The sequence below is a fragment of the Castor canadensis genome, chromosome 6, assembly GCF_047511655.1.
Source record: "Castor canadensis chromosome 6, mCasCan1.hap1v2, whole genome shotgun sequence".
Lineage (NCBI taxonomy): Eukaryota > Metazoa > Chordata > Mammalia > Rodentia > Castoridae > Castor > Castor canadensis.
Genome location: NC_133391.1, coordinates 132,311,649 through 132,433,544, shown reverse-complemented (window position 1 = coordinate 132,433,544; position 121,896 = coordinate 132,311,649). Strand labels below are relative to the sequence as shown.

Below are 121,896 nucleotides of genomic sequence, written 5' to 3'. Positions count from 1 at the left end.
AACAAATTGATATTGAACAGTGAGATGAATTAAGTTCCAGCCCACATTTTAATGTAATTGCATGAGAGGTCTCAGTTGAGTCTCCTCAGTCCATAGAACCAAAGCCACCATATTTTGGCATAATTTGAAATAGTTTGTTATACAGTAATAAATAACAAAGGGCTCTGATCACTTGTTTAAGATAGTATCTGCCAGGTTTCTCCATTGTATAGTTCTTCTTTTCTCTATAATTGATATGGGGAAACTTTTAGGCCTTATTAATGTCTTTTTTTCCATCAAACTTTCAGCTGCATGTTTTAGTAAGCCAGAATCAAATATTATTGTACTAGCTGCAAAGTGGTTATAACCCCTCTATTTGTTCTACATTTGTTAATTAGCAATCTTCTGTAAGGAAGAGATTTTCCCTGTCACCTTTATTTGCTTATTTTTTGTTAATATAACAAATGTATCATGTTTTCATATCTTATTCAATGAGTTATAACATGCTACTATTGTTCTTTTACTTTGATATTTAACTTGTCCTGAATCTGGATAGTGAGAGCCCATTTCAGTTAGGTCCTTATGCTTTGGCCACTTTAGAAAGCGTCCTTGCTTTTTGCCAAGGAGGTTGGTTACTTAGAGAGACCACAATCTAGCCGGCCACTGGTGGCTCACTCCTGTAATCCTAGCTACTCAGGAGGCAGAGCTCAGAAGGATCATGGTTCAAAGCCAGCCCAGACAAATAATTTGTGAGACCTTATCGCGGAAAAAAAAAAAAAAAGGGCAGGTGGAGTGGCTCAAGGTGTAGACCCTGAATTCAAACCTCAGTACTGGAAAAAAAAAGAGAGATCACAATCTGTGTACTACCATGCTTATTGCTAAAGGGGTAGTCATTGTTTGCAGACTTTTTCAAGGATAGTTAGGGGACCATTTCTTTTTTTCAAAAAATATTATGAGTTCATAGTGATAGTTTCAATTCAAATTTAGGTATATAGGCTTTTATCTTTTTCTTTTTTTTTAAGGACTAGAGCCATACTGCCCTTCTATTTTTTTTTTAATGGTTGTGCTGGGTGGGGGTATATTGTGGCATTTACAAAAGTTCTTACAATATATCAAATATATCATACTTGAATTCACCCCTCCACCATTCTTTTTAAATCCCCCTGTCCCCATTCCTGGAATAGTTTGAACAGGTATCATTTTCCCATTTACATGCATGTGTACACAGTATTTGCAACATATTCACGGTCCTACACCCTTTCCCCACCACCTCCCCCCTCACACTGGTACTAACAACCTGCCCGGCAGGACCTAGTCTGCCCTCCTATTTTCTGATTTTGTGAAAAAAAAAAAGACATTTTTGCTTATTTAAGACAGCTACACAGGGAGTTTCCTTGTGGCACTTCCATGTACATATGTATTATAGCCCAATTTGTTCATATCCTCTCTTTTTCTTCTTTCTACCTTAGTCCCTTTCTTATGGTGGTTTTGACCAGTTAAAAATTCTATATTGATTCTTGTATAGAGAGTACATCAACTATATTCACCTTCTTAACTTCTTTCTTTTACACCCCCCATAAGTGACCTTCCCTTAGCGTGACCTGTTTTTCATAATATTGCTGTATATTTCACATATGAGAGAAAACATGTTGCTTCTGGCCTTCTGAACCTGGCTAACTTTACTTAAAACAATGTTCTCCAGTTCCATCCATTTACTTGCAAACAACAAAATTTCATTCTTCTTTGTGGCTGAATAAAATTCCATTGTATATAAATACCACATTTTCTTAATCCATTCATCAGTAGGGGGGCATCTTGGCTGTTTCCATAGCTTAGCCATTGTGAATAGTGCTGCAATAAACATGGGTCATGCGACAGGCTTATTTCTTAATTTTAATTTTAAATTTCCATCTGTTATCACAGTGAAAAATCTTAGTTCTTAAGATTGTTTTCCATTTATTACTAACAGTATGATTTTCAAAATGGTTTAATTTTTGCAGATCTTCTTGCCCTAGAATATATCCCACTAGGGACATGTATTCAAATTGCTATTATTTATTTATTTAGCAGTGCTGGGAATTGAACCCAGGGTCTCCTGCATGCTAGGCAAGCACTCTTCCACTCTTCCCCACAGAACATTATTTTTCTTGAAACGGTATCATGCTATGCAGCCCAGACAAGCCTGGAATTTGAGATCTTCCTGCTTCTGCCTCCCAAGGGCTGGAATGTTTATATTTTGATTTGAGTTTGTTTTATAATTTTGTGTAACAGTCAAATGTTTTTACAATCAAATCTACTAAGAAGTCTAATACACATCCACATCCCTTTCTACCTGTTTGTTCTTTTCCTTCTTATGCATAGTCATTTCATTAATTTTTGGTTTATCCTTCCATTAGAAACATTAGCAAATATACCTCTTTTTTAGAATAAAGGTAGCATCTGGACACATTAGCTTGCATCTGGCTTTCCTTTTTCTTTCCTGCTAGTCACTCCATAAGGGTATATATAGAAAATCTTCTTTACATTTCATGGCTGCAGATAACCAATTGGAAGACAGTTCAGTCTGCTATTGAGGGAGTTTGGGGTTGTTCTTGGTATTTTGCTTTTAGTCCTGCAATTAATAATTTTGTGAAGAAGTTAAGAAGGTGAATATGATTGATGTACTTTGTATACAGAATGATTATAGAATTTTTAAACTTGTTTAAATCACCATAAGAAGGGGACTAAGGAAGAAAGGAAAATAGAGGGGATGAACCACTTTGGGTTATAGTACATGTATACATGGAAATGTCACAATGAAACACCCTGTATAACTATCTTAAATAAACAAATGTCTTTTTTTTTTTCAAAAATGGAAAACAGGAAGGTAAAACAGGTCCTAACTGGAGGTTGATACCAGTGGGAGGGGAGAGTATATAAGGAAAGGGTGTTAGAGAGTGAATATGGTGGAAATGTACTCAAGTATGAAAATGCAAAAATGAGGCCTGTTGAGAATGATGGAGGGGGTGAATTAACTATGATGTATTTGTAAGAGCTTTTGTAAATGTCACAATGTATCTCCAGTACTATAAAATGATAAAAATAATTTTGTGTAAAATATTGTTAAATTTTCTATCTTCAAAATAAATTCTAGAAGCAGGATTTCTCAATCAAATGGTAAATGAGTATGTTATTTTGCTAGACATTGTCAAATTTCCTTCCTTCAGAGTTAGGCTAGGAAGCATTCCTAACAGCAGTGTGCCTGTTACTGTTTCTGGTGGCCCTGGTTATGCCCATTTTACCAAGAAAAATTAAACAATTTGCCCAGGGTTATAAGGTTAATAAATAGACAGTCAGAGAGTGTCAGTCTTTCATTCTTAGAAGAAGTAGACCTTCATCCCTGGTCAAGTTCACAGATGGATTCTGCTCACTGCATCTCCTCTTAAGGTGATCTTTTTTTTTTTAAAATACCCAGGATGACTGTGAGTGATGACATTCACAAATCACTGAGAAGTTGGACTCCTTTGTTCTCACAGACAGGTAACATCTAGTGGGAATGGAAACTGCTGGACCTTGGTGTACTGTGTTTTTCTAGTGATTTTGCTAAATTTCGTAGTTCAATGATGAACCAGTATTGCAAAGGGCCAAGAACACTCTTTAGTTCAAGGAAGGACTGTCCAAGGTACCCTGGCTTAGTCTTTTTTATTTCTCAGTAAATACATGTGAAAGGGGATTTAGGAGCTACTGAATGTGTTAGGTGACCTATGAGGTGATTGATTACAAATAGGACCTCTCCAGAACACTATCTGAACTCAGTCAAACAAGGCTTATTTCTAAACCAGAATCTCAGTGTATACTTCATAATGGGGACTAAAAAGTGCTGTTATGCCTTATTCATGTCACCTTCTTTTCTAGTGTCAAAGTACTTGGAAGTTGAATTATTAATCAGGAAGTTGCTAAGTGAGCATGGAATCAGAACAGGTGACGAAACATACATCATTACTCAAATGGAAGACATCTGTCTAGTGACCCGCCACCAGATCCAGTCTTCTGATTCATACCAGTGTTTCCCACACTTCAGGCATTTGAATGCGATCCTCATGATTTCTGCCATTCCTCCACATTACTCTATACTTAATTTCTGGGCAAAATTTTAAAAATTAGCTTCATCCTAAATAATTATATTTCTGAAATCATATTTGGCATGTGAGTTATGGCATTCTAATAAGTAATAAAATAAATAAACACTAAAACATTGTAGCTATCAAAATCAAAATTGTCCATAAATTGCCTAAAGGTTGTTGGTGTATATCAGACTTTAGTAAATATTAGCTTAGCCATTACTGGAAAAATACAGAAAAGTTGTTTCTCTAAACACTTAGTTATGCCAAAACTCCTCTCTGCTCAATTTCATTCCCTAGAAACCATTATTAGGAAGATGGTATCTTGAAGACATTGTTCCCTCTTCCCCCTCCATATGGTGTTGATTTTACATGGCTCCAACCTAAAATATTTTTTGTTTTTTAAATACACAATATATATAGAGATTCTCAAATATTGATGGGCACCTAAGAATGAACATCTACTCTCCCCCATTTGAGGTGGTCCACTTTTGGCCTACTGGCAGATTAAAAGAAAAATTTAGCATGATGCTATGCTATGCACAGTCTATACCACCATCACCAACAAAAAAATCATTATTCAAATAATGTGGAGATAATGTTGGAAACATACAAAGACAAAATATATTCACGTTAACTTGGAGAATTTAGTGCACTTTTCTAAAGCATGAAGTGTCTTAACTATAAGCTTTGTTTTAAAACACACTTCTTTGGTTAAACTATTGTCCTACCTTATTATGTGGGATAGCATATAGTATCTGGCTTACAGTAGATGCTCATTTTAAGACAGTTTAACAAAGACATGAATTCTTGCCTTTCCCCTGTATTACAATGTATCTCCACCACACTGCCAAGTGGGAACCAGAAAATAGAATACACTGGTTTTATTTTCATCAAGGAGCAAATGTTTACTGAGACATGTTTGTTCTTTTTCACTGTTTATGTTTAGATTTGAAGTATCTATTTTCATCCATTGCTTATTTATCTTTTCCTCAATATTAAACTAGTTATCATCAGAATTCACTTTTTTTCTTAATAGGGCTTGCTCTCACACATTGCGTGTGTATGTAGATAGTTTTGTTTTTTTTTTAAATAAAGAACCATCTCATTAAAATACCTGAAACCAAGATGAATCTGTTCTCTGCAAAAGTGAATAGCAGGGAGTGCTTGCTGAGTATTTAAAAAAACATGTCTGTTTTCTAAAATTCATTCAAGTTTTAAGTGACAATTATGTTAAAATGTGTTGTGGTTTGGCCCTTGCTAAATATGATCTTTGAAATTCATTTTGCAAATGGTCTGACAAAGTTTAGTGCTAAGTAGATAAATCTTAACATGGTCTTGGGGCTGAAATTTTCTTTCTCCCTCTTTCTTTCTTCCCTCCTCTTCCTTCTCCTCCCCTCCCTCTTTCTATGTGGTACTGGGGTTTGAATCCAGTTTTAAACACACAATCCCCTGCTAGGGAGGTGCTCTACCACTGGAGCCACATCCCCAGCCCTTTTTTGCTTCAGCTATTGTTTGGATAGAGTCTCATGTTTTGCTCAGGACAGCTTCAGATGGTCATCTTGCTACCTATAGTCTCCTGCAGAGCTGAGATTACAGCTGTGTATCACCAGGCTCAGCTGAGAGCCACACTTTTTAGACAGTCGGTTGTCATGGTTTTTGAAGGAATGGGGGAAATAGGGATTTTCCATACTTTTGGAAGGGTGGGGAGTGGGCAGAATATGTAATGACAGCATTAAATACTGAAATGACCCTTGGCCATTGGTCTGGCCATTACTGCTTTGATGAATGACCTGTGCTTGCACCAATTTCCTCCTTTCTTCTGGAGCAGAGGCTGTTTCTTTCCCACAAGGTGAACCTCTAACTTCACATGACAGGCTAGCACTCTTTACAGCTCCCCAGGGTACCACCAGGACAGAGGCCCATCCTCACCCTTCTTCTTGGGAGGAAAACGGAATTCGCCCTTTTCCAAAGGCCTCAGCCGCCCTTTAAGGCACCGATTCCCCGGATGTGAAGCCAGCGCTTCAGAAATACAGAACCAGGAGGGCCAACCGCCAGGGATCCTGGGAGGTAAAAGGGCAGAGAAAGCTAAAGGAACAGGACATTCTCCCCGTTCCAGTAATTTATTTTGTTGTATTAGAAACATGGACGTGACCTATTTGGCTTGCAGCACTTGCACCGGGAAAATCTAAAGCCACCCTAGACTGAAGATTCCACCCGAGACCATGGATTTAAGTGGGCGATAGGCCCAACGGGCTACTCGTCAGGGAGGCCTGGGGACCCCGCCACCGCAGCTCGGAAGGCGAGAGCTAAGCAAGGAACACGCGAACGCGAACGTGCGGCTGGGCGTGGGGGCGGGAAGCCACGCGCTGGCTGTGCGCTGATTGGCTGGTGGCTCCGGTCGCCTGGTGCTATTTGTTGTTGGCGCAGCGCACCTGACCAGACGTAGGCGGCGTGCGCACGTGCAACCGTTTAAGCCGTGTCGGAGCCTGCGAGGAACCCGGGAGAGCAGGGAGCGGCGAGGTGAGTGGGCCCGTGGCCTTCCTCTGGGCCCTGACCTGGAGTAGAGGTAGACTTGAGCTAAAGGAAGAGCGGGGTGGAGTCGCCCGGGATTTGAAGCCGTCTTTGGGAGCCCTGACTCCCTCCTGTCTGGGTTCTAAAGCCCGGCAGGTGCCCCAGGGCTGGGCTTGAGGCCTGCAGAGGAGGTGAAGGGTCCTTTACCCCACGCCTTACGTCGTGGCTTTTTTTCAGAAAAAGGGTGTATGTAGAGCTGTGTGTGCACAAACCCACTTTGGGGGAGCTAGGTGTCCTTTGAGGATTTGGGACGCCTAACTCTTCCTGCCACTCTGCAGCTCTCCCTTGCCCTTCCCCCCACCTCGGTTCCCCTTTCCCCCCAAACAAACCAAAGCCCTGTCTACCTTTGAGGGGAAGCAAAAGGAGAAAGCGTCTACAAAGATTTCCCTCCTCTTCCTATACAGGAAGCCACTTGGGGGATCTTTTGAGGGAGAACAGATTTTGGGAAAAAGCCTAGGAATCCCTGGGACGTGGTGATCCACTAGAACGAGTAGATAAGTGGTTCAGCTAGCTTTTTAAAGATAAAACAGGGTGGTTGTAAATGCCACCTTGAGGTTAGAAGTAAGACCTCATTTCCCTTTTGCAAAAATCAGAGGTGTATGTGAAAAGATGACGGTTTATAGAGTGCCCTGCGCCCTATCCGTGAGCTACATCCTCAGCCAAATAGTTTATACTTTAAAGGTACAAATCTGATTTAACCAAGGGCCAAAGTGCATTTTTTTTTTTTAATAAAAGTAGGAACTTGAAGCCACCATGGGAGATGAAGATTGGGAAGCAGAAATCACCAAACCTCATGTGTCTTCCTACGTTCCTGTATTTGAGAAGGTAAAGTAGTAGAATTTTAAGTGTGCAGTTATTAATGCTATGGATTTTATCGAAGTTGAAAATCAGGATAATGGGGAAGTTCTAAATGAAGTGCCTGTTTCAGCGCTTATTTCCATGTGATTTTCATTAGGTATTTTATGGGGAATGAGAAGGAGGCAGGCTAAATCTCAAAGAGAATAACGTTTTGTGGTAATTTGATAATTAAAAACTAAGCTAGTTGTAATAGTAATGTGATTTAAATCTCCATGATTTAGGACTTACAGGTGTACAAGCTTGTACAATTGTGGCTGAATGTCTCCGAAGGATGCTAGTATGGCAAATCGAAAACAATCATTTGGTTCTGGGTGATGATTGGGAAAACTGGTTTGTGCAGGAAGAGCTCTCAAGACAAGTATATTAGGCTGATTCAGGTGGTGTTATCAGTTTGTACTACAAAGCCTCAGATTTTTTTTTGAATGGCTTTGGGGAGTTATGTGGTACTTCAAAAGAAGGAGTCCTTGGTAGGTTTTGAGTTTCAGTTCTGATTTTTAAAAAATTAATGGAATTTACTTTAGAAGACAGTATGTGTTAAGGAATTTGTTTTATAGAAGTGTTATTTACTTGAGTGTCTCCCAAAGGGTTTTTTCCCCCTTTAGAATTTATAGTTTGTCAGTCAGTTCTGACACTTTGATTTCAGGTGATGCTTTAGAAATTCTTATTTTACACAATAATATAAAAAATGTGATCCTTGACTTAGTTGGATTTGATTGATATGTGGAACTTGAATTAAAATTCCCCAAATGTTTATCTGAATTTGTAATGTTTCTTGTCTTGGAACTTGTTTTTGCAATCATCTTTTTAATACTACTCTTTTCATAATAAAAATATCACAACATTTTCGGGAAGAGAAAAATTACCTGAAAATTTTGCCTACTGGCATAACCACTCCTGTTAAATTTTTAGTACTTTTAAAAATTTTTCCAAAACATGTTTTTATATAGTTTTATGCTAGTATATAATGTTAATTTTTGCATTCAGCTTTTTTCTACTCTTCACTAACTTGACATTACTAACTCCCTAAAAATAATTTCTTATTGTTGCATAAGATCTATCATAAGGATTTATTATAATACAAATGATTTTCTTTTTTCTTTCTTTGGCTCTAGTAGGTATTGAACCCAGAGCCTTTCACAAGCAAGGAAAGCACTGTACCATTTGAGCTATGCCCCAGCCCTTTATTTATTTACTTATTTAAATTTTTAACACTATCTTTGTCCAGTCTGGTCTGGAACTCAAATCCTCCTTCCTCTGCCTTGCTAGTAGCTGAGATTACAGGCATGTACCCCCATGCCCAGGCCCCTAAATTGATTTTCTTTTTGTGGAAATTTAAGGTGGTATTAGCTTTATGCTATGAGATGGTCACAGCTTTTTGGGAATTTTTTTTTTTCAAATGGAATTACTTGGACATGGGATATCCTATGGCTCTTTTCTTCTTTCTGGCTCTCAATAGAGTTGTTGTAATACAAAGTTTAATTTACAGATACAGACTTTTCTTGCACCAGGACTGTAAAAGTCATCTCAGTTTTTTAGTCTGTGATTTTTGTCTTCATGAAGTGTTTTTTTTCCCCCCTTAGTGCTGGGGCTTGAACTCAGGGCCTATGCCTTGAGCCACTCCACCAGTCCTTTTTTGTTAGGGTTTTTTTTTGAGATAGGGTCTCTCGAACCGTTTGCCCAGGCTGGGTTCGACCCACCATCCTCCTGAATAGCTAAGATTACAGGCATGAGCCACTGGCGCCTGGAATGAAGTGTTTTTTAAATGGCACACTACACTGTAGTATGTTGTACGTATTTATTGTGTTAGATTTCTGAAATTGGGGATGATAATTTTTTTTTTTTTTTTTTTTTGGAGACAGGGTCTCAAACTCTATAGGTTTTCCTACATCAGTCCGCCACCGCTAAGTGCTGGGATTATTACAGTTGTGTGCCACAATACCTGGCAGACTGTTAAATCTTGCAAATTTACCTTTTTTAGAATCTTTGTGCTATTCAAAAATACACCTTTATTTTGACACTGGGAATAATAAATTGTACTTTAGTGTATATAAATTTATATTGATTATTTCTACCTTAATCTTTATATGTTTGTTTGGGGCTGATCTGTAGTAAACTTGCTCTTATTTGCAAAGTTGACATCTGGTGATGGTTGTGCAGTTAGTAACTTGGCCAGTTGACTTGAAGGAACATGGTTCAATCAGCTTTACTCACCTTGTTTGAATAAAAAGTGCTGGAACTAAGGAAAAATAAATGACATTTCTCTCTTTGTGGTGTTGGGAATTGAATCCTGGGCCTTTCATGTGCTAGGGAAGTTCTCCACCAATGAGCTATATCACCAGCCCTTTTTTGTAGTATTGGGGATTTGAACTCAGGGCCTCTACCACTTGAGTCATGCCCTTTTACTTTTAGTTTGTTTTCTTGCACTTTTGCCCAGGTCAGCCTTGGACCACAATTCTCCTACTTTTGTCTCCCAAGTATTGGGTTACAGTTGTATACCAATGTCGCTGGTTAATAAATAACATTCTTGTGGAGGAAAATCTGAGGTTTTTATTGGTGTATTTTTTTTAAGGGCACTAATTTTGATTGGTTGTTCTAACTTGAATTTGCATTTCAAGAGAAGGCCTAGCTTCCCTTCTAGATTTATAGTGGTTTTCAAACAGTTTTGGATTAGTATCCTTTTTAGTAGCATCTGTTATCAGCCTTTAATAAGTGCTTCTCAGGAATTCTTTTTTGATCGCTTATCTGTCTTTGAACTGATAGGGCACTGGTTCTGGTAGTTCTTAGAATTTCCCAAATCTAGATTTTTGAAGTGAGTGTATCACCTGGGAATAGAACAATGAAAGATGTGAGATTATGAAAAATTTGATAATTCAGCAATTATATAGTCCAGAAATCTCAATGGTTAGGATTTGCACATTGCAAGTTTATTTGGGTAAGGATTAAAATAGATGGGTATGGTGAGTGGCTAAAATGCTTTGTTAGCTGACAATAGGAGTAAGTCTATATTATGGTCACTTCTGTGTGATCAATTTGTCATTTTTGTGGTATATTTCAGAAGGCAAAAAACTTGCAATTAAAGTGAAAACAGCTGAGATAATCGCTCTATAATTGTAATTTTTTAAGCAATAGTAGCAAAATAAGTAATACTTTTTGAGGTAAGAAAATAAACTTGATTCTGACATTCCAGAATTGAAAATAAGAATACAGGTAAAAAGAAATGTGTCCATAAAAATAGAATCATATGTAGCTGTATCAAACATTTTGAAATTTCTAAGTTGTTTCATTTAGCTGGTTTAAGAGGCTACAAATGGCTTTATTGCTAAATGTCCTAAAAGCAAACTAATGATAAGACCTATGATTTATTTAACATATTTTTTTGAGTAGTTTGAGATAGAGACAGTGGTGAATATGGTAAAGCTCTTGAGAGCAGAGACATTGTATTTTACTTGGGGAGACAGAATAAGTGCATTTGAGAACCAAGTAATTATAAATGGTAAAACCTTTTGAGAAAGGGAAGGTGTGTGTGTGGGAGTTGGTGGGGGGAGAGAGATAGTTACGTGGGGTGGATTTAGGTTAAGTGGAGAGAGAAGGCATCCTTAAGACAATGATTTGTGAACTAAAGACTTGAAGGAGTCCCAATAGGACATGTGAAAAGGTCCCCGAGGAAACTATATTAGGGCATTAGAAAGGCAAATGTTTTAATTTCATGTCTTCTGCAACACATTACCACAAACTGGGTGACGTAAAACAACAAATTTATTCTCACTGTCCTAGCAGTCAGATATTAGAAATCAAGGTGTTAGCAGGGCTGTCCTCCCTCTGGAAGCTTTAGGAGAGAATCTTTCCTGTTTCTAGCATCCAGTGGCAGTAGACAGCCTTTAGCTTATAGTTACATTTCTCTGATCTGTCTTCATGTGACCTTCTCCATTGTGTGTCTGAGTTCTCTTCCATTTGCTTCTCTTGTAAAAACCTTAATTACATCTGCTTGTGACCCAAAAGGAACTGGAGGTAGTTGGGGACACAAAACTGAAAGAACTGAACACAATGTATATGGGAAGTAAAAGAATCAAGGGTTTAAAACTTACATTACATTGAAGATATGTTTGCTGAAATGGGGCAATCGATGGAGGTGAACAAGGTTGGAAGGAAAACAAGAATTCTGAATTTTCTGTGTTCAATTTGAGATACCTATAATGCAGTCAATAGGTTATATAAATTTGTTGTTTAGAAAGAGAGATAAGGTCCATGCATACAAATTTGAGAAGTATCTGCACATTAGTGGGATTTAAAGTTAAGAGTTCGGGTAAAATCAGGTAGTAGAAGAGTGTAATGGGAGCCAGTGTGGTTCTGCACAAGTGTAACACCAATCCTTGAGAGACAAGGCAGTAGGATATCAGACTTGAGGCCAGCCTGGGATATATAAGCAAGACCCTGTCCTTAAAAAAAAAAAAAAAAAAAGTATAACCGATTTAGATGGCCCTGCTGCAAGCTCTGGGGCACTCATTTTGAGGTCCAGTAGAGGGAGCTGACAAAAGGAACTGAGGAGGGGAGTAGCCAATGGGACAAGAGGAAAACAGGGAGAGTGTGTCCCTTAAACCAAGACAAGGCTACTGTGAAGAGGAAGGAAATAGTCATTTCAAATTTTGCTGAGAGGCTGGAGGTTTGAGACATAAAAGTAGTAATTTTATTGCATAATTTCCCTATTAAAAGGCAGTTTTGGTACAGAGGTGAAGACGAAAGATAGATTGGAGTGGCTTGAAGGAAATGTAGGATATGAAAACAGGGGCAGCAACAGTAGATAGGATGTTCTAATAGATGCAGAAAAGTGAACACCATAGCTGCAGGGGATATGAAGTTAACTTTTTTTTAAGGTAATAGGAAGGGTTAAGCTTTTGTTTTTGTTTAAAAACTTTACTTGAAAATATTTTCAAACTTATAGAAAACTTGCACAGATTAGAATAGTACGAAGAATATCATGAAGTCTTTAGCCATACTGCTCTTAACATTTCATTCCATTTGGATTATTTGTAATCTCCCTTCACGTCTATATATCTAATGGCATATATCCTTATCTCTTTAAGAATTTTTTATGATGAAACAGATTCTATTAAAAAAAAAAACTTGGATGTTTCAAAAATTGCCTTGAAACTTGTGAGTTCAATGGATGGTGGGGTATTTCACAGCCTGAGTATAATAATAATAATTTTTCACTTCTCTACTGTAAGAGTGTATCATTACCATTTAACAGTTTATAACACTCGTAAAAACCTTTTTTTTGGGGGGAGGGGGTCGACATTTACCTAATAGTATTCTCTGACCACTAGAAACAATAAAAGTCTTTAGGATTTCACTTTAAATAGGGAAGATTGGATCATTGTTCTAGTTTAATATCTGTGGTAGTAATATTGAGACTTTTTACTATGGCAGTTACCAACAGCCATTTCAAGAATGCTGTTGTCTCTTGCCTTGACAACTCAGAAAAATGTTTGAATGACTCGAGTTTCAAAAGTAGTTCTAAAAGTCATGTAGTGTCTTTTGTGAAAGAAATTTTAGAAAATAAGTGTCAGCTGGTACTTGTGCACTCCCTCCAACTTGGGAACTTATTTAAATGAACTTACTTGAAGGAAGATTGTGACTGTTCTAATATAGTCAGTTATCTAAGATATCCAATAATATCCATGAGTTTTAGGTTACCTTTCATTCTTAAGTTATTGATTATTCTTATGTCAATGAATAGTCATGAATTTCAGAGTTATATTCTTCAGGTTTTGCCCTGATTAGGGGATGTTTATAGAAGAGGAAATAAAGGAGTGCTTGATAAGAACATTGTAGGAGTTAGAAAATAATTGCTCAAATTGTTAACCTAGAGAAATCCTGAGAAATATTTGAAGGTTCCAAAGTTAACTTGGCATTCAACTATTGATTTTATAACAAAGGTTGAATTTTCAAAATCCAACAGTCCATTATAGAACCTCCATGTAATGCATGTGCATTAATAGCAGAGTTTGAGACTAAAGTAGAGAAAACGGAACATTCAATGTTTGAGAACATCAGTCTTCAACTACTGTTCAGACAAGTTTAATTGAAATTAAAAATTAAACCTAAATATTCTGACCCTATTGCTGATGTTTTATCACTTCATTGGATTTGTAGTGCAGCAGTAGGATGCATATGTGTGTGTATGTATATATGTGTGTGTGTGTATATATATATGTATATGTATGTATGTTTCAGTGAATAAATGAATTTTCCTTTGAGTGAATTCCTTTTTGGGTTTTATATTTTTATTAGCATATATTAGCTGTACAAGGGGGTTTCATTGTGACATTTTACATATGTGTTTACAATGTATCTTAGTCATTGTCCTTCACCTCCTTCTTAGAACTGTTTTCATACAATTACATGGACCTTATTTGCCTTGCTTCACCCTCTCCATCTCCCCTCCCCATCCCACTGGTACCCATCCCTGGACAGGACATGTTTTACCTTCCTGTCCTTCATTTTTAAAGTGTGTGTTGATTGCTAAATGGTGTTTTGCCATGGTATTTCACACATGTATATATTGTACTTTAATCAGATTAACTTCCTCTATTATTCTTTATCGCCCTGCACCCTTATTATTCAACAGCTTTAAGTGCATTTGGTTATGCTATCCTCAAACATAGATGAAATGTATTTCAATATCCATTATCATTTTTTTCTCTCCCACCTCTCCCAGTCCCCTCTGAGAGACTTCTTTTTCTCATAAATTCCTTTTTTTAAAAAATTTGTTTCACTTTATATGAATATGGTGGAAGTTGTTTGTGCTTTTTATTTATTTTTGTGACAGGGTCTCACTGTTGTACTCCAGGCTGGCCTTGAACTTTCAATCCTCCTGCCTCAGCCGCCTGAATGATGGGATTTACAGGCATAAGCTATCATGCCCAGCCATAGTGGAAGCTTTTGTCTTTACTGAAGAACCTGTTCATTAGTTTCTTTCAGTGTTCTACTTTAGTCTGTGTGGCATTGATGAGTGTACTCTAAAATACTGAACTCTGCAAACTATATTGTATATTGGCAGGAAGTGATTTATTCATGTATTACTTTGGTTAGATTTTATTTATGTCATAGTATTTGATTATACTTTTCAAGGATATAGGTGACTTTAGTGACTAAACTTTTAAGTCAGATGTCAGTAAACAGTTTACAATAAAGTGCCAAATAGTAAGTAATTTAGATTTTGCAGTCTTTATAGTTTCAGCCACAACTTGGCTGTTGTAATGTGAAAATAGCCATAGGCATATATAGACGAATGAGGATGGCTGTGCACCAATAAAACTATTTACAGAAGTGGGTTGCCCACCAGATTTGGCCCATGGCTAGAGTTTACCATTGTTTTAAGTGATATATGTATATAATGTTAAAGTGGCCATGTCTAGGAATAATTAATAAAGAAACATCCAGTAGCCTAGAAAACCTTAATGTTTACCATTGTTTGGTTCTGAACAAAGCTAATTTGTTATACAGTAGTTTCTCGTTATCCACTGCTTTGGTTTCTATGGTTTTAGTTACTTGCTGCCAACTGTGCTTCAAAAATATTAAATAGAAGATTCCAGAAATAAACAATTCAAAAGTTTTAAATTGCATGCCATTCTGAGTAGCATGATGAAATCTCCTGCCATCCTACTCTGCTCTGCTTAGAATGCCAGTCGTCCTGTTGTCTGGTGTATCCATGCTGTATATGCTGCCTGTCTGACATACTCATGTGTTAATGGTTCAGGATCACCTGAAGCAGCTTATCCTCCTGATAAATTGTCAGATGGTCAATAGTAGCCTGATGCTACTATTTATAAAAGGAACTCTTCTATTGTTAATGAAAACTGTGATCAAAACTTGTATTTTTTATACAAATACAGAATCAATATTATACCACGAGTTGATATTCTGTTCCTTCTTTAAAAAATAATACTCTGTTGTATGAATATAAAATACATCAGATGGCCTGGAGGGAGCGACAGGCAACTCCAGAGTCTGCAGTAGCATACCATTAAGGGACATACTGACTTAGGGCTAATTGAAGCAGGCATCAGTCTCAGAAATCCTGACACTAATGGCCTTGAGATCTGTTGCCATGTCAATAGTGCGGAAGATTAAATGACTCCATTGGCAGATCAAAAGACCCCATGGAAAAAATGAGGGTAATGTCCATTTGTGAAATATTTCAGCAATCACATCCTCTTCTTAATGCCTGAATGAGAGGGAAGGATGTGGATGGAGGTTAGAAGCCTAAAGAACCCAGGGGTACAGGCTAGACTATAGAATAATGGGTAGATTATATACCCCTGAGCTAAACAGACATGTGATGCATGTATGTCTTTAGTCTACCTTCTCTATTAGGTCACTTGAAAATCTACCTTTGCTTATTTACCAACGGGGAAAATTCCAAATGGGAGAGTCAATTTTGAAAGTACGACTTGGGGCTCACACTGGTAGAGTGTGAGCTTATACATGTACTACTGAGTTAAACCTAAGCACCAAAAATAAATAAATAAATAAAAATAAAAGCCTGGTGGTATAGCTCAGTGATAGAGCACTTGCCTAGTGTCATGCAGCCCTCTGTTCAATCATAAGCACCACAGAAAGAATAAAAGGGAAGGGGAGGAGGAAGAAAAGGGTGAATGCCTGTGTCATTTACCTTATGTTATTCATAGGCCTTGTATCATGTTGCGTAATGACAAAGAAGGGTGAGTACAGTACAATAATATATTTTGAGAGACCACATCTACATAACTTTTAATATTTTGCTATAATCATTGTATTTATTTTTTTCTGTGCCTAACTTACAAACAAAACTTTATCATAGGTATGTATAGGAAAAAAACACTATATGTATTTGGTTCAGTGCTATCCATGGTTTCAGACATGAAATTCCCATGGGGTGGGGTGGAGTAGGTCTTAGAATGTATTTTCTGGGAAAAGGAAGAACTTTTATAATTTCTTATTTATGAAATAGGTACATTCTTGTTATTCAAAGTAGAAAATGGTCTTTTTACAGGATAAATATTCTTCTGGAGCAAATGGAGACACTTTTAACAGGACGTCAGCTTCATCATCAGGTATGTGTTAAGGAAAAAAAGGTGAAACTCTGCCTAGGTTTAGGGTTTTATTTAGTGAACGAGGAGCAAGTTGGTAGGTATCTCATATAGGGTGTTTTTTAAAAATTTCCTAGTAAGAATTCTAATTTGGATATTTTGGGACTTCTGATTATAGTTAGGGGACACAAAGGGGAGTTTTATTGTATTATTTGATTTTGTGGGTTGCTGTGAAACCTTTACTAACCTGGAAGTTGCATGTTTAGTTTCCAGATTGCTAGGGCACTGTCAGGGTTCCTGATATAAGGGAGTAGCAGGTTCCAATGGTGGTGACTAGTCAGAGAAACAACTACTTAAGCAAATCATTCATACCATCAAGATATCATGAGTTTCTTTCGGATCAGAAAACTAATTTAGGAAAGGGCATAAGAGAGTAAGAGTAATGAAGGTCAAGATAAAAGAGCCCTATCAGTCCTGCTGCCTTCAACCCTTTTCTCTGCACTTGTTTCCATGTGGGGAAACAAGTTCATGTGGGCTCCCTTCCCACTGAACTGCTAGACCATGGCACAGAGTTGATGTAAGTGGGAAGTGGGGTGGGACTTGGGCTAGGAAATTAAATTCAGAGCAGTAGTCTTTTTTTTTTTTTTTTTTTTAAATATGAAGTTCAAAACAGGCTGAAATGTGATTACTACTACTACATTGAAAGGATTCTTTTATAGTGGTAAGATATGCATAACATTGACTGTTTTCACCATTTTAAATGTACAGTTCAATAGTCTTAAGTGCATTCACATTGTTGGTGACCATCACCCCTCCAGAATTTTTTCACTCCCCAAACTGAAATTCTGTATAGTTCAACAATAACTTCTGACTCCCTCCTCTTTCTAGTCCCTGGCAGCCAGCATTGCACTTTCTGTGAGTGCAAGTTACTATTCTCTTTAAGGCAGACTAACACAAGGCCTGGTGGTACCATGTAGTTTCTCATTTAAAAATAGAGGATGAGGTAAAGCATTTTATAGTTAAGAGGGCTGCTGGCTCACTGAAGCCTGACTTACTGTGGGGTGGGGTTGGGGGGGACCTATGGTGAGGTAGTTGCAGTCCTGGGGTTTGTTAGGCAGACACTCTACTGCTTGAGCCACACCTGTAGCTCTTTTTGCTCTTGTTAATTTTGAGATAGGGTCTTGATTTTTGCCCAGGCTTGCCTGGACTGCAGTCCTCCTATTTTATGTTTCTCACTCACTGCTGAGATGACAGGCATGCACTACCATGCCCAGGTTTTTTTTTTTGTTGTTGTTGAGATGGCGTCTTGCAAACTTTTGTTTTTGTCTGGGAACCACGAATCTGATCTTAGCCTCCCTTGTAGCCTAGGATGACAGGTGTGTGCCGCTTTGCCCAGACACTGATCTACATGGAGTCTTCTAGACTTTTTGCTTGGGCTATCCTCAAGCTGTGATCCTCCTTTCTTAAGCCTCCCAAGTAGCTAGAATTACAGGTGTGAGCCAGTGGTCCCAGGTAGTTTTTAAAATGTGAGATCAGTTTGAGAGTCAGTTTAATAGGTTAAAGCAAATTGAATTCCTTTTAATTCTCACATACATCTTAAGTTCAAGGTAAATCTCTAGATGGAAGTTTAGTTTAGAAGAATCTTTGCTATTTTTAAGACGAATTTTTTCTTTCACAAACATTTAAATGTATTGGTTTAATATGAAATATTCAGATTCTCAAAAGTTCTTGGAATTGCTGCTTGCTAAAACTAGCAAAGGGCTAACTTTTTTCCTACTGTATGAACTTGTGTGTGTGTACTTGAAATGTTCAGAAAAGAAAAATGGGTAAAAATAATCTGTATTTCTTAATATGCTTATTTGTATAGATCATTGAATAATGAGAAACCTGGTTCTTTGAGATATAAACAAAATTATAATGAATTGAAAGTTTAGTCTGTAATATATGAAAGCATAACACTTTGGTGTAGTACAATTTTCAAAAAGCTAGAATTGAAATAATCACCACTTAAAAGCTAGAACTTTTCTTAGCATTGATCTGTGGATATTTTTGGCTAATGAAATCACCTGAGGAATATTGTCAGTTATTTTCTTCTAGATACGTACTTTTTGTAGTTCTTTCAAATTAAAAAATTTTTTTTAATGAAAATAGGTTTTCTTGTTACAGAATATACCAGGCCAGTACTTAACTGTTTATTGCCAAAAAATTAAATTTAAATAGAAAGGAAGAATCAAAATGACCTGAAACCTTGGCCTCCAGATTTAGTTATTATCAACCAGTTTGTGACTGATTTTTTTCTTAGATCTCTACATACATAATTGTATTCCACTGGTATCTTACATAGATTATATGTATTTCCTTTTATTGAAATACCTGAGTTTTTCTACCCTTGCTTTCCATACCCTTTTCATGCTCTAAAAATTGTACTTGGACATATTTCTTTCCATTGTCTATTTCACAGAAATGGAATCCTATTACACCACATCTTGCTTTTACTTAACAATAGTCATGGAAACCCTTCTAAATAACTGATAAAACCTAATTCTTTCCAAAATTAAGTAAAAAAAAATTCATGTTACCTGGCTTTAAAATGTGAAATAGTAATTTATAGCTTATAATGAAAAACATTTAGTCCTCTGTTACTCATCTTTTGACTTCTAGAGTAGATGAGTATTTAGAATCATACACCTCACTCACACTTCTTTCCTTTACCACTCTAATAGTTAACACACTTTTTGCTTAAAATCTGTATTCAGTTTTTATATTCTTACAGTTATATACATGTCATTCACTTTTGTGCCAGTGTATTAGTGATTTCTTTTTCTTTAACCTTCTGCTTGTCTTTACTAGAGTTAATTCTTACCTACTTAGGTTTATGTGAATTTGTTACTATTGGTAACTCATTCCCAAACTGCCCAAAGCACAGATATCCATTGTTTTTAACACATATGTGATCTTCATCTTTGATTCAGCTGCTCTATTATAGACTGGCTAGTCTAGGTTTTCTCCCCAGGAATCATACTTTCCTTTTTTCCCTGTGTTATTCCATATTTTCTGGCTCCTGTGTTTTTCCTGTTTTAATCCCAGCCCCACCCCCCACTTTGATGGAACCTGAAAAAGGAAGTATAGTTGAAAGTTTGAAAATGTTTCAATTTTCATGCTTGATTGATAGCTTAAGGGCCAGATTTTAACATGGAAATAGTTTTCAGCCTGAACTTTTTATTGCCTGGTTTTATATGGAATTCTAGTGAGTCTATTAAGAAGTCTGATATTCTAAGTTCCAGTTCTTCATATATGACTACTTTTCTAAACATTTCTAAAGCTTTTAGGGTCTTATTTTGCTTCTGTATTTTTAAAACTTTTGAGTATGTAGGTTGATATGGAACTTTTAATTTGTTATATAAGGCATTGATAGACCTGTTATCTGAAATTCACACCCTTTACTTTGAGAAATTTACTTGTTATTGTTCTGTGAGAATTACGGATTGCTATAATTTCATTTGAGGATTAATTCTGTTCCCATTATTGTCTCAATTTCTTTTGTTCTTGACCATTTGAGTAGACCATTAAAAATAGGCCTGACACCAGTGACTCATGCCTATAATCCTAGCTACTTGGCGGAGGCGAGAATTCTACCACTGAACCACCTGTGCCCCAATCCTAGCTACTTGGAAGACAAATATGGAGGATTATAGTTCAAGCCAGTCCAGGGAAATAGTTTGTAACATCAACATCTCCAAAATGACCATAGCAAAATAGACTGTAGGTACGGCTCAAATGGTAGAGCACCTGCTTTACAAGTGTGAAGCCCTGAATTAAAACCCCAGTTCTACCAAAAAAAAAAAAAAAAAAAATTAACCAAAAAAAAAAAAAAAAACACCATTAAAATGATTATTGGAAGCTCAACTCTTAATGTGGATATACAGAGATTGTTGACTGATGGGCTCTTCTACCAAATGATTGGGCAAGCATCAGCTGTTTTGTTTGGAAGAACAGTTCCCTAGGGAGGAATCTTCTAGTCTGTCTTTTCTCCCTCCTTCCCTTCCTTCCTTCCTTCCAACAGGGTTTTGCTATGCATTCCAGGCTGGACTGGTACTTCCTGTGTCACCCAGATTGACCTTTAATTCAGGATCCTCCTACCTCAGCCTCCCAAGTGCTGGGATTACAGGCGTGAACCATCATTCCTGGCTTCTGTTTGGGATATTTAACTTTTTGTATTCCCCATATTCTCTTTCATTGTATTGTGTAAATACTGTGCTGCCTTTGCTGATGCTTTATTATCCATCTTTCAGTGATTTGCGTTCTTCCTAGATCAGCTGTTTGAGATGGAAGTGTCAGGGATTTCTTGAATCCTCTCCTTTCCTGAAGGAATCATTAGTTTTATGTAGCTATTTTAAAACTTGTATTTGCTGTGCAAAATTTTTTCTTGCACATTGTTTTTCCCTCCCTTCCTCTTCCTCTCTCCCCCTCCCTCCCTTCTTCTCTGTCTTCCCTCCCTCCCTTCCTTTCTCTCTCCTCCCTCCCTCCCTTCTTTTCTCTCTCCTCCCTCCCTCCCTTCCTTTCTCTCTCCTCCCTCCCTCCCTTCCTTTCTCTCTCCTCCCTCCCTCCCTTCCTTTTCTCTTTCTGTCTCTCTCCCTTCCTCCCTTCCCCTCCCTCTTCCCCTCCCTTCTTCCCTCACTTGAGCCCCCACTCCCTTTTTGCTTTAGTTATTTTTCCAAGAGGGTCTCACATTTTCCCCTGGGACAGCCTGGGACCAAAGTCCTGCTACCTCAAGTAGCTGAGATTACAGGTATCCAGTTTATCTGTTGAGATAGGGGTCTTGCTAACTTTTTGCCCAGGCTGGCCTTGAACCAGGATTCTGATCTCTGCCTCCTGAGTGGTTGGAGTAGCTGGAATTGCAGATGTGAGCCACTATGCCAGACCCTACATATGTATTTTTAATTTAGAAAAATGTTACTGTGCTAAGGATCTCAGTCTCTCTCTTTTCCCCTCTTGCCACTGTGTTTATAATATATTCCTAATTGATAATTGATTTAAATATTTCTAATTGCTGCATGGTATTTCATAGACTTTATTACTACCTTCTTTCCCCTTCTAGTGATGGATACTGAGATTACTTCTCGTTTCCCCCTATAAAAGGGATGAGCATTCTTTTTTCTCTTTATTCATTTATTCATATGTGCATACATTGTCTGGGCCATTTCTTCCTCCTGTGCCCCCACCCCCCTCGCTTCCAGGCAGAACCTGTTCCGCCTTTTTTCTCCAATTTTGTTGAAGAGTAGACATAAGCAATAATAAGAAAGACATCGTGTTTTTGCTAGTTGAGATAAGGATAGCTATACAGAGAGATTCCTTCCTAGCATTGCTTCCATGCACAAGTGTGTTACAACCGGAATTGATTTATCTCTACAAGACCTCTTCACTACTTCCCCGTCACCTTCCCATAGTGACCTCTGTCATTTTAAGGTTACTGTATTAGCTCCTCTGCAGTGAGCAGGGATGAACATTCTTGTACGTGTTCTTTCATGGAACAGAGTGAGAATTTTTTTGGATAAGAGAATTTTAAAAGGTTGTGGGGGGTTATATGAGTACTATTTAATGGCTTTCCAGAATAGCTATTCCAGTTGTCTTAGTTTGTTTTATGTTGCTATAAAAATACATTAGATCAAGTAATTTATAATGAGCAGAAATTTATTTGACTCACAGCTCCAGAGGCTACAAAGTCTAAGATCTAGTAGCTACATCTAGAGGGCTTTCCTGTTTCATCATAACATGATGGAAGGAGAAAAGGAACCAAGAAAGGGTAAAAGGGACCAAGCTCATTTTGTAAATAAGAAACTCACTTCTTTGGTGTTAACATTGATTCACTTGTGACAGCAGGACCCTCATGACCTAAACACTTCCCACTAGGCCCCATCTTCAGCACTGTTGCATTGAAGATTAAGTTTGCAACACATGAACTTGGGACACAAATTCAAACATAGCAGTGGTCTGAACTCCCATAAGTAGTCTAATGAAATACGTTTGCATTGAACATGAAAAATTCGAAAACACTAAGTAGATCACATGATTTCTCTGTTTAAATGAACCACAGAAATAATAAAACAGCACTTGGTTTCACCCTAAAAATTAGCATGAGGCTCTACTGAAGAAAGGTTCAGTTTTGAAAGTGATCTTATCTTGACTGTCCCTTGCTAGGTTTGTATTTTGACAACTGATCTAAATATAGTGGCTTCGACAGAGGCCAATAGGAGAAGGGTACCAGGAACTAGAGAAAAGGTTAGTTCGAGAAGAATTAATTTAGAAGGTAACACACATGTACAGGAAAGCAATGCAAGTCAAATCCCAGTACAGCTATCCTTATCTCAACTAGCAAAAACCCTTGGTCCCTCTTATTATTGCTTATACTCTCTCTTCAACAAAATCAGAGATAAGGGCAAAATAGTTTGTGCCTGGGGTGGAGGGGAGAGAGAGGGGATGGGGAGGAAGGGGGGAGGAAGGGGGGAGAAATGACCCAAACATTGTATGCACATATGAATAAGAGGAAAAATAAATATACTGGCTTCACTTGACACAAGAAGTTGGTGGTACTGGGTGTTGAACTTAGGACTCATGTTTTCTAGGCAGGTGCTCTTTCATTTGAGCCACTCGGCCAGGCCAGCCCTTTTTTGAGTTGGTTATTTTTGAGATAGGATTTTGCTTTATGCCTTGGCTGGTCTGGGCCACAATTCTCCTATTTGTGCTTCCTCATGTAGCTGGGATGACAGGCACATGCCACCACTCCTAGCCATTGGTTGAGATGGGAGTCTCACAAATGTTTTGCCCAGGCCATTCTCGAATTATGATCATCTCCATCTCTGCCTCCCAAGTAGCTAGAATTACAGGCTTAAGGCACTGTGTCCCACCCGCCAAAGTTTTTTCCAACTATTGTAAAGTTTGTAATGAAGATATTTTACAGAAAAGTGACACAGTAAGGAAAACGAAGAAGAAAATAATTAGCATGTTAATTTGTATCATTACATAGTTACAAATTTTAGCTAACACTTTTTTAGCAAGCTCTTTCTGCCCAGATTATTTTTTAAAGTGGTTGTTTCCATAAGAAATAAAGTGTTGTCTAGTACCTGTCACATAAACCAGTAAGAAAATCCCAACAACTGACAGCCATTCCCAATAGCCCATTAATCACAAAACAATTTAGCTGTGTAAAAATTAAGCTTAACTACATATTGGAAATACACTTTAATTTGCCCAGATCAGACCACAAGCATCAAAATTGAAAAATTGTATAAACTCACTTAAGGAAAAACACCTTACTATTTCTTAATAGTAAGAAATTAAAAACCATGTACTATTTCTTAAATACTGAGATATTTCTGGATTTGTCACTCAAAGCTTCTTTGAAAAATAGAAATCAAACATACACAGGTCCACATTAAACATGAAGCACTTATGAATGTAATACATGTATTCATTTCAAAACTTTCTTTTCCTGTTTTTTTTTTTTTTTTGGTGGTACAAGCTTCATGCTTGCTAGGCAGGTGCTCTACTTACTTGAGTTATGGTTATTTTGGAATAGGGTTGTATTTTCTTCCCAGGCCACTGTGGACCATGATCCCCCTGTTTTACGATTTCCACTGTTGCTGGGATGACAGGTGCCACCGTGCCCAGCTTTGTTCCCATTAAGATGGGGTCTTGCAAACTTTTCTGCCCAGGATGTCCTCGAACTGCAACGCTCCTGATTTCAGCTTCTCAAGTAGCTAGGATTGTAGGTGTGAGCCACTGGCTCTTGGCTCAAAATATTTCTTTCCTGTTGTGCATATTTTAGGGTGCCACAAATGAATCAGTGTTCATAAGGTTTTCTGTATTTTTTTTAAGTTGGACTGTATTGAGCTTTATTAGAGATAATTTTGTATGAACATTCATGGTATTTCAAGCAGGACATGGGCAGACAGTCTTTTAAAGTATACATCAGTTTTTAAGCTCCCTTCTTAGATAGACTATCACAATCAGAAAGTCACTATAAAATCCAGTGACGTCTTCATTTGAAACTGATCAGGGGAGTTTAGAGTGAGGTTTGACATTTCACATTAAATATGTTATTTAACAACTTTTCACATGCTGGCCCTGACTTTGAAAAAAGGAAATGAAAATGGCAGAATTATCAATCTGAAGATCCAATCTAGAAGAGGAATCACTACTCTTTGAGGATCACCATCTCATTGATGCTACTACAAAGTCCTGATACCCTGACATACTGACAAAACCACTTTTGAGGGGTTAGGTTCCAGCAGGACTCTCATTTTAAGAGAATTAAGTCTATGCTGATGATGAGAGGGAGGAGTACATAAAAATGAATTTGAGTTTTCCCGCATCACAGATGTTTTTGCCAAGGTGACTGTGTATGTCAATGCCAGGAAATCCCTCCTCCTGTGAACCAAGAGGAGGTCTCAAAACTAGCAGGAAAAGATGTTTTGCCCTATATTGATCCAGCTTTGGAGACATTTGATTAGTGACACATGCTCCTTCCCCCCAAAACAATTAAGTGTTGTGTGTGCTAAGAACATACCTAAAAAAAAAAAAGTAAAATAAAATTCTACATTTTTATAAAACTTGATTAAAGGGGGAGAAATGACCCAAACATTGTATGTGCATATAAATAAAAGAACTTGATTAAAAATAGTGTTTCAAACTGTGCACTCGTCAGAAGTACAGTTAATAAAAAATGCACACACTTGACATCTTCACCTTTCTGGGCCTGGCCTGTTTTGACTCTGTTTTTTTTTTTTAAATATTGTTGTTCTGGGGGTACATTGTGACATTTACAGAAGTTCTTATAATGTATCATAGTTGAATTAACCCCCTCCATCATCCTCCTCTATCCCCCTCCCCTCATTCCTGGAATAGTTTCAACAAGTTTCATTTTTCTATTTTCATACATGAGTACATGATATTTCCACCACATTCAACCTCCTACACCCTTTCCTTAGATCCTCCTGCCTCCCACTGGTACCAGTACCATGCATTCAGGACTGTTTTATCTTCCTGTTCTTCATTTTTGAAAAAAGACATTTTTAATTTAGCTGTACAGGGTGTTTCATTGTGACATTTCCATGTATGTATGTATTATAACCCGAATTGGTTCATCCCCTCTATTTTTCTCCTTTCTACCTTAGTCTCCTCCTTACAGTGATTTCAACAGGCTTAACAATTCTATATGCATTCTTGACTAGAGAGTATACCAACCATATTTACTGTCTTAACCTTCTTTTACCCTTCTCCCGTAAGTGATTTCCCTTTAGCGTGACCTGCTTTTTATATAATATTGCTTGTATTTGTGTTGGGTCCATATTCTACATATGAGGGAACACATGGCTTTGGGTTTCTGAACCTGGCTAAATTAAGGTGATGATCTTCAGTTCCATCTGTTTACCTGCAAATGACAGAATTATTCTTTATGGATAAATAATATTCCATTGTATGTAAATACCACATTTTCTTAATCCATTCATATTGTGGGACATCTTGACTTTGCATAGCTTAGCTATTGTGAATGATGCTGCAATAAACTTGGGTATTCAGGTACCTTTATTGTAACTGGACTTAACATTCTTTCCAGTATATCCCTAGGAGTGGTATTGCTGGATCATACAGCAGTGCTATTTTTAGTTTTGTGAGGAGCCTCCATACTGTTTTCCATAGTGGTTATACTAATTTGCATTCCCATCAACAGTGTATGAGGATTCATTTTTCTCCATATCTTAGCCAGCATGTTGTTTGTGTTCTTGATGATAGTGATTCTAACATGAGTGAGGTGAAATCTTACCACAGTTTTAATTTGCATTTCCCATAGGGCCAGAAATGATGAGCATTTCTTCATGAGTTTTTGATCATTTGGACTTCTTCCTTTGAAAAAGCTCTATTTAGTTTATTTACCCATTTCTTCATTGGGTCATTGATTTTTGGGGAGTGTAGTTTTTTGAGCTCCTTGTATAGTCTGGTTATTAATCTTTTGTCAGATGTGTAGCTGGCAAAGATTTTCTCCCATTTCTGTGGACTACCTCTTCAATCTGGTGACCATTTCTTTTGTTGTGCAGAAGAAGCTTTTTAGTTTCATGTAGTCCCATTTGTCAAGTCTTTCTCTTAGTTGCTGAGCCATTTGAGTTTTATTTAGGAAGTTATTGCCTGATATCTCCATTTTATGAAGGGTTATTTCCATCCTTGCCAACATCAACCTTTCCCCTTTTCCTTCTAGGTACCTTCTCTATTTTGTTTGCATGGGCCTTTTTAGGCTTGGGCTCTGGCTTCGGAGGAGCACGGTTAGCAGACAACCTTGTGGATCATCCTTCACCTTGACTTTATCTCCTATAATATCACCTTCAGCCTTTCTCTTGAGCATGGTGGTGGCTGTGGTGGTTTATAGGCACTGAATATGAAGATGTAGTTGTGCAAGGTTGCTTCCTCTTCAGGTTGCTCCTCCATGTTAGATATGTTTATAAAATTTCTCTCTAGTGAGTTAATATTACAAGACCTAAAGTATTTGCTAAAATGAACAAAATTACAGTATTTATAAAAGCTAAGAGACTTTCAAAAACTCTCCTTACATGCTTTTGTAGGCCATGGTAAGCTTTGAACCATTGTTTATATTCATAGTGTGCCTCAGTAATGTGAGTTCTTTGTATTGGGATGACAGACTTTCCCATATTTTAATGGTCATTATCCACTTGGTTCTTGTTTGAAAGTTTATGTGAGAAGTGAAGATTCCCATACTCCTTACATAGAGTATTTAAGTATCCTTACATAGAGTATCTTTCAAGTATGAGTTCTTTCATGAGAAAGAAAATATTGAGAAATCTGAAGGCTTTCCAAAATTCCTTATATTCATAGGGATTTTGTCCAGTATCAGTTATTTCATCTGTTTGAAACTAATGGAATAACTGAAGACTTTATCATAGTACTTACATTCATGGTGTTTTTTTTTTTCTTCAGTGAGCCCTTTCATACATTAATGTAATGAACTGAACTGAACTGTGAAAGACACTCCCTCATATTTCAACTTCATATAGCCAGTGTGTTTTATCATTTGCTTTTGAATCCCTGTAAGAGAAATTAAGGGTTTCCATATTTGTTACTCTCATAGTGTTTTCTTCCAGTGTGAATCCTTTCATGTATGTGTAAAGAATAAAAATGAGTGAAGGCTTTCCCATATTCCTTACCTCTTTAGGGTTTCTTTTCCAAAAGTCTCCGTTCATGGACTTGAAGCATATTTACTGAAGGCTTTCCCATATTGCTAACATTCATAGGGTTTCTCTCCAGTGTGAGTTCTTTCATTCTTTATAACTGCATTGAGAAAAATCAAAGGTTTTTCCACAAAATTTACATTTGAAGTTGCATCTGCATTGTGCCCTATCATGTCCTCTAACCTTTCTGAGAGAAATGAAAATGTTCCTACATTTCTTACACTCTAGTATGAGTTCTTGCATGAATTTGAAAAAAGCTGTAAGCTGTGAATTTTTTTCATTCATATAGTTTCTTTCTAGTGTGAGTCTTTTCATGGATTCTAAAAGAACTAGAATATGCAAAGACTTTCCCACATTCCTTATGTTCATAGGGTTTCTCTCCAGTGTGAGTCCTATCATGACTTTGAAAGGAGTGATGATAGCAGAAGGTTTTCCCACATTGCTTACAGTTGTGTGGTTGCTCTCCATTTTCCTGTGTCTCATACTGTTTGTATCTAGTGTCAGGAACAGTGTGACTGTTGAGAGAGGAGTAACACATGAAGAACATTCCAGGTACGTGACATTCACATGGTTTTACTCCAATTAGGAATTTTTGGGAGCAGATTAAGAGTTGGAATCTGACTAATGATTTCTCTGCAGGGACAATGTTCCTTACTTTTGTAGGTATTCTCTAGAATATTACTACTTAATTTTGTACCAGTTTTCAAAGTACTCATCTTCCCACTTTTTTCCCAGAGAGGCCAAGTTCCTAAAGGTTTCCCACATCACATCTCTGTAGTCTCTTCTGGGAAGGATCCAGCAACAATTACTCCTCCATGGTAAAGTTTATATCCTGAAACATCACTTAGTCCTGAAACACCCCAACCATGTTTAAAGGAGGAAGGGTGAGATTGGTGCATGTGGGTCCATACTCAATTAATGAAAAGTTTACACATGATTCTGTGGTCTCCAAACATTTGTCCATTTCTATCTTGGTTGTCCTCATGGACACTGCAAGCCACAGCTCCACTTGATAGAGCTACATCAGGTGGTTATGGTTAGGCTACATGTGCTAACAAAGGCCTTTGGAACACAGGCCAGAAGAGTTGCTTCTTGTCAACTCTTGGAGGTTGGGGATAGGGTCTTGCTATGTATGTGTCTAGGCTGGCTCAAACTCCTGGGCTTAAGTTATCCTTCTGCCTCATCCTCCCCAGTAGGAGCTAGGAAATGCAGGTGGGCACCATGGTGTTTAACTACATTATGAATATGTTACTCCCATTATGTTATTTGTCAACTTTGGGGGTTTGACTCAGTAATAGACTCTTGCCTGGCATGAGTCTTAAGTTTAATCTCCAGCACTGTAAAATGGAAAAAAAAAAAAAAGGACCTGTATCTCTCAACTTTGTGATGTATCTTATTGGTCAAAAATTTTAGTTCTGAAGTCATTATTTTTGCAGTTTTAGTTAACTTCTTTCCTATATCTGTATATCAAAAAGTACTCTCTTACATTATCTTCTATAGAGTTTTGTTTTCCACATTTAGCTTTTGTCATCTGAACCCACATTTTTCTTTTAATCCATGGATACTATATTTAAGTGTCAAATTGGGACAGAGTGTATGCAGTGTGAATAAACCTACAATTCTCACAAAAAGAATCTTTGGAATTAGGGTTTTTCTGGTTAACCTAAGCCATTTTTCTCCCACTGTTTTATACTTTTTTTTGGTTTGTTTTTGAGCTGTGGATTTTACCAACTCAGAATTTACTGTCTTAACTGTCTTTACATGTACAGTGAATCCATTCTTTAAAATAGGGTACAAAATAGGAATTCAATTTTATTTCTCTCCATATAGCAACAGTTTTCTCAGTACCATCTGCTAAGCATTTTGTCTTTTCCTTGTTGACACATGATGCAAATTTCATCTCTTAAGCAGTTGTGTTTTTTCTTGTTCTAAAGTGTGGGATAAAATCCATGGCTCATTGAGTAGCAGTGGAATAACAAGCATGTAGACTACTCCTCACTTCCATGGGAATGCTCTAAAATTTTTAGTAATCTTGGTGTTAAGAAGCTATTTTTTTAATCATGCTAAGAAAGCAAAAACTTCCCATTTCTATTTAAATATTTGTTTTGTTCAGAAATGGCAGTTGAGTGTTATCACTTTTTTTTTTTTAACTGCTTTCTTGTTTTTCTTCAGTATGTGGACTAATGTAGAAAATAAGCAGATCCTTAAAAAACCTTAATATTTCTGGGATAAACCCTGCATGTCTCCTTTATTCCACTATTGGATGAAATTTGGTGTTTTATTTAGCACTTTTGCGTTAATTTAAGATTGGTATATTTTCTTTTCTTTGGAAGATGGAAATTCTTTTCGACAAGTGTAGTAGATGTTATCCATTAAAGTGCATAGGCCAAGGCAGGCTGTTCATTTTTAAAAACTATTTTTATTGAGTGAAGACTAGAATATAAAAATATTCAATATATTTAATTGAGTAGGATACACATAATAAATATATAACTCCCTGAGTTTTCACATGAATACAGTCTTGCATCCAATGCCCAGATGAAGAAAGTGTTGACAGCATCCAAGAGTCTTTGTCTTCTTTCCTGGCACTCTTCCTCTGCTTAGGGGTGACTGTTATCTTAATTTATAATCATAAATAAGTGTTCTCTATAAATGGCAATCAAGTAAAATGGAATCATGCATTATATTTTCTTATGTTGAGTTTCTCCATGTTATTCACATGTGTGATAGTCACAGATGAATGATATTCCACAAATTAAATTAAAATGATATTGATGGTCATTTGGGTAGTTTTCAGTATTTGCCTACTGTGAATGGTTTTCTTAGGAATGTTTTCTAGTACATGTCTTGGTGGATGTAAGCATCTCTTCCAAATGTCAGTAACATTGGCATCACCTGGGAACTTGTTAGAAATTCAAAGTTTGCATTTAAGTAAGATATCCAGGTAATTTGTCTGCACATTACTGTTCTAATTATACTCTTAGTGCTGTAGTTGGAAGACTGAGCACTGAAGAATTAATTTAGACTGTCTTGAGGTTTTAAAAAAATTTTACATGCTGGTTCTTGTAATTCTTGAAAATTGTATTTATTCTGTTTTATTTTCAATAAAATAAAATGGGATGACTGATGTCGACCTTTCCTAGATTTTTAACTTTGTCCTTGGATTTACCTTATGGAAATAACAAGGTGTTTCTGATATAATTACCATAGAGAATGTGGTCAGGACTTCAGTAAGTAGGTTTTAAAAGTTTGATAATTAGGTTCAAATTGAAACCTCATCTCCCAACTGGATGGATAACTGTGGTAAAAATTGACCAGGTTCTCTAAACTCTTGTTTCCTTATTTTAAAAATGAGAATAAAGGGCAAGGTGTGTTAGCTTATGCCTGTAATCCCAGCTACTCAGGAGGCAGAATGGAAGGATTGCAGTTTGAGGCCAGCTGAGGCAAAGTTAGCTGGACCCTGTCTCAGCTAATAAGCTGGGCAGTAGTGACATACGAGGAAAGCACGAACAGGGACCTAGACAAAAATGAGGGACCCTATCTGAAAAAAATAACTGAAACAAAAAAGGGCTAAAGTTGGGGCTAAAGTAGAGTGCCCTGAGTTCAAACCCCAGTACTGCCTAAGTAAAAATGAGGATAAGTTTGTCTGTCTCTCTCTGCCTAGCGTAGTTGTTGGTAACTACTAGCATTCAAATGACTTTGTATTGAATTTGAAATACTAGTTTTGTTAGCTAATTTTATTTAATGTGACTGTCATTGACTGTAGTTGCATTGTAGGTTTCTTTTTGATGTTATCTTTTCCCTGTATTTATTGCTAGCTTAGATCTTTTAAGTTGTTTTTTGGAATGATAGAAACTTACCACAATTTTGATAGAAATTTTGAGTTCTAGGCCTAATATATAGGACCCATTATTTGAAATTGTCACTTAATCTTTGCTATAAATAAACTGGGTAACATCTACTCTGCTTCCTTACGTGATTGTTAAAGGACAAGGGTCAAATGAGGTTACATACATAAAAGTCCTTTTATAAATGTACAGGTGTATACCAGTGTAAAATGCTTTTGAATTTGTGTTTTGTGCTAAGTAATTAATTTGCAGTTCTGGGGAAACCCTGGGTCCCGCATGCCAAGTGAGCACTCTAACACTACACTACATCCCCATGTATTTCAGTTTAGATCTGTTCTGGTCTGTTTCATTCACTGATTATCCTATAATTTTTGGGGATAGAGACTATATTTAATGAAAATTTGCTTTTCAGACATGGGTAACAAATTTGTCAAAATGGATAAAGGCACATAAGAATACAATCATACACACTTTTGTTAAGTGTTGTTTAAGGTTTGCCTGTCACTTTTAGTTAAGCAGCTACATTGCATAGAAAGGTCACTGTGTAAGTGATATATTTTTACTTGCATAGTGCAAGATAGCTAGCACAAGTTTGTTTAAATTTGCTTGACATGATGAAGTTTCAGAATACAGAATTACATGCTGTTATTATGAAATCATCTCTATAAACATTTATTTCCATGATAACACTAATTTTTGGCCAAATTTCATTTTTGTCACTGAGATTGGAAGACATGTGGATCCAGATGGGCATACATCATGCCCTTAAGTGCAAAATGAGTCAGAGAAAGAGTTACAGAAAGAGCTAGTGGATTAGCTCAAGGTAGAGTGCCTGCCTAGCAAGCACAAGACTGAGTTCAATCCCAGTATTGCCAAAAATAAAAGTTATACAAAATTATAGGAGAGGAGGGAGAAAAAAAATTAATAGTAACTCAATAACATAAGTGCCAAAAAGTAAGGGGAAATCTTGGGATGTGTTTACAAAACTTCAATTAATGAGTAAAGGGTATTTTAGTCTGTTTATTGGTTCTAAAACAACTGTTGACTTGTCATCTGTTACACCCAAGTTCCTTTTTTTTCTTTTTTGGCAGTACTGGGAATTGAATTTAGGGCTTCATGCTTGCTAGGCAAGTCCTCTACAACTTAAGCAATGCACCAGTCCTTTTGCTTTTTAGTTTGTTTTTTACACAGCATCTCATGATTTTTCCCAGGCCCACTTTGAACCAAGATTCCCTCTTCTGCCTCCTGAGTAACAAGGACCATAGACATGTGACACTACACCTGGCTTGTTTTTGCTAACTTTTGCCTGGACTGGCATCTAGCTTCTGTCTTTCTGTCTTTGCCTCTTGAGTAGCTGGGATTAGAGGCATGTGCTACCACACCTGGCAAGTTTCTTATGTTTTGAGCATAATTGCACTGAAGTCTGCTTTATATATTGATTTAAGATGGAAACATGACAACACCTTCTTACCTTTTTTGTTGATGTCTTTGTTTCACAACTTGGGAACTATCTATCTTAGAACCAGTTATTCATTTGCTTTTTCTGTAATGATGGAAAGTTCTGTAGCTGTTATGTTCAGTTATGCTAGCCACAGGCTGCATTTGGCGGTTGAGCATTTGAAATGTAGTTAGAGCAATTGAGTAACTGAATTTATAATTCCATCGAATTTTAATTAATTTAATTTTGAATTTAAGTAGCCACATGTGACTACTGTATTACACAACATAGTTTTAAAATTTGAGTCATCTGAGACATGGCTCTTCTATCTAGGGGTAGCTAGGCAAAACATTAGAAAAGCCTGGAGAAATGCTAATTTTTCTGCTGAGTCCTTGTCCTTGAAATGTCACTTTCCCATCTTTTTGCTAAAAGCTGGTCTACTCCTTAGTGATACTAAACCTGGAGAACGTCTTGAATGTTGGAAGTTAGATTTTTTAATAAGTAGATCCTCTTGAATTGGCTTTGAGCTTTATATGGTCTGAGAGCATTTGAAGGTAACCTACTTACAATTGCCTTGAACTCAGCAGTTACTTGGTGAAACGCCTGGCTCCATTGATAGAATAAAGTGGTGCAAATTGGGATGCCAGAATCTAGCAAGAGAAGGAATATATAGGAGAAAGATAGGTGATCTAAATATACTAGCACTTTTGGAAGATTTTTACCCTCTTAACTATGTGGCAAGTAGTGAGAGTTAAGAAGCCAAAGAGTAATCCTGTTACTTTATTGTGTCCTGTCACTATATTGTAGAATCTTTATTCACGAAAAGAAACGTCTACTATATTAAAAAATTTAAGCCCCTATCCTGCTTGTTTCCCATCCTTCCCTTTCTTCCACTCCCCTCTCCCCTGCCGTGGGTATTACTGTATTACTGACTGGTCTCAAACTCCTGGGCTCAAGTGATTCCCTGTCTCAGCCTCCAGAGTAGCTGAGCCTATAAGCATGTGCTACTGTGTCTTGATCTTTCCCTTAAAATTGTTTTTTTAAATTAATGGCGGTACTAGGGTTTGAACACAGGGCCACATACATGCTGGGCAGGCATTCTATCAGGTCTTGAGCTACACCCGCACTCATTTTTCGCTTTAGTTATTTTTCAGATAGGGTCTTACATTTATACCTGGGCTGGTTTGAACTGCAGTTCTCTTATTAATGCTTTTCCACATAGCTGGATGAAGGTGTGTGCCACCACACCCAGTTTTTTTGGTAGAGATGGGGTCTTATGAACTTTTTGCTGGGACTGACCTTGAAACATGATCCTCTTGATCTCTTACATCTTATGTAAAATTGGGTAGAATTTGCACTATGCACATCCTTCTGGTTACTTATCCTTTATGTTTCTTATAATCCCAAACACAGTGTCAGTGCTGTGTAAATAATTTTCCGCTGTATTGTTTAGGTAACAATGACAAAGAAAGCTTTGTACATGTTTAGTACAGTTTTTTCCTCAGATTTTTTTTGCAGTACTGAGGTTTGAACTTGGGACCTCACACTTGCTGCTAGGTAAGCACTCTACTGCTTGATCCACATTCCCCCCACCTTTTGCTTTGTATATAATTGAGGTAGGGTCTTGTGTTTTTGCCAGGGACAGCCTGGGCAGTGATTCTCCTACTTACACTTCCCTAATAGTTAGGATGGGGTCATGCTAACTTTTTGCCCGGGCTGGACTTGAATTAAGATCCTCCTGATCTCTGCCTGCAGAGTGACTGGGATTACAGGTGTGAGCCACTGGGCTGTGCTTGTAAATATTTTTGATCCTTGGTTAATTGATGCAGAACTAGAAGGTCAGTTGTGGAGATTAAGTCCTGAATGATGTTGCTTGCATTATGTTGTACACTTTTTATCTATGAAGATAAATAAATTTTTTTAGTGTTATAAATTACCTTTTTTAGGTATTCTAATAAATCCTTTCATACTGGAATAAACTGAATTTGGTCATAATATTTTATTCTTTCAATTTACTATTGGGTATGGTATATGAATATTTTAAGATTTTGCATTTGTTATTAGTAACAGGTTAAGAATTTCTTTTCATATGAAGGTTATTGTTGGCCTGGTACAGTGAGTTGGTAATTTATTTCCTAGATGTGTATGACATTGGAATGATTTGTTGGAGTTTCATAGAATTCACCTGTAAAACCCTCTGTAGACCTAATGCAGACTTCTGATTTTAAGTTCTAATTTAATTTCTACAGGACAATTTTTAAAATGTATCTTGTGTCAGTTTTGGTGAGTTAATTTTCTAGTTCTTTTCAGGTTTTAAATTTAGTAACATAAAGTTGTTCAGAGAAGTCCTGTTACCATCTTTTATCTTCTATGTTTTAGATTCCTTTTTAAAAAAATTCCTATTTGTTCATTTGTGCTTTTTCTGTCTGTCCCTGTCTTCTAGTAAGTTCCACTTTGGTAAGTTTTATGGTCTTTTTAGAAAACCTGTTTTGTCTTTGTTGAGTCATTGTATATTCTTTTCTTGTTGAATTCATTTCTGTTCTTCATTTCCTCTGTCTTTGTGTAATTTACTGTTTTCTAACAGTCTTACTAGTTAAGATGGCTTACATAGCTCATGAGTTCTTATTTTTTAGTATAAAGTTTTAAGTACTGATAGGTGACATTTTAATCATAAAACTCTTAAGTATTTTAAACTTTCATTGTGATTTTTTCTTTGATTTGGAAGTTATAAAAATGTTTTGTAAAAGTACATTTCCAAATGTGAGAGGATTTAAAATTTTTCATATTTAATGACTTCAAATTTAATTACATTATCATTTGGGAATTTTGTGTATGGCTTTTGGAGTATGTTGAATTTACATTGTGTCCTACATGGCCAGTTTATAGCCATTGTATCTGTCATTGAAAAAAAGTTCTATAATGTTGAGTTCTATATATTTCTATAAAGTTAACGTGCATAGACAGGAGTTTTTGGATGACCATAATTTTTTAATTCACATTTGATCAGTTTTTTCTATTACAGATACATTTATAAAAACACCTCTTTGTGTCTGTGTAACCATATGAATATATACAGATGGGAAATTTAGATTAGTGTATTTTCAAAAGGTATGTGCCTTCTAGGGTAGGATCAAGATTGATCCAATATGTAGTCTAAATGTGGGTGTGGTTTGTGCTTGTTTCACCAATGTCCTTGTCTGTTAAAGGTATTAGTAAAATTAAAACTGTTTTCCATGTGGCTGAAATTGCTGTCTCCTTTTGCTTTTCAGTTCTTTAATTGTGAGTAAAATTTAGTCACAATTTATTTTTCTTTTGTGTAGCTACCTATTCATATTCATACCCCACTTTTCTGCTATATTGTTGCTTGTTTTCCCCTTACTTCTCTATGAAATTCTCCTTTTGGTGTGTGTGTGACACATTGAAAAGACTTAAAGTTTGCATACTACCTAGATACTTAATTTTATTTCATGTGCTTTAAAATGGTATTTGCTTTAGAAATGGAAGATGGACCTTCTAGAAAAGATCATTTCATGAGAAGTGGATTTGCCTCTGGGAGGAGTTTAGGAAACAGAGGTAAGTATTATTGTCTTTTCTTAATCTTCTGAACTATTGAATAATGGAATAGAGGCTTTCATGGCTGTTTGGTGGCAAAGCCAAATCTGTTATAATTCAATGTATGGGGGTTTTTTTTTTGTTCATTTATTCACATGTATGGGTTTTTTGGGATAATGAGTTCATTTCTTTAAAATGTCTTTTTTTTTTTTTTTTTGCTGTTTTACTTTGGGATAGTGGGACATAGTTAAGTTGACTGAACAGACAGACTGGCTGGACAGATTTGTGGACAGATGCTCCACACAACTGTTTCTTTTCTTTTCTTTTTTTTATTTATTCATATGTGCATACATAGTTTGGGCCATTTCTGCCCCCTTCTCCCTGCTCCCGCTCCTTTCCCCCCTCGCTTCCGGGCAGAACCTCTTCTGCCCTCTTCTCCAGTTTTCACACAGCTGTTTCTTAACACTCATGATGATTGATGTCCAACAATTGACATGGGAAGAATGCTTCTGAAAGCTGCAGAGATTAGGATAAGAAGGACCTTTTTCTTTGGTTTGAAATTTCATAAGAAAATGTAGATGGGAAACATTTGTTTGCTCATTTGTATTGTGTGTTTATAAAAACGTCTCTTTATATTTGTTGTAACCATATGAATATATCCAGATGGGAAACTTAGATTAGCGTATTATTTCTTAGTATCAAGTTCAAGAGGTTATTTTCCCAAACTTTTTTTTTTTTTTTTTGGTGGTTTGGGGTTGAACTCAGGGCCTTGTGTTTGCTAGGTAAATGTTCAACCACTTGAGCCGTACTCCCAGTCCTTTTTGTTTTAGTTATTCTTGGGATAGGGTTTTGTGTTCTTGCCCAGGCTGACCAGGACTGCAGTTCTCCTATTTTTCTTGCCACATAGCTGGGATTACAGTCGCAAACCTCTGTATCTGGGGTCTTGCTAACTTTTTGCCTCTTGAGTTAATGGGATTACAGGCATGAGCCACTGCAACTGGCTGCAAGCATGTTTAAATTTTATTTTTAGAACTACAAATACTTGCTGTGTGTAGAGGTACAAGTCTAAAATCTCGGCACTCTGGAGGAGGATTGTGAATTTGAGGTCAGCTTACATAGCAACACCCTGTCTCCAAAAAAAAAAAAAAAAAAAGATAAAAGTGCTACCAACATTTGATTTGACAGATAACAGCACAGCAAGTATACTTTCTTACAACCCATGTTTTATACTTGATATTAAAATGCTGAAAATATTCTACACTGTTTTATTATAGCACAATAACATATTGTTAGAACTTTAGTGATTGATTTTATTTGAAAATCTATGATGACCATTTCTTTGTTTTAGGGGATGCCATAGCTAGGCTGTTTGGTAGTTTTAAATATACATAACATGCTGGAGGCGTGACTCAAGTGGTAGAGTGCTGAAGCCCTGAGTTCAAACCACAGTACTGCAAAAAAAAAAAAATGACATCAATATACATAACACTAATCCTTAAATTTATCTTTTGAAAAACTTTATTGCTATTTATTTATTGTGGTATTTCATTTGATATTTGGAAAACTTAATTTCTTATTTAGATACAATGAACACAAAATTGGCATGATTTATTTTTCAAATATGCATTTATTTTGTTTTTAAAGTCTGCATATTAAGTAAGATGATTTGGACCATGTAATTGTGCTAAGAGTTTCAAATGTTTTTTAAGTTCCTACTAGCAATCGGAATAGTAACTTTCTTATTCAGGAGAATATTTATATATTACATATATTATATATTAAAATATATTTATGTATATTATATATTAAAATCCTATTTTTGAAGAGGTTATGTGATACTTTTTGATTCAGGATTCTACATCTTGTTGAATAAAGCCCCTTTCAATGAGAAAACCACCATTAGGACAGATTTTGCTACAAGTTATTTCCATATTGTTTATGTTGAAATGAATGTTAAATCTCTGAGCACAAAAATTTTGCTGAACTGAGAATGATGGTGCATACTTGTAATTCCAGCATCAGCAGTCTGATGCAGGAGGCTTCTGTGTTTGAGGCCAGTCTAGAACTATGAGATCCTGTCTCTTAAAAAAAAACAAGTGGTAGGCTCAAGTGTTAGAGCCTAGGAAGCGCGAGGCCCTGTATTCAAATCCCAGTACTGCAAAAAAAAAAAAAAAAGACAAAAACTAAAATTGAAGCAAACTTTCTTTTTTGAGTGTTAATACTTTAATATTCATGCTACATATAATCTCAGAAATTTAGACTCATGAGTGTACCTTAACATTTTTATATAGTCTTATTCTCAGTGCTGTTTTTGAGTAGAACTTACATAGCTAATAATGTGTTTTTAAAAGACAACTGCTATTTAAAATAGAATATAATATTGACTAGTTTTTCATGTTCTAAGAAGTGTGCTAAGTATCTTTAACTTCTTGAATCATATCTTTAAACTCTGATAAAATACTCATAGTTGGGCATACACAATTTTGCATGAGTTTTCAGGGGTTTCACGGATCCTTTTCAAGTCCCTCATACTGTAGAGTGTTAAAGAGGTAAGACCATTTATAGGAATCACAGGGAATACTTTGATTTTTCCCATTTAGAGTTTAGGGTGTCAATTTATGTTGTTTAGATATCTCTGTTCCTTTAAAAAATAACCTATACTCCTTGCCATTTTATATCTTCCCTAAAAATTATCATTTTTCATTTTTTTTGAACTGGGGTCTTGATATGTTGCCCACACTGATCTTGAGTTCCTGGGCTCAAGAGATCTTGTGTTAGCTTTCTAAGTAGCCAGGACTACAGATGTACCTGTCATGCCTGGCTCAGATTTTTAATTGGTAGAGACACACATGGAAAGAAACAATTCTAAAAAGGAGGTAATGTGCTATTGGAAATGTGAAGGAAGGATTATGACTGGCATACTTAAGGAAGGCTTCACAGAATAATTGGTTTTCTAAAGTGTGAAAATTTTGTTAGAGAAAAATAGGAAAGCAGGGAATGCCATGCCAAAGTTAGAAAACATTAGAAGTTTACAATGTAGAGAGTATGGAGAGTTATTTGGTGTGAATTAAAATGTTTGGGTGAACAGAATTATATAGTGGGAAATAAAGCTATAGAGGTTAATATGGGCAAATAGTGATGAGGACAGGTGTGAGGGGGTGGTAGTCATAGCTTCCTAAGGTGTCCTTAAGTTTAGTTTTTAAGAGTGGAGAGGTTGGCAGAGATGTAAATAATAAATAGAATCTAAAAAATGACATGAGTATTAAGTTTTCAATAACAACAACTTTCACATGGGGCAGAGTTGGGTAGCTGGGTCTATGAAGGTGACAGTTTAACATACAGAAAATCCTGAAGTGAATTTAATGATGAAGTGTATCCAGTAAAATAACAAATAGAGACCTGTATTTTACTACCAGTAGAATTTGTTTTTTCCTTAATACTATAAGTTAAGAATTTTTAAAATTAAGTTGCAAGTATGTTATTATGTCACTGTATTAGCTCTTCAAATCCTTGAAAATTGTTACCCCTAAAATTTTATTTCTCATTTTTGAGAGTGCAGTTATTTTTAAAGATTAATGAATTTTACTATCTGAACTTTTTCAGATGCTGGCCAGTCTAATAAAAGAGAGAATACATCTATCATGGGTGGTTTTGGAAGTGGAAAGAGTTTTGGAAACAGAGGTAATTACTTGCTTATGGTATTTTACAGTCAGAATTAGTTGACCCCAAGTTTTTCAGTCTTTAGGTTCATATTTCCCTTTAATGTACATAGAAATCATGTGCCTTTCTCAAGACTTTTATGAAGATCACAAGGGAATACTTTAATTTTCCTAGTCATAGTTTAAAGCAGCAGTTTATACCATTTTGGATGTGTATGCTTTTTTTTTTAAAAAAGCAGCCATGCTCCTGTTTATAGCATCACTTCAGATTGATTCACTCTGTATATGAATCCCAGTTCTTTCCTTAACTCAAGACTCCCCATCACCTACCAAGGGATTCATCTTACATGTCTGTAGATGAATTTAAGTATTCATCTTTAGCTCAGCAAAGAACCAGCAGAAGATTTGGAATTCTTTTGCTAAAGAGCTTAAACAGTTATGAATCAGAACTTAGTTACAGTTTAAGATCAAGTCTAAGGAAGTGTAGGTGGAGATTTCCATGAGTTTTGGAAACTTAGCAGTGACTCTTGGGGACAGGAAGAATGAGGAGGAAATAGCAATTGTGGAGAATAGTAGAATATAGTATTTTTCTCAAGAAACTTTAAAGATTACAAATATTTAAGTAATTGAAGTAATTCAAAGCTTAGATTTTGTGGGACTGTATTCCTTCTGTAGGGACTATCTTTATATATTTTGAAATGATATATATATACTCAAAATTTTTTTGTCATTCAATCATGTAGTCAAGCTGTAGGGTACTTGGTTTTACATCGTAATTGTATATTAAATTTCCATGGAATTTTATTTGCTGGAAGGGCTCTTAGATTTTTTTTGTTGAACCTGAAATATTAAGTGACTGAGAGACACAACACACATACATTCATCTTGTGTATAAATTGAGCAGCTGTCCACATAGCAATTCCTTGTATCCAAGAAGCCTAAATGTAATATATTTAAGTATTTTTAAATATTTATGTATGTAAATATTTTTATAATTTAGTTTAAAAACTGATGGATGTTTTGCATGTTTATTTTTAGTTTTAAGGTATATAGTTCCTGAATAATACTTTATTTTCATTTTTTATTTTTGGAATTGTCTCACTATGTTGTTTAGGTTGGTCTTGAACTCATGGGCTCAAGTGATACTTGTTCCTCAGCCTTCAGAAGAACCTATGACCATACCTGGCTCCTTTGAGTGTCTTTGCGATAAAGACCATTTTATTAAGAGCCAACATTTTTTAATTTTATGAAAGATTACTGATGAACGCTTTTTAGAGACATGTTTATATGCTCCAGAGATTTTTAAGTCTTGGACATAGGTTTTTATGAAATGAGAAATTTGAAAGCAGAGCTTAATGACTTTTTTTTGTCAATGGCAAACAAAAGCAGGATTTTTTCATTACTGAGGAGGCAAAAACGATCATATATTGGATAAAAATTTAATTTCATTGCCTTTGGTAAATGAGATTGTGAGTTAATTTATAAAATTTTAAGAAATTTGACTTTTTGAGTTGAATGTATACAGTGGTCACACACACGTGCATTCACACAACCACACACCTCTTTCCCTTGTATATGTAGAGGAGTATAGGACAGTTTAAGTAATATAAAATTGGCTGAAAAGAAAGTCGTTTTTATCCTTAAGAGAGTGGAACTGATAAGTTAACAAAAACTTGGTAAGGTGACACAAGGTTCTGTAACCACATAAGCATAGGAATTTTTTTCAGAAATTTGCAAGTTTTACTTTATATTTTGTATAGGTTTTTCAAATAACAAATTTGAAGAAGGTGATAGCTCTGGTTTCTGGAAAGGTAAGTTTAGAATTTTTGTACTGACTTTTAAAAATGTAATGTCAAAGGCATATGATAAAGGGGATATTAAGATTCAACATTTGGTCCAGGTCTAAGTTATATTAACATAGTGTTATAAAGCAACTGTAGGGGTCCTAACCAAAGATGTTACTGTTTGTAGGTAAAGAATTCAGGTATCCTAATTTGGCTTATTGCTATCTGCCTTAGTTAATCCATAAGATACAACTTTGAATGCTGTGCTACCTTCAGAAAAAGGCGATAGATAGTAAAGAGAGCAAATCAAGAATTAAAACTCCAGTCCATATCTTAATATAGCCTAGGACCATTTATACTCAAATTTAGTCTAGTAGGAAGATTTTTAAGAATGTAAAACACTCCTGAAATTAAAAGCATTTCTGTCAAAGGTAATGATAGTCTAGTTTGGGGAATTACAGAAAATTAAGAGAGTAGAATAATGTTTCTAGAAGGAAGACTACAATAATAAATAATGCTTTTCCAAATATAATGAGTAGATTTGAATGAAACCTTGGAGTTTGTATATAAAAAGCTTCCGTTGTGATTCTGATGTCTTCTTTGTTTGAAAACCATTGATTTATGTAATTTATTTTCTTTTGGAGATAGGGTCTCACTATTAAGCCAAGGCTGGCCTGGAACTTACTATGTTACCCAAGCTAGCCTCAATTTTGTGATCTTTCTGCTTTATCTTCTCTTGTGCTAGGATTACAGGTTGCACCACTACACCCACCTTTCAGTGGAATCTTTATAACATAGTACACTTTGGAGTTCCACACTTGTTCATTTTTCTGCCTTGATACCTGGCATCTGTCTGTGCCAGGTTGACTCCTTTCTAGAGATGGTGGGTCAGAGTGAATATAAGCATTAATTGCAGTTTCTCATCGCACTCAAGAGAACTTTTCTCCAAAGTAGTCTTCTTTCTTCACTTTTGGTGCTTTCTTCTGATTTTATTATTAGTTCCCTGAAAAGAAAAAATATATATATGGGTAAATTATCTCACTCCCTCAATTGTTGGCAAGCCCAGGAGGGGGTTTTAAGATCATGGAAGAAGTTTTACTTGCATATGAATAGTGTTCTGTGGTTGTTTTTCCCCGTTCTTTAGTTTTCCCCACTTGGTATAGTATGATGATAAGGAGTTCAGGTTTTGGAGTTGAGCACCCTAGGTTTGAGACTCATGTCTTCCTCCTTGCAGTTGTGTTATCTTTATTTAACTTTTTTTGTGTTTCATTTTCTCTATAAAGTGAAGATTATATCCACTTGACAAAAGTTTCATGAGGATTTAAAAAATTAATACAAAAAACCTGAGTGTGGTGGCTGTAGCTATAACCCCAGTTACTCAGGAAGCTGAGGCAGCAGGATGGATCACTTGAGCCCGGGAATTCAAGACCAGCAGGGAAATATACCGAGTGGCTCGACTAACAATGCAGGGAGTCCACGAGACTCACTCACAGCAATTCCAGGCACATCCTGAGTTCTGTGTGTTTTATTTTTGTAGATTAATAGGTTGTAACTAATCTTGTGATCATAATTTCATTTTTATTTGTGTTTGGCTTTATTTTCTAGCTCTATAGAGAGCCTGTTTTCACAATTTTATTTTGAAATAGTTTGATAAGAAGTTACAAAAATGGTATAGAGAGATTTCATTTATTCTTCATCCAACTTCTCCTAATATCATTGTTTTACTTCCAAGGTGGTCAAAATAACTATAGGTTTGTTTTAGGGGAATAGTTGGCCAAAGATAATGTTAGTCTTTTCGACTTGCCAGATCCCAAATTAATCAGTAGGATTTTTTTCTCTAAGCAAATAAATGTTAGCTATCATCATCATTTCAGGGCTAGCCTTCTTTCTAAAAGTTTTTCTTTTCCTACTCAGCTCCTTTATATTAAACATCCCTTTCAAGAAAGTTGTCTTGTTAGATTACTCTTCGAGAATATTTGTTAGACGTCTACTACAACTCAATAGGACTCTAGATCGCCATTATTAATTTCTTTTTGTAAAACAAAACATATTGGTACCTTTGCTGAAATTTGGCTAAAACCTTGGAATCCATTTGGTCACTTGATGTTAATACTGTTAAAGTTGTCAGGCTGGGAATGGTAGAATTAAACCTGTGATCCCAGCTATACAGGAGGAGATCTGGAGGATTGTAGTTCAAGGCCAACCTGGGAAAAAGTTAGACCCCATTTCAACAAATAAACTGTGTAGGCCAACTACCTGAGAGTTGGGAGGCTATAGATGATGGACCATAGTCCAGGCTGACCCCTGGCAAAAACATGAGACTGTATCTAAAAAATAAACTAAAACAAAAAGGGTTGGAGGTGTGATGTAAGTGCCAGAGAGCTTGCTTAGTAAATGCAAGGACCCGAGTACAAACACCAGTACCACCAAAAACCAAGTTCTCAGGTAGCTGTTGGGGCTGAGTGTGGTACACACCTATAATCCTAGTTACTTGGGAGGTGGAGGTAAGTTTGAGGCCAGCCCACACAAAAAGTGAGACCCTGTCTCTCAAAAAACAAGCCAAGAATCCTTGCTAAAACTTAGCACACACATACAACCCCTAATAACAAAAACTAAACAAGCTAGGTGTGGTGGTGCACACATGTAATCCAGATACTTGGGAGGTGGAGTTAGGAAGATCTCAGTCCAAGGCCAGTGGGGCAAAAGCAGGAGACCCTTTCTGAAAGACTAAAAGCCTAAGGACTGGAGCGGAGGGCATAGCTGAAGTGGTAAAGTGCTTGTGTAGCAAGTGTGATGCCCTGAGTTTAATGTTAGTACTTCAAAAAAAAAAATTTCTCAGCTAGTAAATGTTAATGACATGTACAAAGATTTCTTGAAACCGCCTCAATTTCCCAAATGTGATTTTGTTGGAATTTTCTGAAAAACTTAAGTTTGAAAACTTACTCTTTCACTGGTATCATTCTATACATTCAGAATAAACTCTGGGAGTGAGACCTGGGCTTTTATTTTTAATGAGTTTCCCAAATAACTCTTAGGCAGTCACTGTTTTAAAACCCAGCAATGAAACTTGTTAATGTCATTAGAAATAGAGAAACTAGGGTATCATTTAATTTGTTAGAATGAATGTGGAAAAGTTTGCATATATTTAAGAAAGTATCAGTGTCTCAGAGATATTAAGAATAAGTAAATAACAGAAAAGTATATGACATTATAAGTAGGAGAGTCATGTGTTTCTAGTGGTCTATGATCACCTTTGAGAATCATTTGATTCCTTAATAGTTGAGATATTCTTGAAATCGTATTTAGTCTCACTTTTAAGAAGTTTTTGATATCACATAGACTACCACTAGACAAATAGTGGGTTCTCAATTATATACTTAGTATTTATATTGGGATATATATTTTGTATAGGGAATTGACTAACGTTTTTATATTTCTGTTAAGGTTATTTCAGGAATTAAGATGTTTATATTTTAATTTATAAAAGTATTTTGTTTTCTAACTAATTTACCTTGTGACAGTGCTTTTCTTTATATATCATGTCTTTAAAGATGCTATTCATATGTTAAATTTTTATTCAAGAGTCCAATAATGACTGTGAAGATAATCAGACATGGAGCAGAGGGTTTTCCAAGAGAGGTGGTAAGAATTACAGTTTGGAACAATTTGTGCTTAAGATAGAAATATTAAACTGACAAAACTGGTTTTGGAAGAGCTGAAAGAATGATTCTAGTGATGAAAACTTTTGAAGAAAAATAACTTTGGTTTACACTTTCTGCTTTTAATACTTGAATGAAATTCAGTAGGTTCATTTCTTATATTTGTGTGTGTGTGTTAGCAGTATGAGGGTTTGAATTCTGGGCCTTGTGCTTGCTGGGAAAGAGATTGACTACTTGAGCCGTGTTCCCAGTCCTTTTTTGCTTTAGTTTATTTCTCAGGTTAGGCTCTCACACTTTTTGCCTAGCCAGCCTCAGACTGCCATCCTTCCACCTTCAAACCTCCTGAGTAGCTGAGATTTCAGGTGTGTACCATCGTGCCTGACCCATCTGGTTTCTAATGTTACTAGATCTTTTGTTTTTTTTCTAAGACTTCAGGAATGTGCTGTAAATTACACAAGAGGGTTATGAATCTTGAACATTTACAGTTTAGATGAACTGGAAATGTATTTGTCTGTGAATAGGGTCATTGGAAATTTGGTGAGGAGGGAAGGAATTGCAGATTTTTTTTGTTTACGTCTAGCAGGATCTCAAAATATTCTTAGGATTTTAAGATGAGATAGTATAAAAGAGTTCTTTGAGAATTCTTTAGTTCATTTTCCTATTTATTAAATAGATTGTTCTTTTGGTGTCTGATTTTTGGAGCTTTCTATATATTTTGGCAATTTTATGTGATGAGTAGGTGGAAAAGATTTTTTCCCAATCTGTAGGTTGTTTCTTAATTATTTTCTTTAGTGAGGAGAAACTTTCAAGTTTGATATAGTCACACTTGTTCTTTCCTGAGCAATTATAATCCCATTCAGAAAATTGTTATTTATTCTTATATTTTCAAGGGTCTTAATGTTTTCCTATAACAGTTTCAAAGTTTAAGGCCTTACATTTAGTCCTTGATTGTCTTGAATTTTTGCTCAGGATGAAGTTAAATTAATTTTAGCTTCAGTTTTCTAATTGTATATATTTAGTTTTCCCAAAATCATTTTTTGAAGAGGCTGTCTTTTCTCCAAAGAAAAGAGGCTGTAGCTATGTGGGCTTATTTCTGAACCTTTTATTCCATTGGTGTATGTGCTGTTTTTGTTACTATGGCTTTGTAGTATAATTTAAAAGTCAAGGATTGTGATGCCTCCAGCATTGCTATTTTTTACTCAGAATTGCTTTGGCTCTTTGAAGTCTTTTATGCTTCCATAGGAATTTTAAGACTGACTTCTCTGTTTGACTGAAAAGTGACATTGGAATTTTTATGGAGGATTGCATTGAATCTGTAGATTGCTTTTGTTGGTATAGTCATTTTTATAACACTAGATCATGTTCTAGTGTCTTGTTTAATTTTTTTCAAGGTTTCATAGCTTTCATTTATATCTTTCACCTTATTTGTTATTCACTTATTTGTTAAGTTTATTCCTTAGGGTTTTTTTTTTTTTGAGGCTATTGTGAATGGGTTTGTTTTCCTGATTTCTTTCTCAGCCTGTTTGTTACTGGTATATACAAAAACTATTGATTTTGTATGTTAATTTTGTATACTGTTATTTTGCTGAAAGTGTTTATGAGATCTAAAGAATTTTTTAGTGGAGTTTTTGGTAGTATAGCCATTTTCAGTATTAATTCTGCCAATCCATGAGCATGGGATATTTTTCCATCATCTGCTATTTTCTTCAATGTCTTTCTTTAGTGGCTTATAGTTTTCATTATAAAGATCTTTCAACTTCCTTTGTTAGTTTATTCCTAGGTATTTTTGAGGCTATCATAAATGGAATTGTTTTCCTAAATTCTTTATTAGTCTGTTCACTGTTGGTATGTAGAAAAACTATTGGTTTTTGTATATTGTTTTTCTAATCTACTTAGATGAAGATGTTCATGATATCTAGGAGTTTTTGTTGGAGTTTTTAGGGTCTTTTATGTATAATATGTCATCTGCAAATAAGGATAATTTGACTTTTTTCTTTCCCATTTGAATTCATTTTATTTTTTCCTGTCTTATTGCTCTGACTAGGAATTCCAAAACTCTGTTGAATAAGAGTGGGCTTTTGCCTTATTCCTGGCTTTAGAGGAAATGGTTTCAATTTTCCCTATTTAATATGATGTTAACTATAGGTTTGTCATATATAGCCTTTATTTTGTTGAGGTACATTTCTTTTATTCGTACTTCTATCTGAACTTTATCAAGAAAGTATGTTGACTTTTTCAAAGGCTGTTTCTGCATCTATTGAGATGATCGTGTAATTTCTTTCCTTGATTTTGTTTACGTACTGTATTACATTTATCAATTTTCATATGTTGAACCATCCCTGCATCTCTGGAATGAAACCAACTTGATCATAGTGTATGATCTTTTTAATATGTTATTGAATGCACCTTGTCAGTATTTTATTGATAATTTTTTGCATCTATGTTCTGTGAAGAGATTGGCCTATAACTCTTTTTGGTTGGGTCCTTTTCTGGTTTTTGGATTAGTATAATACTGACTTAATAGGATGATTGTGGTAGTGTTCTTCCATTTCTATTGCATGGAAAAATTTGAGGAGTGTTGATATTAGTTCTTCTTTAAAGGTCTGATAGAATTCAGCAGTAAATCCAATGGGTTCTGACTTTTCTTTTTTTGGGAGACTCTTCATTTCTACTTCAGTTTCATTTCTTGTTGTAGACCTATTTAGGTGGTTTATATTCTGTTCAGTTTTGGTTGGTCACAGGTATCTAGAAAGTTCTTCTAGATTTTTCAGTTTATTTGATTTTAGGTTTTCAAAGTATTCCCTAACTAGCCTCTGGATTTCATTGGCATTTGTTGTGATAATCCCCCTTTTAAATCTCTATAATTATTTATTTGGGCCTTTCCTAACCTTGTAGTCACATTCACTAAGAGTTTATCAATCTTATTTTACCTTTTCAAGCAACAAACTTTTTGTTTCATTGATTCTTTGTGTAGTTTTGTTGTTGTTGTTGTTGTTGTTATTGTTCTCTATTTCATTGACTTTGGCCTTTATGTCTTTCCTGCTGGTTTTGGGTTTATCTTGTTCTAGTGTGTGGAGGAATTTGAGATGCAGTATGAGGTCATTTATTTGAGATCTGTTTTTAATATAGACACTCATAGCTATAAACTTTCCCCTTAGCACTGCCTTTCCTATATCTCATGGGTTGTGGTAGGTTGTGTTTTCATTTTCATTTTCTTCCAGGAACTTTTTGATTTCCTTCCTTATTTCTTTGATGACCAAGTGGTCATGCAGCAACGTGTTATTCAGTCTTCATGTGTTCAAATACTTTCTGTTGTTCCTTTTGCTTGTTTTATTCTATGTGGTCAGACAGTATACAGGGAATTATTTCAATTTTTTTATATTTGTTAAGACTTGCTTTGTGTCTTAAACTATGACCTGTTTTGGAGAACCATTCCATGGGCTACTGAGAAGAATGTGTATTGTGCTATGTCTGGATGAAATACTGTGTAGATGTCTGTTAAGTCTATTTGGTTTATGATGTCACTTAATTCTGAAGATGTTTTGTTTTTTGGTCAAGAAAGGATGTTTATGATTTATATATTATTGGCAGTGGAGTATTGAAGTCTCCCACTATCATTGTGTTGGGAATCTGTGTTTTAAGTCCAGTAGTATCTATTTAATGAAGTTGGGTGTGCCAATACTGAGCACATATAAATTAACAATTGTTATTTCTTCTTGATGTATTGTTTCTTTTGTTAGTATGAAGTGGCCTTTTTTTGTCTCTTCTAACTTAACTTTGAAGTCTGCTTTATCATTTATAAGTATAACTATTTCTGCCTGCTTTTTTTTGGGGGGGGGGGCGGATTATTTGCTTTTAAAACCTGTTCCATCCTTTTACCATAAGCCAGCTTATTTCTGCCTGTGAGATGTGTTTCTTGTAAACAACAAATCACTGAATCTTCCTTTTTAATCCAGCTTGCTAATATGTCTTTTGATAGGGTTAGTACTGAGAGGTGTTACTATTGAGAGGTATGTGATGATTCTTACTTTTTTTGTTGCTTTTGGTGTGTGTATGTGTGTGTGCACAGTTGATTTTTTTCTACTCTACAGCTTGTTTGCTCATCTCCTTAGGTTTAATTACTCCCATCCTTTCTTGGCTGTGTTTAACTTAATTGTCTATGTGTGTAAGATTCCTTTGAGTATCTTTTGGAGTGCTGGTTTAGTGGGTTTTTTTTTTTAAATATGTGTTTCTGTTTATCATGAATTTTTTTAATTCTTCAATTATGAATGATTGCTTTACTGAGTAGAGTACTCTAGGTTTGTAATTATTTTCTTTTCTTTTCTTTTTTTTTTCTGGCCAAGAGATTCTTTATTGCAGGTGGGAGAGGGAGAGAGCCGAGAGAAGAGGGGTGGGGGACAGGGGCTTAAAAATCCCTCAGTGAGACTCAGCATGATCTGATTGGTTAGGATCTTATGGTTCATGCTGATTGGAGGTTGGGGCAGAAAGAGGATTCAAGCTAGACTTGAGGCAGGACTGTGACCCTGGAAAACAGAAGCTTAAGGGTGCAGTAAGAACTGAAACCTATCGGCGCCATTATTGCCAACATTCCTCCCTTTTTTGTTTGTTAAGGAAGGGGGGCATTGTGTTCGCTCTGGCTTCTTCGAGCTGGCAAGGGGCAGCATAGGGGAAGGGAGGGTTAGTTGGCAAACAGTGTCGGGTGGTGAGCCTCATGATGGCATACACCCAGGCTCCAAAAATGAAGATTTCCTCTTCCCTGAAGTTGATGAAGGTCCCTTGTAGCCATAGGTCATAAAGAGTCTCGAGCCAATCCTCTGACCTCGGCATGGTGGGTATCAGCCAACTATCCTCAGTTTTGGAGAGGTTGGTATCCCTGGAGATACAACTGGTTAAATTTCTGATTAGCAATAGCAGACGTGTGTGATACAAGGGAGAAAGATTAAGAATAGGAGAGCAAGAACACAGGCATTAGGATGGGTATTGGCCAGGAGAACCACTGTGAAATGTTGTTCCCTAGACAATTTCAAGAGTCCTCCAACTACAGAGAGAGAAATGGGTGGCCATACATTATCTAAGACCCAAATAGGAATATTAGGAGGAGCATAAAAAAGTGTCTGTTCAGGGACTACATACCTAGAGATCTAAATTCTGCAAAATCCTATAACTGCCAGGAAAGCTGTAAGCTGTCTTAGGTATGGGGGTTGGGAAACGGAAGATTGGGTTGATGCATTTATGACTCAGGGAGTGAGTCTGTCCCTTTAAGGCCACACCTAGGTAGGTGACCTGTGGGAGGCAGGGAGGCAGGGAATGTCAGGATTTAAATGTAACACTCTTGGATAAAAGAGAGCTTTAGCTCATTATTTTATATAAATTGACACTTTTAACCTTTTAAATGTTTGTACCATATTTAGATAAAGTATAACTTAACACTGTTACAAGGTGGTCATTTAAGACACATAAGCAAATATGTAAATGAACTCTGATTTAGTAGTACTTAAAGCTTGACAGGATCAGCAGAAAATACAAATAATTTCTTTAATAAAATCTTTCTCTGTAATGGTTTTTTGTAGATGTTACTCAGAGCAGAACAATATTAAGATAACCTTGTTATTTCATAGACATAGAGGATTTGATTTTAGTTTGACACGACCCTAAAAATCTTTTAGGCAACTCTTAGATTATATTCAACTTTAACTTTATCACACATCGAAGTTTTTTATTATACACTTTTAAAACTTACTCAGACCTTCATACAACATACTAAACCCTTTGATGGTTTGTCCTTATCCTTCCTATTTGAAACAATCTTTAGGACAAATCCTTCTTTACAAAATCCCTTCTCATCCAAAAACCCATTCCTTTTTTCTTTAACTTCTCAAAAAATACATTTATTACCTGTCTATATCCTTTCCAGTTGTTTACTTTGTAACTCATATTTTAAAATTAACTTTTATAAGAATTTTAAATTTATTGTAGGGGCTGGAGCAACTAACTAGTAGCCCTTGTTATTTTAAGGAATTTATGATAGTCCCTCAGGCTTGAGGGAATATTGTTTTAGGTGTGGGAACTGTGAGGTATTTTTGAGTTTTATTTGAATAGGGAGGACCATCCTGGCTCACCCTACACTCATTTCATCAGTCCACACTGTGGAATCTCTTTGTTCCTGAAGGAGGTGGCAGCAGAGATAGCTGCCTGGGGGGAGGAGAATTTGAGCTTTTAATTGAGATAGTAAATCCCATCCCAGCAGGGACACTGGAGTTTTAGGTACTATGAGGAAAGAGTGACAGAAGAGGAGGTCTCCCCAAGAGCAGGCCAGAGGCCAGGTAAACTAGCTTTCTAGGGGCTGGCCAGATTTGCCCCAAATGATAACTTTTGTCATTGGACCAGGGACCAGGAGAAAAAGGTAAAACAGAGAAATGGGCTCCACTGTCTAGGAGGAAAATGGCCTTTTGTTTTTCTGCCATTATGGCTCCTCAACATTGATGCCAAGAAGTGGAGTGTGGCCAGGAGGCTGGGACCCATCAATACATAGAAGGTGACACCTCGCCTTCCATCTGGTGACAGGGGCAATTAGACCTCCAGTGGTTACCCTTGCAGAGGGCAGGGTCCCAGTTGGGGGTGGGGCTGTATCCCGGGCTGTCCCCCCTTAAGCATTCTCTGTAGAAGTGCCCCTCCTGTCCACCACGGTAGCAAGTTCAGGATACGGGCCCCAGTCGGGTGGGGCCCTCTCTGAGAGCAGCAGTGAGGCCATGGTGTCTCTTATCTTTTTCTCTCTTGTTAGGAAGGTCCTGGACATGCAGACGTAGCCATAAATACAGACATGGCTAGCTGTATTACTTGGTTCAATGATTTTTCCCTTCAGCCACAGTCTGAGTTTTTTTACGAGTATCTGGGACTGACTGTTAGAAATTTATCTTTGAGGAGAACCTCTCTCACCTGTGACGCTGAGTCCACTGTGGTATGCTTTCTGATAGGATGTTGCTGTAAAGTAAAATTGTTATTTTACATTGACACCTGACACTCTGGAGAACAAATCTCTGAACTGTTCTGGGCCTCAGTTTCCTCGCTTGAAGAATGAGGGATCTGGTCTAGGTTAAACTACGTTTTTCCACTATGAGATGGCTGAAGTGACATTAATGCCACTTATCTTCTTTACCATTTTTTATTTGTTTTTTTATTAATGCTGGGGAATTGAACGCAGGGCTTTGCATATGCTGGGCAGACATTCTCCCATTGAGCCACTTCCTCAGCCCCAAATATTATTATTATTATTATTTTTTTTACTTTGGCTGTACTGAGCTTGAACTCAGGACTTTCTGCTTGTAAAGCGGCATGCTATTGCTTGAGCCTTATAATCATTTCCAATGATTTCCAATGGCCTGGGCCAGAACCCATTGCTTTTCTAATGAGAGAAATTTGTATAGGGGACCTCAGTTTACTTTTTACTTTTTTACTTTTATAGAAAAGGTCTAATTGGAGTATGGTATTGTAATTTAAGGAACCCTGTGAAGGCCACTTCTCTTGGTCACCCAAGGCATACTGAGGCCAGGCCTCAGTACAAAGCTTCCAACATCTACCAGGCAGAAGACTGGAAGATGCAGGTCCCATCTAGAAAGAACAAACATTAGGATCCTGTCTTTTAGCTAACAGCAGGCAGCCTCTTTAATAAAATGCTACCTTTTTAACAAAGAAATCATTTGTAAAGTTAGAGAAGGGCATTCAGAGGGCATTTCAGGCCAATAACAGTGCCATGTGGGACAACTAGTACTAATATTTGGAGGGAAAAATTTATGTTGAGGCCAAAGGTATAGAAAATTCTAAATGAGAAATTCAGAGACCACAGTAATGTCTATTTAGTTATTTCTGGAACTATAACTTTGAGCTAACAATTGACTTACAAGGGTCTGATGCCCTGAGGTATGAGGTGGGGCTAGGAGCAGGACTTGTGCAAGGCGCCACTCCCTCCACACACATCTGGGACAAATGACCCTGACTGCCTCGGCCTGATCCTGCGGCCTGTTGCCCCTCCCCCCTTCCTGTGTACTCTGCACACGTTTATTGTAGGGGAAGTGGCGGTGGGCTGCAGCCATCGCCATGTGTGGCTGGTGGCCCAGGATGTACTGGGTCCTCTCTATGGATTTTCTTAGCTAGGGCAGGCGTTTTTGCTGTGTCCAGAAGCCTGCATCCTGTGCACAGGTGTGCCTGTTTGCTTTCCCTCCTCCCCTTGTGGGAGTGGAGTTAGAGCATGAGCGTGGCAGCTGTAGGTTTTTGTAAGCGCTTTTGTAAAGTGGCTGATTTAAAGTTACTTTAGACTGAGAGGCCTGGCAAACTAGTTGGAGTAAGTTAAATCATAAGGTACCATGCTACAAGTTTTTCATGGGAGGCAGGGTCCCAGTAAGCCCAGGGAGGGGAAGGCAGACAGAGACAAAGGACACGTGGTGAGACCATGGAGGAGGCAGAAAAGGTGTGCTGACATCTTAGGTAAGGGAGGGGAAGGCAGAGCCTGGAGGCATGACACAAGCTTAAGGGATTAGCCATCACCTGTTGTCTCCAGGTTGCTCCCATTGATTGGTACTGGTAGGCTTTCAGGAAACGAAACCTCCACTCTCTGGTCATCAAATAAAGCATGAGCTCTCTCAGAGCTGGAATCGCCTTGAGGCCAGATTTGGCAAGGAGTGGCTTGTTTAACTCCATGACAGGGAAAGTTTTTCAGGAAGATAGGAGGAGATAGGTATAGTAAGCAGTGCAAGAAGTCTGCTTATGTGGGGAAGGAGGAGGTTTGGAGAGGAATTGGCTGATTTAGAAACTGCTTTACAGGCTGATAGAATCTGCGCAGGGGAACAGAAAGTACAGAGGGAGGATTTGAAGTCAGAGAGCCGGATTTAGACAGAGGTATGAAAAGGCTTGGACATAATGGAATCTCTCCCCATCGTCCTGATCACTCACAGTAGTTGTATGTCCCGTAAAAGGTTGGGATTTAAAGACCCGAAAAGGGGCCAGTGATTTTGGTTGTCTAAAGGATAAGTGGGCCAGATTTGAGTGCAAAAGCGGATTAAATTTTTTGGTTTTACATCTGGGGTCAAACCTAAGGTGTCTAAATTATTGAGGAGGCATCTCAGTGGGGAGTCAGACAGCAAAGAGGATGTAGAGGCACCCATTGTGTGGGACCTGGTCCCGTAATGGGAGAGGAGGATATTACGTACTGTGGCGCATCCTCACGCAGCACAAATCCCCAACAATAGCACAACGCCCGCAAAAATCAATCGTCATTGAGTTCTAGTGGCATGCTGGGCTGAATGGCCGAGGGCTGTGGGTCACCTGGGCCCAGGCTTTTGACGAGGGGTCTCTGAGACCCATGACAAAATGGATCCAAGCCCAACAACTGAGGGAATCCTTCTGCCGCCTGAGCCACCCAGAGATAGCCAAACAGGGAGAGTGTTTGGAAACCCCAGAGACACCAAAGGGAGAGACCGCAAAGGGAGCCCAATAAGGGTATGTGGACTCACCAAAGAATGTCCGGCGTTGGATGCAAGCGAGGGCGATCAGGAGGATGAATCCTGGCCAGTCATGTCCTCAGGGTGGTCATGGGGTGAGTCGGAATGGGGATCCCACCAGGATTAGTGGGGAAACCCGCCCCAAGTCATGGCACCAAATATAAGGAAATATAGGCCCCAAAAGTGACCACGTGGAGAGGAGTGATCTGGCCAAGAGATTCTTTATTGCCGTGTGGGAGAGGGAAAGAGCAGAGAGCCAAGAGCTTGTAATTATTTTCTTTCAATACTTAATATAATTCATTCCATGCCCGTATCACTTCTTAGATTTCTGTTGTGAAATCTGATTATTCTGATAGGTTTTCCTTTATAAGTGATTTGACGTTTCTCTTTTGTAGCTTTTAGTAGTCTTTCCTTCTCTGTGCTTAATGTTTTAACATAATATGCCATGGACAGGTTCTATTTTGGTCATGACTGTTTGCTGTCCTAGAGGCCTCCTGTTCCTGGATGGACATCTCTTTCTTGAGATTTGGGAAGTTTTCTGCTATTTTGTTTACAATTCCTATGCTTTTGGCTTGCACCTCTTCTCTTTCAATGCCCATGATTTGTAGGTTTGGTCTTTTAATGGAGTCAGAGTTCTTGCATACTCCTTTCATAGTTCTTCATCTTCTCTATATATTCATCTGTTCATTTTATTGGCTTTACTTTGTCTTCAACTCCCGAAACTCTGTCTTCTTGTTCCAGTCTGATGGAGTGCTTTCAACTATATATATTTTTTATTTGACTTAAGGAGCTTTTTATTTACAGGGTATCTGCTTTTTTTCTTTTTTTTCCCTCGGGACTTTCTGTATTCTTATTAAATTCCCTTTTACATCTTGATTGTCTTTCTTATTTCATTTATCTTTTCTTAATCTTCTTTGATTTCATTCTGATATTTGTATCCTCTTTAAGTATATTTTGTTTTTGTGACTTCTTAAGTCTTTTATCCATGTACTCTTGGAATTCATTGACTTGTTTTTGTATGTCCTCTTTAACCTCCTTGATCATTCTTGTCATCATTCTTTCGAGTTCAGAAATGAGGTTTCATCCCCTTCACTATGTGGGGACTGCAGGTTAATAATACCCTAATGTGTGTAGAGGTATAGTTCAGTTGTTGTGGAGGAGGGTGTCAGGAATTGTAGAAGGATAAGAAAGATGGGAGTAATGTAAGAAGGTGGCAGAATAAACTACTAGTTTAGTGGTTTGTATCGGAGAGATAGGAGAAGTAGGGAAAAAAGTAGAAGGAAGAAATAAAAAGGAAAAAAGTGGGGAGGGATGAGGAAGAATTGAAAAATAAGAAATTTGGAGCAAAAGAGGGTTAGACAAATTAAATTTTGACAAAAATGAAAAAAAATTAAGGCCCAAATTTCTTCCTTATTGTCTAGAGGAATGGGTTTATTTGGTGCTCAATGAATACACTAGACACTCCTCTCCAATTTCTGGTCCTGAGGTTTTAGTCTGCAGTTCTCATATGACTCCTCTGGGTGATACCCCTCCTCTACTGTGCAAGTCTGTGTCACTTTAGACAGAGGCTTTCTCTCTGTCCTTATGTCTACCCCCACAAAGATAGATATGCTGTACTGAGTGCCAAGTGATGGTGTTTCCCCATTCCCCTGTGCAGGTTTAGGAGCTCTGCTCAGCTGTTTAGCCAAGGGTTCCTCTTTGGTGGGGGAGTGCTGGGGATAGAACCCAGGACCTCTCAAATGCTAGGCAAGCACTGTACCACTGAGCTAAATCCCCAGCCCCAAGAATCTACTTTGAATTAGTTTTGTCTCATTTTATAAACAGGCCTTTACAATATGTAAACCTATTGCCGAGAAATAGAATATATAGGACTTTATAGGTCTAAAGGTATAAACAGTTTTAAATGCAGCAAACTAAAATTCTGTATTTCCTGTGTAATTGGCACTTTGGTTTAGAATTGATCTCCTTTTTTCCTTACATGGAATCAAATTTTATTGAAATGTCTCTACTGATTTTTTTTTTGTTTTGAATTGAATTAAAAATGAATTGTTTGTAACAGGGAATGAGACTTTATATGTCTGTACTTGTCTGTGCTTTAAGGTGATTACTATTTATAAAGATCAAATGTAAGTCTAGAATTAATCCTTCTATAGATTGTAGAAATCCAGTTAATAGTCAACTCTCAATGTTTTATTCAAGTAATACTTCTATTTTATTTTTAAGTTTTGATTTTCAAAATAAAAATGGGTTTTTCTAATCGTAGCCATATTTATATCAGTAAAGTAAAAACTTAAGTCAGTCATGACTTTTCTTTATAGTAACTACTGCTAATACCTTAAAGAATGTACTTAACAGTATTGAATTATGCAAAACTAAAATTTGGGCACCATTGTCTCCAAGATTTCTTTGTTGTTATTATTTTGTGTTGTTTGTGTGTGTGTATTTTAATATTGTAGGCCATCAAGATGGAAATGATTCAGAAGCTTCAGGGCTATCCAGAAGAGGTGGAAGAGGTAGTTTCCGAGGTTGCCGTGGAGGATTTGGTTTAGGAAGATCAAGTTAGTAGTGGATTGCAAATGGTGTGCTTCATTTGTTAAGAATGAGATGATTAAAAAAAACCCTATCATAAAGTTGTTTCAAGGATTCAATGAGTATATTTTAGCACACTGGCTGATACAAATTAATAACATTATAAATGATACTATTTCTAGACACATGTAATTGTATACTGGTTAAGTTGGAACATGTTATTTCTTTCAGAAGTTTGTATGAGCCAATTATTTAGTATTACATATTGTTAAGTGTTTTGGATCCTTGTTAATATGGCTGACCTTATATATAGGAGGTCTTTTATCTTTTGGTATATGTTATTTCACTGTCATGGCTTTCTACTTTAAATTCTTCCAAGCATCATTTTTTAGTACTAAGGTATTATCTTCAGAAGTCACTGTTGTAATGTATATGTCTGTCTTTCTTTCTTTGTGGTATTGGAGATTGAACTGACGACCTCAAGCTCTACTACTTCAGTCATGCACCCAGCCTGCATGTATCTCTTAACAGAGGAGGACAGATTAATGATTTGGGAAGCTAAAAGCCAATAAATTTATAACAATTTAATAAATGTGTAGCAGGTTAATACATTCTCCATTTTTTAAAAAGTAAAGGGATCTGAAAGGTTTACTTCAGGGCTAGTGACATTAGATTTGGCAATAGTAGGAGCAGAGATGCTATTCTGGAGAGTAAGTAGTAAAATGATGCAATGTGAAATTCTTTTGGCCTAAGTAACAGTGCCACTTTTAGGAGCTACAACTTTATTGCATGGCATTTGCCCTAATTTTATAAAATGGCTTTAATAAAAATTTTGAGAAAGTAATTTATAATTGAAATATATAATTTGTGGAGAAATCCTTTGTGAGATACTTAGAAAAATGCTCATTGTGATTCTTGTTAAATTATTTTACTGTACATTGTTTAAGTTCTGAAATCATAATTTTTTTCTGAAACCATAATGTTTTTTCTGTACTGAGTGATTAAAAAACTTTTTACAAGTGACATGATCTAATTTTAATTTTCTTCTGAATCAAGATAACGAATATGACCAAGATGAGGGGGTGCAGCGTACTAGTGGTCTTTTTGGTTCTAGAAGACCAGCAGTAAGTGGTGCAGGTGAGAAATAAATCTTACTGCTAATGCCAATCATTCATACATGCTTTAAACACTAAGATTAGTAAACCTAGTATATCTGTTTAAGTATATACTGGGTTGGTAATGATTTTTCCCTGCTTTTTAGATCTGCAGGCAAAAATACATGGACAATTTTGTTTCCCTTGTAAAATTTGTGGACTGTGAGTTTTTTCTGTTATTTACCAGTTAATTTGAGATATGCACTATACTTTTAATTTAAGGAAGGAAAGTGAAGCTCGCATTATTTTCAAAGAGAAGGTTCTGAGGTAGGGGAAAATGATTTGAGGTGAAAATGAAAAAAGAACACAATTGTAAATGAAAGATGTTCAAATGAAGGTAAAGTTTAAATTAAATCTAGAAAAATGTGTTAAGCGACTAAGAATGCTAAGTAATTACCCTATATTGAATAGAAATAACAGTGGTTTATGTGCTTGGGGGTGGGTAGCTATGTTTTCTCTAAATACTATGCAAAAATAATGCCTTCTAGGTCATGGTGACAGTTACCAATGCAGAAGTGGCAGTGGAAGTGGGAGAGGTAGGTTCTTATTTGGTTTATCTATCAGAGGTTAAAATTACTGTAGTCTAAACTGAATTTTTGAAGTTAAAGGTCACTGTTAAAATTTTAGACACTGTGAGGAGTATAAATTTACATAGCCTGCATTGAACAGTTCTTAGAATTCTTCAGGGGGCTGGTGGAGTGGGTCAAGTGGTAAAGCACCTGCCTAGTAAGTGTGAAGCCCTAAGTTCAAACCCCAGTACTGCCAAAAAAAAAAACCCAAAAAATTCCCCACAAAACTCTTCAAGTATGTTCTTTCTGATTCAGCCATTCCAATATAGGAATTATATACTATAAATATATTTGGAAATGAACATATAAGGATGTTCACTGAGTCTTCATTTATACTAAGTAAAAGCTAAAAATCACTCAGAATTTGTCAGTAGCTGTTTAATGTAACTATAAAGTAGAAAACTGTGCAGATGTTAATATTGAGATACTTACATGTATGAATTGGTAAATATGCTTTTTCTTATCATGGAAAAATTAGTTCATTTTGGTCTGAGAAATTTAGCTCAATATATATTATTTTTTACTCTGAAAAATTTTCAGAATGTAAATAAATGTTGTATAAAAGTTAAAATGTTTTCCACATTAGTAACCCAGTAAAGCTTGTTTGATGTATTCAAAGATTCTCAGTAATTATTCTGAGAACAAATTGAAAATTCCCCTTCCCCTGGCTTCTTGTGGATTCTTCAGTGTAGAAAAAGTTTGTTAAAGATTAAATGAGATCTTCCACAAATGCTCAAATCTTGTATGAAGGAGGATTTCAAGATTTGTGGACCTAGAGAATGAAAATAGAGAGCTCATGTGTAAAAAATGTTATATCCAATTATCTTTTGAATGTGATACAATCAGAGTACCTAAAAGTGGGACAATAGATGACTAGTTATCTAAAAATCAGAAAGATAGCTTATCAAAAATAGTTAACAGGGCAAACTGCTGTTCTCCGAAAATCAATCAGTGGAATTGAAAATACTGCTTACAAGGTTGGTTTCTGGCTAGTGTATATTAGGTAGAATTAAGTAGTGTATGGATGGAGGAGAAGTAGATTTAGTAGGGGAAATGGCTTACAAAGTTATGGAGTCTGAGAAGTCCCACTAGATCATCTGCAACCTGGAGAACCAGGAAAGCCAATACCATGGTCCAGTCTTAACTCTCAAGACCCCAGAATCAGAGAAGCCAGTGGTATCACTCTTACTCTGAGGCCAAAGACCCAATAATCTGGGTGTGGGAGCTAATGATGCAAGTCCTGCAGCCCAAAGGCTGAAGAACCTAGAATTCTAATACTTAAAGGTAGGTAAAGAAGAGAGAATATACCTTTCCTCTGACTTTTGTTCTGTCTGGGCCCTCAACCTATTATATGGTGCTTCACATTGGGTGAGGGAGGATCTGCCTTCCTGATGCAGATTCAAATGCCAGTGTCTTCTGGAAACACTCTCATAACATACCCAGAAATAATGCTCATCAGTTACCTTTAAGTTGACACCTAATACCATCATGGCTAGCATCTGAGAACTTGGACGTGGGAATGGTTCCCACCTTCCTAATTGGTTAGGTTGATTGTTTGTACAAACAGTGTAATATATACTGAATACTTGCTTTCCTTCTGAGAGTCTGGAATTTTGTTATGCTTTGTGCCAGGCTGAAGGTACATGCATTATCAGACCCTAATAAAAACTCTGGGTACTGAACCTTGAAGCATTTTGGTAGGTATTTCATTTGTGTTGTCATAATTTTGTGACTCTGGTGGGAGTAAATTATTGGAAGCTTGTACCTGGTTTTCTATGGGTTTTTCCCAGTGCCTTTTCTCTTGGCTGATTTTGCTGTTATTTTACTGCAGTACATCATAGCCATTTTGAGCTGTCCTACCAAATCATCCAACCTGAGAGATGGTCCTGGGGACTCCAAAACAAATTTTAGTGTCTTTTTGAAAATATGTTCTTTTGATGAGTAGGAGAAAGACATAACAGCTTAAGCAAAAAATAATGTATAATCTCATCTGCATAAAATTAGCATTTTAATACTAGATAAACTTAAAATGTACAAGATTTTATTTATCTTTTTTTTTTTTGGTGGTGGGGATTCTGGGAATCAAACTAGGGCCTTTGCCCATGCTAAACAAGCACTGTATCACTGAACTCTACCCCCAGCCCCAAGATTTTGTTTATTAACCATTCCAAGTATTGTTTGTAAGAAGGACCTTTAAAGATACCTGTCCATTTTTTAAGACTTTTCCTCTTTGAAGAAAGAGGAAAGTAGATACGTGTACAGTTTTGTATCTTGTCTGATTGTCACTATGAATTTCTTTTAATAGGTGGTTATAAAGGTTTAAATGAAGAAGTAATAACAGGCTCTGGAAAAAGTAAGTTTTACCTTAGGTAGAGTAATGTTTATAGTGAGATTTCTTTACCCCTTGATTTCTAAAAATATTTATCTTTTTGGTTTGGATCACCTTTAAGATTCTTGGAAGTCAGAAGCTGAAGGAGGAGAAAGTGGTGACATTCAAGGTATAGTGACATTTGTATGGCCCCTCTGTATGTATATTGCATTTTAATAAAAATATAGTAAGTCTAAAAGGAGTTAGGTTTTAAAAATTTGAACACGGAAAACAAGCAGTAAGCAGTGGAAAGTTCCATAATATTTAAAAATTGTTTTTGTCTGTTTTCTCTCTTATTCTTCTAGTCTGTGTAATGTATATTATGATTTTTATTTTCCAAGGGCCCAAAGTGACCTATATACCCCCTCCTCCACCAGAAGATGAGGACTCCATCTTTGCACATTATCAGACAGGCATAAACTTTGACAAATATGACACTATTCTTGTAGAAGTATCTGGACATGATGCACCACCAGCAATTCTGGTTAGTATATGTTTTGCATTGATACTTAGCGGTATACTTTGGTTAGAAATATCTGGTACATTTAAGCTGGCATCAGCACAGAATTCACTTAGTATCTAATGTCTTTAGAAATTTAGATTGATGCCTGCCATTTTCATAATTTCAATGTGAAAAGAGAGAATACTAGATTTCATTGTCACTCTCCATATCAGAATAGGAATGTTATTTAAATTTCTTTACTAAAAAGTATACTTTTTCTGGAAACTTAAGATGTTTGTACCCTAAGAACATGAGAAAAGTGTGCCTAGGGGAATGGATTTCTAAGGAGGATTAGAGGAGCCTTCTGTCTCTTGTTAATAATTATAATGAGTCCTTGTTACTGCTCGTTTTTTTCCCTTAATATCTTACAGGTTTTAAAGGGGTAGAAAAATGTTTTTAGAACCACAGTATATAGGGAATACTTCTTTAAAGTCATGAAAAAATAGAAATTTAGGTTTGAGTGGGGGCTTATTGGTAACATTAGTATATAAAGTTGAAATCAGCAAAATTTGAAAGTTCAAATGGAATATGGCTTATGAAATGATATGAATATATGTGGGATCTAATTATTACCTTTTGAACTAGAGGAAAGGTTAGATCAAGAAGAATTAACCTAGAAGGTAACACACATGCACAGGAAATTAATGTGAATCGCCTCCCTGTATAGCTATCCTTATCTCAACTAGCAAAAACCCTTGTTCCTTCCTATTATTGCTTATGCTCTCTCTACAACAAAATTAGAAATAAGGGCAAAATAGTTTCTGCCTGGTAGTGAGGGGGTAGGGGGGAGAGGGAGGGGGTAGAGTGGGTGGTAAGGGAGGGGGTGGGGGCAGGGGGGAGAAATGACCCAAGCCTTGTATGCACATATGAATAATAAAAAAATAAAAATTAAAAAAAACACAGTAAATAGGAAATTAACTCATAAAAAAATAATTATTACCTTTTTCTTTTTCAGACTTTTGAAGAAGCTAATCTCTGTCAGACACTGAATAATAACATTGCAAAAGCTGGTTATACCAAGCTTACCCCTGTGCAAAAATATAGTATTCCTATTATATTAGCAGGACGAGATTTGATGGCTTGTGCTCAGACAGGGTCTGGGAAGACTGTAAGTTCTTTTTCCAAATGTGTTTTGCCCTCTATTCAAACTGCTACAGTTTTTGAAATTTGTATTGTCTCTAAGAAGCTTGAATCTATTTTGTTGCATAGGAGTTTTATAGATGGTTTCAGTGAACTGTCATAAACATGACTCTGCTCCTAATTTCTGGTTTTATAGGGCTTGTGTACTTGTGAAGAAAGACTTTAGAACTATCTGTAGTGTTGTATTTAATAGGTGTTTAATCTATTTCTGAGTGTGTTCCAGTTCTTTCAGGTACATAGTAATATCTAAAACAAATGACTGAAGATCAAAGACCAGAGATTATACATTGAGGGAAGAAAATAATTTCTATAATACAGCTGTGTAAACATGTAGTCAAAAGATAAAGAACGAGAGACAGCTATGTGTATTGTACATATCCTTAGTATGAAGTGGCCTCAGTTTATGCTAATTCAGAAAGAAACTGAATGAGGTCAGCATGGTTTTAGGACTAAACTGGGTGGTTTGTTAAGTAGGATTCCATGAAATGAGAATGTTTCTAGGATTGTAGAATCCTGGTTCCTACCATTTTAGTTTTAATTGGTCTCTATCATAGAATTGAAAAGAGGTGAACTGTATAACATAGTGGCTGATCAGTGGCTCTGGAAGTGTTTTATTTGCTCAAATGAGAAAACTATAGCACAGAACTTTTCCCGTATGTAACTTCATTTGGGTGATGTGTTTACTCATCAAAATGATAATTTTCAGATTTGTGCCTGTGATAATTTTGTTACTACTTTCAAAGGTTCATTTAGAATAATTGTTAAATACAGTAATTTCTAACAAATTATGTCTATATTCTTCTCTGTAAATAAGTTAATGTTGTTGGCCTACTTAGAATGCTTGGATATACTTATTTTCTTAAAAGACTAAAAATTTTGATGGTGTAGGTTAATTTTATCAAACATTTTATGTTGTATAGGCATGAATACCTAAATGTTAACTTGTTGAAGTAAAAATTGTTTTAATTTCTCATCTTAAATTAACCAGCAAGGTAGGAGTCTCTTAAAGTCTATAAGGACATGAGGAATAACTTTCTTTTGGGACAAAAGTGATGCATTATAAGTTTTTAAATTAAGCAGCTTAACTTCTAGGCGGCTTTTCTCCTGCCAATTTTGGCTCATCTGATGCGTGATGGAATAACAGCAAGTCGCTTTAAGGAGCTACAGGAACCAGAGTGTATTATTGTAGCACCAACTAGAGAATTGATCAACCAGATTTACTTGGAAGCCAGAAAGTTTTCTTTTGGGTAAGTCCATCATAAATGCCACTCACAAAATAGTTTTCATTGATTTTCCTACTTATTTTGGGAGGATCTCAGTAATAATACCCACTTCATTTTTAGCATTACTTGATTGTGAAGAACATTTTTTCCCCATAATCTTGCTTATAGAATCCTTTTTGTTTTCAAGAAAAACATGCCAGTTAAAAATTAGACAATAGTTTCTGGGTGCTGTGGCTCACGCCTATTATCTTAGCTATTTGGGAGGCTGAGATCCTGGAGGATCAAGTGTTTGAGGCCAGCCCAGGCAAATGGTTCGCAAGACCCCATCTCTAAAATAACCAGCGCAAAATGGATTGGCAGAGTAGTTCAAGTGGTAAAGTGCCTGCTTTTGCAAGTGTGAATTCCTAAGTTCAGTCCTCTGTCCCACCAAAAAATAAATGAATAAATAAAATTAGACAATAGATGTAGAAAATAAGAAAATTGTGGAAATTTTTTTTGTGTGTTTTTTAATGCATGTTTAAAAATGAACTTGGAGTTTCAAATCATTATCTACTCTTTTATATATAACTTTGTAATATGGGAAACTGTTTTTGCATAATATGACCTCATTTTTAATGATTTTAAAATAGTCCATGTGTAGGGACTGGGGCTGCGGCTCAAATAGTAGAGTGCCTGTCTAGCAAGCAGAAGGCCCTGAGTTCAGTAATTAGTATTGCCTCTCAAAATTGTCCATGTGTTCACATTTTATTTTGAGGTATTTAGTTTATTTTTAACTTGGGGCTGTAAGTAAAATCATAATGAACATTTTTCTACATGAAATTTTTGTTTTATGACATGAGGTCTTACCTTGTTGACCAAGCTGGTCTTGAACTCCTGGGCTCAAGTGATCTTTCTGCCTCCTGCAGAGCTGGGACTACAGACATGTGCCAACGCAGCCAGCTGTTTTTTAAGTGTAAAGTAGATTTTGTTGACAATTTTAATAATGAACTTGTTTTAAATCTTGTAGTAATATACATTTCTACCAGGAGTATATGAGAAGTTAAGTTTCATTGTACCTTTTGTCAGCATTTTTATTTTATCAGTTATATATTATTGTCTTAACAAATTACCATTTAAAACTACCTCATTACTGTGTCCCAGTTTCTAGAGCTTAAGAATTGGTGAACAGCTTTAGCTGGGTGCTTCTGGTTTGGAGTCTGTTATGAGATTGTAGGCAGACTGTTAGCCAATATTGTAATCATCTGGAAGGTTCGCTAGGCTGCTCCATAAGAATGCTTAGTTATTCTGAGGAAATGGCAGCTGGCTTTGCCTAGATTGAGTGATAGATGAGAATGTGCAAAGATGAGGCTGCAGTGGCTGTTATGAAATAGCCTCAGAAGTCACATATGTCACACTACCACATTCTGTTATAGGACGCATGTCCCTAAGTCTTGCCTATTCCCAGGACTGGTTATATAATTTTCCAGAACTAGTGAAATGAAAGTGAAGGGCTCTCTGTTATAATGGTACTACAGATTTCAGTATGATAGAGCATTAAACCAAGCACAGGGCTCTTTTGAATTTGGGAACCAGTATGACTGTATAGATTGCACACCTGTGAAGCCAGACTTTCCCACAAAAAGTCAGGATCCATATTTGAATGAAGGAACATTGAAGAATTTGTTACTACCACAGGTATCTTCACTGTTTCATTTACTTGGTTGTTACTAGGTTGAACTACTTTTTCGAATGCTTAATACTTTTTTCTTTGTGAATTATCATTTATTTACAGTTGATCTATTGGATACAGTGTTTTTCTTTGTAATTATTAGAACTTCCTATGTAGAAACCATTAGTCTTTTATTTTGTATAAATCAACTTGTTTTAAATGAAAGAAGAAAAAATGATTAAAATCACTTTAACAAAACTTTTGGAAGGTTGCTTTTATCAGTGTTTCTTGCTAATCATGTCACTTTCAGGCTTCCAAATTAAGTAAAGAAAAATGTTTTCTTTTCTAAAAAGAAACATGTGCATGGTAAATTCAGATAATATGTATGGGCAAATTGGGTATTTGTACATGGATACTTACTACAGTGGTGATGTGGTAAAACTGAAGAATATCTAAATGACTCTCCTTACAGTACTGGTTAAATTACAGTGAATGTATAATAATAATGGCACCTGAATCTTTTTTAAGCTAGCAATATGTTGAAGATAATGCTTAAAGTGGAACTGTAGCCTTTTCTTTTAATGAATGCACTATTACTCCTTTGTATGTTTGTACGAGAAGTCCCTTACTGTTAGATGCTTAGTTTTCAGTTTTTTGAGATTAAAAATAATGGTATATTTGAATATTGTACATTTATCTCTCTGCCCATTCATTGGAATATATCAGAAAAGTTAATTTCTAGATGTGAATTTAACAGGATAAAGGATGAATTTAAAAAGTTTTAATAAGCTAAAATTGTGAGAGAAGTTTTATCAGTTTTCTGAGTGTGTGTTCTCCTTCACCCTAGGTAAGAGATGGTATAATCGCACCTGAGGGAAAATGTTACCTTGGTCTTCTTTTGTCTTTTTAAAATAATGTTGAATTTTTTCTTAATATTTCAAATCTGTTTGTCCTTTTTATAAATTATTCATATCTTTGGCTTTTTTTTTTTTTTTGTGATGCCTGTGTTTGGAGAGGAGGATAGTGGCGTTTCTCAACATTTTTGAACAGCCCTTTATCAGATAGGTTGCAGAATTTTTTTCCCTATTCATTTGTTTTCAACACTAGCTTTTCAGCTTTTTCCTGTGCAGAGTTTAATATTTTAGGTAACTGAATGTATTTTTTTCCTTATGGACTTCATTTTGTATCTTTAGGAACAAATTATAATTTTCAAGTAACTGGAACTGACGTTTTTCTTGTTTATAGGACTTGTGTAAGAGCTGTTGTCATATATGGAGGAACCCAGTTGGGACATTCAATTCGACAAATAGTACAAGGTTGTAATGTATTATGTGCCACCCCCGGGAGACTGATGGATATCATAGGTAAAGAAAAGGTAGGCCTTAGGATAACAGAGTTTTAAGATTGATAAATTTTTACAGGTGAAAGGAATGGAGAAATGAAAAATATTTATTAGAGCACTATATTTCAGGCTCTATTGGATTCTTTGAGTGCATTCTCAAGATAATCCCAATAAGACATAATAGTATTTTCATTTTATATTTAGGAAAACAAACTGTGAGATTGTATAATTTAAAATTCCTCAGTTAGCTCTAGTAACTGATAGATTTAGGATTAGAATCTGGGTTTCATTCCAGAATCCATATTTTATACCCCATTATGCTGTCAGAAAAATGCAATAAATACTTTTATATATATCTTGGTGAAATAGTTTTTCTCCTAGAAGAGACCCTTTATGGTATTAATAATTTTGTTTCCTGTTTAAGCATGTGAATGGTATTAACCTGGATTATTAATTTTCTAAATCTTTTTAATAGTGTTTTTTAAATTTTTTGAACTTGGGTTTGAACTTAGGACTCATGCTTGCTCCCACTTGAGCTATGCCTTCACCCCTTTTTTCTTAAATTACTTTTGGGATAGAATCTGGCATTTTTGCCTAGGATTGGCTTTATACCACACTTCTCCTAACTTAATGGTTTCTATGTAGCTGAGATTATAGGCTTCACTACCACACCTGGCTTACTGGCTAGCCTTGAGCTGTGATCCTCCTGATCTCCACTTCCTGAGTAGCTGAGATGACAGGCATGCACTGTCAGTGAGATTTCTGGATTGTGTACTCACTTAGAAGTTCACATACCAAATTATTAGATCTCTGAATTAATTAAGTTTATTTTAATGAATCTCATTTGCTTTTTTGTATTATCTAAAAGAGTTATTTAAAATGTGCTCTTTCTGGATAAAGACATCTTTTTTGGGATACTTACTAAGTATCTAGAGACCCACTGAAAATTCTTGCTAACCATTTATGTGGTGGTACCAGTCTCTTATGTTTTTGCCAGTGTTTTATTTATACAAAGAAGTAGTATTCTTAAAGCAAAGGTAAGAGAAATTTCTCAGTTTCTTAGTGATTAGAGAATGGAGAATTTATTGAGGATTTAAAAGGGTTAGAAAAAAATTTGCCAGTTAATAAAGTATTCAAATATGTTAGGTTTTAGTTCTTACATTAGAGAGTCTAATTTCATCAGATAGTACTGTCTGGATATATTCTGTGCCTATAAGTAATAATTACCCACATGTGGCTACTTAAGCTTTAAAATGCAAAAATTCATTCTAGAGTGTCAAGTCATGTTTCTCAAGTGTTTACTAGCTACATATGGCTGGTGGGTAACATATCCGATAATAGAACTTTCAAGTAATTACAGATGTCCTCTTACAAAGTATTGATAGATATTTTGGTTGTTTATGCATTAGAAAAAATGGAAAACAGAAACACTAATAGAATCATCTGTTATCTGTGATGAATCTAACAGTTCTCATTTTATGCATTGATTTCTGGTCTTGAATATTTTAATAGTTGGAATTGTAGAGAATGTTTTAGTTCGATATAAACCATAATACACATTCTTCTATTCTTGCCTTTGAAATATTCTTAAAGATTGGTCTCAAACAAGTCAAGTATTTAGTCTTGGATGAAGCTGATCGCATGTTGGATATGGGTTTTGGACCAGAAATGAAGAAGTTAATTTCTTGCCCAGGAATGCCATCAAAAGAACAGCGTCAAACCCTTTTATTCAGTGCAACTTTTCCAGAAGAAATTCAGAGGTAAGTTTTTTCTTATTGTTTATATACCAGGTGAAAGTAATGTGAATATTGTTTTTTAGAGATTTGATTATCTTTAAAAAAGATTTATAAGGCACTTTTAAAAAGAAGGTATACATTTGATCCAACAATACCACTCTTGGGGATATACCCAAAAGACTGTGATACAGGTTACTCCAGAGGCACCTGCACACCCATGTTTATTGCGGCACTATTCACAATAGCCAAGTTATGGAAACAGCCAAGATGCCCCAGCACTGACGAATGGATTAAGAAAATGTGGTATCTATACACAATGGAATTTTATGCAGCCATGAAGAAGAACGAAATGTTATCATTCGCTGGTAAATGGATGGAATTGGAGAACATCATTCTGAGTGAGGTTAGCCTGGCCCAAAAGACCAAAAATCGTATGTTCTCCCTCATATGTGCACATTAGATCAAGGGCAAACACAACAAGGGGATTGGATTTTGAGCACATGATAAAAGCTTTAGCACACAAGGGAGGGGTGAGGATAGGCGAGACACCTAAAAAATTAGTTAGCATTTGTTGCCCTTAATGCAGAGAAACTAAAGCAGATACCTTAGAAACAACTGAGGCCAACAGGAAAAGGGGACCAGGAACTAGAGAAAAGGTTAGATCAAAAAGAATTAACCTAGAAGGTAACACACATGCACAGGAAATTAATGTGAGTCAACTCCTTGTATAGCTATCCTTATCTCAACCAGCAAAAACCCTTGTTCCTTCCTATTATGGCTTACACTCTCTCTACAACAAAATTAGAAATAAGGGCAAAATAGTTTCTGCTGGGTATTGAGGGGGTAGCGGGGAGAGGGAGGGGGTGGAGTGGGTGGTAAGGGAGGGGGTGGGGGCAGGGGGAAGAAATGACCCAAGCCTTGTATGCACATAGGAATAATAAAAAAAATAAAAATAAAAAAAAATAAAAAGAAGGTATATTTTTAAAAAGTCTTATCAGATTTTTCATTTTTTTATCTTTATTCCTTTGCATTAGCATCAGAATCTGTTGAAAGTGTGTGTGTTTGTTTGTGTCACAGCACCTAGAATTTAAGTGTTTACTAAATGAAGTTATTCTTAATGTGCTTTATGTTCAAACCTAAATGTATATAGGACTTAGGAGAATTGGGCTTTAGTAGAAAATTCACGTGCCAATTATTGACAGGTAATTAAGGGATCTTCCTATGTGTGGTCTTGTGAATTCAGAGATTAGAATGACATATTTCTACTAAGAGGTTGACTCTTCCTATGAACTGGTCATTTTCTTGGCACAGGGAGCTTAAAGTGTCCAGGCGGCAGCATTACTTAAGTTTCTGTAGTGCCTTTGTTATTTTCTTTATTGGAATTGTTCTCTTTGGGAGCCAAAAACTCTATTTCTGTAGAACCTAGATTTGGGGGAGCCACAGCTTTCCCATGTGGACTATTGGGACATCATGGCAGGTAGGTCACTCTTGCTTGCATCCCTTGGTTCTCAAGATACTGCAGCATAAAAATATATTTGATTCAAAGAGTTACTGTGTCCTGTTGGTTGATGCCCTCTCCTCATATAATGTTGCTTCTAAGCTGACTGGAGAGCCATTCTTTCCATAGAGAATAGGGATTTCATTGTTTGCTATGTGGTGCAGTGTGTGTTAGGACCTGGGGATCTTATAGGCCTGCTTCTTTGCTGTTAAATTGGTCCCTTGGTCTGATAAAATGTTAAGTGGAATCCCATACTAGTGTATCAAACACTCCATAAGCCCTTTGATAGTAACCACTGGCTATCAATTTGTTTCACTTATTATATGGTCAAAACCTGTGTAACAAAAATTAAAGTTCCTTATAGGGAAGAAGTACAAACAAAGCATTGGGTCACTTGGCAGAATTTTTCTTTTAGAGGTACATAAAACAATTTCTTGATAATATAATAGTATCTTAAATTTTAAGTGGAGTATCTGCATTATTACTATAAGCGTTGATAATATTCAATAGACAGGTAATTACCAGGTAATATTCCTGATGATATTTCATGAATCATGTCTGATTGTTAGTATTGGAGAGATATGATAAAATAAGTTTCCCTGACTTCGAATTGTTTACATCTTGTTTTCCGATACATCCTCAATTACTTCAGTGTCTGTTGCCCATTATTCTGCCTAAAGACTTTATTTATTTATAAATTTCCACATATGAGAGAAAATATGAGATACTTGTCTTTCTGATTCTGGCATATTTTATTTAATATCATGTCCTTCAGTTCTGCCCATTTTCCTGTGAATAACATAATTTAATTCTTTATGGTGAATATTGCTCCATTGTCTGTATATACAATATTTTCTTTACCTACTCATCTGTTGATGGGCATCTGGGCTTATTCCATATCTTGGCTATTGTGAATAATGCTGCAGTAAACACAAATATGCAAATATCTCGTGTGATAACTTTATTTCCTTCAGATAAATAACTAGGAGTCGTATAGCCAGATCATATGATAGTGCTACTTTTAGTTTTTTGAGTGACCTCCATATTGTTTTTGATTGGTTATACGAATTTATATTCCCACCAACAGTGTATTAAGTGTTCCTTTTACCCTACATCCTCATCATCATTTTTTTAATGTGGTTTTTTTTTTTTTTTGGATCACCGCACTGATTGGGCTGAAATGGGATCTCAGGGTAGTTCTGATTTGCATTTCCTTAATGGACATAGGGCATATTTACATATATATTGGCCATTTTTCATTTTCAAGAAGTGTCTACTCATATCATTTGCTCATTTCTTACTGAATTACTTATTCTTTTGGTATTAAATTTATTTAGTTTTTATGTTATGGGCAATAATCCTTTGTCATATAAATGCTTGGAAAAGATTTTCTCCCACTATGCAGGTTGTCTGTTTAGTCAATAATGTCTGATTATTTCCTTTGCTTTATAGAAACTTGTTGATTCAATGAAATCCCATTTGTCAATCTTTCTTTTGTTTCCTGAGCTATTGGAGTCCTATTCAGAAAATTATTTCCTCTGCCAGTATGTTGAAGAGTTTCCCCTATACAGTTTTCCCTTCTAGTAGTTTCAAATTTTTAGATATTACATTAAGGTCTTTGATTCATTCTGAGTTGATTTTTGTACAAGGTGAGAGATTGGGGTTTAGGTTTGATCTTCTGCATTTGAATATCCAGTTTTCTCATGATTTGTTAAGAGGCTCTTTTTTCTCCAGAGTGTTTTTTAGTACCTTTGTTCAGAATCATTTGACTGTAGATGAAGGAGTTTATTTCTGGTTCCTCTAGTCCATTGGTGTATGTGTCTGTTTTTATGCCAGTGCCGTACTGTTTTTGTAACTATTTTGAAATCAGGTGTTAAAATACTCAAGACTGCTGTTTTTTGCTCACAATTGCTTTGGCTATTTGCATGAGATCTTTTGTGTTTCCATATGAATTTTTTAGGATTGTTTTTTCTAGTTCTGTGAATGATGCCATTGGGATTTTGATGGGATTGCATTGAGTCTGTAGATTGGTTTTGGTCCTATGGCCATTTTAACAATATTAATTCTTCCAATCCTTTCCATCAACTACTATTACCTTTATCTTTAGTGTTGTGTAATTTTCATTGTGGAGTTCTTTCACCTCCTTGGTTAGTTTTATTCCTAGGTATTTTTTGAGGCTATTGTGAATGGAATTGTTACCCTGATTTCTTTCTCAGTGAAGTAATTGTGGACAGAAAAGCTACACATTTTCAAACATTGATTTTTGTATCCTGACAGTTTGTTAAATTTGCTCATAATTTGTGAGGGTTTTGGTAGAGTTCTTTGTAGGTTTTCTAAGTATAAAATCATATCATCAGCGAACAGGATAATTTAACCTCTTCCTTTCCTATTTGCATACTTTTCATTTGCCTAATTGCCCTGGTTAAAATTTCCAGTATTATATCAGTGTTGAGAGTAGATGCTCTTACCCTTGACTTGTTCCTGGTTTTAGAGGAAATTCAGTTTTTCCCCATTCAATATGATGTTGGCAATGTAATTTTCATATATAGTTCTTACTATGTTTAGGTATAATCCTTTGTACCTAATTTAATCAGGGTTTTTATCCTGAAGGGTTCTTGAATTTTGTCAAAGACCTTTTCTGCATTTATTGAGATGAATATTGATTTTTGTTTATTCTGTTTATGTGCTATGTTCTATTTATTGATTTGCATATGTTCAACAGTCCTTGCATCCCTGGAATGAAACTAACTTGATCATGGTGAATGATATTTTTAATGTGTTGATGGATTTGATTTGCAAGAATTTTTATTGAGGATTTTTGCACATGTTCATGAAGGCTAATGGTCTGTAGTTGTCTTTTTTTGATGTGTTCATATCAGGTTTGGTATCTGAGTAGTGCTGGCTTCATAGAATGAGTTTGGAAGAGTTTCATGTTATGGACTAGTTTGAGGAGCACCAGTATTAGTTTTTCTTTAAAAGTCTGGTAGAGGGATACAAGTGGCAGGCACGGGGGGTTTGGGGGCAAGGGGGTGTGAGGCAGCAGCCCATAGGGTAGGAAGCACGAGGCTTTGGCCTGCTTGGGGCTGGGGGGGTGGAGGGAGTGGAGTGGGGAGATGGATAAAGTGACCATCATCTCAGGATGTTTCTTTCTGGCTGCCAATATCTTTGCTATTGTCAGCATTGCCAACCCAGACTGGATCAACAATGGGGAGTCATTGGGAGCACTCACTGTGCGCCTAGTGCAATAGTGTCAAAGAATCCGTGGACAAGACTGGACCTGCCTCCTCCTTAGCTGTCCCCAGAGTGGGTCACCGCACTTTTTTATCATCATGGGAATCATTTCATTGACTGTCACATGTGGGTTGCGGGTAGCTTCCCACTGGCAAAGAGAAGCTACAAAATATGCTCGATGGACAGCATTCACTAGAATGATCCTTTTCTGTATGGCTGCCTTAATATTTCTGATAGGATTTTACATCAGTGAAGTTGGAGGTCAACCTCTTATGAACTGCCCAACAACACAGTAGTTGGGCCATCGTATGTACTTTTTATCTTATCAGTTGGCTTTATAGTAGTAGGCCTTTTGTTTGCTGGCAAAGTTTGTCTGCCAGGCTGATGAATACTTAAACTGCTTGACTCTTATTTTTTACTTTATTTTAATTTTTAGTTTTGGAAGGTAGGAGAACAAAGACAAGGCACCTGAGCAGTCCTCTCATGGGAAGATGCTTAGATGAAACTGATGCCAAAAAGAAAAAAAAAAAAAACTTTGATTTGTTCTCACTATGCACTTTAGATTAAAAAAAAATGAGGAGAGCCTTTTCCATAACCAAAAACAGACATTATTGACTAAATCTCCTGAGCATATTCAGGCAGTCAGTCTGCACTGTGTTATCAATCTAGGGAAGGAGAGTGCTTTATGCTGAAAAGCAAGGTGGCCCTTTGTGACTCTGTTGTTCTGTTTTTAATGTCTAATGATTCATTTGAGGAAAAAAAAGTAAGTATTTATGAATCATGGTGGACCAGAGGGATACAAGAGAAGTTCATGTGGGGCTGGCCTCACCTCCTAACAAATTAGTGTTCACAGCTTCTTTGTTACACTTTGAGCATTTGGCACCAGAACGAACTGCTATTGCATTACTGCAACAAGAAGCCAGTGTATCAAAACTTATTTGCTAAAATGTATGTAAAAATTCTGAAATTCCCTAAACTCTCTGTATAAAAGAAGGAAACAAAAAAAGAAATCAAACACCAAGAGACGTGTCATTCGGGGTGGGTGGGTGGGTGAAATCTTCTTTATATTAATATAAAGTAATATATTTATATATATATATATATATATATATATATATATATATATTAATATAAAGTAATATATTTATATATATATATATATATATATATATATATATATTACTAATACAGTTAAAAAAAATAAAACAGTCTGGTAGAATTCAGCAGTGAAGCCTGGGCTTTTCTTTTTTGAGAGACTGTTCATTACTGCTTCAATCTCATTGCTTATTATAGATCTGATTAGGTGGGTTATATCCTCTTGAGTTCAATTTTGGTAGGTCATATTTGTCCAGAATTTTTCCCATTTCTTTTGGATTTTCAAGCTTATTGGTATATAGTTGTGATTTATATATGAAATGTCCTCTAAAAGGCTCATGAAGGCTTGGTCCCTAGCTAGTGGTGCTATTGAGAGATGATTGGATAATGAGGTTGCTAATGTCATCAGCTGTGTCGGGGTCTAGTATGTGCTTTTATGTCCAGTAGTGTTTGTTTCATAAAGTTGGGTATGCTGATGTTTGGTGCATATGTTTACACTTGTTACATCTTCTTGATGGATTGTACTCTTTATCAATATGAAATGACCTTTTGTGTCTTCTGAGTCTATTTTGTCAAAAGTATAGCTCCTCCTGCTTGATTTTAGATTCCATTTTCTTGGAATATCATTTTCTAGGCTTTCATTTTCAGTGTGTGTATGCATTTGCTGGTGAGGCAAGTTTCTTGCTGTCAGCAAATTGTGGGGTCTTATAAAAATTCATTCAGCCAGTGTGCATCTTTTAATTGGAGAGTTAAGACCATTCACATTCAGGGTAGTTATTGAAAGTCGTGTGCTAGTTTTCTGGCATTTTGTTCTTTTTTTTTTGGTGATTGTTTTGAATAATTCATGTTTGTTTCTTATATTTTAGAGGTTTCATGGTTTATTAAATTAATCATGTTCCATGTTTTATTGTTTCCTAATTCTCATTTGCTTGTTTATGCTTCTAGTAAGATTTATTCTTTTCCTACACTTGTGACTGTGTTTATAAATTTTCTCTTCTGGGCATAGAATTCCTTTAAGTATCATCTGATAATGCTGGTTTAATGGTTTGTGAATTCTGTTAGTTTATGCTTATCCTGAAAGGTCTTTATTTCCTCTTTGATTCTAAAGGATAACTTCGTTGGGTGTTGTAATCTAATTTGGCAGTTACTCTTTTTAGGATTATATATTCATTATTCCATGCCTTCCTGCCTTTTAGAGTTTCTGTTGAGAAATCTGCTGTTACTTTGATAGGTTTGCCTTTACAGAGGACTTTGTGCTGTGCTCTTTCGCTTTTTAATATTCTTTCTTTGTTAGGTACTTTTGGCAGTTTAATTATAATGTATCACGGAGAGTTCTTTTCTGGTCATGTCTATTTGGGGTTCTACGTGACTCCTGTACCTGGATTTCCATATTTTCCCAGACTTTGGGAAATTTTTTGCTATCATTTCACTGATTAAGTTTTTCTATGACTTCAGCATTGGCTTTTCTCCCTCATATATTCTGATTGTGTGTAGGTTTGGTCTTTTAATGCATGTTTTCTTCACTGTTTTTCTTAGGACTGTCTCAGTGTGATAATTCACCAAGCTTATCTTCAATCCTGGATATTCTTCCATTGATTTAGTTTATTGTTGAGGCTTTCCACTGAGTTTTTTTAAAATTTGATTTATTGTTTTATTTGATTTCATTTCTAAGATGTCTGTTTGGTTCTTTTAAGAATCTGTGTTTATTGAATTGTTCTTTCATGGACTGAATTATCTTAATTCATTCAGTTGTTTATGTTATTTTTAATTCATTGATAATTTAAAAATCACTCCTTTGAATTCTTTGACATTTCATTCACTTTGATATTTTTGGAATCAGTAGACAGGAGCTCTTGGAGAAGTCATACTGCTTTTTTTTTTTTTTTTTTTACATTTCTGTGTTGCTTGAGATATGCACATCTGTTGAGATGGAGATATTTTCCACTTTTATGTGAGGGTTTTGCTAGTGAGCAGCCTACTTTTAATTTTGTGGTGATACTGGGATTTGAACTCAGGACCTTATGCTTGCTAGGCAGGTGCTCTGTTATTTGAGCCATACCCCCAGTCTTTTGCTTTAGCTGTTTTCAAATAAGGTTTCATGTTTATGCCTGAGTTGGCCTGGACCACAATCATCTTACTTGTTTTCTGCATAGCTGGGATGACAGGTGTGTGCCATCACACTCAGCTTTTTATTGGTTGAGATGTGGTCTTCAGAGCTATTGCCTAGGCTGGCCTTAAGCAGCAATTCTCCTGGCCTCTGATCCCTAAGTATTATTATAGGAGTGAGTAAGCCACTGTGCCTGGCAAGCATCCGACTTTAAAAAAAACAAACAAAAACCTCTTGTGCTGGGTGATGGTACATTGTGGCATTTACACAAGTTCTTACAATATATCAAATATACTTGAATTCACCCCCTCCATCATTCTTCTTTATCTCCCCACCCCCATTCCTGGAATAGTTTCAACAGGTATCATTTTCCCATTTACGTATACATGTGTACACAGTATTTGCGACATACTCACTCTCCTATACCCTTTCCTCATACACTGGTACTAACAACCCTCCATCCCTGTAGAATCTGTTCTGCCCTCCTATTCTCCAATTTTGTAAAAGCAAAAAAAAAATGATATTTTTGCTTGTTTAAGATAGCTACACAGGGAGTTTCCTTGTGACACTTTCATGTATATTTGTATTATAGCCCAATTCGGTTCATCTCCTCTCTTTTTCTTTTTTACTACCATAGTCTCTTTCTTATGGTGGTTTCAGCCAGTTTAAAAATTCTATATTGATTCTTGTACAGAGCGTACATCAGCCATATTCATCTTCTTAACTTCTTTCTTTTACCCTCTCCCTCTCATATGTGACCTCCCCTTAGCATGACCTGTTTTTCATAATATTGCTGTATTTGTATTAGGTCTATATTTCACATATGAGAGAAAGCATGTGGTTTTTGGCTTTTTGAACCTGGCTAACTTCACTTAAGATGATGTTCTCTAGTTCTATCCATTTACCTGTAGATGACAAAATTTCATTCTTCTTTGTGGCTGCACAAATTTCCATTGTATGTGAATACCACATTTTCTTAATCCATTCATCAGTTGTGGGGCATCTGCAACCTACTCTTGTGACTTAACTGGTTTGTTGTGTAGTGTTGGGTTTAATTCCATTTGGATCTTATCGTTTAATTTCCTGTAGTTTCTTTGGCTGTGAATAGTGTGTTTTGGTGTCAGAAAGCCCTAGGGAACTGCTTTCTCTGTCTCATAAGAGTAGGGGTCCTCTGATAGTTGAGGCAGGTATGATGGAGATAGTATAAAATGCAGAGTGCATCCTCTGTGGTTACTCCTCCAATCTGGTCAGGAGTATGTTATCTGATAGGGTATGGGAGTGACCTGTGCTGATGGCCCCTCATAAGTGTAGTGTCTATAATCTTTCCACAACCTTTGTGGTGTTTCTCTCTTGCTGTTGCTACAGGGGTGAATGCCTACAAACTGGTCTTTAATTACCTAACTCCAGATGTGTTTACATGGGACCAGGTTATCAGCTTGGGACTTTTATGTTCCCTATTATTTAATTTGAAGCATCCACCAAGATTCAAGAAGGACTGAGACATGGGGGAGTAAAATAATAGTTTCTTTCAGCTAGGCTTGGGCATGTAGCTCAGCAGCAAAGTGTTCACCCAACCTGCTCAGAGTGTTGGTCTCAATCCCCAGCACAACATAGAAAGAGGAAGGCAAACAGCAATGACAAATAAAAGGAAACCAGGTAAAGAAACAGCAACCACAGCACTAAAAATAACCGAAAAGCACAAAAAAAAGAGAAAAAAACTAAAAAACTTCAATTAATTTTAAAAAGGAGAAAAGGAAAAAGATTAAAAAAAGGGGAGGGGGAGAAAAAAGAAAGGAAGAAAAGGAAAAGGGGGAAAGCAAAAGTAATATGAAAAGTGAAAGAAAGAAAGGAAAAGGGAAAGAAAATTTAAAAATAAAAAAAGTTAAAAGGAACAAGAGAGAAAAATATATGTACACACAAGGAAAATGGCATTAAATAAAAAAAATAAATAAAAATTTTCTCTCTGTCCAAGTGGCTGACCACTCAGGCAAGAGTAGATGTTTACAATCTACACTGATCAGAGCTTCCTGCTATGTCTTCTTAGCCTCCAGACCCTCCAGACCCCTCAAAGCAAAAGCTTGGGGGTTATTCACTTCTGTTTTTCTTGGTTTGTTTTGTCTGACAGGCGGCCAGCAAGAGTGGTCTGTAGCCAAGTCAGTTGAAATATCTCTCTGCTGCCCGGAATACCAGGGGGAAACCTACTTAATAGTTTCACCTCTCCTCTCCAAGGATTTACTCTGGAGCTATTTGTTTTGTACACTTCAAGGGCAGGGCTGATACTGTTCACTAATGCAGCTCCCCGGATCTTTTTGTGCTATCCAAAGAGGAAAGAGAGAATCTGTAGGGTTGCAACTATCTGCTGGAGGGTTCGGGTCGGGGGTTGGACAGTGGCGTGTTCTGCACAATCCACCACTTGTGACTCTGGCATTCCACGACTCAACTCCCATGCTATATCACAGGAGTTCTATACCCAAGAAAGCCTTCTGGTAACTTCCTGAGCTGCCAGTCTTCAAGGGGAAGGAACCTCTGTTTTATGCTTCATAGACTGCCCACTGCATAAAGCTCTCAGTGGGTTTTTCAGTGGCGTTCTCTCAGGGAGAAAATGGAGCTCAAGATAGATGCACACTGAGTCAGCACAGTGATAATGCTGCTGGCTCCTGGACATGGGAATCTATAGTGGATTTGATTCCTGGAGTGGCAAGATCAGAAAAGTCCTTCTCAAAATAGCTCACCACCTCAGCAGTGGTAGCCTTCACTGGGAAGTACAGAGAACCTCTTCAGAGCCATATTGGTATACAGATCACATGTTTGTTCTTTCGACTGCACTTCTGCACAGAGAAGTATTCTGATCAGTTTTCTCCCTCTTTATCTCCACTGTTGGCCTCTCCCATGCTGCCTCTGGATTTGCACTGGGATGCTCTTTCTCATTCTCTGTTCTCCTGTCCAAGGTTTCTGGGCTATTCCAGGTTTCTGTCCACTATTGACCTTCAGCATTCTCTGGAGGTTACCTACCTCTATAAGCAGCTGCTCTCCACCTTTTTAATTCTCTGTCATGGAGAAGTATGGAGTATTAGGTGCCTCTCATCTGCCATGTTGGTAATGTCTCAAAGTCTTTTTTTCCCTTTCTTTCTCTCTTTGCATGTTCTCCAAACCATTGTAGCATCCATTCCCTTGGCTTCTGCTTCTGTCTGTAACTCTGAAAGTTGTTCCCTGTATCCCTGATCTTTCTCCTGAACCCCAGACTTTTAGATTTAACTCTCTGGGAGTTGATGTCTAAAATTGGACCTCCTTTTTCCAGTTTTCCTTATTTGAATTAATAGCATCTTGTTCTTTTGGAGCCACAACCCTTTGAAGAATGGTAATTGTTTCTTCATATTCCTTTTAAGCTATGCCCTTCAAAAATATTCAGCTTGTCAGTTATATCTAAAATATTTCAAACCTATTAGTTTTTTATTTCCCACTTTGATTTTGGTCCTTTTCCATTCCTGTTCTTGCTTGCTGCTTCTTTAAATCGCGCTTCAAACTTGAAGGCTCTTCTAAGTAGACTTAATTTCAGCCATTTTTTACCAGTGTATCTTGTGAAACTATGCAAAACACTTTGAGCATTTCTTAGAATTTAGTAGGTGTTCAGTAAATGTTAACTATTTTAATGTTGAATGACAATGATTTTTAATACAGCTGTATCCTACTTGATGTGAATACCTCAGAAATAAACATCATTGTATGTATTCATTTTTGTGTTCCCAGTATCTTGTATCACGTATCCCTGACACAGGGCACTTAGTAAATGTTTTAGTAAGCAAAAGAGTGATGGACATAAAGAGTTTCAGATGGTTTTGAGGTTTGTTCTTGGGTGCAAACCTGCTTGACTCTTGAAGGAGGTATATCAAAAGAAGCTTTACTTTTATGGCAAGAGAGCAGGTAAGGACTAAGAGGAGGCAGTGACTTATTATGATTTTGGGTATGCTGAGTTTGAGGTATTTTATGACATTCTAGAAGATTTCTAGAAAGTAAAGGACTGCTATATAGAAGGGAAGCAGATCAAAGATAAATCTGGGCTTCCCATTTATCCCAGAAAACTCAGTTCTCTAATTGGCAATGCCCCCTGTATTTCTGAATAATATAAAACAGAGCTTCTCAACTGTGTAGGTGATACAGTGAGTTACTATGTCTAAGGTATTGGTCCTCTCAGCCTGTGGGGCAAGTCTGGATTCTGTTCTGCCTAGCCCCTGGGCTTCTCACCACTTGTCTTCCCCCACCCCCGAGTTGTGTTACACTGTGATGGCTAATCTTAATGGTCAGCTTGGTTGAATTGAGTAATGCCCAGGAATCTGTAAAGTATACTTCTGGGTGATGTCTGTGATTTTGTTTCCAGAGATGATTAGATCATGAGGGCTTTGATCTAATGAGTAGATTAATCCCTTGAAGGATTAAGAATATTTGTAATATTGGATTTGATGAAAGGTAAGCTGTGGCCTAGTTGGAGGTCACTGCAGGTATGGCCTTGCTCTGGCCTCTTCCTGTATTCCTTCTTTTTCTGTTTCCTATCTATCATGAGGTGACTAGATCTTCTCTGCTGTATACTTCCACCACCATAATATTCTGCCTGAGTGCTTGCAACCAAACGACCATAGACTGAATCCTCTGAAACTGTGAGCAAAAATAAGCCCTTTTTCCCTGAGGTTGTTTCTGTTAGTTATCTTGTCACAGCAATGAGAAAGGTAACTAAGACATACAGAAATACCCTTTTCTCTGTGTGTTGTGGTATCAAAAGTCCTGACCTATAAGCTGATTTGCTTGTAATCATTCATTGTAAGCAGAGTAATTTAACAGGTGATAGTTTCAGAAAGCAACTCAATCAGAGAATAGAATTTGTGCCTTATGTTTACATTTCAATTTCAATTGAAAATTCCTTTTTGTTGCAGTTAGCATTTTAGTTCATATTTCTTATTGTTATGTACACATTTTATATAGCTTTAAGATCTACTAGAAATTACTGTATCCATAATTTAATAAAACTTTTTTGGTAATAATTAGGTATTTTGCACAATCATAATGTTTTATACTGATCTTTGAAAGTAGTACTTGGATGACATAAGTAACCATCCTTTCTTACTGCTATTATAATCTAATGTCTAATAAATAAGGAGGTAACATTTGCAGGACTTTAGCAAATACTGTGCACATGAATGGAGGAAGGTAAACTAACGATAATTTTTTGTTGTTCAAGGTTGGCTGGGGAGTTTTTAAAGACGAATTATTTGTTTGTTGCTGTTGGACAAGTGGGTGGAGCATGTAGAGATGTTCAGCAGACTGTTCTCCAAGTTGGCCAGTACTCAAAAAGAGAAAAACTTGTTGAAATTCTACGAAGCATAGGTATCTTTACATTGATTTAATTATTTTTGTCATGATTTTGATTTTAAAAAATTACTGCTTTTTAAAAATCACTTTAATGTTTCCTTTTCCTCTAGAGCTCTTGTATAAAGGATTTTACGTTTTTTTAACTGTGTAAATGGTATAAACATACAGTCCTTTCTCCTCCATAAAAGTTGAATATAGGAAGGATTCAGACTTAGTTTAACACAGTCTGATTTAAAACTGACAGCATAAGCATATGAATTTTTTGTTTTTGAGAACTGGAAAGGGTTAGTAGTAACACATGTTTATCACTCTGTAACTCTGTCAAAAATGAGCTCTTCAAGCTGCGTGTGTGCCTGCAATCCCAGCACTAGGGAGGCTGAGGCAGGAGGATCACAAGTTCAGGGCCAGCCTGGACCACGTAGTTCTAGACTATCTTGGACTACATGGTGAGACCCTGTCTCAAAAACAAAAACAGGGAACTCTTCTTGATTTTGTGTTTCCAGTTCTCATTTCTTGCTTTCTAAGGCTTCCCATATGCATAGATTCAAAGAATTTCAGAACTGGAAGGGATTTTAGATCTAATTCTGTCCTTCATAATACCTATGAGAAATATTTTTTTCTTCTCTCTAGAACTTTTCAATTTTAAAGAAAGTAGTCTCTTTTTGTTTACTTGAGATAGCTTTGAGATTGGAAATAATTTCTCATATGGTCATTTTGATACTTTTGTTACCTCCCATCCTAGGTCTATTTACGTGCTATACATTTTCCCCATCCACAATCCCCTGCTTTAGTAATTCTGTTTGAATGTCTGGGACAGAGGAATGAGGCAGGAGATCAGTTCTAGTATTGAGCAAGAAGAAAAACTAGGAAGGTGATTTAGAAAGCGCTCAAAGGCTTCCTGCCTTCAGTGGTGTCTCACTGTGTTGCTTAGCCTGGTCTGTCCTTCCTGCCTTCAAGTGATCCTTCTACCTTAGTCTCCTGATTGCTGGAACTGTAGGTGTGTACCATCACACCTGGCTTAAAAATCTTCCTAAAACCGAGTACTCATTTTGAGTTTGAGCTGAGTGACTTCATCAGATGTTTCATAACATATACTAATAGCATATAAAAATAATAGCTGTGGGCCACATACTGTTGTAATTGTGTTGACTTTTCTCAAAGCAACCTTTTTAGGTAGGTTTTTTTGTCATTATCCCCATTTTAGTGATAAGGAAACTGAAATAGGTCCAGTGGCTTTCCCAGTAAAAACTGAAGCTCTACATGTATATGCTTTTGCTGAAGTTAGAACATATTTCTAGTGTAAAAATATTAATACATGAACTTGTGGAACAAAGTTTATTTCAGAAATGATACAAGGAGGGGGGAGTTTTTTAGAACTACTAGTTTGCTATGGTGAAAAAGTTAGTGTATATGAGCACTATTTAAATTGCTAAATTTTGTTAATTTACGATTTGTTCTTTAACTTTTTTGCATAGAATATTCATTTGGTAACTCCTCACGTTTTACATATCTTTGTTCATGTAATTCATGTCCTCTGCTCTTCCACTGAATTTTTCTAACTTTGATTTTTTTCTTAAAATGCATAGGATTCATTATTTCAGAGAAGTATAGTCAGATGCCTTTTTTTTTTTTTTAAATAACTTTAGCTTTAAGTCAGCAAGGATCAAAGATTTTATTGAGCTCTTTAATTATTAAAGGAACCAGTAAGATACTATGACTACTTCAGAGGAAAATTCAAAGGATGCACACATTTATGGATTATTAGGAATGCTACATATAGCTTGCATATATAGATGTAAAACTGATCAATATATACAAGGCAATAATCAGTTACATTTGGGGAGAAAACAAGGCATAGGTAACCCCAAAGAATGTGCTTATTTAAAAATCCTCCATAGTCTTTCCTGACAGCTTTGATCCACCTCATGTTGAAAATAATCTGAGGCTTATCTTGATCACAGAAAAAGATTGATCTTACTATACTTGTCTTGCTTATTCTCACCAGTGCAGCAGTTGCAAATGTAGAGCTATATAGTATTGAACAATTGCTAAAATCACAAAATTAACTCTTGTCTGGATGTTTCCAGAAGGAATCTTAGAATGAACTTTTAAAAGCCTCTCTTCTTGAGGGGGTGGGAGTGGGTGTGGTTGTAGTATTGTGTATGTACCTAGAATGTCCAAGGCCTGGGTTTAATCTCTAGTACCACAAAGGAAAACAAAAAACCCTCTATTTTTTTGCTATCTGAAGAATTAGAAATTAAGTCTTAGAGTTTCTGCCAGATTTCATCTGCAGTACCTAGAAATACGGGCATTTCATCTGCAATACCTAGAAATATGAGCAAATTCCTCTCTTCTGAAGGTCTCACAGATTTCCTAAAGTTATTGACGTATCAGGAAATAGCCTTTCACAAACACCAGGCCATTTTATCTGGGAAAGCTTGTAGGCATTGATTCCATATAGAAAGCAAACCTTTGTTCCTTAAAAGTATCTGGTGCAGCTGGGCATCTGTGGCTCATGCCTGTGATCTTAACTACTAAGGAGGTAGAGATCAGGAGGATCATGGTTTGAAACCAGCCTGGGCAAATAGTTCACGAGACCCTATCTCTAAAAAAAAAAAAAAAAAAAACCATTACCGAAAAGGGCTGATGGAATAGCTCAAGGTGTAGGTCCTGAGTTTGAAACCCCAGACTGCAAAGAAGAAGAAGAAGAAAAAAGTATCTGGTGGTCGTAGCTACCAAGCTGTTTTCAAATATGAATTCCAGGTAAGGTTTAATCTCATTGAGCCAATTACATTCTTGTTACAAGAGGAAGGACAGATTCACATTGAACTGATAGAGATAACTAAACTTCCTTGAAAAGTAAGGAAACTTAGTAAGTTTCTGAGTTTGAGTTGGGTGTAATGTCAGTCAGAAGTGAGCTCAGGCCAAGTATGGTGGTTCACATCTGTAATCCCAGGTACTTGGGAGGCAGAGGTAGAAGGATAGCAGTCCAAGGTTGACTAGGCAAAAGTACAAGACTTTATCTTAAAAACAAACTAAAGCAAAAATGGATAGGGACGTTGCTTAAGTGTTAGAGTGCCTGCCTAGGCAAGCAGGAAGCCCTGGGTTCAAACCCAAGTTTGCCCACCCCTCCAAAAAAAGGAAGTAAGATCAGCTACTACTTAAAAATACTGCATTTTAGTTTACAAAATCAGAAAACAGACATTAAAATCAAACATTGAGCACATAAAGATTTCATCTGTCAGTTTAGTCAGTCCTTACATAGTTCTCTTTCATTGAATCTGTTAGAAATCTATTTCATGATTCTGTCTGTTTTTGGACTATTTCTAGAAATCTTAATCAGTAATATAGTCTAAAAGTTGTTAAAGCAATATCAACTTGGAACCTTTTACCCAAGGCTGTTTTTGAAATATCAGTAGTTTGATATTTTTTCACAAGGCTTGGATTCCTTGTTTGTTAAGATAGTTATCATCTGTAGCTTAAAACACCACCTTGGGGCAAGCAGCAAAAGAAAACCAAACTGTAGATGACAGAGAATTAACAACTGTGGGTTAATTTATTATTGGTAATTGTTAAATGTGGAAAATCTGATGAAGATTCATAATAAGAATAATGCTACTGATAATTTTTTCTCTGAAATGCAAAATAAAGGTAAGCTGTTTCAAAAATTACAGAAAATTTCAAAGAAGTACATTAGACTTTTGAAAATGGGTAGACATAATTTTTATACCAGTAATGTCAAGTAAATAGATTCAGTAATTGTAGATTAGGGTTCAGATGTCTATATTTAAAAAAAAAATGCCATGTGTAATTCTGATCTACATTCCTAGTTGAACCATTGGTCTGGAAGGTGCTAGATTCAAATTAGGAAAGAAGTAAGGTTATAGCCAAATGAACATCTTAGTAAGTGAAATTCTCAAGAGTTAAAATGTCTATAATAAAAATGCTTAGGGATTGTCAGTATTTATGAATTTAAAGGGAGTACCTATCAAAATGTTTTGAGAGCCACCATATTAAGTAAAAAACCTTTTTTCCCTTGTAAAACAAAAGCACATGTTATTTGTATTCTTCTGTGACAAGAAAATATACTATTTTTCATAGTATATTTGTAATCACTTTTGTTAATTATAACGTTTAACCAAAGTAACCTCTGTTTCATAGAGGAAACTAGGAATAATGGTAGACTATTGAGAGGTGTCATACTCTCAAGCATTGTCTGTTGTTTTAAGTTATCCTAAAACTCTGAAACTCATCTTCAAGGTGACATACTTCAAGATAGGAATACTGTGGTTTTTGTTTTTGGTGCTGGAGATTGAATCCAGGGCCTTATGCATGCTAGGCAAGTGCTCTACCCCTGAGCTACATTCCAGCCTGCAAAATAGAAATACTTAATGACTTTATTTAGTTGAGTGCAGATTTACATGTTCATACTCTTAAACATTATGGAGGGATGATTTTTAGCTTACTTGACTTGCAGACTTCTTTAAGAAAAACAAACCCAAGAATAAGATACATGATTGTATGAGACTTAACATTGATAAATAGGAAGCATAGGGATTGTTTACTGTTTTTAAAAAACAGTGATTTAGTTTATTCACTAAATACTTCAATTATTTATATAAACTTGGATTCTTGAAATGTTTCTTAGTTCCTGTAAAGTGTATTCCAAAGTTTAATACAGTTAAAATATTCAAGTTTATTTGGGGGCAATTTTAGGAAATTATAGAAACCAAACAGAATAAAGCTTCTTTAAGAGACTTTTAACTCCAATAGGACGTTAAAATAATGATTTCACAGTGATAGGAAGTAAAGTCCTTTCTGAATTTCACATAGAGAGCTTACAGCTTCAGTTACTCTACTTCAGCCAAAGCCAAGAGTGAACATAGAAATACAAAAAATTAAAATCTTTCCACCAGTTAGGCATTGGTAGCTCATGCCTGTAATCCTAGCTGCTTAGGAGGCAGACATCAGGAGGATCATGGTTTGAAGCCAGCCTGGGCGAATAGTTCTAGAGACCCTTTCTCAAAAATACCCAACACAAGAAGGGCTGGTAGAGTGGCTCAAGTGGTAGAGTGCCTGCTTAGCAAGCTTGAGGACCTGAGTTCAAACCCTAGTACTGCAAAAAATAAAGAAAAGAAACATAATAGCAATTAAAAAAATCTAGCCACCAAAGAATAATTCTTAGATTGGCCCTTTCCCTTTTTCCTTCTCTCCCTTCCCCTTTTCTCCCTTTTCAGAAAAGTGTTTCACCATATATCTCAGACTGGCCTTGAATTCACAGTGTAGCCCAGACTAGCCTCAAACACAAAATCCTCCTGCCTCAACCTCCCAGTGCTGGGATTATAGGTGTGCATTTGGCCTTCTTAGCTCACAGTGAACAAATAGTTAAAGAAATAGACTTTAAAAAAGGGATCCTCTCTGTTTCTTACCTAAGAGAGAATGGATAACTACAATTCATTAATCTACTTAGAGAGATCACCAGATGGTCTCATCATTGTTGCCACTAAAGGGAAATAATTTATTATCTGAACTAGAACAAGTACAAAATCAATAGAGAGGAAGAAACTAGAGAAATAGGGTCAGCAGAGTTAAATTTTTATTACCACTTGAGATTAAAGTGAGAACCAAGAAAGGTGAGACCAGGGCTTAAGCTGCACAGCACTGCTACGTATCTGGCTCTGTCATATGAATCTGTTTTGCACTGGGTATCTTGAATGACTTCTAAAACTTTTGAAAGATAATTTTTGATAAAATCATTGCTCTTATATAAATATAAAATGACCATATCTCAAAGATTTAACTCATTTACTATCATGGGAACAGGCTGATTTCTCTTTAATTGCCTAATAGATATGAAACATAAATATCACCTTTATTGTTATAGCCTTCCCATATCAAACACTGTTAGCTCTATTCTTCTACTTGCTCAGGCACAAAATCTTGGAGTTACCCTTAGTGTCTTTCTTTAATGGCACATCTGCTGTGTTAGGAAAATACTCTTAGTTTTATACCATCAAAATATATTTAGAAGGCTGGCACTACCCCACTTTTCTCATTACTATTCCTTACATGTATGCACCAGGCATATTCTGCCTCATTGCCTTTGTACTTTCTGTTACCTCTGTTCGTAATGTACAGGCCACAAAATCCCTTCTCCCCCATGCTATTAGGGTTTGAACTCAGGGCCTTGTACTTGTCAGCAGGTAGGTACTCTACCACTTGAGCCATGCCCCCAGCCCTTTTTGCTCTGGTTATGCCCAGGCTGGCCTGGACCATGACCCTTCTGTTTATGCTTTCTTCATAGCTGGAATGACAGGTATATGCCCAGGTAAAAACCTTGGTGAGCCACTGTACCCCCACTTTTGTTTTTTGACCACAAGAATGGTAATGTCTCATGTTCTTTTCTCTGCCTTGTAATGCTCTTTCTCTAGGTGTCTTCACACTTCACTATCTGTATTTCTATTTCTACTCAGATGCCATCTATTCTATTTAAAGTAAACTTCTATATATCTCGATCCTGCTGAGTTTTTTGTTTTTAGGACTTAACACATACAATATTTACTGTTTGCCTCCTTACAGTGTTATGAGGGGCTTTGTTTCTGTATTCTCAACACCTAGAATAGTGGATGGCATCTAGTAGGTGACTTAATTAAATTTGTTGAGTAAATGAATGAATAAGTGAGCCGATGGGAAAGTGGTTATGAACAGTAATACATTCTTCCTTCCATTGAGGCTATAAATTAGCTTTTTTTCCTTGACATTTTATAGAGAAGTTCCCTTGTGTGAAAAAACTTCTGGCCCATGTATGCATTTCTACCAGTTAACTACTTTAACAAGTAAATTTTAATGAGTTAAGATCCTGGGGTAAGGATGTCAGTTAACTTTATGAAAGATGTTTTGGGAATGAAGGATTTTGAATTAAAAGATAATGTTAGATTAGAGTTTAATAGCCCTGGGTCAGATGTCACTATAATAAACACCTTGTTGCAATCAAGGCAGAATGAAAGATTGAATTATCTTTGAAATGCAAAAGCATTTATGGGGAAGGAAATGGAGGCGGGGGTGGAGGGTGGGCAAAGAGGAATGAGGCAAATTTGAAACTACAAAGAGTTGACAGGCAGTTATCATTTACATAAGTATGTGACTTGAGTTGGTCTAGAAGGAGAAAAGGAAATATAATGTTTTTAAGCCCTGAACTCTAGAACAGTCCTTGTCTCTTTATCTTTGACATTCATCCATTGAGGAAACATTTGACTCCCAACTATGTACCAGGCCTGGCTCTGGGTGCTGGTAGTATAGTGGTAGATGAAACAAAGTTTCCTCCTCTAACATGCTCCTTTTTTCTTTTCCTAATTTTGTAGTTTGAATGCTAATAATTTAATTGTTTTGTAGGTGATGAAAGGACTATGGTGTTTGTTGAAACTAAGAAAAAAGCAGATTTTATTGCAACTTTTCTTTGTCAAGAAAAAATATCAACTACAAGTATTCATGGGTTAGTAAATTAATGATTTCCTAGTTGGAGAATGACTTTTGTTCAGCATTTAAAAAACAGTATTATATGTGGTCATGCACCACACAATGTTTTGGTCAGTGACAGACTGCATATATGACAGTGGGTCCTCTAGGATTATATTACCTCATGATGCTATAGCTGTCTTAGTTTGTATGTGTGTACTCTTTGACGCTTGCACAGCAGTGAAGTAGCCCAGTGACACATTTCTTAGAACATATCCCCATAGTTAAGCATTGCATGACTGCTATAAATAACATAACAGTCCTGGGATCAAGGTTCAGAATTCTCTCAAAAACTAAGCTGCTAAATTTTTTTCTTTTCTTCCTTGCACCAGAAAAATGCAGTAATACCCAGAAGGGCTGTACAGTTTTTCTTCATTTATATTCTTAGTTTTTATAGGAACCAAGTGGTGGGGATAAGCAAGTTAAAGGTCTGTCTTAGTCTCCTCATCTTGAGAGTGGGAACTTCTGAAGAGATTTCACTTAAGGATCTGTAGGTCTTATAATATCTGAATCTGTGTTTTTCCTCTGTTTAATCTACTCTTCCTGATGCCTGACATTTTTTTATTGAGTGCTTAAAAATGTCATACCAACACATCTATTAGTACTCTGAATATGTGTAATTTTGAATTTGTACCTTAAAAACTTTTTTGCGGGGAGGGGTAGCACTTGGGTTTGAACTCAGGGCCTCACAGTCTTAAGCTTGAGCCATTCCACCAACCCTAAAAACTAGTTGAGCAAGCATTCTAACCAACTAGTTCTACATTTTTTGTCAAGACTGGAAGGTATAGATTATTAATAGTAGGATTTGACCTTTGTCATACTTGAGCTTATGTTCATTCTGATTCTCAGCTGTTACCTTTGACCTCAACTGCAAATGGAGGTAATTCCAACTCAAGAATATTGTGAGGATAAAATAGTGACTTGGAAAGGATTAATGTAGTACCTAATAATGTAGGAAATAGACATAGTATTATATTCTGCTACTGACGATTAAAAGTAAGTTGAATATTGAACTTAAACTCTTATTAGGATCACTCTTAAAATCATTTCCTTTTCTTTCAAGTGATCGGGAACAGAGAGAGAGAGAGCAAGCTCTTGGAGATTTTCGCTGTGGAAAATGCCCAGTTCTTGTTGCTACTTCAGTAGCTGCCAGAGGGCTGGATATTGAAAATGTTCAGCATGTTATTAATTTTGATCTTCCTTCTACCATTGATGAATATGTTCATCGAATTGGACGTACTGGGCGTTGTGGGAATACTGGTAGAGCTATTTCTTTTTTTGATCCTGAATCAGATAATCATTTAGCACAGCCTCTAGTGAAAGTACTGACAGATGTAAGTAACTTTAAAAATTTTTAAATGTAATGGATAGTGTCCATTCTTTATTGTTGTGACATTTTATGCATGTGTATAAAAAGTGAACTTTTCTAGTCTTTGAGACTTTTTGTTGCATTGAGGTTAATTTTTTTTTTTAAAGGCTCAGCAGGATGTTCCTGCATGGTTGGAGGAAATTGCCTTCAGTACATATGTTCCTGGCTTCAGTGGTAGTACAAGAGGGAATGTGTTTGCATCAGTTGATACTAGAAAGGTTAGTTTTGAAGGGAAAACTTAAGATGAAACCAGGTGCATTCAGGGTGTTGTGGCTATAGACTTGAAGGGAAATTCAAAACTTGATTCCAATTGCTCTTTGAAAATGTTGTGCTTGATACTGTGAAGTAACTATAACACTCATTAATTTATCTAAAGTTTCATGCCTAGAAGGCAGCAACTTTATTTCTTTAAAATTTTCTGAGCACACATATTTGGGGGTTTTAAAAGTGTGGAATTCCTCAACTCCCAATTTTGCTGGCATCTTAAATTTAATTTGGGATCATCTAAGCTTTCTACTGGAATTTTGAGCACATAATCAAGACAAAATGCTGAGATGTGGGGCTGCAAGTCTTTCTGATATGTCAGTTTTTATACAGTATATCTTTAATATAGAAAATGAGCTTGCTAATTAAATATTTATGCTTATTTATTGAAATATAACACAGTAAGTTTTCCTCTTTCCAAAAATAGTGCCTTAAAAATCTTTGTCTTGGTTATTTTGTGCAATGTAGATTTCCTATTTTGATACGGGCATATTAAAAATTGAATCAGATTTAGTGAGAATGAAGGTCTTTATGTATGGGCCAGACAAGGTAGAAAGCTTGAGTCCCTGCTGTTAGTCTGGGAAATGTAACTTTAAACCTGTCATAACCTAAACATTTCTTTCTTTCTTTTCTTAAAGAATTTCCAGGGCAAGAGCACTTTGAATACAGCAAGTTTTTCTTCTTCACAAACTCCCAATCCAGTAGATGATGAATCGTGGGATTAAATAATAATTAAAAATATGTTTCAAGTCTGTGGTACAGTTTTGATGCAGAGAAGAAAATAGTTTTTATTTTTAAATTTTTAACAGAAGCATGAATGAAACCTGACATTCTTGTATTTCCTGTCCTTCTGTTTTCATTCCCACACTTAAAAAAACTTCGTTGACTAGTTGTGTGAAATGCTAAAAGTTATAACATTGTAGTTACTGATACAAATGGTGTCAACTGGAAATATTAAAGCATTCTAAATGTCTTATTTCTAGTATATTCTTCAGAGGGTTTAGACATGTTTCATGTCTAATAAGTACGCTGCTTATTGATGCTATAAAATAAGCAATAGGATATGATGGATGTACTTTTGGTTAAAAATTATTGGGTCTCATTTCTACTTAAGTCTTTAAAGCAGTTGTGATACAATATGATAGCATACTTTTCATGAAACAAACAGTGGAAGACTAAAGCCTTTCAAGGCGACTTTGATTTTTAGATCATCAGACATGTGATGAAAATGGTTAAATTCGCAATGTGAGCACTGTATTCAGTGGTACAACAAATGTTTGTTTGTTTGTTTGTTTTTTTAAATAACATACAGACTTTCCTGGGAAGTAAAAAGTGAAACACATATCCCTATGTTTCCCAACAGCACTTATTTTTCTTTGTTATAACAGTTCTCAACTGTTAAAGTTTGAAGTTTTATTTTATTGAATCTAGTAAAACCAATGTAATGAACAAAAATCTTACCAAAACTAAATATTAATGTATAATATACATTAATACAGAGATACGGTAATTAGTATTAGAATTCAAGCTCACTGATTATCAACAAAAACAGTGCTGTTCACTCTTGTCATAATTTTTTATTAATATTTTATGATTAATGAGGGGAAAAACCCTGTCTTTTTTATTCACCATTATATATCTTGAACTTACTATGCCTAGAACATGAGAAGTTCTTAGTAGTTGTTAAATGAATGAACCCAAACATTAAGACATAAAACAAGTGAGGTGAGGTGTAAATATTGTTGAAATAAAAATGATCAGTTTTGAGTGTTACTGTTTGTCTAAACCAAAGTGACATGTCCCCATTGTGTATCTTATTATAGGAATTTAGTTAATAAATGAGGCATCACAAATGAAAAAGGAAAGTGTGTTCAATAGGTAGTATTAGGAAGATTGGTTAGATGCCTACCCCATGTCATATTCCACATTCCATGTGATCTATAAAAATTCGAACTATAAAATATGGAGTTAAAAAACTTTGAGGATGAAGGTTGACTTTATAAGGGCAGAAATCATAAAACAATGAACAGATTTGATCAAAAGGGATTAGTTGCTTACATAAAAAGAATGGAAAGTAGACCAGGAAAAATATTGTGACCACAGTTTATTATCAGTATGTAGTTCTTTATATGTGAGTATATAGGTTAATGCACAGAGAACATAAACAGGCAACTTAAAAAGGAAAGTTCAACTAATAAAAATTGGAAATATTTCACTGTGTAATCTCATTTCTGGAAAAGACTGATGTTTGTATTGTGATGTCTGTGTGTATTTTCTAACTTGTTTATAAAGAACATTCTTATTTTTTATTTACTCAGACCTTCTTGGCCATAGCTGTCCCCTCCTTACTGCTTTTTAAAAGTTTTTGATTTTGTGTAATTTGTCAAATTACTATAGCATTGCTATAAATCAAATATAAGAACAGAAAGAAAATCATACATAATCCTACCATTACAGACCAACTGTAAATACCCCTAAGTTCAGTTACTCTCTCACTTGTCTTGTAGGTATAGTTTAGAATGGCTTCTTTAAAAATAATCAAAATAAGAGCTATCTCTGTGATTAGAAAATAAAATTCTATGTGTTTATAATAGAAAGCAGTCTTCTGCCCTTTTACCAAATTGTCATCCCACATCAACTACCTTTACCCATTTCTGGTTGTTGCCACCATATAGACATTTTCTGTGTGCCATATTTAGACATTTACTAACTTTGATAGGTGAAGATTTAACTTTTCTGCTTAACTCACCATGGAAGTGTAATTTGTGAGATGTAAAAGGTAGCCTTTTCTTTCCCTGTTCCTCTTTCTTCATTATGATGTGAAAGACTCATTTCCAAAGTTAACATTTGCATTCTATGCTATAACCAGAACGTCTCCCTTGTTATAGCTAAGATTGATTCTAAAATCAAAGCACAACAGCCAGTGTTTACATAATAGCTAATGTTCACTGCATGGCCCAGTTTAGTCTTGATTATCTTTAACTATTATTCTGATTTTATGACCTGTGTATCTGCAAGGAGAAAAATTATAATGGTCAGGGCCAAATGAAAATTGCTCAAAAATACTCCACATGCCTTTTTCTTTAAATATAGATCATAAATGAGCAACTTATTTACCCTGAAATGTGTCCTCTTTCTTATTTGGAAAGGAGAAATAAGCCTTTTTCATCATGGTGTTTTGCCTTTCTAGGTTCAAATTTTCCTTAAAAATTTACAAAAGGGATTGCTCTTCAGTTTTATAATGATGAATAACAGGACTCTTAATTTTAGGGAGTAGAGTGCTTTGAAGATTATCTTTTATTGGGGGAGACCTATGAGTGCTTTTCTTAATTTCCCCTTTTTTACTGTCCTTTTGGAGCTTCTTTTGGATTCCAAAACTATTGAATTAATCCCCTATATCCTATCTTTGTAAAAAAAAAAAAAATTTTTTTTTTTTTTTTTTTGCTGTTCTGGTGAAATTTTTACTGTCTGTTCTTCTTAGCAATTACTTTTAATATCCAAGATCTTTATTTTTCTCCCCAAATGTTGCTTGAATCTTCTTTATTAGTACTACTTGTAAAAATATTTTACAGAACTCAGGCTAACTTTAATCAAATTCAGTAATTGTCCCATTTTTGTACCTTTTCTCTCTTTATACTCTAATTTCCATTCATTTATGTTCAAAGCCTGCTTTTGAGAGTAGGGCGTCTGATAGTTAATTTTTCTGCCTTGAATCCTTTGCATTTTAATGGGGGGGGGGCGGTGTGAAAGACTAATCCAGGCTAGCTCAAAACGTGGAGTAGCAAGCAGCTGCACAAGTGAGGGCTTGACAGTAATACGATGTAGAAGGACAGGGTGAGGGGCGGTCCTGACTTGACGTAAGTGGTTATCCGCCTACTCTGCACCGCCCTGGGGACTTGGGACCAAGTGGAATGGTTTTCCTGGTCAGCCTTGGTAACATTTCTATATAGAGGAGCAGTATTGAGTGAGTTTGTCCCTTCCTCCTCTCATAGCTTCATTTTTAGTAACGTCTCTATTGGTCCCCTTATAGGGGCGAAGGCAACTTTTCATCGTTGGGTGCACCTCCCCATGCCGTGCCTACCCCCGCCCCAGCTAAACTATATTCCCAGTCCCGCCTTCATAAAATCCAAATGTATTGATGAGGTCCCTAGTTAGCTTTTGAAGCTTCTTCCAAAGGTGCTAGCGGCTGCTAACGCTCTTCAGATTCCTCAGCTCTGCGACGAACCACGTCCCCAGCATCTCCTTGTAGAAATTAGTCCAGTGTGGAGTCGGTGCCTCAAGGCTGGGCCGGGAGAGCGCAGCCAGGGACAGTCCGCCTGGAGCAGCCTGGCTGCAGCTATGGAGCCAGCGCGGAGCCGCCGCCGCCTGTCCCCAGCGCGCAGAGCGGCCGTCTAGGGGTGGCTCTGAGCCGGTGGTCTCCGTTCCCCCAGCCCCGCGGACGGGAGCCTTCTTGGGGCGGAGCGGGAGGTCGGCGCCGTGGGCCCTGGGGGACTGAACTGAGCAGCAGTGAAGGGATCCGGACACGCAGCCAGGAGCTTGGGCTGGCCGCATCCAGGTTAGTGGCGTTATGATAGGGAGGGGTGGCTGAACTGGCACGGGGTTTTTTGTAGGGCTCTCGCTTTAGAATTGAAGCTCCTAGTCTTTAGATCATGTAAATTACACACATGTTTTCGTAAAACTTCGGGATTTGCCAGGCGAATGCTTGTACTTGGGGAGGCTGAGATTGGGAGGATCGCGGTTTGAGGCCAGCTTCAGCGAGTTCAGCAGACCCCAGTCTCCAAAATAACCAGAGCAAAATGGACTGGAGGTGTGGCTCGAGCGGTACAGTGCCTGCTTTGGGGTTCAAACTCCAGTCCCGCCAACAAATAAAAATTTCGAGATTTATCAATCACTCAGAAAACCATTAACAGATCCCCCCTCCGGAAAAAATTCCACGAACTGCGGATTTAAGACCCCTTAAGAGAGCGGGTCCCGCAAGGAATGCCATATTCAGAGGACAAGGAACAGCGTTAGCATGTGGAAACACTGATGCTGATTATTGAAGGGAGATTTGCCTCCGAGTTTGGGGGTTGGTGACTAAGATAAGTTCCTTAGTCCTTTACGAAAATGATTATTTTGCTATAATTTAGGGGTTGATTATCGAATCGTCACAGTAGTACATCAGTTAATTTACTTTGGGGAATTCCTCAAAGAATTTTGTCTCCATCTGTTAGGGTTTTCTGGATTTGGAGATTCGGGGACAAAAACCGAAACACCTTTTGTCTCCTAAACATAAGAATTTATTCCAAAGTCCTGAATATATCTACTTTAATTTGATTTCCTTTTTTTTTTATTTGTGGGAGATTTAAAAATTCTCAACAGAGGTGCTCACTTCAGCAGCACGTGTACTAAAATTGGAACAATACAGAGAAGGTTAGCATGGCCCCTGTGCAAGGATGACATGCAAATTCGTGAAGCGTTGCATATAAAAAATTCTCAAGAGACACCAAAACATATTAATAATTCAAAGTAATTGCTTAAATAAATTGTGTCTGTGTAGGAACAAGGCACAGCGAAGCCCACTAAAAGCTGCTGAACAATACGGGGTGGGGGGAAGGGTAAGGAAGAGTAATAGAGGGAGTTAGACTGATTAAAGTACAGTATATTTCGCAGGTGAAATATCAAGGCAAAATCCTTTTGCACAATGAACAGACACTTTAACAAGGAAGGACAGGAACATAAGACAGGTGGTGTTAGGGAGAGTGCTAGAGGGAGGGTGAATGTGGTTGATGTATATGTGTATGAAGATACTCTCATTACATAAGCTACTTTAGTCTATGTTAAATAGTTAATTCTTGAGGAAGAAGTCAGCAACCACACTCCCAACTGTATCGTTTGAATCTCTTATCGTAAAATGCAGTTTGCCCTTGGGATATCTCCCAGCTTGATTGATGCTTGTTAATTGACCATTTTGGCATCATACTATTTACCTCATCTATCATTGTCTCACCAGTCTTAAGAGTGTTCCAGCACTGGAGACTTGTTCACCATAATCAGCTCTGGGTACTCTGTGCTCTTGCCAGTTAAATGTTGCAATGCATGTTCTGACAGTTTCATCTTAACATGTTTGTTCTTCAGCTGAAGTATTTTGAGTTAGCAGTCATCTGAAAAGGAAAATGTGGTTCCCATAATTTGTTTCACAGAATTGCTGTTGCTGGTCACAAAGTTGATACTATCATCATTTGGAGTAGAATTCAGAATGTATCTGTGCCCAAATAAGTATGTTTACTTATGGAGGATATTATGAATAAAATAAGTTCAGAGAGTGATGCTAATCACTTTAAATAGTAACAGACTTCTTTAGAGTTTTCTTATATCTGTATATAATTCATTAGGAAAACAAATGACTCAGATTGACCAAAATTTACAGGGATTGCGAATGTAGCCCAGAAGTGTATGCTTAACATGCATTAGATTAGGCTCTGGGCTCGGTCTCCAGCACTACCCCAAAAATAAAATTTACCTATGATAAAATGTGCAAATCTTAAGCATACAGCCTAAATTTTTATGTATATTCCCTATAACTATCACCCAGATAAGGAGCATTTTCATCACTTTAGACAGTTCCCTTGTGCTCTTTCAACTGCCTTGTCCTGATTTTTTTCATCATAGTTTCATCTGTTCTTGAATTTCACATAAATGGAATAACAGAATAAACCTTTTGTGTCTGGTTTCTTTTGTTCAACAAAATACCTGTTGAGATTCATCCATGTTTTTTTGTGTCAACAGTTCATTTCCTTTGAATTGTATAATCTGTCATTTGACTATATTACAAATTGTTTTTCCGGTTTTCTGTTGATGGGCAATTTGGATTGTTTCCCGTTTTTGACTATTATGAATAAAACTTTTATGCTTACTCGTATAAGTCTTTTGGTTAAACTCTTAATTTCTTAGCATATATCTAGGATGGAATTTCTAGACCATAGAGAAGGCATATATTAACTTTATTAAAACAACTGAAGAGTTTTCCAAAATGACTGTACTTAATACGGCCACTAGCATTATTGAGTGTTCTACTTGCTCCATATCCTCACCATCGTTTGCTATTGTCAGTGTTTTTAATTTGTGCCATTTACTGTGGTATTAACTTGTATTTTCCTGATGATCAGTGATATCAGGTACCTTTTTTTCATGTGTGTCCGCCATTTCTTCACCTGTTTACATGTCTTCCCACTCGGTCTTGTATACAATATAACTGCAAGTGGTAAAAGGGGGTAGAGAAAAGATGGAATCAAAAGATGGTATGCTAGCTTGCCACTCTAGTGATCCAAGAAATGTGAAAATGGCTTATCCTTAGACTAAATTACAGTCCTTTGGATCACTGATTATATCTTTAGGGGGACACTTGCTGCTGTTACAAATCCCCAAACTTCAGTGGCTTAACAAAATATTTCTTGCTCACATGACTGTCCAAGGAGAATGTTCTGGTAGGTGGGTGGCCACTTCAGTGGTTATTTAGGAATCCAGGTTCTTTCCATTCTGTGACTCTGCAATCTTTCATATATAGCTTCTGAGATTTTTATATTTCTCTTCATCAAGCCAGAGAAGGGGAAAGAATAGGAGTAGGGTAGGAGAGGTAGATTTAGGAAAGATTTTTATGAGTCAGGTAAGGTTAAAGGCAAACATCTCTTTGCACATTCCCTGTTGAGAACTTAGTCATAAGGGGGAACTGAGAAATGTAGCCTTATCTGTTGTGTGCCCCAGGAAGTTGGGAATAAACTGGCAGTGTTTGCCTGTACTGATGGTATGAGGTGTTTTCTAGGATTTCTAGTCTGGATTTTTTTACTAAACTGATCAGGACAAAGATACCTTGATCTGCTTTAGCTAGCAAGGGAAAAAAGCTTACTGTTTTATGGGGGGAATTGAACCCAAGGCCTCTTGCATTATAGGCAAGTGAGCTGTACCCCCAGCTATTTATTTATTTTTTATTTTTATTTCTTTGGTGGTACTGGGGTTTGAGCTCAGGGTTCTTGCTTGATAGCAAGTACTCTGCCATTTGAGTCATGCTCCCAGCCCTTTTTGCTTTAGTTTGTTTTTCAGATACGGACTCCCACTTTACCAGACTTCGATCTTGATCATCTGAGTATCCCACATGCCAAGTAGCTGGAATCCAGGTGTGTACCACTATACCTGCTTGTTTTTGAAACAGGGGCTCACTAACTTTTTGCCTAGTCTGGACTCTAACTGAAATCCTCCTATCTCTGCTGCCCAGATAACTGGAATTATGGATGTGAGCCATTACACCTGGCCCATTATTGTTTTTGAGCTAGGGTCTCACTTTGAGATTGTTCTGCCTCTCCTTCCTGAGTCGCTGGGACCTAAACACCTGGTTTAGTATACTGTTCTTTCGTAATTAAAGTCCTTTATTAGTAAGAGAGAGATTGCTTGATCCATTTAAACCCTGGACCAGCAGTTCTTCTAGTTCTTGTGACTCTGTTGCACATCATTGTTAGTGTGAGGAAGGAGTAGAAAGGGAACAGAAAGAAAGAATGAGTGAGGTGCAGTCTCAGTTCTGACATCTCATAATTAAGTGGCCCTTTGTTAGCTAAGCTTTTCTTGAGCTAAATCATTGCTGTGAAGCAGTCCAATAAAGTTATAATGTGAACCACATATATAGCCAACATATACCAAGTATTGTCATTTCAACATGTAACCAATATAAAAACTACTGAGATATTTGACATTTTATACTAATTCTTTGATATTCAGTGCACATTTCACATATATCTCAATTTGCATGGTCAGTTTTCATTAGAAATATTTGATCTATACTTAGATTTTATAAAACATAATACAGTTACAAAGTAGATTCACAGGTGTGTGGTGGCTCACATCTGTAATCCCAGCTACTTGGGAGGCAGAGATGGGAGAATAAAGGTTTGAGGCCAACTGGAAGATAAAAGCAAGATTCTATCTCAGAATAAGCATAGCTATAATCCTAGCTATGCAGGAAGCAAAGTAGGAGGATAAAGGTCTGAGGCTTACACTGGACAAAAAAGCGTGAGTTCCTATATGAAAAATCACTGAAGCAAAAGGCGTTGGGAATATGGCTGAAGTGGTAGAATGCAAGGCCCAGAGTTCAAACTCCAGAATAGTAATTCTTCTTTTTTTAAAAAAAAGTTCATGTAGCCAAGTTGTTTCAAATATACTTAAAAGTTCTCCAGTGGCGGAATCAGATCTGTCTTTAAATTTAAGTTACATAAGATTAAAATTAAACTTTACTTCCTCAGTTGTATTAGCATGTTTCAAATGCTCAATAGCTACCTGTTGACAGTGCAACACTGGTGTGTAGACTATAAATTCTAGGAAAGCAGAGGCTTCTGCCTGGCATTGAGAAAAATATACTTATGAGTTGAAACTATTGTCAACCCTATTTTTTAAATGTCTGAAATCAGCATTGAAAGTGGGGCATAAGAAATAATTATATTGAATATCTGGGTGAAAGATGTCCAAAATTAAACCCCTATTTCCAAAACTTGTTCCCAATTAGCATTTGGAATGCAGTGATTTATATCAGAATGGCTCTACATTTTTGTAGGGAATGCCTTTTACCAGTCCAAAAATTGTCAATTCTAGACAAATTGCATGTTAATTACCACATGATGGAAAAATTTAAGCTGTCCTTTTTGAAATTTATTGGTTTAGATATGGGGAATTCTGATTAAATGAAAACAAATATAGTCAAAACAAGGTTGAAGTTGTGAAAATAATCCTATTCAATGTCAGTCTGCAGAAGAGACTTTTATTGTTATAGGGCATATACATTTATAAAATCTTACTTGAACAATATCCCTTATTGTGAAAAAGGACTCCATATTTTTTTTTAAATGTAAATCTTATAAAGTCTGTATGTCTTTCCTACTAGTGACCCAAATTTCACTAGTTCAGTGATCTCAAGTTAACCTTCATTCACAAACCCTTCCTTGTATATTATAGTCCACATTGCACCCTCTCTTCCCTGAATTCCTTTCTCACTTGAGGTAAACCAAATATTTTGTCTTTCAAGTATATATCTACAATATTGTGAATTGTTTCCCATTTATTTAATGAGTTTCATGACTAGGACATCCAACTCAAGTGTTTGATAAATACCCTTTACTCAATATTTGCTTGAGTACAAAGAAAATGACAATATGGAAATCCTGGCTAATGTCATAAGGATAGTCTTCTGAAGGTTCATAAATAGGATGCTATAGGCACTTCCCCTGAGGAGCTCCCAGTGTAGTGAAGACTTGAATATAAATCCAAAAGTGCTCCAATCCTGAGATAGAAAGTGGGACAAGATAGTGGATTAGAAGCTTCCTCTGTGTTACTCCATGAATGAGAAAAGTCAAGATAATGAAAGATCATATCCTAAAGAAAGAGGAAGAACATTAGGAATCACGAAAGAAGTGATAGGAAGGCTGAAAAAACAGGAAAACAGAAAGACTGTAGATAGGAGGAAGATACAGCCTGTACTTCCATCACTAGAGCCCTGGTGGGAAGGAGAAGCTGAAGCCACAACCACAAGGTGAGTCAGGTAGTCCTGGTGAAAACAGACTGGCACTTTTAGCTGCAGGCTAAGCCTGTGGTTCTTGCCTTAAATCCAGTGTGGGGATTTGGTGCAACAGTGACTGCTCCAGCATGGCAGGCCAATGCTGGAGAAGAAAACCATTTTGTTGCTCCCCATACCTCAGAGTGCTATAGCTGGCTGTCATTTTTGAGAGGCAACCAATTGTTTGAAGCTGGGCTACTCCGGGGATCTCAGAACAAGAAATAATTGTAGCTCAGGGAGCTTGGGAACAACTTGCTGCAGTGTCTAGGTGGGAGACAGCCATGAGAGGTGGCTTTAGAGAGGGGGAGGGTCTGACATGGACCCACTGAGCAGTATAGGAAGTAGAGAGCTCAGTGAAAGGCCTTTGGGTCAATGTCCCACCCTCTGTGTTAAGGAGCAATCCCTATTGCTTGAGGATTATTGTGGTAACAGAACTCTGAGCTCAAGGATGGTGGGTCGTAGGCCTCTAGAGTGGCCTCCCTGCTCTGTGTGGTTAGCTGTTGGGCAGGATTGAGAGTTCTAAGCTCAGGTCAAGCAGATTGCTCAATTTCTCCAGTCTCCTCCCACCCACAGGGTGGTGTTCTGTGTTTGCTTCCCCTGACTCTGATATACTCAGGGGACACCCTAGCTAGGCTTGACGGTTGCTGCCCTGAGGGGCACAACCTGGGGGGCCTGTGGATCAAGGCTGCAAAGCATCTTGTAGCCAGTAGTAGTTCCTGGTACAAAAAGGAAAGATTTTTAGAGTGAAAGCTGACAACGGACTCTTGACCAGTCCTGCCTTCAGCCTGCATATAGTACCAGACCACACAGTAGGAACTAAAACACTCCAGCTTCTCTTCTCCCTTAGAGTGCTGGGGACTGGGCCAGTGCTGTGAGTATATGGGCAAATGTTTGGCTACTGGGCTACACACCCATTTCAGTGGTGAAAAAATACCTCAACCCTGCCAGAATAATGTGGATTCAGCTGAAAAACTACAGGTGATTAAAATTTCCAACCAACTACTTGGCCTCAGACATGCTAATCTCAATGCAGTAACACAGAAATGTGGGAGGAAGAAGGCAACATGACTCCTCCAAAAGTCAATAGTTCCACAATAACAGACACTGATGATAGTGAAGTGGATGAAATCTCAAAGAATTTTTAAAAAATGATTAAAAATGACCAATAAAATTAACAAGAACATGAGCTAAATACCTGAATAAATTCTTAAAGAATACAAATGAAAGCTAAATAAAATAAGACAATGCAGGATATGAACAAGGAATTCAGTAAAGATACAGAAATCATGAAAAAAAATTGAAATTCTGAAAATGAAAAGCTCTGTAAGTCAAAATTTCAGTTGAAAGCCTTGTGAATTGATTGAATCAAGTGGACAGCATTATCAGGGCTTGAAGACAAGACAGATGAAATTAAAACAGACAAGGGAAAGTACGAAAGTAACATAAAAGACCTTTGGGATAGTATAAAAGACCGAACCTATGAATCATGGGCATAAAAAAAGAAGGGGTACAAGCCAATAGCACAGAAAACATATTCAATAAAACAATAGCAGAAAGTTTCCAAAATCTTGGGGAAGAGATGGTCATCCAGATACAGGAGGCTTTTAGAATGCTAAAACAGACAAAACCAGAAAAGAACTTCTCCACATCATATAATAGTTAAAACATAAACTACAATAAAAAGAGCAGGGAAAGAATATATAAATCTGCAAAGAAGTATCAAGTCACATACAAATGCAAATCCATCAGAGCAGATATCTCATGAGAAACTCTAAAATCAAGGAGGGCATGGAATAATGTAATTCAAGCCCTGAAAGAAAGTACCTGCCAACCTAGATTACTGTATCTAGCATAGCTATCCTTTATAATTGAAAGAAAAAGAAACCTTCCATGATAAATAAAAGCTAAAGGAATTTATGACCACCAACCTAATATTGCAGAAGATCTTAAAGGAATACTACATATAGAAAAGAAAGATAAACACAACCACAAGAATATGGGAAAGAATAAATCTAACCAGACAAGTAGATAAGCAAATGAGGATTAAGAAAGCATCAAACATTACAAAAACAACGAAGTGACAGGAATCACTGTGTATCTCCCAATAACTTTGAATGTTAATGGTCTCAATTCTTCAATTAAAAGACACAGATTGGATTAAAAAGACTCAATTATTTCTTGCCTACAAGAAATGCACTTCACAGTCTGTGAACAGGCTTAAAGTAAAAGGATAGAAAAAGATTTCAAACAAATGGAACCTAAAGTCAAGGAGGAGTAGCTATATTCTCACCTGATAAGGTAGACTTCAAACCAAAATTAGAAAATAAGGAGGGTCACTTTATATTGAAAAGGGAACAATCCATTGAGAGAATATAATAGCTATAAACATATATGTACCAAACATCAGTGCACCCAATCTCATAAAACAAACATTACCAGGTATAAAAGCATAGATTTATTGTAACACAACTATAGTGTATGACTTCAATACTGCACTCTCAGCATTAGGTAGGTCATTCAGACCAAAAAAAAAAAAAAAAACAAAGAAATATTAAAATTAAATTACACTATAGATCAAATGGACTTAACATACATATACATAGTATTTCACCCAACAGCCCCAGAATTCACATTCTCCTCAGCAGCCCACATGACTTTCTCCAAAATAGATAATATTTTAGGATATAAAGCAAGCCTCAACAAATTCAAGAAAATTAAAATAACATGGTATTTTATTAGATCACAATGGATTAAGACTAGAAGTCAGCAAGAGAAACTGCAGAAAATAGACTAACACATGGAGACTGAACAATATACTTTTGAGTGATTAGTGGCTCATTGAAGAAATGGGTAGGGTATGAAAAAACTTCTAGAAGCAAGTGAAATGAAAACACAATTTACCAGAACCTATAGGATACAATGACAGCATTTCTAACAGAAGTTTATAGCTATGAGTGCCTACATTAAAAAATCAGAAAAATTTCAAATAACCTAATGAAGCACCTCCAGGTCTTAGAGAAATAAGAACAAGTCAACACTAAAGTAAGTAAAGGGAAAGAAATAATACACATCAGAGCTGAAATGAACAGAATGGAAATATAAAAGATCAGTACACAGGATTGATGAGACAAAAAGTTGGATTTTTGAAAGAGTAAACAAATTGACAAAACCCTGAGCCAAACTAACCAAAAGAAAGAAAGAATATCCAAATTAATAAAATTAGAGGTGAAAAAGCTAACATTACAACAGATACTAATTAAATCCAGAGGATCACAGAATATTTTGAAAATTTATTTCCAATAAATTGGAAAATCTGGAAGAAATGGATAAATTTCTAGACACATATGACCTACCAAAGTTGAGCCAATAAGATACAAAAAATTTAATTGTATCAATAATGAGCAATGACATTGAAACTAATTAAAGAAAATATCACCCAATATGAAAAACCCAGTATTGGAGGGATTGACTGCTGAATTCTACCAGACCTTTAAATAAGAACACCAATGCTCCTCAAATGATTCCAGAAAATACAAAGCGAAGCAACACTTCCAAACTCATTCTGTAAAGTTAGTATTATTCTACTACCAAAACCAGACAGACAAAAAAAACAAAAACTATAGGCCCATTTCCATGATGAACATAAGACAAAAACATCCTCAATGAAATACTTTCCAAACTGAATTAATTCAACAACACATGAAAAAAAGTCATGCATCATGAAGTTGGCTTCATTCCAGGAATTCAAGGATGGTTTAACATACACAAATTGAGAAATACAACACAGCATATAAATAGGAGCAAGGAGAGAAAATTCCAAGATGGTGGCTAGAGGGAGGAAGCAGAAAGCGTGCCTCCTAAAGTAAAATCTTGGAGAGACGCCGGAGATACATCTTACAGGAAAAACCACCGAGAAGAGGCAAAACATTGACTTCTCCACACCTCCAGCCTGTGCAGAGCATCTTCACCTCACGTTAAAGGGAGAAACAAGGAGGGCTCCTGCACCACCACCAGATGCCAGTGCCCAGACGGCTTGAGAAGATGCAGACCACAAGGTGAGCTAAGTGGTACGTAGTACCCCCACAGACAACCCTGGGCCAGATCAGCATAGCCCCCTGGATAGACCGACCCCCACCCAGGGAAAAAAGAAAAACTGAATAATAAGCAATAACAACAAAAAAAGACATGTAGCAAAGAGGGTGGTACACCCTAAGCACTGAAGAAGTGGGGAGGGGAATCCCTCACGGAATTGTAAATAGACAAGCCGGGCCAGAGAAGGCAGAAGCAGCAGCCCAGCACCCAGGACTGGGAAAGCTTGTAAAAGTGGCGGTGGGTGGAAAACTCCACAGGAGAGGGGGGAAGACCCACTTCCCATGTGAGCTGTAAATAAACATGCAGGCCTGAGAAAGCTGGTGCAGTGTCACCTCCCCCAGTGTGCTTGGAAAGGGGAAAGCTTGTAGCAGCAGCTTGTGCTCAGGAAAACTCTGAGTAAACAAAGCCTGTGGGGCCAGGTGAGTGTTAAACTCACTCCTGAGATCTGCATAAATAATGCTCCAGTAGGCTGACAGCAGTGGGCAGGTGAGTTGTAGCCTCAGATAGCCATTCACAGAACTGTCTCCAGACTCTTTTTTTTTTTTCTCTCCCTACCTTTGATGAGACAACAACTGAACTATACCTGCATGCTGAAAAACTTACTGAAATTGTATTGCATTTGAACTTGGGACACTTTGTGGGGTTTTTTTTGTTTGTTTTGTACAGTTTTGTTTCATTTTGGTTTTTCCAGTCTATTTCCCCTTTGGTGAGACAACCACAGAACTACTTCTGAGGCACCATCTCCACAATTGGAGGCTGAGAGACAAACACCAAAATTATTAAGACTGAAACTTTATTGCATTTGAACTTGGAGATTTTTTAAAAATATTTATTTATTTATTTATATATATATATTTCAATTTTTAATTTTTAATTTTTAATTTTTTTGTTTTTTATTTTCAATCCTCTTTCTGTCTCTCTAATGCCTGTTCAGCTTACTGTTGATTAGTAAACTATCTCTCCCTGTTTATATCTTGGAAACTTTTTTTATTTCTTTGTTTTGTTTTTTTCTACTTGTTTATTTGTTTTTCCCTTTTCCTTTAACTTCTTTGCTTTCCATCTCCTCTCACCCTTCCATTTTAAATATCACCAGTGCTATTATTACAAGCTGGAAAATACTTAATTGCACACAGTACAGGGACAATAACAACACCAAGGACAATGACAGGAAGACAGAAAAAACAGGGAAACCAGTTTCCCCACAGCAAAAAATTAGTACAGGAACCAGAGGGAAATGAAGAAAACAGATACTCAGATCCAGACTCCAACAAAATGAAGATAAACTATGCCAAAGAACCCAATGAAGCCCACAAGAATAATCTAAAAGAAGACATACTACAGGTACTCAATAAGAATTTTATAGAGATGATACTGGATAGGGTCAACCAAAATGTACAGGAGACACTCAAGAAATTCCAAGACAACAAAAATAGAGAATTTGAAAAAGCAAAAGAAGAAATAAAAGAAACCATAGAAGCACGGTATAAACACCAAAGTGAAACAAAGAACACGATTAATAAAGAGATAAATGAACTCAGGACAAAAATAGACAACATTAAAGAGGAAATGACCCAGGATATGGAAAACCTCAGAAAAAAGAATGAAAAAGAATTGCAAAACAAAACAGAAGGCCAATCCAGCAGAATAGAACAAACAGAACACAGAATCTCAGAACTTGAAGATGAAATGGTAATTGAAGGAAAAACCAAAGAACTATTACTTAAACAACTCAAGACCTGTGAAAAGAAATGCAAGAACTCACCGACTCCATCAAAAGACCAAACCTGAGAATCATGGGCATTGAAGAAGGAGAAGAGGTGCAAGCAAAGGGAATGCAAAATATATTCAACAAAATAATAACAGAAAATTTCCCAAATCTGCAGAAATCTATTCCCATACAGATTCAAGAGGCCTCCAGAACACCAAACAGACCAGCTCAAAATAGATCTACCCCACGGCATATTATCATTAAAACAACAAATAAAGAGACCCGAGAAAGAATAGTGAAGATTGTAAGAGAGAAAAAACAAATAACATACAAAGGTAAACCCATCAAAATCAAAGCAGACTTCTCAACAGAAACATTAAAAGCAAGAAGAGCTTGGGGAGAGATCTTCCAGGCACTGAATGAAAATAACTTCAACCCCAGGATACTCTACCCAGAAAAACTATCATTCAAAATAGATGGAGCAATAAAAGTCTTCCATGATAAGCAGAAACTAAAACAGTATGTGACCACAAAGCCACCACTACAAAAGATTCTTCAAGGAATTCTGCACACAGAAAGTGAAACCCAACATAACCATGAAAGGGCAGGCAGCACCAAACCACAGGAAAAGAAAAAGCAAGACAGTAGAGAGTAACCTCAACTTAGGTACACACAATGAAACCTTCAAGCAACTAAGACAACTAAATGACAGGAATCACCACATACCTATCAGTACTAACATTTAACATTCATGGACTTAATTCCCTCATCAAAAGGCACCGTTTGATGAAATGGATTAAAAAGGAAGATCCAACAATTTGTTGCTTACAGGAGACCCATCTCACCAACAGAAATAAGCATAGGCTAAGGATGAAAGGCTGGAAGAAGATTTACCATGCCAATGGCCCCTGAAAACAGGCAGGAGTAGCAATACTTATCTCTGACAAAGTAGACTTCAAACCTACATTGATCAAACGAGATAAAGAAGGACATTCCAGACTAATAAAAGGGGAAATAGACCAAAAGGAAATAACAATTATCAACCTATATGCACCCAATGTCAACGCACCCAATTTCATCAAACATACCCTGAAGGTCCTAAAAGCATATATTAACTCCAACTTAGAGGTTGTGGGAGACTTTAACACCACATTATCATCAATAGATAAGTCATCCAACAAAAAAAAAATCAATAAAGAAATCCAAGATCTAAAATATACAATAGATCAAATGGACCTCCTTGATGTATACAGAACATTTCATCCAACTTCTACACAATATACATCCTTCTTAGCAGCCTGTGGAACCTTCTCAAAAATAGATCATATCCTAGGGCACAAAGCAAGCCTCAGCAAATATAAGAAAATAGAAATTATACTATGCATACTATCTGATCACAATGCAATAAAACAGGAACTTAACAAAAGTAAAGACAAAAAACATGCAAACAGCTGGAAATTGAAAACTCATTACTTAATGAATAATGGGTCATTGATGAAATAAAAGAGGAAATTAAAAAGTTCCTGGAAGTCAATGAAAATAGAAACACAACCTACTGGAACCTATGGGACACAGCAAAGGCAGTCCTGACAGGAAAGTTTATAGCCATGAGTACATATATTAAAAAGACTGAAAGATCCCAAATCAATGACCTAATGATACATCTCAAACTCCTAGAAAAACAAGAACGAGCAAATCCCAAAACAAATAGAAGGAGAGAAATAATAAAAATAAGAGCTGAAATCAATGAAATAGAAACCAAAAAAGTCATACAGAGAATTAATGAAACAAAAAGTTGGTTCTTTGAAAAAATAAACAAGATCGACAGACCCCTGGCAAACCTGACTAAAATGAGGAGAGAAAAAACCCAAATTAGTAGAATCAGGAATGCAAAAGGGGAAATAACAACAAACACCATGGAAGTCCAGGAAATCATCAGAGACTACTTCGAGAACCTATATTCAAATAAATTTGAAACTCTTAAAGAAATGGACAGATTTCTAGATATGTATGATCATCCAAAACTGAACCAAGAGGAAATTAATCACCTGAATAGATCTATAACACAAAATGAAATTGAAGCAGCAATCAAGAGTCTCCCCAAAAAGAAAAGTCCAGGACCTGATAGATTCTCTGCTGAATTCTATCAGACCTTTAAAGAAGAACTGATACCAACCCTCCTTAAACTGTTCCATGAAATAGAAAGGGAAGGAAAACTGCCGAACACATTTTATGAAGCCAGTATTACACTTATCCCAAAACCAGGCAAAGACACCTCCAAAAAGGAGAACTACAGGCCATTTCCCCTAATGAACACTGATGCAAAAATCCTCAATAAAATAATGGCAAACCAAATTCAACAACACATCAAAAAGATCATTCACCACGACCAAGTAGGCTTCATCCCAGGAATGCAGGGGTGGTTCAATATGTGAAAATCAATAAACGTAATAAACCACATTAACAGAAGCAAAGACAAAAACCACTTGATCATCTCAATAGATGCAGAAAAAGCCTTTGATAAGATCTAACACCATTTCATGATAAAAGCTCTAAGAAAACTAGGAATAGAAGGAAAGTTCCTCAATATTATTAAAGCTGTATATGACAAACCTACAGCCAGCATTATACTTAACAGAGAAAAACTGAAACCATTCCCTCTTAAATCAGGAACTAGACAAGGATGCCCACTAACCACTCCTATTCAACCTAGTACTGGAATTCCTAGCCAGAGCAATTAGGCAAGAAGAAGGAATAAAAGGAATACAAATAGGTAAAGAAACTGTCAAAATATCCCTATTTGCAGATGATATGATCCTATACCTTAAAGACCCAAAAAACTCTACTCAAAAGCTCCTAGACACCATCAATAGCTATAGCAAGGTAGCAGGATATAAAATCACATAGAAAAATCATTAGCATTTCTATACACTAATAATGAACAAACTGAAAAAGAATATATGAAAACAATTCCATTTACAATAGCCTCAAAAAAAATCAAATACCTAGGTGTAAACCTAACAAAGGATGTGAACGACCTCTACAAGGAAAACTAAAATTCTGAAGAAAGAGATTAAGGAAGACTATAGAAAGTGGAGAGATCTCCCATGCTCATGGATTGGTAGAATCAACATAGTAAAAATGTCTATACTCCCAAAAAATTTGGAGGCTACTTAAAAAGCTAAACATTGATCTACCATATGATCCAGCAATACCACTCTTGGGGATATACCAAAAAGACTATGACACAGGTTACTCCAGAGGCACCTGCACACCCATGTTTATTGCGGCACTATTCACAATAGCCAAGTTATGGAAACAGCCAAGATGCCCCACTACTGACGAATGGATCAAGAACATGTGGTATCTCCACTCTTGGGGATATACCCAAAAGGCTGTGACACAGGTTACTCCAGAGGCACCTGCACACCCATGTTTATTGCTGCACTATTCACAATAGCCAAGTTATGGAAACAGACAAGATGCCCCAACACTGATGAATGGATTAAGAAAATGTGGTATCTATACACAATGGAATTTTATGCAGCCATGAAGAAGAATGAAATGTTATCATTCGCTGGTAAATGGATGGAATTGGAGAACATCATTCTGAGTGAGGTTAGCCTGGCCCAAAAGACCAAAAATTGTATGTTCTCCCTCATATGTGGACATTAGATCAAGGGCAAACACAACAAGGGGATTGGACTTTGAGCACATGATAAAAGCTTTAGCACACAAGGGAGGGGTGAGGATAGGTAAGACACCTAAAAAATTAGCTAGCATTTGTCGGCCTTAACGCAGAGAAACTAAAGCAGATACCTTAAAAACAACTGAGGCCAATAGGAAAAGGGGACCAGGAACTAGAGAAAAGGTGAGATCAAAAAGAATTAACCTAGAAGGTAACACCCACGCACAGGAAATCAATGTGAGTTAATGCCCTGTATAGCTATCCTTATCTCAACCAGCAAAAACCCTTGTTCCTTCCTATTATTGCTTCTACTCTCTCTTCAACAAAATTAGAAATAAGGGCAAAATAGTTTCTGCTGGGTATTTAGGGTGTGGGGGTGAGAGGGAGGGGGTGGAGTGGGTGGTAAGGGACGGGGTGGGGGCAGGGGGGAGAAATGACTCAAGCCTTGTATGCACATATGAATAATAAAACAATAATAAAAAAAAAGAAAATGTGGTATCTATACACAATGGAATTTTATGCAGCCATGAAGAAGAACAAAATGTTATCATTCGCTGGTAAATGGATGGAATTGGAGAACATCAGAACATCATTCTGAGTGAGGTTAGCCTGGCCCAAAAATCCAAAAATCATATGTTCTTCCTCATATGTGGACATTAGATCAAGGGCAAACACAACAAGGGGATTGGACGTTGATCACAAGATAAAAGTGAGAGCATACAAGGGAGATATGAGGATAGGTAAGACACCTAGAAAACTAGATAGCATTTGTTGCCCTCAACGCAGAGAAACTAAAGCAGATCCTTAAAAGCAACTGAGGCCAACAGGAGAAGGGGACCAGGAACTAGAGAAAAGGTTAGATAAAAAGAATTAACCTAGAAGGTAACACACATGCACAGGAAATCAATGCGACTCAACTCCCTGTATAGCTATCCTTATCTCAACTAGCAAAAACCCTGGTCCTTCCTATTATTGCTTATACTCTCTCTTCAACAAAATTAGAGATAAGGGCAGAATAGTTTCTGCCTGGTAGTGAGGGGGTTGTGGGGGAGAGGGAGGGGTCGGGGTGTGTGGTAAGGGAGAGGGTGGGGGGCAGAAATGACCCAAACATTGTATGCACATATGAATAAAAAAAAAATCAATGGCAAAAAGCAGCAGTTAACCAACACAACCTTGGGAGTCTTCCTGGCTACCAAAAACATCAATAAAATCCCTCCAAAGACTATCACTAGAAACATTTGTTCAACTGACTTCATCTAAAGTTTGATGTGTAGACTTTTTTTTTAAATAAAACAAATGTCTCTACTGAAAACAAAAACAAAAACAAAAACAAGCCAAAAGACTACAGTGAGTCTTCCTTTTGCGTTTTATTCTCTGAATGAAATGGTACCTGTCACAAGTAGGAGGCTGGCACTGTAACGTGAGTGAGGTAGACAGGAAAACATCTGTCAGAGTAATACTTTCCCCAGCTGAACAGCAGTAAGTTACCTACAGGTTACCTGAGTTAATTCCCCAGTTACGGTATAATTCAGTTTTCTAGAAAGACAGCTTATGTCTTGGAGAGTTCTTGGAGAGATTTCATAGATATGGTCTCAGGTTGATTACATAAATGAATGAAAGTTTATCATTAAAGAAAATATATCAGCTATTCATAACACAACTGCTTGATAAAGGGATCACAAGTGATTCTAATTGTTTTCTATATACTTTTTATATTTTCCAAAGTTTTAATAATGAGCATGTATTAATTTTATAAATAAAAAATGTACATATAAAAAAATAGGAGCAAGGAGAAAAATCAGATAATCATCTCAATAGATGCAAAAAAAAAAAAAAAACCTTTGACAAAAATCCAACATCCCTTCATGATAAAAGCCCTTAAGAAACCAGGAATAAAAGACTCATGCCTTAACACAGAAAGGCTATATATGAAAGCTCTGTAACCAACATTGTCCTGAGCGGGGAAAAACTGAATTTCCTCTAAAATAAAAAATGACACAATGGTATCTAAACAAAATAAACAAGTTTATGAAAGTAAAGGGGGAGTACAAAGGATGTGGAAGGGGAATGGATAAGGAGGAAAGAGGAAGGGGTATAAGAAAGAATAATAGAAGGGGTGAATAGGATAAAAGTACATTATGTGCATGTATGGAAATATCATGATGATATTTCCTTACTACGTACAATTTAATAAGTAAAACTTGAAAAAAATTGTCACAAGGACCTCTGACTATGCCCATCCTCTGAGCACAAACTGTTTCATGGCATTCTGCTTGATCTGAGTAGTATCAGGAGCTCAGCTAAACTGGGGCGTGAGAGCTGAGTTGTCAGATGTTGTTGGAGTAATGGATTAAAGAACAAATCAAAATATACTTAGTGCAATAGTATAAAAGCAAGGGTCTACACTGGAGAAAATGCCTACTCTTCCCACCATGGAAGGCCCACAGGTTGAGGATCAGGAGGATCGGCACAGATGGTGGGAGTTATCAAGGACCAGGAGGCTGGGAGAATGAAGAGGAGAGGCTACAAGTGGAAAAGTATTGTTGGGTCAGAGCAGAGAAAATTGTCTTCCAGTTTTCCTGCTAAGGAGACCTTCAAGTGCAATTTCTCGGTCAGAAGTGTAGATATGTGTAATCCCATACAGTGCACTGCGTCTGATGTGCGGAGGTCAGCATTCCCTTGTGAGGCTTGCAATAAGGTCTTTGTAATTATCTATGCTTAGGCTAGAAAAGAAAATCATGTTTGTTTTTCTTTTTGGACTAGAAGCCACACTGTCAAGTAGGAAATCACTTTAATTGTCAAGGCCCCAAACTACTCTTATTCATTCTAGGATGCACATTTCCCCACATTTTAGTATCTGTGACAGCAGGATGCATTTTACAATTGATGTCCTGCAATTGCTGTTGGTCAAAAGTTTTGTGAAAAGCTATCTTTTATATTTTTTGGAGAGGTGGTACTAGGGTTTGAACTCAGGGCCTTGCATTTGCTAGGCAGGCATTCTACCACTTGAACCATGTCCCCTGGTCCCTTTGACACTTTTGAGTAAAATTTAGGAAGCACAAGCATCAGGAAGTCTTAGGTTTAATGATAGACAGTAGCCTTTTAGATCATCAGATACTGAGTTTGGCAATTGTGTCCTTGGCGTCTCCATTTTACTCCTTCCTAATGTGTTCTGATGAGCCTCCTAAGCCTAAATTCTTTCTCAGCTACCTGAGAAAAGTAGTTTATTTTCTGTTTTTTGACCAAATGCTCTTTTTCTATAAAGGTTGGCATAGTTTAAAAGACCTATCCATCCCATTCAGATTGAAAACTTCTCTGAGGAAACATGTGCAGCTGGAATTTTGCAGAGTGCCCATTGGAAGGAGGCAAACCTGCCCAGAAATATAGCTAATGAGAATTATTTATAATTCATGGAGTCAACAGGGAGTCATTTCCCTCAGCCACACATCTTGCTGGGAAGATGACAATTTCCTTAAGACCAAGAGACTGGGAAAAAAATTAATACTAGAGCCCTGTCTTTGATTTACAACATGTAGCAATGCTTTTGTTCAAATTAAGTCTTTCATGAGCTAGGCATTGTACAGCCAACCATTCAGGTAGACTTACTCAACTAAGTTACTTCTGTCTGGCTAAGAAAGTAAAGAATAACGCATATAGAAACTAGATGTCCAGGGTCAAATCTGGGATCCACCATTTACTGGCTTTGGTTATTAGGCGAGATGCTTAACCTCTTTGGGTTGGGCCTTGTTATCTTCATCTATAAATGGGGAAATTATTATCAAATCTATAGGTAACTGAAAGCACTGAATGAGATAACACATATCCAATTCTTAGCAAGACAGCTGGGATAGTGTATTAGCTCCCAATAAGGGTACATGGTACAAGTGTCCATAGTGTTAAAATATTGTGGCAATACCTGAAATAGTTGGATACCTATCAATAATTGTAGTTCTGATTCTGACATCTGACATTCCCATGCCACTGGCAGGAGTGTACATAGGTACAATTTTTCTAGAAAGCCATTTGACAATATGTATCAGGAAGATTACTAATGCTTGCTTTACCCAGAAAGTCCACTGCTAGGGACTTATTTTAGGAGTGCAATTCAGTATGGGGGCAAAGATATATACCCAAAGATCACATTGGCCATCACATTTTTGCAACTAGTAAAGTTTCTACCAATAGGAAAAAAAGAATCAAACCTGTTGTCTTCCCCCTTTCTTTTCCCTGTTGCCGACGTTTACCTTTGCCTGAGATGGTTATGACTTGTAATCATGCCTACCTTTTCTGGGAATGGATTAGGAGTTTTGAAGATGGGTGACATGACTGAAAATGAAACTTCACTTATCTGGTTAGTTCATAGGTCTAAGGGGAAGGAATTATAAAGACATAGGTCGCTTCCCTGGACTCTGGTCAGGACTGCCATGAGGTGTGCCATAGGCTCTACCAGGGTAGAACAAATGAATTAAAAAATGAATGTTTTTTGGGCATCTGCAGGATTCAACTAGAACAATTTCCTCAAAATCCAGCATTAAACCTGTCGAGTAACAAGGATACAAAAATCAGATGGTAGGAGCAGGAAGCCAAAGGATTCTGAGGGAACCACATAGGAATGTAGCAAGTCAGATAGCAAGAGCATTTGAAGACCAGATTCTGGGACACTGACTCTGATATGTCTTATCTGTCTGTCATGTAGTAAACCAGGGGTTTAGGCAGTGGACTCCCTGAGATGGAATCTGTCTTCCTTCATTTTTTATTACGCTATCTTGCCTTTTCCTTGTATTTCTCCTTTCTAACACTCCCCTCAGCCTTAGGTTATTCTGATCTGCACCCTGCGGAAGAACTGGCTGGAGTTACTTTAAATATAGATAGCATGTATATTAACAACTTCTCTTTTTTCTGTTTTCTTGAAATTTGTTTTGGTTATCTATTAATGCATAATAAATTACCCTTAAACTGAGTAGCATAAAACAACATTTTAGTATCTTAACCCCTTTCTGTGAGTTAATAATCTTGGCATGGCTTTGCTACTCTTCTGGTCTGGGGTCAGTCAAGGTATTGGCTGTGATGGAGTCATCTCAGGGCTTGAATGGGAAAGAATCTGATTCTAGGCTTACTCAACTTGTTGTTAGACTGTGGATCTGAATTTCTTATGAGCTACTAACCAAAGGCTGCCCTGATTTCTTTAACTTATCTGCCTCTCCATAATGTAGTTTACAATCTGGCAGCTGGCTTCATTGGAGTGAGCAAGTGAGAGGGCAAGAGAAAGTCAAGTCACAGTCTCCTAACCTGACCTTCCATCATTTTTGCTGTATCCTACTTGTTAGAAGTAAATCACTAGTTTCAACCCATACTGGAGAGAAAGCATCGCGCAGGAGCATAAGTAAAAGGAGGGAAGATCATTGTAGAAGCTATATTAACATGAAAGGTAAATTATTACACGAATGATGCATAATTTAGAGCAGGGGTGTGGGTGTCAATCCTATTCTACAACTTTTGAATGTGATATGATTATAGCTTTAAAAATTCAACTTGAATCTGACAGTCCCCATCTTATTGGAATAAGTGGAAGTTTGATCTCAGAGTTATTACTGGGTATTACCCTCTCCCTGATACACACATTCATGGGTGCGCTCCACTAAAGCCCTGGGTGGTCCTTTAGTTACTGATCACCTGTCCACCTTGGTTACTGCTGAAATAGATGTGGTGCTCTCAGCCCATGGGTAGTGCATGAAGGGCCAGTGACCTTGCTGCTGTCATGCTATACTGGGGCAGGGAGTCTTTGCCAAAGCTGAGAGCTCCTGTTCCCAAGGTCTAACTATCCTAGGTGTACTCCATAGTCATCTTCTTTGGGGGCATGATCGCTGAGAGGGGCACAGGCCATCAAAGTAGTAGAACCTACAAATCCTTGACCTATCCCAAATTTCGGTGTTTTCACTACTTTCTGGTGCCCTTCAAAGCAGCTCTCCTTCCATCCAGGGGACAGCTCTTTCATTAATTTAGGCTCTCCCCAAAGACTGGAAGAATTGACTTCAAGTAGACATTTCCAGTCTGTGCACATTGTGAGTCAAAGAAATAACAAAGGTCCTAGCTTCTTGTTTGTATGAAGAAAGAGGGAAAAACAAGAAAGTGAAACACTAACATCTCAAAATTATTCCATTAGAAAACAAGAGAAAAACTTCTTAGATACCCTTTAAATATTCCACCAAGCTGTTATTAATTTCTCTGTTTTGGAATTTTTGTTTTCATTGGCTATAAGACTTCCTGAAGGACTGATTTACACTCACACTCACACTTAAGCTTGTCAGTGAAAGTGCTAATTGTTTTTGTAAACATTCTTTTTAAATTTACTCTCAGCTTGCATTGCTCCAATTATCACTCCATGTAAACTGAAGAAATGCTGTTAATTTCTCCAAGCAAAAGACCAACTGGCTGGAGTTCTTAGTTTTACTTTTTTTTTTTTTTTGCCAATTACTAACACATTTTAAATAAAATGGAAGGATTTCTCATCTTCCTCAAACACAATCCATTCTCATTTCAGCTAACTCCCCTCTGACTTTGTTTTTTTCTTTTACAAATCCAAATCTTATTGGGCAAGGCTTAAAAAATACATTTGTGAAATGTCTTTATGTAGCATATTTTATTGCAAGATAGATAAATATAAGAACTTAAACAAGAAACAGTTGTAAATTTAAAAAGTATAGTTGACAAAATCATGAATTTATTATTTAAATGTAAGTAGCTTTTTAAAACCAGCCAGGTGATAGAAATTTGATTTTTCTTTTGTTTAAGCTTTGAAGCACTAGAACACTTTGGTATACTTGCTATACTTCCATTAATTTGTGGGCAAAAATGATTTTCTTTTGTAAAGATTAACTGGTGATGAAAAATTTCTGCTCTAGGAGTATTTTTATATTTAAAAATTATATGTGAGAGAGCAACCCTAGTTTATTAATTAAGATATAATAGTTCATCAGAAGTTTAGCTGATCTACTTTTGTTCGTCTTATTTTTACCTTTAAAAATGTAAAACTTCAAGTAAGATATATACATGCATCTAGTTTGAAGAGCCAAAAGTTTTGTGAGACTTGTCAACAAAAAAAGTCATCCCCCCATTTCAGTCATCTATTGCTACATTGAGAAAACAAAAACAAAAACAAAAAACTACCCCAAATATAGTGTCTTTAAACCATCAACCATTTATCATTTCTTATTGCTATGGTTTGGATGTTTAATGTCCCTCAAAGATCCATATGTAAAGACTTGGTACTCAGGGTGCTGGTTACGGGAGGTAGTGTGGACTTTAAGAGTTGGAGCCTAGTGGGAGGTCCTTGAATAACTGGGGGTGTGCCTTCAAAGAGTTTGCTCTCTTGCTCTCTCTGTTTCTGGCTGAATATGTGACTTCTCATTCCTTCCTACATGCATTCCTGCCATGATGTGCCACAGCCCACCACCCTCACTAAAGACCAGACCTCACAAGAGACATTGAGCCTCTAACGCTGAGCTAGATAAGCCCTTTCTTTTTATAAGTTAGTTGCCTCAGATATTTTGCTATACTGATGGAAAACTGACTTATGGTTCTGTGTGTTAAGAATTCATACCAGGCAAGTAGAATATCTTGTCACTGTTCTCTAAGATGTCTATTGGGTTAAAATGACCAAAATTGCTTCTTTAGTCAGATACGTGGTATCTCAGCTGGGATGAGAGGCTACTAGACTAATTCAACTGGGCATCATAGATGTGGTCAGGGTTCTTCTTTTTGGCTGGGTCCTTTGGTTCTCTCTTGTATAGTATCAGGGCCTCTTCTTCACCAGTCCTTTCCACATGGTCTCTGGATGGGAGCTCTCCAGCAGAAAGTCCTTTTCTTGAATGTCAGCTGAGAGTTCCCAATCATGCGGAACTTCTGCTACATTCTGTTGGCTGAAATAAGCCATAGCACCAATCCATATTTAAGGAGGGAGATTACACAAGAACAAGAATATTCTCCTGGCAAACAAACTCTGCCTTTATCTGAAGTTGGTCTTGGCTAGATAGTTTCCTGTTTCTCCCTGTTGGTAACAAACCTTTTGTGGAAATAAGCGAAAGATCTTGGGCCTATTGGTTTCCCCAAGGGTAGATAGTCTTTCCTTTTACACTCTCCCAGTGTCAAATGAATTTTTGTTCATTTCTTGGGAATGAGAGGATTTCCTGCCCTTTCTCAGAAGCAGGTAAATTTGCTTTTATTTTTCCTACAAAGTAGTGGCATTTCATCTGTGCTCTGGGAGCGCTAGGGTTCCTTGCCCCATGCTTTTAGCTTCTGATCACACCTTGTTTCCCTGCTTCACTGGGGAGAGGGTTGCGGTGAAATAAATCAGATTTCCTGCCCTGCCCTAATTTTTCCAATGAGCAGTTAGTGGCAAAAGGCTTCTTTGCATCTGTGTCTCCCACCTATTTGAAGCAGACATGCTTGCCTACATTTGTCTTTCAGAGTTCATCACAAATTTCACTCATCTCTCAAGCAGCTTGTATGGTGACCAGTTCTCCTGTGCTCACTAAAGGAGAAACAGTTTGTACATTCCATCTTTCCTGGCAGGCACTTGTCTTTTTTTCATTGGTTGCCTTGGGAATGTAGCTCTTTGATAGGCTCAAAAAATTTGATTTTTGTTGTTGTTGAGAAGGAAATGACATTCCTTTGCAGTTTTCTACATTCTAAGTCCGAATTCAAGCAAAAGATATTTCCCAACTGCACAATTATGAGTAACCTTAAAGGTAAATATTATCTTACAAAAATGAGACACAAAATTCTCTGTTACAGTTGACATAGAATCTCATACAATTACTTCTTGCAAAAACAAAACCAACAGCAGGGCTGGTGATGTAGTTCTATGGTGGAGTGCTTGATCAGTATGCGTGAGGCCCTGGGTTAGATCTGCAGTACTGCAACAGAATAAAAACCCCACAACACATACACACTGTGATAACAAGGTGAAGGGCAGACAAAATTTTGCCAAGAAAGGGATCGTCATCCTTACTTGGTTAACAGCTATGTTCTTAGATACCCTTTCTTTACATAAATAGCTTTCGGCTTTTTAGTTTGTCCATCTAGCAACATGAAACATTGGTTTCAACTACCTGTTTTTTTATTCTTTTAAAAGTCTTTGTTAAATTGCAATTTGAGTCATTGCTTTCTGTGTTTCTGCTCTATGTGGTCAAGGCTGCCTTGCTGACATTGATATGATAAGCACACCTTTGCTTCTACCCTACTTAGACTTTATCTCCTCCAGTACCTTGGTTTGGATGAGCACATGCACTTAAGCAGTCCTACTATCAGACCTCTCCTAATAGTCACTGACTCCTTTCCAAATACTTAACCTCAGTGCCCACTGGGGAGCCTTCAGGAGCCACTGCAGCACTGTTACCAGCACGACTCATTTAATATTTATTGAGTGAGGGAGTGTTACAAGAAGATGGATTTTAAGAACTACTTGAAGGATGGAAAGAAAATGGTGAGTTCTTCTGCCTCTAGGGTACCGTTTGTAAAGCCCATTTCCAATGAATTACCCTTCCAACCTGTATCGTATGCTGCTGTTCCTTTCTTTGACACTCATGTGGTTCCTGATTTTCACATGGTTTTATGAGACCCAGCCATTCAACGTGTGAGTTGCGAGAGGACCTTTCTGGTATAGCTCAGAATAAGCTCACTGCTCTGGCTTAGCAAGTGTCTTTGCTAGTATCTTGTGGTATTCATTTGTCTTTTACCCAGAATGCTCTCTGTGGAATCACATGTTCTTCCTCTTCTGAAATTCTGCTTGTGTTGTCAACTTTCCATCACTATTACAAACACCTAAAACAGTCAACCTAGCAAAGGTTTATTTGGGTTCATGGTTTTAGAAGTTCTAATCCATGATCACTTGACCTTGTTGCTTTTAGGCCTTTGGTGAGGAACTACATTG

At 36.7% G+C, this 121,896-nt stretch overlaps 1 protein-coding gene, 1 non-coding gene and 1 pseudogene across 6 annotated transcripts; all 3 read left to right on the top strand.

Moving 5' to 3' along the window:
* The first annotated feature begins 7,406 nt into the window (after positions 1-7,406).
* On the top strand, positions 7,407-92,629 carry Ddx4 (DEAD-box helicase 4). Of its 5 annotated transcripts, none has more exons than XM_074075343.1 (21): positions 7,407-7,478; positions 16,546-16,606; positions 36,601-36,678; positions 40,261-40,338; positions 42,077-42,127; positions 45,683-45,742; positions 57,710-57,811; positions 58,839-58,919; positions 59,425-59,472; positions 61,811-61,858; positions 61,956-62,003; positions 62,215-62,357; positions 63,331-63,483; positions 64,608-64,762; positions 67,632-67,761; positions 69,322-69,488; positions 82,626-82,771; positions 90,149-90,248; positions 91,335-91,605; positions 91,748-91,858; positions 92,552-92,629. In XM_074075343.1, the coding sequence occupies exons 1-21, from the start codon at positions 7,407-7,409 to the stop codon at positions 92,627-92,629; spliced, it is 2,181 nt and encodes a 726-aa protein (XP_073931444.1). The 5 variants fall into 5 exon arrangements, with proteins under 5 accessions (XP_073931444.1, XP_073931443.1, XP_073931446.1 ...); XM_074075342.1 differs by having other exon boundaries at positions 92,543-92,629; XM_074075345.1 differs by lacking the exon at positions 36,601-36,678 and having other exon boundaries at positions 92,543-92,629.
* Positions 74,076-74,578, top strand: LOC109674657 (uncharacterized protein C16orf52 homolog B-like; annotated as a pseudogene).
* A 4,638-nt stretch (positions 92,630-97,267) lies between the features above and the next one.
* On the top strand, positions 97,268-97,374 carry LOC141424397 (U6 spliceosomal RNA). Its single transcript, XR_012449334.1, has one exon. It is a non-coding gene; the product is annotated as a U6 spliceosomal RNA (small nuclear RNA).
* Positions 97,375-121,896: the final 24,522 nt, after the last annotated feature.

Excerpts from the sequence above, each read along its gene's own strand:
- Ddx4 (XM_074075342.1), top strand. The coding sequence starts at position 7,407 with ATGGGAGATGAAGATTGGGAAGCAGAAATCACCAAACCTCATGTGTCT. Across the intron at positions 82,772-90,148 it reads TGAAATTCTACGAAGCATAG|GTGATGAAAGGACTATGGTG; the intron begins GTATCTTTACAT and ends ATTGTTTTGTAG. Across the intron at positions 91,606-91,747 it reads TAGTGAAAGTACTGACAGAT|GCTCAGCAGGATGTTCCTGC; the intron begins GTAAGTAACTTT and ends TTTTTTTTAAAG.